Below are 144,179 nucleotides of genomic sequence, written 5' to 3'. Positions count from 1 at the left end.
GCCATGAATGCTACACTCCTTTCTCTTATTCTAGAAAGAGGAGCTAATTATTTGGACCTTTTTAGACATATAGCCTTGTGCAATGTTGTTGTAGTGTAGGGAAAATGGGTTTCACTAGTCTAACATGAAAACTAGGAATCAAACTCAATCCCATCAATTACATTGGAGAACAACCAATAGGTCGAACAACAAACCCTTGAGAGAGTTGGGCACTTATGGTTTTGATTGTTCTCTTTTGTTTTTTTATTGATTGGATAAGATAGATATATGGAACTAGAAAGGGGATGCAAAGAGGAACCTATGATAGAAATCTTAGCTCAAATTGACTGGACATAATAGATAGGCAACTTAGTCCTAACAAGTGTCTAGGTCTTGAACAAGAATCCAATTGTCCTCAAGAGCTCAAAACACCTAGACTATGGCGCTAAATGTCGTAGTCCTCCACTTTTCTGTTGAATTTTGTTTCATTGATTTTGTCTTTGTTTGCATTGTGCTCTTATGTCCTCGATCTGAACCTAGAACCTATTTCTAAGTCCAGATCTACACAAAATGAGAGAAAAATGGTGTTGTGTTGTAAAGGGGCTTGCCTCATTTGAACCCTATGTTGGACTTAACCCTACAACAATGATTATTAGGAAAGAAATGGAAATTTGAAGTAAATTGCTTGAATGAAAATACTTAATTGAAATTATGACACCTTCAATTGATGGTGCAATGCTTTTAGGATAAGTCCTCCATGTGTTGATGCAATAGCATAATAAATCATCATAAATTCATCATGAAAACATAATAGAAGATGCCTTGTTGGAGCTTCCTGCTCGTAAACTCATATATGGTCTGAAGAATATTAATTGCTCTTGGAATGAAACTTGTAGATGATAATGAGATAAATAAATGAATTGGGAAGTGATGTCTTATATAGGGTTCTCAAGGTAAGTTCACCTTTTGGCTAGCTTAAAATAATCATTTTTTCACTTTGAGGATGATTTGAAAATGGAAAGGTCGACACTTTATCCTCCCAAACTTTTAACCAAAAAGCATCGGACTATGTGACTAAGTGGTGACAAAATAGGCTCGAATTTTTAAGGTTGTGAGATAATAGGTCCTTGATACCATATCTATAATTTATATGAAAAATCACAATATTTAAGTGGGGGAAAGTACATTGAACTTTAAAATGAGATAGGACCCATATAAGTTTAAAATGATATAAGATAAAGGGCACACTTCAAATAAGTGCCCAAATAGGAAAGTGTTGATGTTTTAAAGTAAGATAGGACTCATATCCTTGAATTAAGGATTAATTCAAGGCAAGAATGGTTCCCAAGATACTTAGAGGAATGGAAAAAATAAAATAAGTGTGTAAAAAGTGTGAAATTGGACTCATAATTAACGTTGTCAATTTACAACACTACAATTGTCTACAAAATTATTACTAAGTTGATTGTTGAGAGACTTAAGTCATAGCTTAGCTCTTCAATTTTAGAGGAGCAAGGAGGTTTTATTGTTGGTAGATGAATTCTACATGGGGTCGTGGTTACAACAAAGGGCATTCATTCTATGGCAACCTCCAAAGAGAAGGCTATGTTGATCAAGCTCGAAATCACCAAAGTTTATGACTAGGTCAATAGGACCTTTTTGCATAAAGTTTTGGTTGCTTTTGGGTTCGACCAAGTGGGTCAAGAGTTGTGTCACCTCCTCCTCTTTTTTTTATTCTTATTAATAGTGAGTCCTCTAACCTTTTTAAAGCTTCTTGGTGTCTTCACCAAGGGGTCCCTCTTTCACTTTCTCTTTTTATTATAATGGTTGTAGGTTTGGGGAGATTTATAAAATCCCGTGTGAGGTAAGGATTGATTTAGGGTTGGATATGGGGTGATAGAGTGCCCCCTCACTCTCATTTATAGTTTGTAGATGATACTGCTTTGATGGTATTAGAAAGAGTTAATGAGGTTATTAATCTAAGAAGGACGTTGGATATTTACTTGGTGGCTTATGAGAAAAGGATTAATGTGGATTAGTCCATTTTTTTTTTAATTCTCCTAAGCCTATCCAATCAAGGATTGCTTAGATTATTATATTCTAGATTGGTGTTCTTCCTTTTATGTATCTTAGTATTCCTATTGTTGTAGGATCTTTGCCTAGCAGGTTTTGGTAGAATGTTTTAGATAAGTTTTAAAGGAAAGTTTCTCATTGGACTTGTAGGTGGCTTTGTAATGCTTGGAGGGTGACTCTTCTAAAGTCAGTAATTATGGCTCTCCCTTTATACAGATTTTTTGAGCATGAAACTCCTAGCTTCATTCATAAGTTTGATGCCCTATCCTATCAACTCTTACGGGCCTATAACTTGCTTCCAAATAAATGGTTAAGTGGGAGTTTTTTTGTAGATTGAAGCAGGAAGGAGGCCTTGGTCTTAGATAGACAAGCCTTAATAGTCATGCCTTGGTAGGTAAGCTCTATTGGAGGTGGTGTTGTCATCAAGACCAAGATTAGGCGAGGATCCTTTCTTGTAAGTATCGAAGTCGACTAGAGAGTAATGGTGTTCCTCATTGTAGTCTTAAGGGAAAAGGCTTTATTATTTGGAGCACACTCAAAAGAGGCGATAAATTAATTAAGCAAGGCTTGCCTTAGTTTAGTAGCAAAGGCTTAAAGGACTTATTTTGATGTGATTCATGGGATGGAACCCCTCATATCCTATCAATTTATACACATTTGTGATCTTTGTGCAATAATTGTCTTGAGGCGGCTTCAATTAAGGTGGAAGATTATGAAACTTCTTAGATGTTGGGTCAAGTAGAAGTCTGTATATGGAAAGAACCTCATGAGTGGCCTCCAAGAGGCTCAAAGAAGGAATGCCAAGAGCTTGGTAAGATTTTGGAAGGAAGAGCTTGTAACTCCTTGGAGGGGAGAGATATTATTTCTTGGGGACCCAATCCGAAAGGACAATTCTCGTTTACTTCAAGTTATCAAGAACTAGATAGGAGAATTCATGGGAGAAATAGAGTTTGTTGGTGGAAATAGGTGTTGAATAAATTTTCTTGGCCCAAATGCAACTTCTTCATGTGGTTGGTTTTTTAGAATGGGTGTCTTACTTGGGATAATATGAGAAAAGGGTCCTATTGTGTTTTTTGTAATAAAAAAATGTAGATAGGAATTTGGAAATCATCAAAGCAAATAGGAATTTATACTAGCTCAACCACGAAAACTAAATTGCAATGACAAATCCTAAAAACATTCAATAGAGATACTGAAAATAAGACATTTAAACCAAATGCAAACCATCGCAAACGTGAATGTCTCCTCCAGAATTCTCCATTGTCCTTCTTTCTCCTTCAAATTGCTTTGTTTTGTGGATCTCACCTACAAGTGCATAAGCATAATATGAAAGCAAGATTGACAAGACGAGATGACAACGTAAGGATACTAGAAGCGTGATTGATTGATCAACTCGAAAATGTGATTCATTCATTGATTAGATCCTTTGATTGAAGAAATTCATCCAATTTATAGATAAATTGGAGAAAAGACAAGATTAGGATGAAATTGATTCGAATGGAAATTCAAATCAAGAATAGCAAAATTATGACAAGTGTATGACAAATTGCTATGCAAGGAGTTATGACAATTTATGACAAATTGCTATGCAAGAAGTTATGACAAGAATTTGAAAATAGAAATAGAAATTAGAAGAAATTAGAAAATTAGGTTAGAAATGATGACTTGGAAATTAGGAAATTAGAAATTGATGAAAATTAGGTAAATTAATTAATAATTTTTCATTCATTAATTAATTTACAAAAAGAGGAGGAATTAATTAGCCAATTAAATAAATATTTAATTGTGACAAGAAGACTTAGGATAAATAAATAAATTATTTAACCTAGAGAGAAAATGACAAACAAGATTAAATGAATAAATCATAAAACCTTTAGAAGATGAATTAGAAATGCAAGGACGACAATTAGGTCTTGACAAAAGATAATTGATGTAGGATCGATTTGATCATGATTCTGACTTGATAAATGACCAATGCTAATAAATGATTTGATTGATAAACAATTGAGATTGGTTGACAAATTGACCAATATTGATAAAGAGATCAAATTGACAAGCGCCAATTGACATGATTGAAGAGGAGAAGGATCGATGACGAATCGATTGCAAAATTGATGAGATTGACAAGAGGACAAGGATCAATGACAAATAGATCGCAAAATGACAAGATTGAAAAGGACAACGATCGATAACAAATCGATCGTAAAATTGACGAGGTTGACAAGAGGACAAGGATCGACCAAAATCATGACTGAGAAATTGTTATCGACAAGACTTAATTCGAAAACAAGAAAAATGAAGAATGCAGAAGAAGGACTCAATGCTCGCAAATGATAAAGACCAAGTGCGCAACATAGAAGAAATGTTAATGTGACGCAAAAACCCTAAAATAAGGCAATGCGCAAATGTTAAAGTATGACTCCGCAAGCGTTGAGCATTTTTAGATGTCTACAATAATGTGAAGTGCTCTTCAAATATTTTTATCTTGTGTCCCTTTTCCAGAGAAATTTAGCATTGTTGTTGGGGGGTTTGGAATAAGGCACCTTTCATGCTTACTTCTTAGGTGAATAATAGGATCTTTTGGGGAAATCCCCAACTAAGACTCTTTTTCTACACCTTGCTTGGAACATAGGCCCTTCTTTTGTTCTGATTTTTCAAGATAAGAAAATGTCGAGGCATCAATTATGGATGCAAATTATTAGTGTGTTGCAGGAAACTTATATGATAAATGTGATTTGTTTTCCTATGTGGACCTGAATGATTTAGTTGTCATCCAAAGGTTGGGTTTAGTAGGATGTGGTATGAGGCGCCCCTCTTTCAAGATGGGTTGATATACTAAGAGCAAGGTTTGTTGTGATGGCCACTGGTTTCCACCTCCTCATGATGTGTTGAAGATAAATAGTAATGGTTCTTTCTATTGGGAAAATAGGTGTTGTACACCTGACATGATAATGTTTGTAATTGTAATATGTATTTATTATGTGTGTTGCACATGAACGGGTAAGTAATATTTTTTTATTATTTGAGTTGCACATGGACATGTAATGTAATATTTATTTATTATGTAGTTACACATGGACATGTAACATGTAGAGATTCCTTTGGAATATTCTCAAGGCCACTTGATGAGTTGTATTGTAACATTGAGATATATTATATTGCATTTATTTAATATTGGGGAAAGTAAATTAATGGAGTACACAATATTAGATATGGGGTGAATGGGGTTAGGTAGCCCACGGTTTTAGCACATGGTCTTGTGGGAGCTTGACTCTATAAAAGCAACCACAAGGTAGTTGTTTAAGGAAAGCAAGTTGACTAGGTTAGCATTTGTGGAGGTTGGAAGCATGGCATAGGATGTGTAACATGCTTGTTCACATGGAGAGCTTGTAGGTGACTTGTGGTTCAAAGGCTTCCATGGTGTATTATAATGTTGCATTGTTGATAATACATGGATGTTGGATGCTTTTGGATGTTGGATTTTTCCCTCATAAGGGTTTCCTCAGGGTATATCTTGCATTATCTTTGATGGGTATGTTGTCTATTCTTTGCATATGGATTCTAAGTGTGTATTTTTTTAAAAATTCTATTAGGTAATGTGGAAAATGTCTTTATGAGGTTGTAAATTTCCTTTCACTTGCAAAGGCAATCCTAGGCATGTAGGGATTGGTGGAGTTATCCATTTATTCCTTTATTTATACAATGGACAACATACTAACAACTTTATGGAAGTGTTGCTATCCTTTATGCTTTCAAGAGAAGTTGTTCCCTTGGATAGATAAAGATCATCTATGAATTTGATTCACAAATTGTGATTGATATGTTGAATAAGCAATAGGTGCATCCTAGGGATGTAGGGGTTGGTGGAGTTATCCATTTATTCCTTTATTAATACAAAGGACAACATACTAACAACTTTATGGAAGTGTTGTTATCCTTTATGCTTTCGAGAGAAGTTGTGCCCTTGGATAGATAAAGATCATCCATGAATTTGATTCACAAATTGTGATTGATATGTTGAATAAGAAGTAGGTGCAGGGAATGAACTAATAATTGGCCTTGATGGTCAATTAGATTATGAGAATTTGTAGATCTTTGGACTATGTTACCTTTTGCTATATTCCTTAGGAATGGAACTATAAGGTGGTGAAAATGGGGTTCACTAGTCTAGATATGCAAACCATGTTTCAAATCCATTTAGAACAACATCACATTAAGGTGTATAATATTCCAATAGGGTCAACTTTAAACCTATCGAAAAGGATCAAGCACAAAATTAAATTACAATCACCTTGTTTTAATTGAATTGTTGAATTTGCATTAGATGATGCATAATTGAGAGAGATCAACATAAAAAATCAATTTCAAAGTAGAAATCGCGTACGAAACTTGAATCTTGAAATGAGAGTCAAAGAGGACCTATATCTAAAATTTGAGCTAAAAAATGCTAGACAATAGGGCTAGGTGACCTTGCCCCAAAGATATCAGTTGTTGATATTAAAAACAATTTTAGTATCAGAATGTCATTATGAATGTTATCCTTAAATTTAATTTGAAAAAGTGTCAGATGATGGGGCTAAGCACTAGTGTCCAGGGTTTTTTGTTTCTTCAAAGTCTAGTTCAATTTGTCTCAATATGTACTTTTTAGATCTGTATCCCTTCTCTTTAGAACCTATCACCTACAAATACAAGAGAGGAAAAATATGGTTGGGTTGATAGGGGTTTGCCTAGGTCAAACCCTTGGTTTGGAATTAACCCTATGATGAATGAAAGTAAAAAAAAATTAAGTGTACCCTTGAAAGACAAAGGGTAGATCTAGAATTGAAATGATTAATTTAAATATTCTTTTTTTATGAATCTCCTTTACCTTGATGTCTTCATAAAAAGGTTATGTTGTCATGTAGGAATTCATGGATGTCTTCATAAGAATTTGATCATGGATGCCATCTTGAATGCTTGAAATATAAATACTCGACCTCTCCTTAATTGCTACAATTGTGCTTGATTACTTGCTCACTTGAATTTGAATTGCTTTTGAGGAATTGTAATTGAGAGATGTTTCAAATGAGGGGACAAGACTTGCATTTATATCTATCCTCATGAAATGTATTTAAAATTACAAAGAATGACAACATTAGAAATAAATTCCCACTCAATATTTTTTCTGTTAGAGGGTTCAAATTTGGGCCCTTTTGGTCTAGAAAAGGGTGCTAGGTGTGCTAGTTTAGTCCATCAGGGCTAAGACAAGGTCCAAGAATCAGAGAAGAGAACGAGGATTACAGATTTGGCACAGGTGTGAGGAGAATCGAGCATAATGAGGGAATAAAGGGTAGAAACATTGAAGTGTAGCCCAAGTATGAAATTGTACGAGGATACAATTTATGACACTACATTTAGCCCGCACTTTAGTGGGAGTATGAACCTTTTTTCATAGTCTCGGTAAAGTACATAATAACTTTGAAATACTTTCACCAAGATATTAAAGAGACAAGAAAAACCAAGCCCTTGGAGACTTAGGATCATATCAGTCTAATATCAAGACAAAATGAGCAACACTTGAAGAGAATAGAGAAGACATGACTTCTTGGTCTAGTACGGATATGCTTTCTATGAGTCATGTTGGTACAAAGAAAGAAAAACCTAACTGCAAAATGGGTGATGTAGTGTACAACAGGCATAATGATTATAAATAAATCCTCAACTTGCAAAGTAATTTGAACAAAGGTTGATTGTAAAATGGGTGTTGTAGCGTGCACCAAACATGTCATGTTGTGTGATCAAAGTGTACACAGAAAACCTTGGTGGTGTGTGCACAAAGTATAACAAAGAGCAGAGTGTATGCCCCAACATTAAAATTTCCTTAATGAGATAATAGCTTTAAGGTAGCATACATGCATCCAAAATATGTAAGCATGTTACAACAGTGAATTGCCTCAAAGCATGAGCAAATCAAAGGAAGGCAGTGAGCACAAAACATGAAGAGAGCAGATAAGGGATCCACTAATCAAGGTCAATATGTGCATTGGATAAATCATGTATATCAAGTATGATTATATTGAATTGACCTCATCCCCCAAAGGTAGTGGAACATAACATAGGATGAACAATAAAAGTCTTTTGGGGTCAACATGGAAAAGATCAAAAAGAGGGATCTCAATGCTTTGCATTGTCCCCAAGTAGACAACATAGAAGCACGTTTATGACATAACATGAATACGACATATAGAAGAAGTGAGATAAAAATAAAGGGATGCCACAACAAGTTTGGTCTCTTTGTTGCCTTGCACCAACAGAGCAACAAGGGTCATCCAAAGAGATCTTAACATTACACATCAAGCATCACATCGCGAAGGAAACATATCATAAGCAAGAAAACACACAAAAGAGTCCATTGCATAAGCAAAGCTACTCTAGCAAATCATCTGCCTCCCAATATTTCTTAATGTTATATAGGGATGGTCGGAAAGATGCAAGAGGAGCCACAACAAGCATGGTAGAAGGAGCAATTGCAAATTCCAAACAAGGGCCATGCTCTAATTATGAATCACTTTGTTTTTCACTAGGAGCTAGGATTAAAGCTTTTGCAAATCTCAAAGATAGCTCATGATTAATCTCAATAACTTGATACATATCATAAGGATCATTAGTATCCACATTTTCAACATCATTATCCAAATTAATCACATCAAGGGATCTAATTCGTAGAGGATATGAAGAACAACAATAATTTTGCATGGATAATTTTACTTTTTGATGTGGTTGATTAAGATAAACATCCTCCCTAGGGCTAGTCGAAGACTAGGCAAATGGGACCAAGTCAATATTTGATGGCTTAGGGGAGGAAATAGTTTGGGAAACAAGCTCATGAACCTTAGCACGATGTCTTTGTTGGTGTTCTCTCGTGCTATGATTTCTCTTGTTATGACTTGAAGCCTGGGAAGGTTGGGGATCAATTAACATAGGCGTCTTTTCTTCCTTTGTAAAAGTAGGAACTAAAGAAACCTCACTAGGTTGAGAGATATAAGATGTTGGGCACTTTTATCTTTGACATTTATAAGATGTAGGTGGTGGGACCACAACATATACAGGAGGAATAGAAGGGATGGGAAGAAGTCTAGGTTTCGGATACAGAGGAGGAATATCCATATCCATAGGTGAACAATCATTAGGCTTTCTCAAGGTTGATATCCTTTCATGTTTGAATTTTTGAGAAGATAAGAAAAATATATCTTCTCAAGGTTGCAATGGTCCGAGTTTCTAAGGCCAAAAGCAATCAAGAGTGAACTTTCCAGGTCTTGCTAAGCGCTAATAAATGCTATGATTGATTATGATAATACACCCATTGTGAGGGAACTTTAAACACTTATGGATGGTAGAAGGTATAGATTTGATGGAATCAAGCTAAGGGTATCCCAACTTCACACAAAATTGGTCTAAGGTAGAGATGACATCAAACGTAACATATAAGCACTTAGTGCCAACCTCGATGGGAAGGGTGATTGAACCTATAGTGGGACTAGAGAAACCATCATGCGCCTTAATCATAACATCAGATTTATCATATGTATCTTGATATAATTGTTGTGTATAAAGACGCTCTTTAGTGATAACATTCACCATACGTATTGGATCAATGAGCACTCCTCGTGGGATATTTCCTTTAATCTTTGTAGTTATGTATAAAGGACCATTAGGTTCATTAATAATCTCTCTTGAGTGAAAGGTGATGCAAGGGTCATACTTAGGCTTAGGTTTCTCAATAAGGTTCACAATGTTCATGGTTGTTGGTTTCTACACATATATCATTAGGAGTCGTATATTTTAGTTTCTAAGGCTCAACAACATTGGTAGAATGAGAAGGCAAAGGATAGGTAAATATTTGCAAGTTTTGATTAGGAGGTGCCATAAATTTATTTCCTTTATCATTCACACCCTCCCTACTATAGTAGTAGAATCATTAAGATCTTGGATCACATGCTTCAATTTATAGCACTTTTTGGTATCATGGTTAGCTTGACGAGTGTATAGGAAAAAGGCTTTATAATTAGAGGAAGGTGGAAAACGTTTAGAAGTATATACAAGTTTGATAGGAGGAAGCTTGATCACACTAGAATTAATTGATTTATGGATGATAGTATGCAATTATTTAGAAAGAGGAGTGAAATTACAACATGTAAAATTTGATGATAAAGGGGCTACAACTGGTGTTGTAGCTGCCACTTGAAAATTAATATGATTGGAAGCTTTATTGTTGATCTACGTATAATTCTTATTTTGTTTTGAAATTTTTTGAAAATTTGGATGAGCATTTTCATTTTATCAATCGGAGCCAAAATTATGAAGTTTTGTTCATAATTGTGTGAAAAATGCATAATAAAAAGCAAAAGATTATCTCTAATATCTTTTTCTAAATTATTAATGAAAATGTTTTGAACATCACCATCAAGCACATGACAAGAATTTTGTGAATGCAAATGTTTATATCTACCAATAAAATTAATCACTTTTTCCTTAACTCCTTGTTTACAATGTATCAAATCAGTTAAAGCAAATTGATGATTGACGCTTTTATGAAAATGTTCCGCAAGTGCATCAGACAATTTGCAAAAGGAAGTAATTGAACAAGGAGGCAAGGAACAAGCCATTGTAAAGCATTTTCTCTTAGGGTACAAGTGAATAGTTTTGACCATGAGTCTATGATCATGTGAGAAGTCACTACACAAAGTTTAAAATGTTTTCGCATGAGTTTGGGGGTCACCTTTTCTATTTTATGTCTCGAAATAGGAACCTCCATGTGTTGTGGTACAAGAGTATGAATGATGTCATTAGAGAGTGGGATAGCGGTATCACATGTAGGAAGATTGAATTTGGATTGGGTTATGAAAGCCAATTGTTGTTGTAAAGAAACATTTTGGACTAGATTACTTACAATGGCTTTGATGGATGAGTGGGAGTTGGGCATGTTAGATTGTGATGTAGGTGTAAAATTATAATAAGTATGCAGAGCATTACAATAAGTATGTGGAATATTATGATAGGTGGGTAAAGGAAATGGTTGGGAAACAAATGGAAGGCTAAAGGAAGAAGATACATAGGGGTATTGATTGATAGGATCCTCCCCATGGCAAAGATGTGTAGTATTAACATTTTGTGTAGAGGTAGCCATTATGGAGGATGGACACATGTAGGCACATTAGGCAAAGATATTGGAATGGAATTCTCATATGGATTTGTAGGATTTGAATGATCAACAAATTTGGCACAACTTTTCATTGTCATAACATTACAATCCACAATATGAGCAATAATATACAACACATTCACACCATGTTCATCACTTTTAATCAACCAAAGATGTGTAGGGGAAAAAGTGAGACTAAGTATAGAAACCCTAATCCTACTCTCATACACAATCACGGAATACGAAAGAGCCTAGGGAGGTAACACACTTCGGCTACTTCTTGTGAGGAAGAGAGAGTCGAGGATTACCTCTTAGGGTTTCTATTCCCTTGCTGCAAATGTGAGAGAGAAATGATTCAAAATGCAATTTAATCTAAAGTGCAAGTAGGCAAGCAATCCCTAATCTGGAAATGCAGAACAAAAAACAATTGATATTCCACTGAAAAGTACAAATTAGGAAGCAAAATCAGAAGTGCACCTATGTCTGAAATCTAAGCTGGAATGTCTAGGACCAGGGTGCCATGCCACTATCCTGATTCTGCCAGTCTAAAGTTGCAACTGACAGGATGGGATCTATGCACTCCAAACTGTTGCACTATCAAATCCTGCTAAAAACAGGCAGGACCAGGGTGCCATGCCCCTGTCCTAGGGTTTTTAACTGAGATCTGAACCCTAGGACAACCTCTGTGTGCTATGTTGGTCCTAAAACTTCCAGCAACGCTCGGATCCAAACATGTACCTGTAGCTGAAAAAGAGGGTTTCGGGTGGCTATGTAAGGTTTTGCCTTAGTCAAACCCCTGTTTTGGTGATTTCCACCTCAACAAATAGCCGATAATGTATTGAAAATGTGTGTGCTAGAACCTTGTGTGTGTGCAAGATCCTAAAATGAAAGTAAACAATCTAGAGCAACCCTAAAGAGTAAACCCTAATTGCTTATAATTGACAAAGTAAATGATCTAAATCCATAATGCAAAGTGATTTGAAGCATGAATATGAATCGAAATGAAGCTCATACAAAGACATGAAAACAACATGAAACCATACCCAACCCCAAGGGAGAGGTACAAGCCAATCTTCAGTTGGTGATCTCCTATTGTTCTCCTACATCTTCAAAAGCTCCCAATTGATGAATATTTGATGGATGAATGTTGAATGTTGTTGAATATTTCAAAGATCTACTCTTTCGCTGCAAAGAAGGCTCTTTATGCTCCAAAAACTTGCTCTTAGATTCCTATAAGAAGACCCCTTCAAATGAAGAAAGAGAGATCTTAAGTATGAAGCCCTAGACCTTAATTTCATGTTTAGGCCGACCTAGGATTTGAATTTCCCACCAATCTTTTGGGGTTAAGCATTATTATAGCATAGGATTATGCTCCCGAAATTTTGGGAAAAACATCGAGGACTATGTGCACTTTCAACATGGTCCGACCAACTTTTCACCAAATTTTTGGGGTCGTTAGATATGATGATATTAGAGCGAATCCCAAAGTTACAGCTGATTCCAAGGTGTTTTGATATGCGAAATCGGGCCTTAAAGGTCAAAATATGACATAATTAGGGTTTAGGATTAAATGATTTATTGAAGAAATAAAATAAAAAGGGGCACACTTAGGGTAAAGGGTCCAATCTTATAACATGTGAAGTGATGAATTATGAATTTAGATTTAATTAAATTGATTAATTAAATGCTAAAAAGAGATTAGAAATGCAAGATGCAAAACACACTAAGGCGGGTGCTAAACTAAGTGTGAAATTGTACCACCTTAGCAAGGGTGTACAATTTACGACACTACACTTAGCCCCCACTTTAGCGGTCATATGACACTACGTTCATATGTAAGCTAAAGTACAGAAAAAGTAAACATCATTTGAAAAAGGATATATCCATAAGTTGTTGGAAGAAGCCCCCAACGGTATCTACAATACATAGTTAAGAACCACACCCTTCAAAACCACATGTTAGATCACAAAATCACCCAATGCTTACTAAGGAAGGTGATGAAATTCGTGGGTAGCTATATGCCCCCTTGTTTCGACTTGCTTATTAGTGAGGTGAAATAGGGTATCATGTTTACCACAACGAATTATGATGAACATTTTGATGAAACAAGTTCACAACAAGGCTCGATTGTACATCCAAGCACTTTGTGGAACCAATGTGGAGCTAGAGAGCGAATTTAGGATTCCAACGCCACCAATGGTGGGAAAATCTGAGCTCTCTAGCTCAAGATATGATAGATTGAAGGAAAAGTGCATAAATTGGGGTTTTTAACTTAAAATCATAAAACGAAAAAGTGCATAACTCATAAATACGAAAGTGACACCTTTATTTGTCACTTTTTGACTTTTCGAAACTATTCACTGCAGAGCAGCCCACTTATTCGCCATCATACCTCAAGTTTGACCCAAGCGAACTACGTAGATGGAGATCTTGCACCAGTTTGTACTCATTGACCGACCCTTAAATGAGGTGAGTTGAGTTGTCATGGACTCATCTTTGACTTTTCATGTTTGCACTGAATTCAATGTTGAATGATGTCATTACCGAGATCATGCTCATGCCCCTTGTTTGGGTACCACAATCTCCTAGGGTGCCCTGGTCCTCCATGGGCGCCCTGGTCCCATGAGGATACCCTAGTCCTCCTAGGGCACCCTGGTCCCACCTAGGCGTCTTTGTCCCAGGGGGTGCCCTAGTCCACTCAGGGCGCCCTGGTCCCTATTTGGGGTGACCAAAGGGTGCATGGGATCAGGTGTCAGACAAATAGGATAGATTGATGATGTTTTTTGTTAGATTATTATGATCGACGATTGATTACTGATGATTTGATGTTTCAATTTTGCAGATCATTCTATACATTCGGGAGCACACTGTTGGTCACACTTTCTGGAGCCTTCGGAATCAAATTTCGAGGCTTGCACTAGAGAGAGAGAGAGTTGCTTTACATTGTAGGCTTATGGTATGCGATGACTATGCCCGCCATCAAGTTTCATTCTGTGATGTTGATGGCATTGATGGAGAGGTGGGATGCAAATACCTCAATGTTCCTTCTGGTTGTGGGGAGATGATGGTTACCCTTGAGGATGTATACCATATTTTGCGCCTTCCCATCAGGGGAAAGATCGTGAGATATCCGATCAATTGCTCCACTACCGACTACGGGAGGGAGCAGGTCTACTGTATAGGGAGAGTGATGCTCGACGAGACGAGGGGTCACATCATGGTCAGTTGGCTCCTAACCCTATCGGCGAGGTCCCACTAGTGAGTCAGCTCATGATCACTACCATTGCATTAGTCGTGTGCCCTAATGGGAGCGACACCCATATGCATGGAGGTCTCACTTACGCGATTAGGGCCATGGAGAGACATCAGAGAGTATACTTTTGGGGTCGGAGCATGCTTGCACATCTCTATCATGACCCTGGAGAGTATGTGTTTGCACATGGGTGCAATCTGATGACTTGCACTCTACTATAGGTGTGGATGTTTGAGCATATGATGTGCACTAGGCCTATTGGATTCCCTACAAACTTAGTTCCAGAGAAGCCTAGGGTATAATCTTATCCACTTACTCGTGAGTGGTAGTTCAAGGATCTATTGTATTGGAGATTGAGTCTGGATAGATTGACAATGGGTATGATCATATGAAGACCCTACCTCAGGATGTATATGTGGGTAAGGATACACAAGCAGTTATTTTGCATGCAGAGGAGCCATCTACTAAAGGGACGGTATAGTCACATAGTCATTCCCTTCTACTTCGACTGAGTCCGACAACAGTTTGGGTTTGAGTAGTGTGTTCCTACTAATGTGCCTATCTACATCCGACACTCACGTGTGACTCCTAGGCCAAGAACTATTCCTAGGCCTACAACTTATGATATTGACGTCATAGACTCAGATGGATCGAATCGAGATATTGCGACAGACTATAGAGATGATGTGGGTGCGCACTGTCAGTACATCACATGGTTGGGGTGGACATAATCTGCAGCCATCTTTCCAGCAAACTATCATAGAAGGAATCTCAGACCATGGAGATAGATGGGCGACAAGGAGGGAACCGATACATCCGAGGAGGGCACAAATGATCAAGATGACAATGCAGGACAACAAGAGGCAGGTGGCGATGGAGATGATCTTGATACAGGAGAGGGAGATCAGGATGGAGATGATGAGGAGGATGGAGAGGAGGAGGAGGCCGAGGAGGAGGAGGATTAGGAGGACGATGAGGATGAGGAGGACGAGGAGATTGAGGAGGAGGCTGAGGAGGATGAGTCAGATGTAGTTCCTCCTCACTCCGGTGACAACACCATAGCATTAGATCCACCAAGCCTCCCATCACAGGTGAAGAAGGACCCTATAAGGGATCTTGATTCTAGTCCACATTGGCCCATGCCTACTGTGCAGAGAGCCTAGTGGGTCCCAGTCTCAAGTGGTCTCTTTCCACAACCCCTACTGGCAAGAGGGAGATCCAAGTAAGGTGTTTTATGATTGTTAATTTATGCATCTTATTTATTCATATTTGATGAAATAGAATGTTACCGATGAAAATTTCTCTCTTTCCCTGCAGTTGGTATCCAGGAGTGGTGCTCCCTTATCTAGCATATAGTGACAGACCTCATCATGACTGCACACATCCCTAGTTCCTCGCAGATAGCGCATAGACCACAGGGGAGAGCAGGATGACATGAGGACCTATTCACCCCTATTTGAATGGAAATGGAGGTCTGGCGAGAGACAAAGAGATCTTTGCAGGAGAGATTACAATAGACAAGGCGTGATCTAGCAGCATCTCAAACAGAGGCAGCCACATACCACGTGATTATGATGGAGAGGGATCGCAGGAGCTCCTCGCGGAGTCACTTGCGTTCTGTGTCACGATATACACCCATGGGCCCACCCCCACCCCCAGATCAAGAAGGGACATCTAGTCACCATCCTCCAGCTACTAGTCCTAGGGATAGGAGATGACTTTATGAGAAATTTTGTTGATGTATATGTTATGATACTCATGGATATGTATTTATTTATTCTCATGTTATATCTCATACATGTTATTTTAATACTTAAACAATGTATGCATTGCTTAGATTAAAGGTAACACATTTGGTGGTGAACATGTATGTCTAATTTAATTTCTATATGATTGATTTCTCAATGCTTCATGATTAAATTAATACATGTGTGATTTAATTAAATAACTAAGTATTTAATGAAATGCTACTTTGATGATGTAGAAGAGGAATGTGTTAAGCCTAAGAACTATATGACTAATCTGATTTAATTAAATCTAATTAAACACAACATGATATAATCCTATTTAACACATAAGTATTTGTATAACATGCTAGCATATATAAAATTTAAATCTATTATAATTTACATAAATGAATCCAAGACAAACAATAAAGTAAAGAAACATGCGTGTCAAGAACGAAGTAATGTAGACTAAACAATACAATATCATTTAATACCACATACTTTAATAAAGATATGCTAACACATTATCCAATTTTGAAGAAAGAAAAGGTACAAAGAGGGAGAAGATAAACTAGAAAGAGAGAGAGAGAGAGAGAGAGAGAGAGAGAGAGAGAGAGAGAGAGAGAGAGAGAGAGGCTAGGCATAATATCTACGGAGGTGCATAGCATTTATGGGTTCCTTGAGAGGGCGTACCTTCCACATTTTCTATCTTGTAAGCACCAGACCCATAGACTTTGACAACGATGTATGGTCCAAGCCAATTAGGACTGAATTTTCCTTTCTCCTAAGGTAAAGCATTCACGTTACGCTGATTTTCATAAAGCACTGGATCGCCCACTGAAAAGGAACGCTGAATGATTTTATCATTATAGCTCCGTTGTAAAGTTTTATGATATGCTTGAATATGCTCAAGAGTGTTTATACGCCGTTCATCGAGCATCTCAATTTTTTGAAGTCTTTGTTCTCTATAGGAATCATCATCCACTATACCCCTAAGAGAAACTCTCAAAGAAGGAATTTCTAACTCCAAAGGTATAATGGCATCAACACCATAAACAAGATTATAAGGGGTACAACCCGTAGAAACACCTACACTCATCTGATAGGCCCAAAGAGCATAGGTTAATTGAGTATACTAATCCTTACCATGCTTTACAGTCTTTCAAAGAATTTGTTCAATTATCCTATTCGAAGAATCGACTTGACCATTTGATTGAGGATAGTAGGGTGTAGAAAATTTATGTTGAATACGATATTTCTCATGGAACTTCTTCACATCCTTATTTTTAAATGACATTCCATTATCTAAAACCAAGGCGGAAGGTATTCCAAATCAGGAAATAATGTTTTCTAAGATGGATTGACAGATTACTTCAGCGATAGTGGATCGAAGGGGAACTGCTTCCACCCACTTCGTAAAGTAATTAGTTGCAGTTATAATGAAAGTGTGTCCTTGAGATGAGGGAGGAGATATTTTACCAATGAGATCCAAACCCCATGTAGAAAAAGGACAAGACGCTACTTGAGATCGAATTTATTGGGTAGTGGTGTGGATCAAATTACTATGTTGTTGACATTGATAACATTTTTTAACAAACACGAAGGAATCTGTTTCCATGGTCTGCCAATAATATCCCATCCAAAGCAATCTATGAACTAAGGATCCACCCCCAAAATACCCCCACAAGCACTTGAATGTGCTTCCTCAAGAGCAATAGGGATTTCGGCTTTGTTAAGACATCGAAAGAGAAGACCATTATAAACCCTCCTATAAAGAATATTAGAAAGGATAATATATCTAGAGACCAGTTTGCGAATCCTAGACCTAGTATTCTTATTTTTAGAGTCGGGAAAGGTACCATCATTCAAATATCTCACGATATGCAAGTACCATTCATCAGAATCTATAATGCAATAATACACCACATCACTAGGATTCTCAACAATAGCCAGAGCAGTAAGGTTGTGAATAGTGAATTTAAGATCTACCAAGGGATCCTCTAAAGACACAAGAGAGGCTACACATGCCATTGAATCAACATGTCGATTATCTTTTTGAGGAACGAGCACCATGGTATAAGAATCAAACTTTTGCAACAAGAATATAGCTAGATCTCTATATTGTGATAATTTGTCCTGCTTAGCTTAATAAAATCTTGTCACTTGTCTGATGATTAGTTGATAATCTCCATAGATATGTAGATGTTTTACATTTAATGCTAAGGTTGTTTTAACTCCAACTAAAAGAGCCTCATATTCAACAATGTTGTTGGTACATAAGAAATTTAGATGATATGATAAAGGGGTAGGCTTCTTTTTAGGAGAAATTAAGACCACCCTTGCCCCCGATCCTATACGACATCTAGAGCCATCAAAATATAATTCCCAAATCTCATCAATCTCAGTAGAGAAAATGTATTCATCGGGAAACAATTCTGGATTAGGTAGGGAGAAGGGTGACAGTGCCTCAACTAAGTGGTTGGTCAACGCTTGACCCTTATTTACCTTTTGTGAGACAAACTTAAGGTTAAACTCGGTCAACATCATAACCCACTTAGCTCAGTGTCCCGAAAGGTCAACTTTAGATAAAAGATGCTTGAGAGGATCAAATTTAATGATAACATGGACTCTAGTATTCAAAAGGTAATGCCTTAACTTTTGGGTTACAAAGACTAAAGCAAGGCACTACCTTTCTATCGCAGAATATCAGACTCCGTAATCGAGCAAAGTACAACTTATATAATAAACCAGAAATTCTCTACCATCCTTATCACGTTGTACCAATAGGGCTGCAAGAGCATGAAGGGAAGCAGCTGTGTATAGAAAAAAGGGTTTAGAAGGGTCGGCGGGTTGAAGAATAGGAGGATTGGCCAAATAAGTTTTCAGGTCTTCAAATGCTTGATGACAATCCTCATTGCATTGAAAGGTGATATTCTTTTTAAGCAATTGAGTAAAAGGAAAGGTACGATCCGCGAGTTGAGATACAAACCTACAAATAACTTGAATCATTCCTTGCAAAAAATTTAGTTGGGAGACATTTTCTAGGAGGTGGCATGTTAACAAGGACATCTATCTTTTTCATATCCACCTCAATTCCACGATGCGAAACTATGAACCCTAATAGTTTTCCACTATCCACACCAAAAACACATTTTCAGGGATTCAAGCGCATGTTATACTTACAAATTCTCTCAAAGATCTGACGAAGGATCTTAACATGATTTGTGTGAAGAACAGATTTATCTAAGATGTCATCAACATAATCTTCTAAGGTTTTATGCATGTAATCATGGAAGATAAGAGTCATAACATGTTGATAGGTTGCACCTATGTTTTTCAATTCAAAAGGCATCATAACCCAACAAAATTTGCCCCAAAGGGTGGTGAAAGCAGTTTTGTATTGATCTTGAGGATTAATGAAGATTTGTTTATATCCTAAGAAACTGTCCATGAAGGGTAATAAAGCATGACCTCCTACAAAATCCACTATCATATCGATATTCAGGAGAGGAAAATCATCTTTTAACGAGGCTTTGTTTAGATCACGAAAATCCGTACACATCCTAATCTTATTATCAGACTTAGCCACAACCACAATGTTTAAAATCCATGGGGAATAATCGATAGGGCGAATGAATCCGACATCCAGCAGCTTTTAAATCTCATATTTAACAAGTAATGCCACTTTAGGGTGAATATTTAGAATCTTTTGCTTCACAGGTTTAGCATCAGGAATTAGGACAATGTTATGGGTGACAATTTGAGGATCTATGTCAAGCATATCAGAGTACATCCAAGCAAAGACCTCAAGGAATTCATGTAATAACTTAGCAGACTGTTTTTGCTCTTCTTTGTCAAGACATTTCCCTATCTTGATGCTTTTATCTTCAAAACAAGGATCCATCTTGATATCAATAGTGTCGCTTATGAGGAGATTGCTTTCTTGAGGAGCATCTTTTAACTAAGGAAATTCAAAGTGAGGACACTAGAAGAATCACGGTCAATATACTTTGGATATTTCATTGGGAGAGAAGCAGAAATGACATTAACACTAATAGATGGTCTCTTAGAGGCTTTAGTACGCTGAAAAGGATCATAGCCAAGCCCAAATGTCAGATCACAAAAGTTTTTTTCCAAGGGAACCTTAATCCCTTGTTCTTGAGCACCACATCCATTACCATTATACCCGCACCTAGCTAGGATGTCAAAACCAGGACCATAAAGATTAGCCATTTTTTAGAGAGAAGGATTTTCATAAAGTGAAGAGTCAAAGTCCTCTAGGTCAGAAACTAAGAGAGATGAAGTCTGGGAAGCCGCCACAAAGTTATTACTCAATGGACCAGATAGAGTGGATTGATTTTTAGTTTCTTCTTCTTATTTCTTCTTTTCTACCTTAGTTTCTCTAGGGGGAATTTTGTATTCCCCTACAAAGCTAGGATTAAAATCAAGGGATCCCCAATCATCTTCTGCAAGAACATTTTCAGGAGAGAAGGTGTCCTCAATTATAGAGCTAGGCTAAGAAGACTCTTCCTCAAGAACTTTAGATCCACTTGAGGAAGTATTGGAAAGCGATTCAAAAGTAGGATATGGGTTTGATGAAGTGGTCACATTAGTGGGAGTAGGATATTTAGAGGAATAATCTAAGATAGTTAAGGAAGAACCAATTGAAGATGATTTGGAAGTTGATCTCTGTAGACAAGCCTGGAGATTTGTGTCACCTAGAAAGGTATATGTCTTATTGTTGTAAATGAACTTAACTTGCTTGTGTAGTGTAGAGGGGACAACTTGCATGCTATGAATCCAAGGTCTCCCTAGTAACAAGTTGTATGTCAATTCTCCAGACATGACATGGATAGGAGTGTGTAAAGTAACATGACCTACCTTAACAAGCAAGGTGATGATACCTAATGAAGATTTAGCAACATTATCAAAGCCTTAGATAGTGAGAGAATTGGGCTTAATAAGAGATGTATCGACATTGATTTTATGCAACAAGTCAATGCTACAAACATTAAGGCCATAACCATTGTCCACTAGTGTTCATATTATTACACTATCATTTATAATAACCACAATCATTAAGGGATCATATTGATGTTGAATTTCACTAGAGGGTAGCTCATCTTGTGTAAACATAATTTGAGCCTTAGAAACTGTGATAGAATTAATCAAGGAGGCCATATTATTGGATATCACTACAGGTGGGACATTCAATGTTTTCAAGGCATCTTGTAATATTCCATGATGAGTTGAGGAGGTTTGAATGAAATCCCAAAGGGATATACTGGCAGGAGTAGCTTTAAGTTGTTCAACGAGATCATATTCCTTACCAAGAGTTTGTGAAATGCGAGGTGCTTGAGGAAGAATAGGTTGAGGATCAGGAAGAGAAGCTGGGATAACCGAAGGGGGATTAGGTTGCCTATTGTTTCTCATGTTATAGGTATGGGAAATTGCATTATAACTCTCTTTAGTTAATTGTTTGGCATAGCTATAAAGACTCTTAGTGGAATTTCTTCCTTGCGTCGTAATGATGGGTTTGTTTGGAGTGCTAAAGGAATCATGACTATATCCACCTTGAACTATGAAAAGGGGTTGATTAGAAAGAGGTGAGGTTGGAGAAGGATAAGCACCTTGGAATACAAAAAGAGGTTTACTATGTTCATTCACATTGATCATATTGATTAACCTTTTAGATGCATTGTTTTTATTTGAAGATTTAGGCAAAGACATAAAGTCATCAAGGGCATCTTTCAATAAAGCATGGTCATAGTGATTGAAAGGTTTATATCTGGACTCAAAAGGAGACATAACCTCATAAAGGGAATTGTGAAGGTCAACCATGTTATTAGATTTAGTGGAGGATTTGATAGGAATGTACCCATGGGAGGAGCCATTCAACTTATCTTTCTCATCACCACAAAATGGCATAGTAACAAGGTTGATTAGTTTTTGGCAAAATGAGGGTTTAGAAGGCTTAGTGTTCAAAAACTCCTATAGAGATTCATCTAATTCATCCTTACTAAAATCATAATCAACATAGTTGCATACATCATCAAAAGCATGAACATATTGTAAATAAAAATCTGACATTTTGAAATGGAAATTGAATGAAATTTGAACACACAATGCAAGGAAAATGAAAGGAATCTCTTTTTTGTTTTTGTTTTTTGAAAGAAAATGAAATATACTAGATCTAGATCTAAAAATGAAATGAAATGGAATTGGAATTGGATTCACGTCGGGTTCACCAAATATGTGTAGGGGAAAAAGTGATACTAAGCATAGAAATCCTAATCCCACTCTCATACACACTCATGGAATACGAAAGAGCCTAGGGAGGTAACACACTTCAACTACTTCTTGTGAGGAAGAGAGAGACGAGGATTATCTTTTAGTTTTTCTATTCTCTTGTTGCAAATGAGAGAGAGGAATGATTCAAAATGCAATTTAACCTAAAGTGCAAGTAAGCAAGCAACCCCTAATCTGGAAATGCAAAACAAAAAATAATTGATATTCCACTAAAATAGTACAGATTAGGAAACAAAATAAGAGGTGCACTTGTGTTTGAAATTTGAGCTAAAATGTTGGGGACCAAGGTGCCACACCATTGTCCTGATTCTGCAAGTCTGAAGCTGCAACTGATAAGATAGGATTTGTGCACTGCAAACAGTTGCACTGTCAAATCCTACTAAAAACAGGCAAGACCAAGGTGCCACGCCCCTGTCCTAGGGGTTTTTGCTGAGATTTGAACCCTAGGATAACCTCTGTGTGTTCTGTCGGGCCTGAAACTTCTAGCGACGCTCGAATCCAAACCCGCACCTGTAGCTGAAAAAGAGGGTTTCGGGTGGCTATGTAGGGTTTTGCCTTAGTCAAACCCCTATTTTGGTGATTTCCACCTCAACAAATAGTCAATAATATACTAAAAATGTGTGTGCTAGAACCTTGGGTGTGTCCAAGATCCTAAAATGGAAGCAAACAATCTAGATCAACCCTAAAGAGTAAACCCTAATTGCTTATAATTGACAGTAAATGCTTTACATCCATGATGCAAAGTGATCTAAAGCATGAATATGAATCAAAATGAAGCTCATACAAAGACATGAAAACAACATGAAACCATACCCAACCCCAAGAGAGAGGTACAAGCCAATCTTCAGTCAATGATCTATTGTTGTTCTCCTACATCTTCAAAAGCCCCCAATTGATGAAATGATGCTTGATGAATGTTCAATATTGTTGAAGATTTCAAAGATCGACTCTTTCGCTTCAAAGAAGGCTCTTTATGCTCCAAAATACTGCTCTTAGATTCCCTAGAAGAAGACCCCTTCAAATGAGGAAAGAGAGCTCTTAAGTATGAAACCCTAGACCTTAATTTCATGTTTAGGCCGACCTAGGATTTGAATTTCCCACCAATATTTTGGGGTTAAGCATTATTATATCATAGGATTATGCTCCCAAAATTTTGGGAAAAAAGTCGAGGAACATGTGCACTTTCAACATGGTTCGACCAACTTTTCTCCAAATTTCCAGTGTCGTTAGATATGATGATATTAGAGCGAATCCCAAAGTTATAGCTGATTCCAAGGTGTTTTGATATGCGAAATCAGGCCTTAAAGGTCAAAATAGGAGATAATTAGGGTTTAGGATTACATGATTTATTGAAGAAATAAAATAAAAAGGGGCACACTTAGGGGAAAGGGCACAATCTTATAGAATGTGAAGTAATGAATTATGGATTTAGATTTAATTAAATTGATTAATTAAATGCGTAAAAGAGATTAGAAATGCAAGATGCAAAACACACTAAGGCGGGTGCTAAACTAAGTGTGAAATTGTACCACCCTAGCAAGGGTATACAATTTATGATAGTACAATTATCATATTTAATGAGTTAATGGTGTAGCATCCTAAATTGGACTCTCTTACAATTTTATCCTCGTTTGAACCCTCACCTTGGCATACATGTCCTTAGGCTTTATCAGAGCCTTGATTTTGCTCACACCATGCATATATCTCATTATTTTCACATTGCACACTTTTTGTCCCCTTGATCTTGGTCCTTGATTAGTCAGGACCAGGGCAATGGTGCCCTGGTCCTCAAAGGACCAGAGCGCTTAGTGCCCTGGTCCTCAAAGGACCAGAGTGCTTAGCGCCCTGGTCCCCAAAGGACTAGAGTGCTTATCACCTTGGTCCTCCCAATTAGGGCACATTTTGGGGCCCCTTAACTGTCACATCATTTTGGCTGGGGTCTAGATCCCATGTCGGCTCATGTTGGAAAATTAAGTTGTTTCTTAATGAGCAAGCATAAAAAAGGTCTACCCCTCTCATTTTGGGGATCCACAGACATGAAATTCAATTCGACATCAAGCATTCAAATTCAACTGAGCAAGCAATCAATATTCTTTCAAGCATTGGAGCAGAGATAAGGTCAAGATTCAAGCATTGGAGTTGACATTCATGTTCTATGTTGGTGAAGACTTCATGAGACCCTAATTTCGTGTGGAGACAAACAAAACTCCATAACAAGGTACAACATTGGTGTTTCAGATATTATTCAGTATTTCCCTCAAAAGGAGATCTCTTTCATTACTACAATTCGATTACATTTCATTTCTATTTCATGCTTAATTCCAAAACTAGGGTTTGACCTAAGGCAAACCCCTATTCCCAACCTATTTCCTTTCTCTAGTGTGCATAGGAACAAGTACGAAGTTGTGATATTTAGAATTGGCTTTATTTATAGTAACGAATAGGTTCCCCTTGGGAGTGTGAAAAGTACAGAGGACTGGGGCGACAAGCATACCAGTCCCAACATTTTAGGAGCTCCTTTTGGGAACAGATCCAAATACACTTACATTCTTCTGATCCAGGTTTGTGGCTTGATCTGATGACTATAGCTTATTGTTCATGCATTTTCACTTCAATTCCAACACATCAACCCTAATTTCAGCAACTCAATTTAAAAGAGGATAATCAACCCCCCACTCCCCCCCCCCCCAAAAAAAAAAAAGGTGAATCAAAAAAAGGATAATCCTTGTTGATTTGAGACTAGATCTATTTGGTTCACTCCTCTTTTAATGTAATGGTCTCTAAGCCTAAATATTAGTGGTTTTCATATATCTAATTGTGGAAACCCTCATATTTTCACCATTACAAATGGATACTAGGTGACTATATTGAACCTTTGTCCATCTTCAGACATTATAGAAACTATAAATTTCATGTCTAGAATCATTAATAGAATCAAAACACCCTATAAAAAATCCACAAAATGCATATTATTCTTAAAATTTGGTTGTATTTGTTGGCAAGAGACACTACACAAATCATCTGATGTTGTCATTGATGGCAACTGAAATTAGCTATCCTATCCACAGTATGTGATTTGATCCTACCAGAAATCCGAATGCAGATTGGTTCAAGTCCAACAAACTAGAATAGGGGATCCGACAAATTTTGGTATTTTGGGTAGCATTTCATTTTTGGTCTTTATCTCGTGTTGTGGATCTGATTGAAGGTTGATGCATGTTTGGACAGTCTTATTTCAGAGTTTTAGCCTCCGATGTTGATTAGATTGTAAGTTAGGTGCTTCGATATATCGATCTTTAGTTCAACAGTGCACAACAACAATCTCGTGTGGATAATCCTCGTGCAGATTATGTGGATCGATTTTGGTGATTAATTTTGAGATTAGATATTTTGTTCAATGGTTTGTGTAGCGTGTGGACTATTGTTTTGGTTCACATTGTATTTTTCTTTGGATTCAGCCGATAGTGTGTACATGTTTCATTATTTGCAAAGTGCTCTTGAAGTCGACATGTAACTAACCTAATTTCTTGTTATAGATATATAAGTTCGATTTCTATGATAATTTTGGATATGAATAGGTATGAGAGAGGTTTTCATGATCAATTGGGCACAATTGCACATGGGCAAGTTTAAGATTTATGCTCTTGAATATTGCAGAATTTGGATCATAGAAGTATAAGGCAGAGTGTGAAATCAATGATCAATGTGCTTAACCGAAACTATACCCAGACATTTGTATATGTTGTTCGATAGTTCAAATTCTCTTATGATGTTTTGTAACTTATTTTTAAGGTAGTGAGCCTTCCTAGGGTTGTAGCCCTCTTTATTTTGTGCAATGAGCTCTAGGTAGTGTGTGCCTGAATGCATGTGCATTCCCTTGTAAACTTTATATTTGAGTACACTCATTTTGTGGGTCTCATTCCCACTGTGGTTTTTCCCTTGATTGGATTTTCCACGTATAAAATCCTTGTGTTATGGTGTTGTGGTTGATCTCTTTGTGCTCTTGCATCTTTCTTTTGGTTCAATGCATTAAATGGTTGAAAGAATAATTTGACAAAGTTAAAATTTGCAGAGCACTAATTCACACACACACCCCCCCCCCAAGCCGCTTCTCTTAGTGTTCCTTGATTCCAATAATTGGTATTAGAGCCTAGTTCCTCGGAAGAATTCTAACAACTTGAGGAGGATTCAGGAAGGTGGTTCAATGGATTTCGGTGGTCTTCAACATCAGCTTCTCGTTGCACTTGATGATCTTGATCAATGCAAAGATGAGTCTAAGAATTGAAAGCAAATCTTAAGGATGTTGGGAATTTCATTCAGTCATTGAAGGAGCAACTGATTAAGTCTAGGGAAAAGAGAAAGGAACTTTTTTTATCAGCTAAACCAGAAAGAAGGCCAAAGCATAGATGATGGCCCCTTGAATCGAGCTTTGAAGGAGAAAACAAAAGAATGTGAAAAGCTTGCTAGAGATAATGCAACTGAAAAAAATGAGATGGAATCTATAGTAATGAGATTGACAAAGGATATTGAGGGAAGAAAGAAGATTGAAGAAAACCTCACTCAGTGCTTAAAATATCTGATGAATGTTGCAGACCTAACTGTGAGAATGATCAATTGAAGCTTGAACTGCAACAATCCTAGAACAATGAGCAAGAGCTTGAAAGATAGATTATCATTCTTAGGAATGAACTTGCTACTGCAAATGAGTACAAAGAGAAGTTCAAGATTAGCTCAGCCAAACTTGATGCACTCCTGCAAAGCCAAAAGAGTGAAGATGACAAGAGAGGTCTTAGATTTGAGAAAGGTGAAATCTTTGGATCTGGTCAAATAAATTCTAAGTCAAAACATTAGAAGATCAACGCTAAAATTTCTCTAGTAAGGCAACCTAATGCTCAAAAATTCAATAGTAATTGTTTTGTTTGCAATAAATTTGGTCATAAGGCTAGTCAATGCAGAAATAGAATGAATCAAAATAGTCCATCTTTCTCTAGTCAATGTTTCAACTGCAATAAGTATGGTCATAAATCAAGTGAATGGAGAAGTATGACAAACAACTCTTTCAATAGAAGGAATGTTAGATGTTTTGCATGCAATAGATTTGGACATATTTCTAATCAGTGTAGATCAAGAGAAAATTCAAGGAAATTTTAGACCTAGACAAAGAAATGTTATGCGCTACAATTGCAACAAATTTGGTCACATTGCAAAATTTTGTAGAAGCAAGAATGTGGACAGGAAGGGTCGATTAGACATGAACAAGAATGTGCAGATAGATGATAAGGGAAAAGGTAAATTAACTTTGGATGAGATCAGAAATTAGATGAAGAGACATGGTTGAAAAAGAGTGATGACAATGTTGGAAATGGATCCGCACTTGAATCCGATGTAGGAAATTCCTCCGAGAATTAGCTTTAGGCCTTTGGCCTAGGGGGAGTTTCAAGAAAATATTTTCCTCCCCTGAGAGTAGTTGGAGCCAGAAGATCGACAGATTGTCGATAGTTGCTTGGAGGTACTATAGATCTATGGATACAGGTTATCAAGAAGGTTTAGGGAAAAATGCATTTAATGTGTCAAAAAGTTAAGTGTGCGGAACATAAAAGGGTACTTTTACCTCTCATTTCTCACTTTGCTTTCTGAAGAGAAGAAGATAAGTGAGCTCTGCGAAGAGATTTTTGAATTGATCATAGTGTGAAGGCGATTGGTGAAAAAACTCTAATCCAACGTGTGAGATATTTTTGTGAAAGCTTGTGAATTTGATATTTCTAAAGATGGATACACCATTGATAGTCGACATAACCAAGAGATCTCGCCATAAATTTAAGAAACACCCTTACAAATTTATGGAAGATGATCCAAAAGGGGCATTTTTATCGGTTCCACACGGTGTTCTTCATGTGGAAGATATTAGGGCATACATTCACGCAAATATTGAAGAATTGGGTGGCTCTTTGTATTCTAAGTAGATCATGGGAGAACATCTCAAGGTTAAACTTTAATTCAAAGCTCTGGAGGAGAAGAACTTCACGCAGGTGGTTAGGTTTCCAATTTTTTATGAGAACAAATGGGTACGGTATGTTTTGAGCATAATTTATGTGGTGGAATTAGTTGTGAAAAATCACTAAGGATGTAATTCGATCTGTAACTGGTCTATGCTCATCTGGTGGTTTACCCACGCTCTGGCCTCTAAAGAATTAGATGGTTACTGATGCAATCGGTTCAAGATTCAATAAGAGAGCCATGACAATAAATGATATTATTGAACCAAATGTGACGTTTTCTTCCATGATGGTCAGATACAAAGTTAACCACTCCAATAGAGAAAATTCAATATCCAGAATTTCCATATATGCTACATATCAGATGGTGAAGGAGAACAAGGATTATGACCTATGTGAATTGCTCTGGAACTAGTTGATGGAGAATCTCACCACAATCAAGAAGGGCAAGAAGAATGCTTTCAAAATTGATAATTTGATTTTATTCCTATTCTTATACTTTATGAATGAGATTACGGGTATTGGTCATGTGCAATGGTCTAGTGACAAATCGACAGCAATACAAATTAGAGATCTGTTGTATAATATTGGTGATAGCAAGGCAAAGAAGATTGCACTATGGGGATACTTCAAGAACTTCCAAGACATGATGGAAGCTAAGGGAAAAATCCCTAAATCAGTTGTGGAGAAATATCAGGATACCATTTGCTTCATGGTTGATATTCACCAATGTTAGATGGAGGCAGTTGAACCTAGAACTGCATGGATCATGCCCATGGAGTATGAAATTGAAGAACAAATTTTGAAAATGTATGCTCAACACTTGTTTAGTAAGTTAGTTGATACCTCTGAGGAGAGATTTGGCACATTATCTGAGAAGGATTTACAACTTCATAGCAAGTTTAAGAAATTGGAAATTGTGAGAAAGGTGAGGAAGGAAGTAGAGCACTATGTAGAGAGTAATGGAATCACTGTAGAAGCTGACAGGAAAGCCAAGCCGAGAAGAGAGAAAGCTGAGGTGGCCAAGGTTGAAGAATCTACTCCAGGAGTGTCATCCACAAGAGCCAGACAATATAGGAGCTCTACACCCTCCTCTGGTTCTAAAAATCCAACTAGCTCACTAAAATCCAAAGCCAAATCATCCAATGGAGAAGGGAAGAGGAAGAAAGGTAAGGGGACAAGATTTTATGTTGTTGTTCCTAATGATGAGGAAACAAAATCCCATAAGGTAGTAAAGGAGATGAAGTAGAAGGGCACCAAAGCTACAAAAGTCACTAAGGACAAGCCCTCTAGTGGAGAAAAACCAAGCAAGAAGATGAAGACTGAATCTGACAAATTTGGTATGTTAGTGAGAGAAGTGGAAGAAGTTGTCACTGTACAAGGTAATCTTAAACCACTCTCTCAACTCTATGATAAAATTTGATGATGTCGGTCAGAGGACTCTAGAAGAAGCCACTATAAAGTATTTGAACAAATGCAATAGGGCTCTTAAAGAGATAACGCCATAGATTCCCAAAAGTCTTTATGATGATTCAAAGATGAGGAGAGATAGTGCAAAAGCAGAAGATGACAGACTAAGGGAATTTGTCCTAGTCAATTTATGCCCTATGATAGCCATAGAAGAAACATTTAGAATACTCAAGGAAGCCAACAAGGAGTTTAGAAGCAAAACAAGAATCAATAAGCTTATGATTAGGCAGTCTGAGGAAGTGATCAAAGATACTGAGAGAATCTTGAGGTCAGTTTTGGTCAAGAATCAATTGGAAGTTTTTCTACAAAAAGCTCATGATGTTGAGGATTCATCTGCTATGAGAGTCCAAGAAATGCAATCAAAAGGTGAGCAAGATGAAGTGGATGTTCCTTCTATTCCAGTAGAAAGAAAGTTGGACAAATGTGGTGATGAATTGGAGGCAGTGGATGTTGTTGAGGATACTCAAAATCCTATGGATCGGTCTAAAGATGAAACTCCTATGGAGACTGAGATCTCTAAGGCATATGTGGAGAAGATAGTGGAAGAGGAGAAGGTTGAGGGCAAACCACCTGTTTCAGAAGCAAGAGACATTACAGGGGTAGTAAAGGAGTTCTTGGAAATGGACCAAGAGTTATTTGATCCAAAATTAGTCCAAGGGCCTATCAACTTAGCCTCTCTATCCCCTATTCAGAAATTGCAACTAGCATCATTTTCTCAGGCGAAAGCAAGGGAGGAGATGTTGAAGTCTCACATTGAGGATAGTGAACTGCTCACTCTTGCATATGGCGTATTATAAAAAATCATGCCTACTCATATCAAAGACACGTCAGATACTCCCTCTAGCCAGCTGAAGAATCTTATCAATTTGGTAAGCACTCATTTTGATTTACTTGAGAAGTCAGTAGAGGTCAAGGTTAGGAAAGAGTTTGAGGCAAATAGAATTAGTAAATTGAAGAGTATGATTGCTAGTGATATAGTTTTGTTAGACACATGTATTAAAAGCATTCAAGATGCACTATTTCAAGGTGGAAGTGTCTACAATGCATGTTTATTATTGTCCAAATTCACTAAGGATATAGGGAAGCAAATTAAGGAGCACAAGAAGAAATTAACAGATTTATCTCAATCCTTTGATCCTTTGACTATCTCGGTGAGTAGTCAAGAAAGTCAAGTCATTGTTGTGCTTGATAAGATTAAAAATTTGATGCATGATAAGGACAAGATTGTAGGAAGAGGTTGTGAGCTCTGAGGTCTAATTGGTTTGAAGATGGAGACAATTCTCAATGCTTTGAATGAAGCACATGATGTTATGGTTGTAAGTGATCCAACATATCTTTCAACAATAGAGACGCAAAATTATCTATTTAGCGGTCACATTTCTATTTTGGACAGTCTCAAGAAAAGTTGTGACAACAATTTGAGCTCATTAAAAATCACTTTTGTAGATATATTCAAGTTTGTGTAAGTTTGAGGAGTTTGTTTGTACATGCAGTCTGTTCATAGGAATTTTGTATAACTTTTGGTATGTGAAACCCTTCCTTTTGCATTGATGTCAAAGGGGGAGTGTAGGGCAGTGAAAAATGGTATATACATCTTGAGAGTTTTGGAATTTTGAATTTTTGTAGTGTCATGTTCATATTTGGTCCGGCACAGTCATTTTTCACTAAGTGTTGACATCAATGCCAAAGAAGGAGAATGTTGGCAAGAGACACTGCATAGATCATCTGGTAGCTTAGAATTTCCACAAATTTTTTTCCATCATATCTAACTTAAAAATATAATGGTTTCACTTATGTAAAGAGTATGGTTTGATATACTCATCTTAAATCTTTCCTTCCTATTGAGAAATAAATAAATATAGTTCAAAAATTGCATTTTCTAGCTCACAAGAGATTTCATAAAGCACTATTCCATTTCATCTAATTACATATTTGATGATTTTCAAGTTTTAGATAAAATGATTTTATGATGCTTGAATTTGTGCTACATAGTAGTTGAAATATAAAGATCACCCCAAATATGCAATGCTAATTGGACAATATTTAATGCAATGACAAGAAGGAATTTCATTTTTGCTAAATAAAATTCATTGTGTAAGAGAGAGTGATGTTTAAAATTGAGAAATAATAAACACTATCTCCTTCCAATAAAACTACACAATGTAATATTCCATTAGGAATAATATTAGTGAAACAATAATGAAAACTATTCAATGTACAAGGTAAAAAAAATACCTCTCAATCTCACAAAAATACACATCAAAGTGAAAGAGATTCACACTAAAAATTATTTATTGTAAAATAATTATGAAATAAAAATTCTTATTGACATATTTAAATTGCAAATATTGAACTAAATTGATCATCACTTGGTTGCACAACAACTAACCCTTGTGTGAATTTTCAAATTGGTGTAGTAAAGAATTGAGTCTTAATAATGTCAATTCTAAATTTCTACTTTTGTTGTTTCTTATGAGATTTATCTTGCTATTATTGTAAGAAAAAATTATAGTGTCCCCATTAAAATTGATCTTCTCATCCCTCTAGGGTGATAACAAATATTGAGAGAAGAATAGTTTTATAAGTTTTTAGAGAAGCTCAACAAGAACGATTCAATATTGTCCATGAGTCTAAATATTCCTAAGAAATATCTTGTCTTGTAATGTCCCTTGTTAATCAAAATAACTAAATTTCAAGCTCTTTTGACTTCTTTAAATGAAACTTTGCAAATCATTAAAACATTACAAACTAACACCTAGAGATGGGCATGAACAACACACAAAACTTTGGCAAATCCTCAGAGAATTGATATATTATGAAATATTTTAGATTTGCATCATGTAGGTACATCATGTTGTTGTTATAATTTGATTATAAATAATAAAGAATGCCCTCTTACAAACTCTTGAAACTAAGAGGAAATATGAAACCAAAAATAAACTGCAAAGTGCACTATATTTGAAGAAACTTTTCCAAACTCATGACAAAGCTTCTTTATGACAAAATGGGTGAAGGAACTACAATAGAATTTTAAGAGCCCTCCCACTCCCTCACCCCCCCCACAAAAAAATAAAATAAAATAAAATATCTTATTTACAAATGAAATAAAAATAACCATAGCCACTAAGTTGTCATAAACCAACAAATTGAATATCCAACTCACATAAACAAACTTTAAAATTGGAAACCCTCGTACAAACTACTGCTACGAACTGAAGAAATCTAAACTATTAAGAGCATAGAAATCATCTGAATGATATTACAACTTGGTAATCCTCTGACTCCCATCCTTACATAATTCAAAAAATCTTGAAAATCTCGTCCAACAATCTCCTTCTCCAATAGTTTGATGACCACGAAAGAACAAGTACAACTTGGTTAGAAAATATCAAAAGTTGAATAATGAAATTTGGAGCCAAAACGTGCATATAGAAAACTATAACCAACATCCAATTCAAGCACCCAAATCCCATGCCCAATGAGAGAGAATCTTGCATGCAATGCATGTAGCCTCTATTGCTAAGTGTCCTCCATCTTCTTCAACTCCCCATGCAAATGTCGCTTGTCTTACAATTGTTGAATGTCTGGACAACTGAGAGGGGGGTGAATTAGTTGTCAATTAAACCTTCTAATACTTCCACAGATTTTGAATAACCAATTTATAGATTATTTTACATGAACAAATGTAGAATTGAAAGCACACACATACGCAATGAACACCATATATGACGTGGAAAACCTAAGAAGGGAAAAACCATAGAGAATGTTAGTTCTTAATATATCACCCTATTAGGCTGACACTGGTTAAGGTGATTTTTACAAAGATGGCTCAATGTTAGAATGCTCATTGAATGAGGGCCGATTTCCCAGAAAGTCTCACTATCAGAAGAGAAAGAAAAGAAAATCCACCATTGTGATACAACTGCCACAAACAACAATGTCGGAATAGCCTCTGATTCCTAACAACACACTACACACCTTCGCACAACTTCTCACATCAATCATCAGTCAGATTTAGCTTTTCAATCTTTCATATCTTTCATGCTTCATTCATTCTGATCATCCTTTACTTATATTGTTCTCCTGACTACATAACATTCCAAGTCGGCCAAACATAATTTGAAATAGGTCTGCACTAAACATTCCTATGGTGGAAAGGAATGAGAAGTGGACCACAACACAACACACTTCATCGGTCAGATCAACATTTTACACATCCATCACAAATATTGTAGCCAAAACAATATTCATATGCTACACAAATGTCATTACACAATCTCCAATTTCAAATCATTCCAGACCCAAAATAACACTTCTCAACTTAGCAAAACAAGAATTGAGCCAAGATAAACATGAATCCAAGCAATCAACACCGTATCCAAAAAAAAAGGAATCTGGATCACAAACAACACTATCAATTACCAGTCAACAATGAACTTCATTCAGAGCACAACTTTCAGAGTACCGGCTTAGAAAAATAATACCAATACAGTATGTTGACATCAATGACAACCATATCAACACCATCAACATCACATTTGCAACAATCTCCCCCTTTGTCATTGATGGTAACATCCATCAACAACAAACAAAAAATCTCTCTTGTATCTCTCTTGTATCTCTCCCCCCTTGACATAAAGGACAAGGGTCAGACACATCTCCCCCTATGAAACTTACTATGTCCCCCCTAAGAGGAAGCCTCCAAGCATTAGTCCAAATAAGAATTTTCATGCAATTCATTGGACCAATGCACATCCAAATGCACATCAGTTCAAACTAGGAAGGTGTGGAGACCAAGAGATTTTTCATAATCAAGTAAGGCTTGAGTATGTACCTATGGAAGAGGAAATTGCAGATATCTTCACAAAGGCATTGTGTAAAGATACTCTATGGTTTTTCCCTTCCTAGTTTGAACTGATTTGAGGACATGAGAGGACAAGGTGTGGAGACCAAGAGATTTTCTATAAAGGCATTTCTTGTTTTCACACTCCACAATGTACATGGGGAAGATATCCTAAGTACATTGGGAAGACAAGAAGGAATTAAAAATTTCTTGGGGGATGAACAAAAGAATTAAAAATTCTCAAATAATGAAGTGCGTGGAGAAAGGAAATGAGAATAGGAATTTAAAATTCCTTGGGAAGATGAGAGACATGAGAGAATGTGAGATTTTGAATTTCTTGAAATGACCCAATTAGGTGCATTTAAGGTTGGAAGGTGACGAGGGGACAAGTGGACTTAACCATTTATGGCTATTAGTTGACTTGGTGGCTAATCATAGGGATTAGCCACTAGAAAATAATTAAGGGAGATGATTAGGTGGGTTAATGAGAGATTATGAGACAAGTGGGATTTGTAGGAGGATTTGACAAGGGGAGAGAGAATTGGTGGAGGAATTGAAAATTAGGAAATAATGATAATGAGGTTTCTAGAAGAATTAATTAACTTAATGAAGAATTAGGGAAAGTGATTTGTAGGAATCACATGACTTAGTTAATTAATTGTCATTAATTAACTAAAAGGAGACTTTAGAGGAATTAATTAGTTTTGATGACTTTAGAAGAATAGGGGATAATCAATTTATTTAATAAATTAATTATTGGACTATGGTGACAAGATTAATTTAAATTTAATTTAATTAATTCTGAGAAGAATAAAGGGTAACATAATTAAATTAATTAATTACGTAGAAAGGATAAATTAATTAAATCTTTAATTTAATTATTTTAGACATCTACAGGTTCATCAAACAACACACCAATAGCCTTCAAAGTCTATTTCATCGAAAGTACCTATGTGCAACACGAAGATGCTACAATATATTCAACTTCAGTAGTGGATAGAGACACATAATCCTACTTCTTACTTGACCAAGCAACTAACCGGGAGCCAAGGAAAAATGCTCCACCACTTGTACTTTTTCTATCATCAACACTTTCCGCCTAATCTGCATCTGTATAAGTTGTCAAGGTGAAATCTGAACCTTTGGGATACCATAATCCAAATTCTTCTATTCCCTTCAAATATCTGAAAAACTCTCTTTACTGCAACATGTGATTATTTTGGTTGTTGCTGAAATCTAATTGCTAAACAAACAACATACACGATATCTAGTCTGGTTGCAATCAGATATACCAGTCCTCCAATCTTTGATCTATAGTTACTTGCATCAACCTTAGGAGATTTATCATCTTTTGTTAACTTGCATCTGATTGTCATAGGTGTAAACACAAGTTTAGAATTCTCCAACCCAAACTTCTTCAACAATTCTTTGACATATTTAGACTGAGATTTATGAAAATTCCTTTGCTATTCTGATTCACTTGCAATCCGAGAAAGAAACTTAACTAACAAATCATGGATATCTTCAATTCCTTTTGCATCTCACTAGCAAACCTTCTACACATATCATCATTTCCTCCAAATATTATGTCATCAACATACACTACAACGATTAAAATTTTACCTTAATCAACTTTGAAGTATAAATTATTGTCAACGGATCCCTTTTGAAAACTTTGACCAATCAAATACTTGTTTAGCCCTCCATACCAAGCTTTAAGAGCTTGTTTCAATCCATACAAAGCCTTCTTCAACCTGCAAACAATATATGGATCATCTCTCGACTTAAATTCTTTTGATTGTTCAATATAAACTTCTTCTTTTAGTTCTCTATTCAAAAATGTCGATTTTACATCCATCTGATAAATTTTGGAATCCTTAAAAGCTACAAATGCCAAGAACATCCTAATAGCTTCCATTCAAGCAACTAGAGCATATGTTTCCTCAAAGTCAATGCCTTCAACTTGAGTGTAACCCTTGCAAACCAACCTTGTTTTGTTTCTTACAACCTTTCCATCTTCATCGAGCTTGTTCTGGAATACCCTATTTGTTCCAATTACATTGTTATCTGTCGATCTGTGTACAAGTTCCCATTTTTGGTTTTTCTCAATCTGGTCTAGTTCTTCTCTCATTGCCTTTATCCAATTTTGATCATTCCAAGCTTCTTCTACTGACTTCAGTTCAATCTTAGAAAGTAAACATAACAAAACCAGTTCTTGAGCCACCTAACTTCTTTTGATTTCCTTTATTCTTATCTCCAGTGATTTGATCCTCAGAGTGATTCCTTTGTACATACCTCAGGGTCTTTGATATAATTGTCAAAGTATCCTAAGTTTCATTTTCCTTTTCTTCTTCTTTATTTTATTCTTCCCTTCTTCCGTCAAATGACTCATGTGATTCATATCCAGCTAATTTGTTAGAGTATTTAGAAATGTCTTCATCAACCTTTACATTTGCACTTTCAACAATTTTGTTTAGTCTTTTGTTGTAACACCTATATGCATTGCTCCTTGTATAGTATCCTAGATATATGCCTTCATCTACTCTGTTGTCAAATTTTCTAGGATTATCCTCATCTCTCTGGATATAACATCTACTTCCAAATACCTTGAAATACTTCAGTGTCAAAATCCTTCCATGCCATAGTTCATATGATGTCTTCCCATATCTTTTCCATAATATAATTCTATTAAGGGTGTATGTTGTTGTGTGTATAGCTTCTCTCTAGTAAACCTCTGGTAGTCCTACTCCTTTGATCATTGTTCTAGCTGCCTCTTGTATAGTTCTATGAACATTCTTTCCACTACACCATTCTGCTATGGTGTCCTCGGGGCAGATAATTGTCTTCTAATTCCATGTTTCTCATAGAAATTGTTTAACTATCAGAAATAAATTCTCCTCCACTGTCAAACCTCAAACACTTGATTCTTCTATCAACTTCATTCTCAACTCTTGTCTTGAATGTCTTGAATTTTTTTAATGCCTTTGATTTCTCTTTTAAAATGCAACCCATGTCATTCTAGAGTGATCGTCAATTAAGAGCATGCAATCAATATCTCTCACCTTGTATATTCCTTGTTCTAGTAGGACCATATAAGTCTATGTACACCAAGTCCAAAAGTCTGATAGAAGATTATTCCTTTCCTCTAAATTTTCCTTTTGTCTACTTTCCATCTTGACATTATTTGCAAATATTGTTATCCGATTTGGTCAACCTTGGTAATTCTCTCATTGCACTTGTTGAACTAATCTTTACCAAATTGTCAAAGTTGAGATGACACGTCCTCCTATACCAGAACCAGCTATTATTGAACAGAGATAATAAACAATGTCTTGTAACTCCTTCTAGCGGGTACATGTTTCCACCAGTCCTTTTCCTTGTTGCGATAATAGTTCTGGATATCTTCCAAATCTCACGACCACCATCCTGAAAAAAACAACATTGTAGCCATTTTCGCATATTTGTCCAACACTTAGCATATTATGATGCAAACCCTTCCCATAGTAAATATTATCAGTATTACGTTTTCCATCAAAGGTTAGCCAATTCCCACAATTTGTGTTGTCTAATAATCTTCGAACCTAACAAAACCTTCATCATATTTTTCAAGTTTTACAAACTTAATCTTATCACAAGTCATATGATTTGAACATCCACTATCAATCAACCATTCATTTATATCTCTTTTAGCATGTAAAGCAGTAGCAACAATTTTAACAATTTCTAGAGATAACATGTTAGAAACATCAACCTTAGGTACATCCTTTTCTACCAAAAACAAATAGTCATCTTCATCATAATCTAACTCATCATCTGAAATACTAGCATCATTTTTAACATAATACGTTTTTTTATTAAACTTTCCTTTACCTTCTCTAAATTTTTGTCTTGTTCCTTTTTTTGGACATCTAGTAGCTATGTGACCAATCTTTCTACATCTAAAACATTTAAGAGGTAACATACCTTTATATTTGTTGGTGCCTTTCTTCAATTTCCTTACAAAGTTTGCTTCCATCTCATCTGAGATTTCATCATCTAGGTCTTCCTTAGTAGCTTTAAAGGCTATCTCAAATTTAGCTTTGTATTTTCCAAACTTCCTCATCTGAAATGTGATCAGAGTGCCATATAGTTGTTCCCTAGTGAACTTATTTGGATCATAGACTTCTTCAATAGCAGAGATTTTATCACTGTAGCTTTCTGGTAGGGTCATCAAGATCTTTTCCATTATGTCTTCATCATTTAAAGTGTCGTCAAGTTCTCTGATTTCATTTACTGCACTATCAACCTTCTGAAAGTAACTTGTTATATCCTCTCCTTCTTCCATTATCAAGTTCTCGTATCTACACTTAGCAATCAACTTCTTTAATAATTTAACTATGTCATTTCCTTCATAGATTTCTCTTAACTTTTCCCAAACTTCATGAGAAATATTTAATGAAATAAGCTTTGTTGATTTATTTTTTGATAAACGCTAAAGATGGCATACCTTGCTTTTTCATTCTCTTCATAAGCCTGAATCTCATCCAAAGTAGTAAGAGCATTTGCTAGAAATACATCCTTAGTCTCCATCACTTTCTAAGCTTGTAACCCAAGGAGATCGGGTAACCTTTCATCTTCACTTTCCAAAAGCCATAGTCAGATCCCTTAATGATAGAAATAGTCAATTTATGTGTCATCGGATCTACCTCAAGCAGTTAAGCTCTTTTCCAAGGAACCAAAGCTCTAATACCAATTTTTGAATGTCTGGATGATTGAGAGGGGGGTGAATCAGTTGTCAATTAAACTTTTTAATTCTTCCACAGACCTAAAATAACCAACTTATAGATTATTTAACATGAACAAATGTAGAATTAAAAACACACACACGCAAAGAAATCATACACAATGAACACCAAATATGACATGGAAAACCCAAGAAGGAAAAAACCATGGAGAATGTTAGTTCTCAATATATAACACTTGTTAGGGTGACACTGGTTAAGGTAATTTTTACAAAGGTGGCTCATTGCATGAGGGCTCACTGCCCATAAAAGCTCACTAGTGGAAGAAAAAGAAAGAAAGAAAATAAAATCCACCACTGTGATATAACTGCCACTAACAACAATGTCAGAGTAGCCTCCAGTGCCTAACAACACACTACACACCTTCGCACAACTTCTCACATCAATCATCAGTCGGAATTATCTTTTCAATCTTGCATATCTTCCATGCTTCATTCATTATAATCATCCTTTACTTACACTGTCCTCTTGGCTACATAACCTTCCAAGTCGACCAAACATAATTTGAAATAGGTTTGCACTAAACATTCATGTGGTGGAAAGTAATGAGAAGTAGACCACCCCACAACACACTTCATCGGTCAGATCAACATGTTACATATCCATCACAAATACTGTAGCCAAAAGAAGATTCATCCACTACACAAATGTCATTACACAATCTCCAATTTTGAATCGGACGGGACCCAAAATAACACTTCTTAACTTAGAAAAATAAGAATGGAACCAAGATAAATATGAATCCAACAATCTACACCATGTCTAGAAAAATAAAGGAATTTGTATCACAAACAACACTATCAATTACCAATCAACATTGAACATCATCTGGAGTACAAATTCCAAAGCACCAACTCAGAAAACCAATACCAATATAGTATGTTGACATCAATGACAAAAATTAATGACAACCATATCAACACCATCAACAACACATTTGCAACAACACTATCATAAGTCACTAAATGCCAAAAAGTAGTCAAGTGAGGCTTCATACAATCAAGGAGGGAAAAATATTAATTAAAATATCTTAGGTGGGAAATAAAATCCATAACTTAAACCAAGATAATAAGATTTATTAATATTTCCCAAATTGGGGGCTAATTTTGATTTGCTATTTTGGGATAGACGGGCTTACTATTTTTAGTGTCTATTTTTTGAAAGGGTACTTATAAGTCCTTCCTCCCAAATATTTTTTGTCCTCAAGCTATGGAGATTAGGATGATTAAGGATATTTGACCCTTCCCAAGTTGCATCTTTAAGTGGTAAGTCCCTCCATTTAATCAGATAGTTTGTAATGCTCTTATTTCTCAACCTCTTTTCCCTTGTTTCCAAAACCTCCTCAGTAATCATAATGAACTTCCCTTCATCGTCCAATGTTGGTAAATCAGGTGAAGATACTATTTTTTTACCAATGACATTCTTAAGACATGAGACATGGAAGACATTGTCAATTTTATAATTTGGTGGAAGCTCCAACTCATAAGCTATCTCCCCTATCTTCCCAGTGATTTCGTAGGGTCCATAATATTTGGGCTTGAGTTTTTCTACCCCGTTCTTTTTCAAGAACTTTTTTTACAAGGCTACAATCTAACAAAGGCCAATTCCCTTACCTCAAATACTCTTTTTGTCCTCTTCTTGTCTACGTATACATTTTTTGATTCTATGCATGATGCAAATTATCTTTAAGAGATCTCAAAATATCTCGACTCTATGTGATGAAGTCACTAGTTGCAAGTACTCTATTATTTGAGAATAAAAGATCAATAAAGAAAAGTGCACCATAACCATAGAGAGCTTAAAAAGGAGGCATTTCGATGGACATACGATGTGAAGTATTATAACAATATTCTCCAAGATGTATCATTTTACCCAAGCATTATGTTAATTTCAGACATAATTTCTCAAATATCCTTCTATCCATTTTTTGACTATCTCCATTTGTCCATTTGTTTATGGATGATAGCATGTGCTTGGTGTGAGATTTTTACTTGTTAACAAAAAGAGTTCCTTCCAAAAACTATTTAAGGAATCTATTGTTTGTATCACTGATAACATGCTTGGGCAACCCATTCAATCTGAAAACTTCCTTTAAAAATAAATTTTCTACTTGTGATGCCTTGAATTCAAATGTGATAGAAAATAAATATGCATATTTTCTCAATCTATCCACTACTAGATATATACAATAGTTACCTTGAGCCTTTAGTAATCTTGTGATGAAGTCCATGGCAATGCTTTCCCACTTCTATTCAAGAATTGGTAGTGGTTGAAGTATCCATGCAAGAAAAAATTATTCACCTTGCTCTATTGGCAAGCTATGCATTTCTTGATGTGTTTAATAAAATCATCTTTCATGCCACTCAAAGTAAATCTCTCTCAGATCTATTTGTATCTTTTATAGTATGCTTGATTACCAACCATAGCAGTATCATTAAAAGCGCTCAATATCTTCTCTTTAACTTTGGATCCTAGTACTAAGAATATCATATTCTTGTAGTAGATCAATCCATTAACTATATTGTGCCTATCATCCTCCACCAACTTGTCCAATGTATTTAAAGCAAATGAATCTTTAAGTTAGAAAAAATAATGGATAGAGAACATAGAGTGGGCTTTCTAGAAAGAGCATCAACCACTACATTTTTCTTTACTTTCATGTAATCAATGTCAAAATCATATTCTTGCAATTTTATTGCCCATTTTTGTTGGTGATAATTTAAATTGCTTTGGTTCAAGAAGATATTGAGATTATTATGATCATCCTTCACCAAAATTTCCCACATACACAATACTACCTAAACTTGTCAATTGCATGCATGATTACCAACATTTGCTAATATAAATTGAGTTCCCTTTTTCTAACTTAATTTTTTTCTCTCAAATTTTTTTAGATGTCCTCTTTCTGTACATTTGCAATTCATAAAAAAACAACAAAAAATGTACATGTTGATAACATAGTGTAATGGTGAAAAATTAGGGTTTCCACCATAGCAGGAAGAAACCGCTAATTTATGAATTAGGGACTATTACATTAAAAGATGAGTGCAAACCCAATAGATCTATCCATAAATCAACAAGGATAAGGCTGAGAATTCCTATTGGATTTTCCTTTTGGGGTTAATTGATTTAATCCTTTTTTAAATTGAATTATTGAAATTAGGGTAAATGTGTTGGAACTAATGGAAAAACTCGTGAATAATGAGCTACAGTCGTCAGATCGAGCCACAAAATTGGATCTAAGGAATGTAAATGTATTTGGATCTATTCTCAGAAGGAGCTCTTGATTTTTTGAGATTGGGATGGTGGTCGCTTTGGTCCTCCACACTTTTCACACTCTGAAGGAGAACCTGCTCGTTACTGTAAATAAAGCCAATTTTGAAGATCGCAACTCCGTACTTGTTCTTGCACATGGTAGAGAAGGAAAATATATTTGGAAGAGGGGTTTGCCTTAGGTCAAACCCCGATTTTGAAAGTAAACATAAAATAGAAATGAAATGTAATTAAATTGTTGCAATGGAAATGGTCTCCTTTTGATGGAGATGTTGAATAATGACTAAAACACTGATAATATACCTTGGTATGAAGTTTTTTTTGTCTCCATACGAAATTAGAGTTTCATGAAGTCTTCAACAACATAGAACATGAATGTCAACTCCAATGCTTGAATCTTGACCTTATCTCTACTCCAATGCTTGAAAGAAGATCAGTTGCTTGCTCACTTGAACTTGAATGTTTGATTTCTGGATGTCAAAATTAATTGGTGTCCATGTGTTCTCAAAATGAGAGGGGTAGACCTCCTTTTATACTTTCCTATTGAAAAGCAACTTAATTTTTCAACATGAGCCCCAAAATGGGTTTTGATTAGGAGGACTAGGACACTGTGCACTCTAGTCTCTTAAGGACCAAGGCACCATGCCCTATTCCTAACCAATTAGGCACCAAAAAAAGGGGAAGATGAAGTGCAAGGTGAAAATAATGACAAGTTTACATAATGTGAGTAGAATCAGGGCTCCGATTAGGCCTTAGAATGTGAACATCAAGGTGAGGGCCCAAATGAGTAAAAAATTGTAAGGGGGTACAATTTAGGATGCTACATTTAGTGCCCACTTTAGTGGGAGTATGAGACTAAGTATACTTTCGGTAAAATACAAAGGTTCAAGTTGAAATCTTTCACTAAGATGTCAAAGAGACAAGACACACTAAGACCTCAATGGAATAAAGGATCTTTCTAGTCCAACATGAAGGTAAAAGGGACATCATAAGAGAAAGGAATCACGACTATTAGCCTAGTAAGGTTCACTTACTATGAGTCATTAAAAGAAAAATACCACAACTGCAAAGCAAAAGGCTAATATTGCAAAGTAACTTTGAGCATCAAGTCATGCAAAAGAGAGAGAAAGATTGCGTGGAGTGTATGGCCCCACATTAAAGCAATTGTGGATGCCTCACTGGGAGCAATTGCTTTAAGGTAGTATGCATGCACAAGACAAGCACATTACCATAATGATATCCCCCCAACAAAGAACAAATCAAAGGATAATAATCACAAACATAAACCCATAAGGGGTTCTACTTAACTCTGGGGTCAATATGCTCTTATGAAAAATAATGTATATCATGTAGATATTTGCATTGAATTATCCTCATTCCCCAACAAAAGTAGAACCACAATGGAAGAAGGTAAAATTTGTCTTTTGAGTCAACATGGGAGAGACCAAAAGAGATCTCAACACTTTGCATCATCCTGAAGTAGACAACACTAAGAACATCAAATAGAGGAATTGAGAAACAATACAAGAAGGTTACGAACAAGAAAGAAAGGAGAGAGAGAGAATCTACATCATAAATGAAGCTAATGAAGCAAGTCATCTGCCTCAAAATATTGCTTAACATTGTTTTGGAAAGGTGGAAAAGATGCAAGATGAGAAACTTTGAGCATAGTAGATGGAGCTACAACAAGTTCCAACCAAGGACCATGGTCTAATGATGAGTCACTTTGTTTGTTATCAGAAGCTAGGATTAATGCTTGTGAAAATTATTTAGATAAATCATTTTCAATATCAATATATTCATATTCGTCATTGGAATCATTATCATTAACATTGTTGAATGAACATCATTTTCATCAAGATTAATAAAAATAGGATCTTTAATTAGAATAAAACATGAACTATCATTTTTCTTAAGCATTTTACGTCTTGGAGATTTAGGTTGAACTTCCTCTCTAGGATTAGGCGAAGGATGGACAAATGAGATTATTTCAATATTTGGTGTTTTCGGGGAGGAAATAGATTGATAAGTAAGTTCATGAGCCTTAGCATAATGTCTCCATCGACGTTCTCTTGCACAACAATTTTTCTTAGTTTTAGTTGAGGGTTGTGAAAGTTTAGGATCAATAGACATAGGTTTCTTCTCTTCCTTTGAAGAAGGAGGAATGTCGGAAGGTCTTTTAGGTTGAAATATATGAGATGTTGGGTGCTGCCTTTTGTAAGATGCAAGAGGCAGAATTGCAACATATAGAGGAGGAATAGAAGGTGTAGGAAGGAGACTATGTCCATCATGAGGATGAGGAATAGGTCTATCATGAGGAGGAGGAGGAATAGTTCGAGGATCTCTAGGCTTACTCAAAAATAAGATCATTCCATACTTTTGATATGATTGAAAAAGAGCATCACTTCTAGGTTTAAGAGGATCAAATTGTTTAGACCAAAAGTAATCTAGATTAACATCTCCACAACTCATTGTGGGTTGGTACATCCTATGATTGATTGTTATTATTTTGTCAATATAAGGGAATTTTAAACATTTGAATTGTAGAAGAAATAACTTTCATGGAAGAGAGCCAAAGATGTCCCAACTTCACATGAAATTGATCCGATGTAGGAATGATAAAAAAAATGACATCTAAGCACTTAGTACCAACCTCAATAGGAAGGATAATAGAACCAATAATAGGGCAAGAGAAACCATCAAATATTTTAACTACCACATCATATTTATCATATGTTACTTGATGCAATTGTAAAGTATAAAGATATTATTTAGTTATCACATTCATCATACACGTTGGATCAATGAGTACCCTCGTGAGAGTGCGTCTTTGATCCTTGCAGTGATATATAGTGGGCCATCAGGTGCTTCAACAATCTCACTATGATCAAATGTAATGCATATGTCCTTAGGAGGTGTAGGTTTATCAATAAGATACACCATATTATTATACTCAAGGCCAAGTTCATTAGGAGAAAATGCAAGATGCTCAGACTCAATCACATTAGTAGAATGAGAAGGCAAAGGATTAGTAATGATTTGGAGGAGCTACAAATTTGTTTCCATTGTCATTCACACCAAATACAAATATGGTATTGTTATCAATCAAGTCTTGAATTATACTCCTTAAGGAATAACACTTTTCAATGTCATGCTCTTGTTGATGATGACATTGGCAAAAAGCTTTGGAATCATGATAAGCTGGCAAAGGTTTGGATGTATTAATGGGTTTAATGTGAGGAAGTTTCAACACATTTTTATGTAATAACTGTGTCATAATGTTATGCAAAGATTCAAAAAGAGGAGTAAATTCTTTTCTAAAATACTTGGATAAAGGAGGCACACCTATTGTTTTAGTTGCCACTTGGGTATTGATGTTGATATTGAACTTGATGAATCCCTTGTTCAGTTTAACCTTCACAAAAGTTTGTTGAGGACTTTCATTCTTATCAACTAGAGCCATTGAAGGAAATTGTTCAAATTGACTCACTTGAAGCTGATAGTTATGAAGTACTATGCACAATTGTGTAAAGAAAGTAAACTCGAAAAAGAGAAGGTTATCCCTAATGTCTTTTTGCAAATGAGAAATAAAAATCCTTTGAACATCTTGATCAGTCATAGGATAAGAAGTTTGACAATACAAATGTTTATATCTATCAATAGCATCATTCACTTTTTCTTTAACACCTTGCTTACAATGAATCAAATCAATCAATGTAATCTTAGGACCAATATTATTGTGAAATTATTGGATGAAAGCATTGTCCAATTGTTGAAATGATGTAATAGAATGAGGAGGCAAAGAACAATACCATTTCAAAGCTTTATCCCTAAACATTGTAGTATTTACAAGTTAGCTAAAAGTCTTTGATCATGAGCAAAATCACTACACAAAGTTTGAAATGTTTTCACATGATTCAAGGGATCACCTTTTTTGTTATAAAGCTCCAATTGAGGGACTTCTAGATGTTAAGGAGGGACAATATGGACATTGTCATTAGATAATGGGTTCGATACATCAAATGTGGGCACATTAAACTTGGATTGGTTCATGGAAGCTATTTGTTGTTGAAAGATGAAATGGTTTGGGCTAGGCTATTAAGGGTAGCTTTGGTGGATGGATTGAAATTGGACATGTTGGATTGGGATGAAGGAGTGACATTGTTATATGAAGGCAGAGGTTGAGAGTAAGGAGGTGGAACACTATGGTATGTAGGTATGGGAGATGATTGGGTCACAAATGGAAGACTCACAAAAGGAGCTATGAAAGTGTTTTTGATTAATAGTGTTGCCCCCTTGACTAATATGTGTAGGAATAAAATTTTGTGTGGAAGTAGCCATGATGTTGGATGTGAAAGTAGGCATGCTAGGCATAGAAGTAGTCATAGGAATATAATGATTAACTTGACTAGGAGGTTGGGTTTAACCAAGGACTTCGACACAACTTTTCATAGGCATGATATTAGTTTTAACAATATGAGCAAGACCACACAACAAAGCAACGCCAACTTTATCACTTTGAACCATTCTTGTTAATCCTTCAATCAATGGGATAACCTCACTTTCTGGGTGTTGTTGACTCATCCATTGTTGACTATTTTCAAATTTATTGTCAACCTTCTCTAATTGGTCAATGGAAACCCTAGTTAGTGATTCACCCTCATGATGAAAATTGTGTAAAGAATGGGGATTAATGACATCAATTGTTGGAATAGAAGAACCTCCAACATTCTCATGAAACAAGTTATCCAAATTAGGCTCCATATCCTTAGTAATTAAACCTTGGGAAGCCTTAATTCTACAACTTATTCTCACAGGAGTATTGTAGGTAGGACTAATGGTAGTAAAACTCATGCACAAAGGAGGGAAATTTGAATTTGAAATTAAAAATTATGACTAAACTATATAAAATTTTGTAAAAGTGATTGATTAACTAATTAATTATGCAATTTGATTTGTGAATTTGAAAGAGAAATGCATCTAGATCATAGCATAGCATATCATCAGATCTGAAAAAATTGATTTGAAAAAAAAATTATGCAACCCACGAGTAAATTTTAGAATTATAAATTAGAGTTTTTGTGAATTCAGCCACTAACTTTAAGTAATTCAAACCCTAGTTTTGGAACTAACCATGAAATAGAAATAAAATGTAATTGAATTGTAGTAGTGGAAATGTTCTCCTTTTGAGGGAGATGCTAAATAATGACTGAAACATTGATAATATACCTTGGCATGGAGTTTTGTTTGTCTCTGCATGGAATTAGGGTTCCATGAAGTCTTCAACAATATAGAACATGAATATCAACTCCAATGCTTGAATCTTGACCTTATCCATGCTTCAATGCTTGAAAGAAGACTGAATTCTTACTCACTTGAATTTGAATGCTTGATTTATTGATGTCAAATTGAATTGATGTGCGTGTGTTCACAAAATGAGAGGGGTAGACCTCCTTTTATACTTGCCCCTCGAAAAACAACTTAATTTTTTGACATGAGACGACATGAGATCTAAATCCCCACAAAAATATTGTGACTCTTAAGGGGCCCCAAAATGGGTCTTTATTAGGATGACTTGGGTGTTGGGTGCTCTGGTCCCTTGAGGACCAAGATGCCACACCCTAGTCTTGACAAATTAGGCACCAAAAAAGAAGAGGAAAATGAAGTGCATGGTGAAAATAATGACAAGTTTGCATTATGTGAGTAGAATCAAGGCTCCAATTAGGTCTCAAGACATGAACACCAAGGTGAGGGCCCAAATGAGGACACAATTATAAGGGAGTACAATTTAGGATGCTACACATGACAAAAAAAAGAGTTTGGAAAGAAGAATCAAAACCCTATTCATTTATAACATTTGTTGCATAGGGATCCACAATGAAGTTCCAATCTCCTTTACCTAGTGTCTCTCCAATCTTGATGAGTGCCTAAATTGCTAATCACACACCCAGTTTTATTTTCTCGAAAGCTAGAGATAAAGAATTTAAATTTTGGACAAGTGTAGTGAACCGAAGAAGACTATGAAATTATTGTGTGCTTTCATCCTCAAATGTCATTACAACCTTAACTTGTCCACGTAGACAATCTAGAAAAGTGGTTGTGAGGATAAAAAACCAATTTTAAAACCATTGATCTATTTTAGAATAAAAAAAAAATCAACAAAAAACAAACCAACCATGTATACATTTCCCACAAAAAAACTCATTGAAACTATGGGAAATGATTTGCATGTTAAGATTCTACATAAATTATGTTGTGTTATCAACAATGTTAATGAGTGAGAATAGACAAGATTTGCAAGAAAAATATTATGAAACTTGTGAAAGTAAAAATTTAATAAAAATGAGACCGACCAAAGCCAAAAATATTGGTTGTGAGTTGAAATTTGTTTCAAGGCAGGTCTTCTTTTTTATCATCAAATAATGTTCTTGTTGAAAGATCATATTCTTATTGGTAAAAAAAAAAGAAGAGAAAATTATGCTTGAGTTGCACCTCAACAATCACAAAGAAAATCTTACCATTGTGCCATTGATGTGATTGTATGAATGAATGAATAAAATATTTTAATAATATCCATGAGGCCAAAGCGACTTATGGGACCCAAGAGTAACACATGACCTTCCAATAGAGAAGTTCTATAAAGTTTTTAAAATACTCTTGAAATCATATCTTCTCCAATGAATTTTGATGATAAATTTTTTAGTTTTATCCAATTTTGCCTTCTCAAAAAAGGTCCTTAAATATCAACTTTCTAGGTGTCTTCGTAGTTAGCATGCATGTCTTTATACATTGATCACTCCATGGTGAAGTGTCATTTTGTCTTCATCATCCCTTGTTGTGAAATCAACAAATTGTTTTTTCCCACTCCTCTTTAAATACCATCCATTTGTTAGTTTCACTGATGACAACTGGTCCTTAACTAGACTATCAACATTTTTTTGTTCCACTTAAGTTTTGCTCCTATGTAGTATTTTTATTTGTAGTCCCCCAAGGGGTTGATTTCTTTGATATAGTAAGCTTTCTTTCACTCTATTTGTTCTGTCCATATGGAATACCTAATTTTTTTATCATGTACTTTTTTATTTTCTCATTTTTATCTAGACATTCATGCACATTAACACCCCATTTCTTCATCCATTTGTCATTTTGTTACATCCATGTGTTAGTTCTTCTAGTTAGCTCTTCCTCTATAATTAGCTTTGGCCAACAATGATTCTCCATACTTTGGACCTTTCAAAGGTAATTTAATAATCATACCATCATTGATGTCTCCAAAGGTAAAGTACTTGTAAAAACTAATAAAATTTCATAAGGAATGATAATCTTAATTTTGTCACATATGATTAGATGTTATGGATTCTTTCAAAATGTCTCTAGTTTTGATCTAAAATGTTGCTTCCCCAAATTTTACACATGTAGAGAATCATCGAAGTATGAAGTAAACCAAAAAGAATTATCTTGGTTTTCCAATCCCATATCTCCATATTTGTACTATTAGAACGTTTTGATATTGGGAGTAAACTGAGAGGGGGGGGGGGTGAATCAGTTTACTAACAATAACAATAATACATTCAATTATAAACCTTAAACCAAAGCACAATACAATGAATAATATAACAAGTGTTGGTGTAAATAAATATTCATTATGGATATTATTACACTTTACTTAAGTTAACTTAGGATAATGCATCTCTTCGTAGTTTGGATTTGAGACACTTAGGGAAGTGTGCACATAGGGATAGAGCTTGTAGGAGAAATTCCACCTTTTGTGGTCTTGTTTTGTTGTTACACTCCACATTCGGTTGGTCATCCACCTCTTGTGGAATATTATATTATTTCTCCTACCTACCCCTAGTATTTCTTACCTACTCTTGTTTCTCATTGAGCCACATGTCATGATTGTGTGCTCGTACATCCATATGGCCTTGCCTATATAAGCAAGCCTATATTTATTGTATTGGTATGAATCCAGTTGATCATTTTCATATTGATGAGAATACAGTTTGTTCTTGTCATTCTTTTGTCTCAATTTTTATACTTTTCATTGTGCCCTTGATCTTGGCAAAATCTCACATGGTATCAAAGCCATTGGGGCTTCATTGATTGGTTTTTGGAGACGTCGTGGAAGGCTTCTATTTTCAGATCTGAGGACCTGCGCTTTTTGGAGGCATCTTAGAGCATTTTTTTGGAGGCATCTTAGAGCGTTTTTTGACCTCACCATTGCGTCTGAGAGGTCGTTTCCATAAAAATCGAATATAAATTCGACCTATTTTGGTGAAAATCGATTTTTGGGTGTGGAGGAAATTTTCTGCCCAATTCGGGCAGTACGATACAGAATTTTTGGATTTTTTTCAAAAAAAAAAAAAAAAATTTGAAAATTATTTTTGGGATCCGTACCTTCTACCCAGTTAGCAGCGCACAGTTAGCGCCAAGTCAGTAGAACCCAGTTAGCGCCCAGTCAGCATTTTCTTTGGAAAGTTTTAGACCCCTCTCCGTTGAGCAGTTTGGATTTTTGGGTCAAATTTGGAGGCCCATAACTTGCTCAATTTTGCTCCTTTTTGGGTACAATTTTTTTTATTTGGGCTAATTTTTCGTGCTCTTCGCAGTGGTGTGGTTATTTTCTAGTTTTGGTGCACAAGTGTTTTGGAATTTTTAGATTCTCTCAGTTGTACCTATCTAATCCTGAATTCTGCAACTTCAAAGGCCTCGTTTGAGCTCATACGACCTCCTTTTCAGGTGCCATTTTTTTGAAAGTGCATGTTTTTTCATCTACTTTCATAATCTATGATCAGATTTCAGAGATTTTAAGTAGAAATTGTACTTTCAGATATTGGTCTTATTTGGCCTATTTGGTACTTGTAAATTGCTTGGATCTTAGTTTAGATCTCTTGCATTATTAGTTTGAGCCTCTTTTGGCCTTATTGAGGCAGTTGTAAAATTGGAATCAGAAACCCACTTTGCCATTTTTGCAAGTGGCCCATTGTACATGCACTAAGTATAAAGTGTCAAATCATCACTTTTGGGGGGGTTCTTTGATTGAGTGAATTTGGGGGGGTGTCTTGTGTGATTGTGCCTCTCTTTCCTTGTTCTCTTTCATTTTTGTTGCAATGAGTCCTCATAAATTTCCACCTTTAACTCCACATAATTATGCATCATGGAAAATTAAAGTATGGAGCAAATTAATGGAAAAAGGTCTCACGCATTACATAGATGGAACAATAGCAGCACCACCTGATCCTAAGGTTGATCCTAATGCTCAATTAGAATGGATCACTAAGAATTGTATGGCTCTTGGAACTTTGCGCAAGTATGTATCAGACGACCTCATCTTTCATATTGAAAAATGTACTACAATCAAAGATGCTTGGGATATGTTTCAGAAATTGTATGGTCAAGTTGATGAAATCAGAGGTTATAGGATTGACAATGAGCTCACCAACTTGGATCCCAAGAGTTTTGATACAATCCAAGATTATGTCACCAAAGCAAATGAGCTAAGAGCAAAGCTTAAGGATTGTGGAATTGCCAAAAAGGATGCTCAGTTGATATTCAACTTGTTGGACAAGCTTGCACCAGAATATGCAGCATTTGTGTCTAGCTTCCAAACTCATCGTTTGACAGTGGGGAGTTCCTATGTTATGCCTTCATTTGATGCTTTCACAGAAATGTTGATATTGGAACAATCTAAGTTGTTGAACATGGGGTTTCTCAAGTCTTCAAAGTCCAAGGCTTTGGTGGCTAATCAAGGGAATCAAGGAAGTCAAGGCAAAGATTCCAACCAGAAGAAGAAGCAATCTAAGTCACAGCCACAACAGGAAAAAGGAAAATCATCCTCTCCATCACAAGGTGATTTTTCATCCTCTTCCAAGAAGGGGACACCACCTAAGAAGGATAAACCAACTCGTGCATATTGCAAGAAGTATGGTCATGATGAACATCGATGCCACACCAAGCAAGTTGATGAGTTGACAAATCTTCTCAAGAAAAACAACATCAACTTGCCATCCGCCTACACAAAGAAGGATTCAACTCCTTCCTCTTCCTCACAGTCTAAGGGAAAAGGGCAAGCATTTGTGGCTACTACAAGTTCTTCACAGCAGTGGATACTTGACTCAGGTGCCTCATATCACATGGGTTCTACAAAGGAGCAGTTTTCTTCATTGGAGTCATCTAAGGTACCTCACATTTACATAGGTGATGATACACAAGTTGAGGTTGAAGGGAAAGGTTCAGTTGACATGGATGATGGAACATTTGAGAATGTTCTCTATGTTCCTAACTTGTCTACCAACCTTCTCTCTATCTACCAAATCACTCACTATGGGAATGGGAAAAAGGTTGAGTTTACACCAGATTCAGTTGTGGCAAAGGAACTTGATGATGATGCCTTGGTAGCAGTGGGACAAGCCAATGACAACTCAAGGCTTTATTCATTCTCCCACTTTGTGCCAAGTTCACCTTCTAGGGCCTTGCTTACTCATTCAAATTCAGAAAGTAAGCTATGGCATGAGCGGTTTGGTCACCTCAACTATCGCTATCTTCAGCAGCTCAGCACTAAAGACATGGTCACAGGTCTACCTTGAATCGGTTTTTCAGAGGGTGTATGTTCAGGTTGTTCCATGGGCAAGCATCCCGAGGAGAAGTTTGATAAAGGGAAAGCTTGGAGAGCTTTGGAAGTTCTTCAACTTGTTCATAGTGATGTAGCAGGTCCATTTCCAGCACCTTCATTTAGCAAGGCCCATTATGTCCTCACCTTCATTGATGACTACTCCCGTTTCACTTGGGTCTACTTTCTCATTCATAAGAGTGAAGTATTTAACAGATTTCAGGACTTCAAGACTCGTGCGGAGAAGCAATCTGGGAAAGTGGTCAAGATTCTCGCACAAATAATGGAAGGGAATATGTGAATAGAAGACTTGAGGATTTTTGTACATTTGAGGGGATTGATCTTCAGCATTCCGTCGCATACACTCCACAACAGAATGGAGTTGCAGAACGCAAGAATAGAACTCTCAAAGAAATGGTTAGCTATATGATTCATGCACGTTCTCTTGATCCTGCCTTTTGGGCCGAGGCTATCAGTTGTGCCACACACATCCATAATCGGGTTCCTCACAAAGCTTTGCAAGGTATTACTCCTTTTGAGGCTTGGGCTAGTAGGAAACCGATTGTGAGACATTTCAGAGTCTTTGGGTGTCCAGCATGGGCTCGCATACCTCCGCAGAAACGCAAGGCATTGGAACCTCAGAGTTGGCCTTGCATATTTGTTGGATATCCTGAGGGTGTTAAGGCATATAGATTGATGGATCCTGAGACATGTGAGGTGTTCATTGAGAGGAGTGTTCAGTTTGAGGAAAGCTCTCCTAGCTTAGCCTCTCTACCTCCTCCACCTTCCTCCATTGTGGATAGTGATGCTAGTGATTTAGATGATGAGACTCCTTCAACTCTGACTCGCAAGGTTACACCTCCACAGGGTCCACTTGTAGTTGAGGAGCCTCATTCTCCACCTCCACCTAGACCTCGTTGGGCTCGACAGACACTTGAGTCTGCGGGTTCTCTTGTTGGGGATCCTTCAGATACACGGAGAACTCAATCACAGCATCAGGATCTTCCACATGCATTCATTGCTACCGCTTCCGATCCATAGACATTTCGGGAAGCATCAGGGGTTCCTGAGTGGGACCAAGCTATGGAGGAAGAGTATAGTTCCTTGATGAGGAACAACACATGGGATTTAGTCCATCTCCCTAAGGGGAGAAAGATGGTTCGATGTAAGTGGATCTATCAGACCAAGTTTGCAGTGGATGGTAGTGTGGATAAGTATAAGGCTCGGCTTGCTGCGAAAGGTTTCTCTCAGGTTGCAGGTGTTGACTATACTGAGACCTTTGCACCCGTAGCCAAGATGAACTCCATTCGCTTGACACTTGCTATTGTTGCAGCTCATGGTTGGGTTGTACATCAGATGGATGTGAAGAGTGCTTTTCTTCATGGTGATCTTGATGAGGAGATTTATATGGAGCAGCCACAGGGTTTCATCCAGGATACTTCCTTGGTTTGCAGACTAAGGAAATCTCTCTATGGCCTTAAGCAGGCCCCCAGGGCTTGGTATGCCAAGATGGATTCCTTTCTTCTCTCTGCAAGGTTCACCAGGTGTCATTCCGATTCGAATGTCTACATTTTGTGACAAGATGACTCTCACTTGATACTTGTGCTCTATGTTGATGATTTGATCATTACAGGGAGTACCGCATCCATCATTAGCAGGGTCAAATCTGCTTTGCATGACATATTTGCTATGACTGACTTGGGTCTTTTGCACTACTTTCTCGGGATAGAGATTTCATAGTCACCTTTCAGGATTACACTATTGCAGCCCAAGTATGCTCTTGATCTACTTGCACGCTTTCATATGGCTAATTGTAAGCCTGCCCCGACTCCCTTTCTTTCAGGAGTCAAGCTTGAGGCTCAGTGTTCTTCTCCACCAGTTGATGTCACTTTGTATCATCAGCTTGTGGGTAGTCTCATCTACTTGACCCATACACGCCTTGATATTTCATTTGCAGTTGGCATGGTTTCCCGCTTCATGCAGGAACCACATGAGCTTCATTGGAAAGATGCCAAATGCATCCTTCATTACATCCAGGGTACACATCACTATGGGAATCACTATGCAGCAGGCACAAGACTTCGCTTGGTTGGTTACACAGACTCCGATTGGGTTGGTGATCTTGATGATCGTAAGTCTACTTCTGGTTACAGGTTTTCACCTTGGTTCAGACCCCATTTGTTGGCAGAGCAAGAAGCAACATGCTATTGCTCTCTCTTCGACTGAGGCTGAGTATCGAGGCGTTGTTAACGCAGCGACTGAGACCATTTGGCTCCAGCAGATTCTCACAGAGTTTGGGTTCACCACTCCACGACTGACAGTTCTACATTGCGACAATCAGAGTTCTATTGCAATCTCGAAGAACCCAATCCAGCACCAGTGGACCAAACACATCGAGATTCATATGCACTATATCTGAGAGCTCATTCAGGAGCATGTCATTGATTTGCAGTATTGTCCTACAGCGGAGCAGGTTGCTGACATATTCACCAAACCTTTCACTGAGAGTAAGTTCCAACAGTTGTGAGCTTTCTTGGGGGTGCAGGATGTGTCATTAGGGGGGGTCAGCTGACTTCTCCTTCCTCTCTTATGGGGGGGGGGACTTTTTGCTCTTTGAGGTTTTGTCCTTCTTCTTTGAGAGTCTTTTGTACTTTCATCTCTCTTTTGGGGGGGAGTTTTTTCCCACTGGGTTTTCTTTTTTTCTCCGTTTGTGAGAGATTGCTTTGCATAGTTTTTCTTGCATTTTCATATTGTACATGGGTACCTATCATGGCCTAGTAGCCAGGACCCATCTTGCATTGTTGACTTAAGTCTTCATTCCCCTAAGTTGCACTTAAGGGGGGGTGTTCGTGTAAATAAATATTCATTATGGATATTGTTACACTTTACTTAAGTTAACTTAGGATAATGCATCTCTTCGTAGTTTGGATTTGAGACACTTAGGGAAGTGTGCACATAGGGATAGAGCTTGTAGGAGAAATTCCACCTTTTGTGGTCTGGTTTTGTTGTTATACTCCACATTCGGTGGGTCATCCACCTCTTGTGGAATATTATATTATTTCTCCTACCTACCCCTAGTATTTCTTACCTACCCTTGTTTCTCATTGAGCCACATGTCATGATCGTGTGCTCGTACATCCATATGGCCTTGCCTATATAAGCAAGCCTATATTCATTGTATTGGTATGATTCCAGTTGATCATTTTCATATTGATGAGAATACAGTTTGTTCTTGTCATTCTTTTGTCTCTATTTTTATACGTTTCATTGTGCCCTTGATCTTAGCAAAATCTCACAACAAGAAATCACAACACACATAACACCAATATTTTGACATAAAAAACCCGAAAAGGGAAAACCATGGTGGGAAACCCTACCCACAATTAGATGAATACTCTGCAGTAGTATTGTGAATAATTACACTTGGGTCTACACATGCAAAAAGGCCAACAACCTAGAGTGCACTTCTCATCACAAAGGGAAGTCTCACTGACTTACAAAATCATTGAACTACAATCCGGAAAGAAATAAACTGTGTAAGTAGCATCTACTAATGCCTGATACAGTTCCGGTTAAGCATTGATGTCTTCCCTGCAATACAAAACCTTTCCAACCTTCTTCTGAATGATATGACTTTATTTATCACATAATCCTTTCTCTGATAATGCAGAATTAACCAACCATAACCAGTTACATGAATAAGTCACCTATAAATACAGAACATCAACCTTATTGACAAGGTTGGCTAAACCCTAAACCCATAAACCCATAATTACAAAAACTACATCACACGATACCACCGAACCAATATGATTATTTACATTACATAGCATGGACCTAAATCAAGTAACCAAAAAATTATATCCGCTAGGAATTCCGCTAAGACCAAAATCCAACACGCTTCACTAGCCAAAAGAAACCCTCAGTGAAAGTTTAATCGGATATGAATAGGACCACCATAACAACACACCATCCAATGCAAATTCATACAATACTTGGGATATGATCAAGAAGCACCAACATCATAATAGAAATTGATTCCATAAGCTGGACCCAAAATCCACAGATGAAGTCACCAAATAGTGCATACCGATAAAGCTAACCGGGAACGCCAAAAGTCGGTAAAGCCAAAAGCTAGTTGGGAAAGCCAAGAACAAGTCGATTACTGGTAGATACCAAAAGCGACAACCAAATCATGAAATCGCCAGAATATAGCAAGCATATAACCATCAAAATAAACATCCAAAACCGATTCCAGAGATCTGATCATACCAGATCATAAATACAACCAAAGCCAAGATGATCACCAAGACTAATCGGGATAGATCTAACCAGGATTGTCTCCAACTAGGATATAATGTTGACATCAATAACAACACTTAACCAAATCCAGCATATGCCAACAATCTCCCCCTTTGGCATTGATGGCAACACTGAATGTGAAAAACATCCAAGTTCCATGGAATGCCAACAAACTCCCAAAAGGTGAACTAAAATATATCTCCTTGCCCCAAAAAGATTTGATAGTTTTTCACATGAATACCTCTCTCCCCCTTTGACATCAATGACAAAGGATGGATACCAAACCAAGAGTACTGAACCAAATAGCTGACTACTCCCCCTAAGTAGTAGCACCATATTCATCAACCCAGATTAGAAAAGTACATCTGATAAGATCATCGGATTGATGCATCCCTGCATCTCCAAGTCTCTTTCGGAGGGCTAGTAACCCCCAATTGATCTCTAAGATATTCAAAAGTGTCTTTAGGCAATGGTTTAGTTAGAATATTTGCAATTTGTTCCTTAGTAGGCACATAAACCAATCTGACTTCCTTTGCTTCAACCTTTTCCTTCAAGAAATTATACCTTATAGAAATGTGTTTTGATTTGGAATGAAATATCGGATTCTTTGATATATCAATAGCAACAGTATTATCATAGTGAATAACAATAGGCTCATAATAACTCACCCTTATGACCTTTAACATTTGTTTCATCCAAAGAATCTGAGTACAATTGGTAGCAACTGCAACATATTCCACTTCAACAGTAGACAATGAAGTGCATGATTGTTACTTACTAAGCCATAAAACCAACTTCTTCCCAAGAAAGAATGCACCGCCAGTAGTTCTCTTCCGGTCATCCACATCTCGAGCCCAATCAAAGTTTGTATATGCATATAATGTGAAGTCATCATCCTTAGGATACCATAACCCAAAGTCTGTTGTACCTGCCAAATATCTGAATATTCCCTTGACAACAATATCATGAGTTTCTCTAGGATTTGACTGAAATCTAGAAGCAATACAAACAACATTCATTATATCAGGTCTAGTTTGAGTTAGGTACATCAGTCCACCAATCATTTATTTGTATCTGCTCGGATTCACTTTAGGCGATTCATTATCCTTTGACAATTTGCAACCAGTTATCATAGGAGTACCGACATGTTTAGAATTCTCAAGTCCAAATTTCTTAAGTAACTCCTTCACATACTTAGTTTGACAAATAAAAATACCTTTGTCAATTTGAATAATCTGCAAACCTAAGAAAAATTTCATCTCACTAATCATAGACATTCAAATTCATTCTTCATATCATCAACAAATTTTATGCATAAACCTTCTTCTCCTCCAAAAATGATATCATCCACAAAGACTTCAATAATCAATATGTCATCATGTTCAATTTTGTAATATAAGTTACTATCAACATTACCTTTACTAAAACCAAGCTTTGAAAGATACTTATCCAATCTAGCATACCATGCTTTAGGGGCCTGTTTTAGTCCATATAAAGCTTTCTTTAGCCTGCAAACCATGTCCTTGTCTTCTGATAAAGAAAATCCACCATGTTTCTCAATGTAAACTTCTTCTTAGAGATCTCCATTATGAAATGCACATTTAACATCCATGTGATATGCTTTGTAGTTATTGTGTGCAACATAAGCAAGAAAAAGTCTTACTGCTTCAATTCTAGTAACCAAAGCATGCCTCTCCATAATCAAAACCTTCTTCCTATGAATAGCCTCTGCAAACCAATCTAGCCTTGTTCCTTACCTTTTTACCTTCCTCATTCAATTTATTCCCGAAAACCCATTTAGTTCAAATAATGTTCTTGTCTTTAGGTCTAGGTACAAGTTCCCATGTCTTGTTATTTTCAATATGATATAATTCTTCTTACATTGCTTTTATCCAATTTTCATCCTTACTTGTCTCAATAAAAGATTCTGGTTCAATTTGAGAAATTAAACATACCTTTTCAACAACTAACCTTCTCCTAGTCATCACACCCATCCTTTTATCTCCAATGATATGATCTTCAGAATGATTTAGCTTTACATACTTGGGAGTGTTTGAATTTTCTTGATTTGTTGACTCATTTTGTTGTTCCTTTGTCATTGTTGAATTTTCTGATGTTACCAGAGTCACTGGTTCACTGTTCTGAACTAATTCTTGCATTGTCGGTTCAAGTCTGATAAATTCATCTTCTAATCCATAATCATAAGCTCTGATCTGATTACTGCCATGCTCATCCACCTTGACATTTATGCTTTCCATTATCCTATTCAATTTTTTGTTATAACATCTATATGCTTTTCTCTTAGTAGAATAACCCAAAAATATTCCTTCATCACTTCTAGGATCAAACTTTCCTAATGCCTCATCTCTTCTAATGTAACATTTGCTTCCATAAATTCTGAAATATCTAATAGTAGGAGTATGACCAAACCATAATTCATAAGGAGTCTTACTAGTATCACCTTTAAGGTGTACTTTGTTGAAAGTGTATATAATGGTATTGCCAACCTCTCTCCAATAGATATCAGGTAATTTAGATTCAGTCATCATAGTGCTTGCAGCATCCAAAATTGTTTTGTTCTTCCTTTCCAGCAATCCGTTCTGTTGTGGAGTTCTAGGTGCAGAAAGTTGTCTCCTAATACCATTCCTTTCACAAAAGTTGTTGAACTCACCGGACATAAACTCACCGCCATGATTTTCTCTCAAGCATTTTATCTTCAGTCATGTCTCAGTCTCAACCATAGCCTTAAGGATTTTGAATTTCTCAAGAGCTTCAGATTTTTCTTTCAAAAATGTCACCCACGTCATCCTAGAATAGTCATCAATAAGTAACATAAAATATCTATCACCTTGAAAACTTTTAGTCCTTGCCGATCCACACAAATCAGTAATAAGATCAATAATTTCATTAGATTTATCATGTATACTTTTGAAAGAAGATCTAACTTTCTTACCCATTTGACATTCTCTACATACCAGATTATGAGGTTTACCAATTTTAGGCAAATCTCTGACAGCCAGTATTGAATTGATCTTTACTGTGCAATTAAAATTTACATGAAACATCCTCTTATGCCATAACCAACTTTCATCAATCTGAGCAATCAAGCAAGCCTTCTCACCAGAGTTCAAATGAAAGATATTACCTTTAGCTTGAGTTCCGGAAGCAATCTCCAATCCAAATTTATTAATGATCTTGCATTTTCCATCTTTAAATTGCAAATAAAATCCTCTATCCACCATCTGACCTACACTCAAAAGATTATGCTTTAAGCCTTCAACATAGTAAACATTATCAGTATTTGTCTTACCATCCAATGATTTGGTTCCTTTGCCTTTGATCCTACATGCCTTGTTGTCTCCAAATCTGACCAATCCACCATCAAATTCCTACAACGATAGAAACTTTCTCTTGACACCAGTCATGTGATGTGAGCATCCACTTTCTATAACCCATTCATCCTTTTCTTCAATTTTAGCAACCAAAGCCTTTTCCTCGGCATGTGTTGCTTCAATGACAGATTCCATAAAATCATCCTTGATAGCAACAAAGACCCAAACTTTGCCAGAGGAAGCTCCATTACCGGATCCACTCTCAGGTTCATCATCATCATCATCATCATCATCATCATCAAAAATACCAAAATCATCATCACCAATGTAATAACATGATTTATCCTTATTCCTTTTGAATCTAGGTCTTCTCTGATATCCAGGATTAGGCTTATAATTCCTCAATAATCTTTCATGATTCCTAGCAGCTCTTTTAGGACATCTAGAAGAAAAATGACCAATCTTATTGCATGAAAAACATTTTAAAGGGACTTTTCCTTCATACTTACTTCCAACTGGTCCTTTAGGGATTCTTCTAGCAATCGAGGCTTCCAGCTCTTCCAACTCTATTTCTTCTCTCTCAATTTCCTCCATATCATTAGCGTACATTTCTTTCCAATCTATCTTCTGTTTACCAGAGGCAAATGCTTTAAATGTAGTCTCAGTTTTAGCAACATTTTGATCTCCAAGTTCTTCAAGCTCAAAAGTAGTTAGTTTCCCAAGTATTGTATCTCTAGTCATAGGGGTACTTGACATTGTCCAGAGTTCATTGATAGTAGTAGCCTTCATCTTGTAAGCCGAAGGTAGAACTCTTAGAACTTTTGGCACTATTTCATTTTCACTGATAGATGTGCCACAACATTTGATACCCATGACAATCTCATTGAACCTATCCATGAAAGAACTTATCTTCTCATCCTCTTCCATCTTCAAAGTTTCATACCTTACTCAGAAACCTTCAAATTTAGCAATCTTCACTGCTTGATCACCTTCATAAAGAGTTTTAAGCTTCAATCAAATCTACTTAGCATTCTCCAATTCTACGACACTCAATAAATTTTCATCAGATAAGGTGCTCAACAAAGCTTCTTTTGCTCTCACATCATTTTTAGCTCTCTTATGTTCATCAATAGGTGATAGTGTACCAGAATTAGGATCATGAGGTGTATACCCTTTCTCTACTATCTCTGAATATTATGTTCCAAGACATCTGAGATGAATCTTCATTCGCTCCTTCCATATCTTGTAATTTGTACCATCAAATCTAGGACTCTCCTTTCGATAAGGATTGAATGTAGAACTAGATGCTAATGCCATCAGATCTCCTCAAAATGGTTAAGCTTCTGCAGAGAGGACCTTGCTATGATACCAATTGTTAGAATGTTCTGATATCGGGAGTAAACTGAGAGGGGAGGGGGGGTGAATTGGTTAACTAACAATAACAACAATCAATTCAATTATAAACCTTATCTTGGAGCGCAACACAATGAAGAATATAACAAGAAAGCACAACACACATAACACCAATATTTTGACGTGGAAAACCTAGAAAGGGAAAAACCACGGTGGGAAACCCTACTCGCAATCAGATGAATACTCTGCAGTAGTATTGTGAATAATTACAATGGGGTCTGCACATGTAGAAAGGCAAACAACCTAGAGCGCATTGCTCATCACATAGGGAAGTCTCACTGACTTACAAAATCATTGGACTACAATCCAAAAAGTAATGAACTGTGAAAGTATCATCTACTAATGCTTGATACAGTTCTGGTTAAGCACTGATGTCTACCATGCAATACAAAACCTTTCCAACCTTGTTTTGAATGATATGAATTTATTCGTACATAATCCTTTCTCTAATAATGTAGACTTAACCAACCATAACCTTACATGAATAAGTCACCTATGAATATAGATCATCAACGTTATTGACAAGGTCGGCTAAACCCTAAACCCATAAACACGTAATTAAAAAATTTACATCACACGATACCACCGGACCAATATGATGATTTACATTACATAGCATGGACCTAAGTCAAGTAACCAAAAAATTATATCCGCCAGGAATTCTGCTAAGACCAAAACCCAACACGCTTCACTAGTCGGTAGAAACCCTCATCGAAAGTTTAATCGGATCCAAATAGGACCACCATAATAGCGCACCATCCAATGCAAAGTCATTAAATACTTGAGATATGATCAAGAAGTACCAACAACATGATAGAAACCGATTCCATAAGCCAAACCCAAAATCCACAATTGAAGTCACCAAATAGTGCATATCGATAAAGCTAACTAGGAACACCAGAAGTCAGTAAAGCCAAAAGCTAGTCGGGAAAGCCAAGATTAAGCCGATTACTGGTAGATACCAAAAGCGATAACCAAATCATGAATCCACCAAAATATAGCAAGCATATAACCATCAGAATAAGCATCCAAAACCCATTCCAGAGATTTGGTCATACCGGATCATAAACATAGCCAAAGCAAAGATGACCACCAAGACTAATCGGGATAGATCTAACTAGGATAGTCTCCAGCCGAGATACAATGTTGACATCAATGACAACACTTAACCAAATCCAGCATATTGCCAACATGTACAACTATTTTGTTGGTAGTATACTGATTCCAATCTCCCTAAATTCTTTTTTCTTAGCACATTTCCCACTTGAGTTTGTTGTGGAAATTGAGATTGAGGCATTTGTGTTCATCCACTATTTCTAGCAATTTCCTTTATTGAAGTAACGTTTAAGTTTAAAAGTATTTTCAAATGCAATATAACAACACGATGAATGAGAGGCATGATACAAGTTTACCAATCACTTGGGGATTTGCAAGTCCATTCAGACAATCTTATTGACTAAATATATGTTTATCTAGTCAAAATAATTTTCTTTATGTTATTGTATTTATTTGGGAAGGGTAATTAAGGTTTATCATCTTCGTCATGTTCATTTGTATCATTTATTCATTTTATGCTATTTTGTATTCAAGGAGTCATATAAATATTTTATTGGAGTTGAGAAAAAATCAACTCTATAGCTCCCAAAGATCACCTGCATGCAAACCTGTCAGAGAAGGAGAGAAGCAAAAACGCTATGGAGGCTAGAATTCAAAGATCTAGAAAAGACGAGTCATATTGATTGTGCAACAAGAATGCAATTCAATAATTATAGTTGTTATAAAAAATACAAAGAGAGAATACTTATAAGAGGATACTCGAAACCCTAAAGGTGAAAACCCTAAAGAATTATAAGATTCCTAATTTTAGCTTAAGCATAGAGTATAATAGACTAATAATTAAATGAATAATTATTAGCTAATAAAAGATTACTCTAACACACCCCTTTAAGATGAACTTAGTGAGAAGCTAAAAAACAACTAAGGACTAAAAAAGCATGTAAAAAATGTAGGAAAGCAACAATGGGTCCTGACAACTAGGCCTGATGAGGTACCCAAGTACAATAAAATCTCTGTAAAGGGGAGAAAAAGGAGAAAATCCTATGGGAACAAAAATCCTCTCCAAGAAGAGATGAAAGCTCAAGTGAAGGACTAAGAAGCCTCCAAACAAGAGTGTTCCAGAAGATAAGAACATAAAAAAGAGAATGAAGAACACCATTGAAGCATGAAATAGCTACAAACACTGTCGAAGAGTAATTGCTAATTTGAATAACCTCCACTGAAATAGAACATGACCAGATAGAGAAGACTGTAATCTGCATGAGTGCCCTCAAATGACACTACTCGAATCAGATGGCAAACAAAGTCAAACAACTGAACTCGAAGATACAAATGGCATGAAACACCAAAGCTTGAAGAGTTGATCAATAGAACCAAGGAAGCATTAGAACCAATAGGACAAACCTCCCCATAATGCTAAAAAGGGAGAGGGGCATGTGCACTGAAAAGAATGACCAACAAGAACTGCATGACGAAGAACCAGGTACATTGAAGGTGTAGAGAAAGTACATAGTGTCATGGAAGGAACACTCACTTGACACACATCATGAGGTTAATGTCATGGAAGGAACGCTCACGTGACAAAGGTAGATGACAAACAAAGGCAAAAATCAACCCCCCATGACACTTTATAAGTAGTGCATGTACAATAAGGCACAAGATGTGCAAGATCCCAAATGTACAATGCATGATGGTACTTTATCTTAGTGCGTTTGCATAAATAAAATGCTACAATGATCAGAAGAGACAGAAGATTGGAAACATAAAGAACAACCAAAGATGAGACATCCTACTCAAAGAAAGAGATCCCAGGACCTGAAACATCCAATATATTCACCAGAGTGCTGAAAAGAAAAAAAACTGAATAAAATATACCTGAAGCAAAATCTGGAAACAAAAATCATATGGTTGGAAAGAACACAAAACAAAATTTCCAACAATATACAGTTTTCGAAAAATGGAGTTTGGATGCTCAAGTTATGTCTCCCAGAGTGCAAAAAGGAACTTATGGCGTTGATAGTAAAAAAACTATCAAAAAAGAAATATAAAAAATTCAAACCTCTAGATCTAGATAGAGATCGGAAAGAGCTTTCTGATGATATAAGGTTTGTCGAAAAATGCCTCCGTATGACCAAGTTACAACCAAAAGAAAAAAAAAACCTTTTAGGGCATAAAGAGGGTAAAAAAAAAAAAGAAATTAATTTTTTTTTGATGAAAATTTTCTGACGCATTTGCAAGTACAACCGTACGAATTTTATGTCTCAAAAAACGTGCCAATAAAAAATCATGTCCCAATGCCCCTATCACCGAAAATAGGCAAATTATATATCAAAATTCATGGAATCAGCCTTCTGAATCCAACTGAGAGGTCCTTTTGGCACCAAAATGTACCAAAAAATCAGATACCCCCGGAAATGAAAAAAAAACAAAACAAAACTGCACAAACCCCCAAATACACAGATCTTAAGAACAAAGCCCGTCATCTCTCATGAAGAGAATAGGGGCATGCAGATCTAGAGCTTTGATACCATATTGGAGTTGAGGAAAAATCAACTCTACAGCTCCCAAAGATCACTTGCATGCAAACCTGTCACAGAAGGAGAGAAGCAAAAAAGCTATGGAGGCCAAAATTCAGAGATCCAGAAAAGAGGAGTCATATTGATTGTGCAACAATAATGCAATTCAATAATTATAGTTGTTTTAAAAAATACAAAGAGAGAATCCTTATAAGACGATACTCGAAACCCTAAAGGTGAAAACCCTAAAGAATTATAAGATTCCTAAGTTTAGCTCAAGCATATAGTATAATAGACTAATAATTAAACGAATAATTATTAGCTAATAAAAGATTACTCTAACATATTTCATAAATGGTTATAGAGAATGTGAAATCTTAAGGGATTATTAAGTAGGATTATATAGGAAGGATACAATCAATTATTTGATTAGTATAAAGTAATGATATGTAAATAAAACTATTAGCAAATTTATTGTTAAGAAATGATGAATCAAACCTACATTGACTTTATACATACTTGAGCAGGGATTGATTAGGTAGAGTTTTTATCCCAATCCCACTCACACATTTAAAAACAATTTTTTTTAGCAATTACTTTATTTCTATAATTTATCATTATTCATACCGAACCATTAATGGTACAATTAATATTTTTGGTATCATAGCAATCTTCTAAATTCTTGTCACATTTATATGAATTTCTTATCTTTTGTACACTGTGACACACCGATTTGAGTTTATCTAGAGTCTAGTGTGTTAATGGGGCTACCCCCTAGGTTCTATAGAGCATAAAGAGTAGGAGGACAACTTTTTTCACTCATTCATTAACCATCCTCCAATCCACCTTAAACTTTGAAAATCACCATTTCTTAGAAGATAATGATACCAAGGTTAGGAGCCAACAAATTGGTGACTCTATTGGGTAATTAGTTGTTAAAAGCATTGGTTAATTTGAGAGTTATTACAAGCCTAAGCACTTGAATTAAAGAATTACATTGTGTTAAGTGTTGTCTTCTCTTCTTTGTCCTTTTTTTCTTACAAAAGGTGGTGAATATCTTGTTATACATTTTGTAGTTTCAACATGGACAAGAAACAATCATTATACAAAGACAATCCAAAGAGAAAGATGATGGCAAAATGCACAAAAAAGAATGAGCTACATGGAAAGCCAAGGGCACAAGTAATTCCTCTACACCTAGTGTTAGTCATCTTGAAAATGATATTGATGCACAAAATATGAGTAGACATGTTCTAGTTATCACAGTGATAAGTTTATTCATAGAACCCTGAAGCAAGGAAATTCACGAGAATATGGTAAATCCAGAATATCAAAATTATTATAGATGATTTAACGAGAGAAAATGGAAAGTGAGAAATTGAGGTCTATATCAATGATGCTTCTATGACTAAATTGAATGTTAGACAAATTTTTTTATACAATGTCATTGGCCAAGGAGGAGGAACACCCCTTCTTGTATGTAACTAATGTTGCTCAAGAAATTGATCATAACTATGATGGCTACTTGACAACTAATGATCGAACAAATCACAAAATCCAAGATAAAGACCTTGCTAAGGAAATAGTTGAATTGAAAGTTGATTTAGCCTCAATTAAAGATAAATAGATTTAAAATAATTTAGCAAGTAAACTTGAAGAATGAAGAAATATTGATGTTTAGGGTAGTCAATGGATAAATAACTTTGGGGGTGAGAGAAAGTATCATAAAAACATAAAAAAATATTAAAAAATGGAAGCTCCTATGAGACCACATTTGAACTTAGAAACATATATGTAGTTATATTTTGTTGGGATTCTTGGTTATCCAAATCCTATCCTACAAGGAGTTAAATCCACACTCTGAAATTTTTATGGAAATAATGCTATTTTTGGGAGGACCATCTACTCAATTTCAATAATTTAACTATTGAATATGAAAGTAAAGATGAGGACATGTTAATGAAATTAGTTTTTCAGGATCTGAGTGACACAACAAAGGAAAGGTATACAAATTTATCTGATGGAAGAATAAACTCTGCAATGGATTTTTAGAGTATGTTTAGAGAATAGTATGGAAACAAGAAAGACACTAGATTCATTATTAATAAATTCACTAATATTATCAAGGGTTCAAATAAGTATGTCTAATTTCAATACAAGGTTTACTAGGTTTATGAAAAGAAATCTAGATATTATGAGGCCAAATGAATCAATATGTTTAGTCTTATATTACAATTCTTTTGATGCTAAAATGGGGTACTTATTGAGATAGAAGGAACCTCATACATTGAGGGTTGATTCAAATAGTAAAGAAATTGGAGGGGCACAAGGAAAGTACATAATAAAATGATATTAAAATATTGCCTCATGATAAAGGTCAGACCAAAAAGTACTTTGCACCAATGGATAAGATGGATTAGGTGGTGCACGTGTTGAAGGAAATTAGCTACAAAATAGCTAAGACTGGGAAAGACATGTTAAGTGAAAAGCATAATCAAAGAAGGCATGATAAAATGACTAGAATTTTTTATCAGCCATATAAAATCACTTGACATAAAGAAAGGTCTATTATAACACATTAAAAGAGGCCAAAAATAAAGAGACACTAGATCACTTGAAGAAGGCTTGTGTCAATAATGTAGAGGGCAACCCTTGGTGTATGGCGTGTTAGATACTCCATTCTCCATTACAATACACTGTGGCACTATCATTTGGAAGCTATGAAAAAGTTTGTGATGAGTGAAATGACCCTAATCATGGCTCAATGAGTGAACAAGACCATCAAGAGGTAAACACGTTATCTTAAAAATGGTGTGGTGATAGTGCTGAGTATTCATCTATATATGAATATGGGTAGGATATGGATATTAAAGATAGAATGTATGTGATAAACACTCCTAACACTGACAAGTCCATTTTGATAGTGAAGAAGGGAACTACAATGTGCATAATGTAAATTATATTGCTAACCAGTTTCAACTAGGAAGATCTTATGATGAGGAAATAAGCTAATTAGAAAGCAAATTTTATGATGGAAAATTCCAATTTTCATTAAAGAAAAGAAATGATATCAAAATATTTAGCCTTCTATTAAGGGCTATTATAAGGGTAGAGGAGAAAGTCTAGTATAGTTAAACAAGGACTCCACCAAGAACACTTCTACTTCAAATGAGAAGTAACACATCAAACAAGGCATGGTAAAAAATATACCTCTTTCATTTGATTTGACTATACAATATATTCTCCATAAAAAAATATGCTCCATTATCTATAGCCAATATTTTGAGTCAGATAAAAATTCTTGTACCTTTGATTGAAGTGGTGAGGATAGATAAACATCAGAATATGCTTTGGCTCTAATTTGTGACACCACATTTGACTAGTTTGGTAACATAAATATCATAGCTAAGAACATAAGAATGACAATTGAGAAATATAAGATAGTAAGAAGGCTGGTGTTGAGAAACCTAAGGTATATTTAATATCTTCCCTAAGTAAATGGCCAACATAAGTCAACCCTTTTTTATGTTACACTATCAATAAACCATATGTTGGTTAGAATTCGTATGATTGATTTTGGAGCATCTATCAATGTTATGCTTTTACAAGTTATGAATTAATTGGACCTACAAGTCATAAGGCTATTTTGGAAAATGCTTTGCCATGGATTCTAGAGAAGTTGTAGTTCTAGTGTCATGAATGATCTTGAATTTAGATTGACTACTCATCTAGCAAAGGAGTACCAAATGAGTATAATAGCTATTTACATACCACGATATGGTACTTTTTATCAAGGAGATGGTTACAACTGTCAGATGAAGCATCTAGATGGATTCTTCTTTGCTGTGATTCTTGTTAATGATAAGAGTGTAAAATTGGATAAAGAAATAATATCCCCAACTATTATTGAAGACTTCGTTGACCTCAGGGAAGATATATACTTCGTTGATATCGATTTTGATAATTTTAGAGTAGAGGTTAGTAATGTAGGGGAAGCGGATCATTCCTCACAAAACCTAAAAGATCAAGAAATGAAATCCGATGATATATGTACAATTCATTTTGATGGGGTGTGCTGCAAAGATGGAGAGGGGGTGGAGTAACACTCTTTTTTCCTCAAGGCAAATCTTCCAATTCCTTGTTTGAATTGGGTTTTGAATGCACTAATAACAATATAGAGTATTAGACACTATTACCAAGTTTAAATTTGGCTATTAAACGTAAGGCAAAGAATTGAAGGTACTAGATGGTTTAGAGCTAGTTGTCACTCAAATTAAGGGAAAATATGCTTCTAAGAATAAAAGGCTAAAATAGTACAAGAATGTTTCCTTAGATAGTATTAAATTATTTTTGATGTCTTTTTAATCACTTAGGTAGACAGATAATATAATGTGATTGTCAATTTCGAGGACAATATTACAATTAGATCAAATGACTTGACACTAATAGACATATCAAAAATAAGAATATTGACAAGGCCTTCAATCTTAGATATTATTCTCATTGCTAAATGTTTAGAGATAATGACCCCAATATCTACTTGAAATAAATCCCAACTCAATCTTTAACTCCCTTTCTTTTCAAATACAAATTTTAAGTTCAAACTGTAAATTTTTTTAAGGAAAATATAAGTATTGCTATACTTAATAATATTATGAACAATTAAAAATTTAAAAAAGACACTAGCAACCACACTTCTTGAAACTTAATCTAAACATCCTCATATGTTCTTCTTACACTTCAAATAAGACATGGTTTTTGCCCCCTTGTTCTTGTTTCCATTTCTAATTTTATAGAAAACTTGGACAATTTCGAGTGCTTACTTGTTTATCTAGATTAACTAGATATGCTTAAATACTCTTGTTTAAGCTTCACATCACATCTTACATAAATAACCAATTCTATGCATCACTTTACCGCACAAATATACATAAATTTATCGATACCCCACACCAAAACACCTTCATTGTACAATTATCAAAACAGCTACCCACACAAAAAATTGCAGATGCAAGTATAATGGAAGGAGAGAAAGAAGGAGGGCTGAGACTGAGCAAGAGAATAGCTCAAGGTGAAGTGGACTATTCATCGAAGTCAGGGACAGCGTGGAGCCATTCATACCTTAATCAGAAGCCATGGCATCCTCTTTCTTACCCGAATCAGAAGCGCAAATGGATCGCCGAACAAACCCATGCTCAGAAAGAACGCAGATCCCAAGAAGTTGCCAGAGAGGTACCCCTGCACTTCTTATGTTTCCCAACTCTTTCACTTGTTTCTTTTATATGATTTGGTAAAATTCTATGTTTTTCTCTATGATTCGGTATGTTTTTTTTATCAGATTGGGTGAATTATTTATTTTGGGCAGGGGCAGCCTTCTATTTAGAGCCGAAACCAACGGCCACCTAACCTCATCTCTTAAGCATCTAATTAGTATAACCGTTATGGATGTGGTATTTTATCCAATTCCTATATTTTATTGTGTGTCCTGTGATTTAATCTAGATGCTGAGTTGTGGAAACCTTAATATTCTTACCACTTGAGCCCATCCCATTGGACATATGTTTTCTATTTTAATTTACGCTTAAGAACCCAATGCCGAATCCTGTAGGGCAATGATCAAACCACTTTTCGAGTTACCTAGAGGTGAGACTATTGAGCCTTTGCATCTATGGTGATTCCACCTGCAATTTGGAGTGTTTCTATTGCTTGTGAGCCACCAATGCATGTGCACCTACCAGATTGCAATCTGGGGTGAGATTGACACGAGTGTCCCTACAATTCAGGGTAGTAATATCAACAAGTTTAAGAAAGACGTAGCTTGCATTTGATTCTGGAGCCTTCATTGGCCCAAAATCAAGTAATAGATTCAGAAGCCCAGTTTTAAAGAATGGTGTACTGTACTGTACTACGTAACATTGGGGTTAGAGCTGGTTTGTTTTTCATGCCATTTGACTAACTTTTTGCAAACATTTCAATTTTGATTGGTTTTGTATTTTTGTTTATCAGTAAACAAGGAAATTGGTCCCTCACCCAATTTATTAAGTTTTAACTGAAAAAAGATTTTACTTTATTTGCTGATTTCGCAAAAAAATGGCTTTTCACAAGTTGACTGAGGAGAACTGCCACCATTAAGGCATTAACCAAAGGATTACAAAACCCCAACAATCCCTATACTATTACAAAAAGGGGGAATGAAATTAACCTAGAAACAGAAAAACTAACACCTAGATCACCCCAAGGGCCCAAACCAACTTAAGGTCCACAGAACTAAACCCAGACACAGCAGCTCTGGATGGACCAATGTTGTTCACAGATCTAAAGGACTACAAAAAAGGGGACAAAAGTAAACCAAAAAACAGAAAAACTAACACCTAGATCACCCCAAATCAACTTAAGGTCCTCAGAACCAAACCCAGACACAGCAGCTCCTGATGGAAAAATAGTGTTCAGTTTCACAGACCCAGTAGGAACATGATTCAGAAAAACAGTAATCCTCATTAAAGCCTTTACAGTGCTTTCAGCACTAGCAATCATTTCACAATCTTGCTATGCTGAATGAGTGAGAATTGGCCTGGATAGAGCAGGAAAGTCAAAAGCTTTGTGGTCTCTGTCCACAACCAATGGCCAAAGCTTCTCCATTTGATGAACCAGAGCAACTAAACAACTTTCCAGCTCCCTGAAGGATGCCATAGATGCCATGCCACTGAGGTCTGTTCCAGCAATGGGAAGAGAGTGCTTGTAGCCCTTCTGCAAGCTCCAGAGCTACCTCCAAACCAGCCCTGAATTCAGCCTGGACAAAACATTCAGCCAACTGCAAAATGCCCCCTTGCTGCCAGTCAGCACAAAAACATTAGAGAGAAACATTAAGACCACATCAGAATTAACAGAAATCGGGATGTCAATCTCCAGATAGTTCACTCCATGAACTTCCTTAATTGCCATCACTGTTTGTCTGTCCTGAGTGAAGAATACCTTCAGCAGCCTTGAGTTTTTTACCGGATGCTTAAAATCCATTTCTCTCTTTTCTGCTTATAGATGAAATAAGGGCTTCATGAAGAAACAGCTGCCTGTGATGCAGAATAGAGACTAGAAACAATCACCCCAAAAGAATCTAGTGAGAAACAATGATCAGAATCTGTGCTATTTAATAAAACCCAATCAACTGCTCTGCCTCCCATGTATAAACAGCATGTGATGAAGGCACATCATCATAGAAATCCATTACATTGCCATGGAATGATGAACCAGAGCAAAAAAAACCTTTCGAGCTCCCTGAAGGATTCCATGGACATCATGCCACTGAGCTTTCTTCCAGCAATGGGAAGAGAATTGATAGGTAGCCCTTCTGCAAGCTCCAGAGCTCCCTTCAAACCAGCCCTGAATTGAGCCTGGACAAAACAGTCAGCCAACTGCAAAATGCCCCTTTGCTTCCAGTCAGCACAAAAACATTAAAGAGAAACATAGAGGCCACATCAGATTTAACACACCCCTGGATACATCTCTGGATGGTCAACTCCATGAACCTCTTTAATAGCCTGCTCAAACTGCCCACTTGAATGAAGAATACTTTTACTGACCTTGAGTTTTTTGACTAGATGCCTAAAAGCCATTTCTCTCATCTCTGCATATAGATGAAAACAGGGGCTTCATGAAGAAACAGCTGCCTGAGATGCAGAAAAGTGACTAGAAACAACCACCTCAAAAATTATCCGGTGAGAAACAATGCTTGTAACCTGTGCCATTTAATGAAACCCAGTCAACTGCTCCACTTCCTATGTGCCAAAAGCACATGAGAAAGGCAAACTATTATAGAATTCCTTTACATCACCAGGAAATCATTTAAAACAAACAAATGTGAAAAGATTTAATTCCTAATCAAATCAATGAAAAGTTAGAAATTTAATTGGGAACACATGGATGGTCTCAATTCCTTTAATTTTTTCGAAGCCATCCATCTTTATTTATCATTGTCAATTATGATATCATCTTGAGCATCACTGACAAAGTTTGCCAAAAATCAGCCACTTGGTTTACTTTTTGAAGTAGTGAGAAAATGAAAAAGACTCGAGTGAATCCAAAAATACCCACACTTGGTTTAAAATATTTTTAAGTCCCCAATTGGGAGACCCTTTCTACCAATTGCTTTGGTAATGATCATAGAATCACCTTCAATATGCAACTTTATTATTCCATAGTCTACACAGAACAGCAGTCCGAATCCCCAAGACCAATGCATGGGCCTCAGCCTCATTGTTAGTACCAATCATCAACTTCTTGGAAGCCACTCTGATCAGTGAGTCAGCACAATCTCAAATTACACATCTTGCCACCAAAACACCTGGAACACCCCTTGAGTGGCCATCAAAATTTCATTTTGAACTTGAAGATCTCAGCAGGCGGTTGAATCCACTTTGCCTAACAGCACCAGAGTAATTTATCCTCATCTTCCCCTTACCAAGACTTAAACTATTAAGTTTCCATGTAGCAGTTCAGGGCGTTTTTGTGCGCTATTTCAGGAGAGTGGTGAATATTTGATAAAATTTTAAAAAATTAGATGTGCAAATTTGGCATTTTAGGGTATTTTTTTCCAGTTGGCCAAATTTTCAGAAAATTGAAAAATAAATAGCATTTAGCATTTGAGGATATCTTTTATGGGTCTTCTTTTGTCATTTAGCTCAATATTCATATAATATTCAAAATTGGATATGCCAAATAGAGTTTCAACTTTCAAGGCATTACTTTATGTGTTGTTTTTCTCCAACCGGCTAACTTTCAGCAAAATTGTAAAAACATAAATTCACTAATCAGGGTATAATTTGTGGGTTATATTTCACCAATTGGTTTATTTTTTGAAAGTTTACTAGTTTAGATTTACTGAGCATCTCAGGGTATTTTTATGAGATATTTTTTTTTCCAATGGCCTAATTTGTCACTAACGTTTAAAACATTAGATCTGCCAGTTTGCTTTACAGAGTTTTTATAGGGGTTATTTTCTGCCAAACAGCTTTTTTTTTCCATAAAAGTTAGACTTGTCAATTATTTTGGAGGGGGTTTTAATGAACTATTCTTTTGCTAATTGACTAATTTTTTTACAAAACTTCCAAGAATTAGATTGTCAAGTAGCATTTCAGGGTATTTTTGGTTGATTTAATTTATTTCTGTCTAAATTTTTACAAAATTTTCGAAACCTTGGATTGACCAATCAGCAAATTAATGAAAAATAGGCACCTTGTTTTCATATAAGATTTATGTAAAATTGTTAGATTCACCAAAATGCACGTGTATTGACAGTAAATTCTATGTTCCTCAGAAATTGCTTACAAATACATATACCCAAACCAGCATACTTCAAACCAGCATTACCCAATGATGTGTGCCCTGGGGTTTTCTGCACTTTCCTAAAGTGGAATGTTTTGGGGATGGGGTACAGGAACAGAATGAGCCCACCCCATTCCCTTTTCTTCCAAAAATCTGGGACATCCTAGGGACACCCCCTCATTATGTGGGACATCTTTTCGGAATACCCTCTAAAGGGGAACCTCAATATCCTCATGACATCCTGGGATATATAAAAGACTTAATCGTAGGAAAGCAGGCCGAGGAGATGACTCAATATCATTTCCCACCCAACAGTTGCAAAAGGAATTTGTAATGCCCCTTCCCAGAATTTTTAACAAATAGCAGATTTGTAACATAAACAACAGCATTCATTGAATAACATGAACCACTCTTTGCTAACTATATCCAACTGCAGAATCAATTACATTCAACAATGCACATAAACTTGCAGATTTGTAACTTTATTGATTATAATCTGATCTCTACAACAAGGGACTGTTATGACAGGCATCACACAGCATGACACAACAATAACAAACAGTGCTAACATTGACTCACTAAACCCTTGTGTAAATCCTTGAAGTTATAATGCACTCTTTGAGTGAGAATGGGCTCTAAGAACCAAAGACTTTTCTTCCTCTGATCCTAGTAACCAATGGGTTTTTGTCCATTGATCAGTCTCCTATGGGTTTTCCATCTACAAAAAGACTTGAACACAAATTGTCGAATAGATAGAATAATGTAACATGGATAATCACAATTGAAACATTTTCCTAATTGTATTTGCTTCCTACACACAATACTGAACAGGTCGGCCTAAGCCTAGAATGGTTTCAAGGCCCAAATTTGAATCCTACACCTTACATTATAGGTTGACCTTATAGGATTTTCCCATTGGAGCTCGGACTTTTCCTTCCCCTCTAACCTGGCATTCATCGGGCTACAACTCTGATCCTTTTTCTCTGATTGCTCCATGCCATGTGTCAGGAGGAACCCCCTATCCTTGACACCTGGCAGTTTCTTGATGTGAGGCAAGTGCCATGCTCGATCCTCGACCTCCGACAACTCTTGGCATGCGTTGAGAAGTAGCTTGAATGCCCAACCCCTGATGACCTTTAGGTATGCACTGAGCGGCATCCCCAATCCCTGCCCCAATCCCTGAAATTCGACCACCCTTTGGCATGCGTCAACGATACCCTTGATCCCTGAACCTCAACATCATCTTGAGTGAACAATCCTTAGTCTGTTTTTCAAAAAAGGGATATTAACAGTCCTCCCTCTTACACGTTACATTATTGGTCAATCTTACAGACTTTTCTTGTTGAAGTCTCAGACTTTTCCTTCCCCTCTGACCTGGCATTCATTGGGCTTCAACCTTGATCCTTGTCGTCTGATTGCTATGTGGCATGTGTCAGGAGGTACCCTTGATCTTCAACACCCAACAATTTCCTGGCGTTAGGCAAGTGGCATGCCCAATCCCCGACCTCTGATAGCTCTTGGCACTCATTGGCAAGTAGCTCCGATGCCAAAACCCCGACAATCATCAGGTATGCACCGAGCGGAACCCCTAATCCCTGCTCTGTGACCACCCTCTAGCATGTGTCAAGTGGTACCTCCGACTCCCGAACTCTGACATCAACTTGAGAGAACAGTTCTTTGTCTGTTTTATTGAAAAAGGGACATGATAGAATTAAAAGAGCTGCCTCTCTCTCCCACATTTGAATCATTTTCTAGGAAGCTATAGAATGAAGTGTCCAGATTTCTTGGGGCTCTTTCTGAAGGAGCACAACATGTCAATTGCCAAGGGCATTTTGTTTGTTGAGAATCTCCCAAAAGAGTTGATCTACAGAAGTAGAGAGAAAGCCGTTTGTTGTAGTTGACAATGCATTGATAATCAATACTCCCCCAACAATAATCCATCTTTTGCATTCTCTGATTTCCAATCCTTTGATGCAAGTGGGCCTCCCAAATTGTCCATTATTCATAAAATATATTCCTTTCCTTTCACCGAAAAGAGGTTTTGGAGCATGGAAACAGTATCTACTTCGTTATATGAAGATTCACTTGTATTTATACACAAACTAGGAAGGAGATTAAATTTTTAATTCTTTTCTCTTTACACCCATTTCTAATTATAATTCCCTCTAAAACATTAATTTGAATTTTAATCCAATTTACTACAAAGTATATTAACAAAAAAGTTTATCCTCTTGTCACAATACAATTATGTTAACAATTTGTAACGTATTCTGATTTTTAGCTACTATGATCATTAGTATTCAAATTATTACACTTTAACATTTTGATGTATGATTCGGCACATGGCATTGTTCACTTATTAGTTTGAATTATCATTGATTATTTGTTGTATTGTGTTCTCAATTCTATTACTCTATTTAATTTTGTACATTTTGTGTAAATTATGATATATAATAATTAAATTTATATATAATTTTATAAAAATGTATAGAGTCATACCCAAAAACTCATCCCCACATCCTGCGTTCCCGTCTTGGAAACTCGAAGGAGCTTTGCTTAAAATTGCAAATATTCATGTACCATTTGATTCTTGGAAAAATTTCCATTCCTTAAAATCCTTCTTGTCTCTAGAAAACAATAGTTGTGTGTAATGTCTTGAACATTTTTGTTTCTAAATTTTCACTTTCACAATGAACGAGCATAAAACTTTAATACCTTTTGATAATCAATATCTGGATGTTGGCAAAGTGAGAGCAAAGGGTTAGTATGGTATTATAATAAAATGCTTGCTGGTGGCAAGCTGCACAACTCAATGTAGTAACAGTTACAAAAACTTGGAGTTAATGAAATGTTTATTCTGGCAGCAAGCTTTCTAGATAAAGTACAAATTGAAAATGAAAAACTATTAAAGTTAGTTTTAGTGACAATCCTTCCAGAACAAATGACAATCTTAATATCAACACTGGTGCTGAACCACACAGATTAACATTACAATACTGGAAATGAAGTCAATTCACTATGTTGTGGTGGCATAGCCATCCTGACTTACGATGAAAATTACAATGAGAAATGTTGCTTCAATGATTTGAAATGCTAAATTTCTACTCCAGAAATATCTCTGAAATAATTACCAGAAAGCAGAAATATTTTGTAAGATTTGAAATATAAAATCATGCCCGGATACTATGTCATAGGGTTTGGCGAATTTGATCCAATAAATTTGAAATCCGTCGAATTTATAAAAACCCCCAAAAATTTATTTAAGTTCACCCTGAAATTCATACGATAAAATAGGTTCGAATTTTTTTAATTAAAAATGTATCTTAGAACACATTTTCAGCCTGCTTATTTCGAGAGAGAGAAATGCGAGCTTCATTTCTGAGAAGCTTTCCTCCAAAATGGTGTTGACTAACCCTTTTTTGCAGCCATTATCGACAGGCTAAGCCATTATCAATGGGTGTTTTTGGCCGCGCGGAATGGAATGGAATGTGTGAGATTTCATTTTATTTTTTTGTTTACGCGCAAGAGGGATTTATTTTATTTTTCATTTGCTTTTGTGGTTTGCAACTTTGCTCGTCTTTTCTTTATTTTTGTTTTAATTTTTGTTAACAAAATTCAACATACTAAAATAATCAACATTGTTTTAATTTTTAGTATATTAAAATTTGATATCTTAAAATATTAATATAAATTATTAATTATCAATACATTAGATTGAACATACTACAATTTTCTAAGTTACCGGTTCGGGTTCGAAGAACCCGGTACGTCTGTACGGCAAAATTTTGAAAAGGGGCTTGGGTTCGTTAGTACAAAAACATGTAAATTTTATATATATATATATATATATATATATATATATATATTTTGATATTTGTGAAGCCTATAAGCATGAATTAAAATTTGCATGTCACATAGCATCATATAAACAACAAAACAAACATAAACTTGTAATCATAGCATCATGATCATACCATAATTGATAATAGCATCATATACATCAAGTTTAATATCAAAATGACAAAATATTCAAGTATCATTGTTTCAACTTTCAACAATATAAACTTAAAGTTTAATCATCAAATGGATCATCTAATTCATCCTCCTCCTCATTGACATTGACATTAGATGAGCCAATGCCACTTGCACTTGAACTATAAGTTGGCTCAATTCCGAGTCATCAAGTGTCAATGCAAGAAGCTGAGAAGCAGGAGCATCCAAATCAGCATGCTCTGGCTCTATATCCCACATCTTTGTTTCCCCTTGTGTGTAGTCATGTTGTTTGTGTGAAAGAAGACGTAGGTTGGAATGCACATATACTAAATTCTCCGCTCTTTTTGATAGCAGCCTATTGCGCTTTACTAAGTGGATGAAAGAGTATGTGCTCCAATTTCTTTCTAAATCAGATGAACTAGCAACCTATGAAGACAAAGTAAACAATTAAAGTTATACATTAATAAAAATAAAATTACTAGCAACCTATGAAGACAAAGTAAACTATAAATAAACTAAAACTTGTAAATTAAAATTTTTAATTAATTAAACTTACTTGTGATAAAACTTTTATAGCTAGGGGTTGTAGGTGTTGGAAGCATGTGCCATGGAAGTACCACCAGCTATGAGCATCCTTCTTGGATCTATGACGAAGTGCATCAACACTTAGACCATTCCCATTTGCAAATTCTATGAACTCATTTGTAACAACATCTCGCAAATCATCATCGGGATATAGTCTAAGAAATGCTGCTTTGTACCCATCAGATACTTCTAGATCTCTCCATGGTGGAATCCTTCCTGGTTTATCAAGAATCTGATTGCTATAGTACTTAGGTGTCAAGGCATAGGCAAGAAGGTGCAAAGGAGTGGTCATCTTATTCCACCTCTCTACAATAATTACTTCCCGTTCTTTGAAGAATTTCTCCTGAGGATCATTCTCTTTTTCATTTATAGTGACCTTTATTTTTTCAAGCATTGAGTCAATGCCATCATAAATCTCACCTATGCAAGGCCTATCCATGTCTGTATAGCGAATCATGCTCATGATGGGCTCCGTGATACTTAGGAGATATGTAACAAGATCCCACCATTTCTCATTCAATATTCTATCCCTAATTTTTTCTGCCCTCTCAGTGCTACTTTGCTTCCATATAGTCCAATTGGTGCTGATCACCATATTGCATAGTGCCACTCTAACTTTCACAAGTTGTCTTAAGACGATTGCTTTTGATGCAAAACGGGTCTCAGCAACCTATAACACAAATTAATGCCAAATGATTAAAAAATAAAGCCAAACTTTAAAGAAGAATACACAATATAGCTTACACAATGATATTATGAACATTGAAAATTCAAAAAAATCAGAAAATGTAAAATTAAATTACTATTTCAGTTACCTTCAATAGCTCCAAATTCGAATAGGTTCTAAAAATCCCTTGAGACATGTGGTGGTTTGTGATGAACATCTGGATGTCCTCAGCCTCTGCATACACATCTCTGATCCATTTTATTTTTTGCCCAATCTTTTGTATCGTAAGATTGAGTGAATGTACCGCACAAGGTGTCCAAAAGATGTGATCATAGCGTTGCTCAACCAACAAACCAGCAGCTCTACAATTTTTTGCATTGTCCGTTATGACTTGGACAACATTGCGGGGTCCCACAGACTCAATGGCAGAGATGAGAATTTCTGCAATAAATTGGCCATCTTTTATTTGGCCCTCACAATCCACAACTCTCAAAAACATTGCCCCTTTAGGGGACACTGCTATGACATTGATCAAGGGACGGTTTTTAGCATCTTTCCACCCATCTGAAACAATTGTTACACCTGTCTCAACCCATGAATCCCTTATGGGTTTCAACTTTCAATGCATCTTCAACTCTCTTCACCTCTTTCTCCAATAATGTTCCACGTACCTTCTCATAACCGGGGCCCTTATACCCTCTTGATGCCTCATTAACACTTTTTATCATTTGCTTCCAATATGGGGAGTGAACAATATTGAATGACAACCCATTTGCATAAATGCACCTTACTATATCTTGGTCAGCATTGTCTCTACTCTCATTTTGGAATGCGGTTTCTAAAGGCCCCTTTGTTCTTTTACGTGTCAAGGGTGGTTCACTTTTAGGTTCATTTGTGGCAAAGAAGGGGTGGTCTTCTACTACAATATTGGGATTAGAAGGGCCTTGCATTCCCTTTGTTTTCTTTGATGCGGTTTGGTTCAATCTACGGGCTTCCCTCTCTTCTGCCGCCTCATGCTCCCTAATATATTTCATCACTGTCTCATCCGGTATAGGTTTACTATTTTTTCCAGGGCATTTTTTGATGCCTCTTCCTTTTATTTCACACAAATGGCCTACCACCCGATAATATGAACTATTACGTTGAATATCACATCCATGGCATTTCCAACGGAATCCCCCACCTCCCCGGAAGTTGTTTTATAATGTCCACATATTTCCATAAGGGAGAATTTGGATCATTTCTTTGTTTTGCAATTATTTGTTCATTGCCAATGGAGGAAGATGTAGATGCCATTCTAGTTCCTATGGCAAGAAATAATATAAACATATTCAAAAACAAAAACTAAATAATGAAAAAAAATTCAAGTTTCATGTTTGACAATTTGTGAAACAAAAATAGTTGGAAATAAATGTTTAAAAACCTACCTCTTGCAGCCAATGGAAGCTTGAAAATGTATGGAAATGATGCTGCAACACTTGTTGAAGCGTCAAAAATCAGTCTTCAACTCCTCCTCTTTGATCTTGGAAGCCAAATTTTGTTCACCCTTTCTTCAACCTGCTCTCATAAAACTTTTGTTTGCAACACAAATGAGGTGAAATGAGTCAATAAAATGTTTCAGAAGTCAATTTTAGGTTATAAATTTCACTTTTTACAAGGCGGAATTGAAAAAAAATTAAATTTGCGTTATTTTTTGACTTTACGGGCCGCCCATCTGCCCGGGTTCAACTGGGTTTGACTGGGTTCGACTAGGGTCGAACCCACTCTGGGTTTTCGACTGGGTTCGACCCCACTCTGGGTTTTTCGAACCCTGGTCGAACCGGACCCGTACCACGAACCCGGTTGAACCAAGACCCGTACCAGGGGGGCCCAAAGGCGAACCCGGTAACCTAGACAATTTTCTATTATTATTTGAAATTAACAATACATATTACAATTTTCTATTATTATTTGAAATTAATTGTGATTAGTGTTAATTATTTACTATTACTTAAAATTTTAAAATATTTAATTTAAATGGTTAGTTATTAAAATATTAAATTAATATATTTAATATTTACAATATTTAAATTAAAAAATTAAATATTTATATTTTAAAATTTTTAAATTTATATAAGGCGAATTTAGTGACATTTTTTTTTCGAATTTTTTCTCTTGCCGAACTTCATCCGAATATCATTGTTGCCGAACTTGAACTCGAACTCGAACCTTGTGACATAGCCTGGATATATGCAGATACGGCTGCCTTAGAAGAGGTACAGCAGGCTGAGCAAATAAAGATTAACAGCTTATAAAGGCTGTGACTTCCTTTATAGTGTATGGCAGTAATACTCAAAAGACTAAAACATGTTAATAACACCTTACCATATGAGCTGCACCATTAGTGATTGATATGACAGCATTTATATCATATAAGAATAGCTCATAAGAGTATCGATGAAGATATGTATTATGAACAGAAGCGTAGCATTGTTTATGGGTTGTGATCAGCAAATTTAAGGCAGGACAGTTCCTTACCTCCTCTCAAATAACCACAAGCACTAATATTCATCAATATCAAATGTTATGGAGGGAATAAGGGTATGGCCAGCCATGATAAAGCGAAACATTAATAACCAAATTTTTAACACTAAATCTTAAATAAATATTTTGAAATCATCTTAAGTTGTACTAAAACCTTCACACAAACCAAAATCTGCAAAAAATAAATCCATGCACTTAGAAATCTTCAAGATCCTCAAATAAATTGAAACTGAATATGAATTGTAATCTTCAGCACATTGGCGATCCTTGAGTGAAGTCACCAAGAATGGACAAGAGGGTTTTTGACATCCTATCTGAAGAAGAAACCGAGATGGTTTTCATGCTCTATATTTTTGCACCAAAGGTTTTTCTTTTTAGATGTGGAGATGAACGGTATGCTTAAGCTTTGAAATAGGATTTTATTTCATAAATAATACTAACCTTTTTCTATGCTCAACTCTTGCTTATATAAGCACTTGAGGGAATAATAATCAAATAATATTTTTTTTTTCTTTTTTCTCTTCAAAAATTTATTCTAAAAAGTGTCTTGAAAGTCCATTTAATTGATAACATTTTTTTTGGATCCAGTCCTAACAACCTTTTTTACTCTATTTTAAAAACAACTTTCTAATTATAAAACATAAGTTTCTCTTTAATGAAAATAATATAAAGTTATCTGGACACCTTAAGTTAAATTATTAATCTTTTCCTTACCTGAAAAAGGGGACATGATATTGAGATTTTGTATAAATGAATATAAATTGTTTAGAATCACCTAGGTATTGCTCTTTATATTTAAATAGTAATCCTATGTTTTTCTTCAGTTAATCTATAATGAATATTTCTTATTTTTGAAATACCATTATGTGTTTGTATAATGTTTCTGCCCCTTATAATTTATCACAGTTAGAGCTGTAGTTTAGCTTGAATTTGCTTACTCTTTATCTCTTTATTAACATGGTGGCCAAACTTGGACTTAGCAAAACAATGTCTTAAGGGCAGGCACCCTGAACTGCCACGTGGAGGACAATATTTGACTGTCAATGATATCTACCAACAGTAGTCATTTTTTTTTTATAGGTTAATTGTGTTTTGTATATGGCCCACACCAAGTTTACGAAAAGCTGAAACAAGCCCAAGCTTATAAAACCCAAATAACTAGAAAATTCCCAACAAAAATTCATCACGGATTACAAACACATAGAAGCAAACTCCACCTTTTGGGTACTGACTTATCTGGACTAGAAGCTTTATCATCCTTCTTGATCACCTTGATTCCAGGATCTACCGACTCTCTTCTAGGAGGCCTAATAATACCATGCTTGGAAATAACAGGGAGAGTAAAGAGACTTAAAATCTTTAGACAACTACTATCCCAAAGAATTACCTAGGTTGTCAATATACAATGTGAGATTCAGGCCGTCAGGGACTTTGGAATATCCAAAATCTCTCTCTGCTATGCTTTTGTAAACTGCTCTTCTGATTCCTTAAAGCCCTCATCTGAGCATTCTGCAATGATGAACACCTCTTCCAAGGGAATAATTCTTTGCAATATTCATTACTTTGAAACAGGGTCTGCTACTCTTCTGCCTAGCTTCTGGACATAATCCTTTATAACAGATGCCCTTGTGCACAACACCTTCGTATTACACAGGCCCTCCTCCCTCAGCATGGCTATAACAAAGGACAGTGTAGCCAAATCTTTAATGGTGAAATTCTGTCTGAGATGCCTGTCGGATATTGCACAACTGCAGGAAGAATCCCTACCATGCAACCTATGCTTCATAATACCTGCTGCAGTAACCATCAAAAACCTTCTGCTATCAACCCACCTGCAACTGCAAAAGAAATCAGTGAAGAGAAATGAAAAAACCTCCATTTGCTTCCCATTGATTGTCCAATGTGCCAGCATCAATGCTGCATGCAGTACTAGCCTGCTGCATTACATGGCAGGAGCAGTTTATGATTCTTCACCATACGTAGGATAAATTGTCTCCACAAAAACATGAGGAGGGAAGTATTTAAAGAAGGAGCTTTGGCTTTTTAAAGATCCGAAAATCTCACAACCCCTAGGATCTTCTCTGATCTTTGTGTGAAAGATGACTGGGTAACTTCTGCATTTGCAAGGCAATCTGCAATATGATTACACTCTCTTAACAATGCAAGAAAGTAACGTGTTCAAAAACTGCTGCCAATTAATTCCACTTCTTCCAAAATGCTTCTCAATTTCCAATCATTCATTCATTTAATCTGGCATCTCTTAACAACCACATGGGAATCTCCTCTTATGTCTAAGAGATTGCATCCCAAAGGCTTAGCCAACCCATTCAAGTGATTTCAAGGATTCTGCTTTGTTATTCAACTTAAGACATACATGGAGACTTTTGTGTAATGTTATGTATGACAAAGCAGAGGGATTCCAATCAGCATCGATATGTTTATTCCTTATTTCAGTTACTCTTTTAATGGTGGAAACAGTAGTTATGGTTATGGCATTTGGAAGAATATTTTTGTCAGATACAAAAGGAAGGTATGATGAATCTGTGCTAGAATTTGGCATTTTTTATTTACTAATGGATTTTGTGATCTTACAGTTTGCACAGGAGCAGGATTTCTTCCGTCAGACTGCTGCCATCTCAAAAAAAGAAAAAGAAAAGGTGATTATTCTTACGAGATATTTCCTAAAACTTTCTGATCTAGGTTTCCTAAACATCTTGTTCATGTCAGATCAGAGTTATGTAGTTCTTTTTATCATAGCACTGACAGGCATGTGAACATGACCTCCTCGCACTTTTGCAATGCCATTTCCCTTTTGATGCTGTGAATTTGAAAGTTTATTTATGTGCCATTTTATTTTTTAACTATACTACTTTCTCTACATTTATGCTTGAATGTGCAAAAAACTTTATCTCAGGATGTCACAAAATAAGGAGTTTAGAAGTACATGATTATCTTTTCTTATTTTCTAATAAATAGAGATATATCTGTAGATTCGGTAATACTTCCCTAACTGAAGGAATTTAAGCCAGCTTAATAACATATAGTTGTATATGGATGGTTTTAACAGCAGCAGGTATAGTTTTTTTCATGTTTACATGTATGGCCTAAATAACATATAGTTGTATATGGATGGTTGTAACAGCAGCAGGTATAATTTTTTTCATGTTTACATGTACCTGCTGTTAATTACGTGTATTACACTAATACTCCCTTTTAGATGAGATGACCTGGTCTTGTGTTGGTAATGTTATTATATGCTTAGCCTCGTTTCCTGTCCTGTTTAGTCAGAGGCTTAATTTTCTTTGGAGATGCTAGGTATACCTTGGGAACTGAATCTAAATTATTCTAATTTGATGGGGAGATGAAATGTGTATTTTAATCCCCATTATTTGGATGTTGTGTCCTGTTTATCTTTAGAAGTGATAAATTTACTTAATCGGCATTAAATTTCCTTCCTCATGATTGTTTATCCACTATCAAGGCTTACCACTTAGCAATGTACTTCAGACTTTTTTTCCTAATAATCTCGTTGTTTCTCTTGCCTTTATCTGTTATCATGAAAAGCATACGAAGCTGACCTATATTCTAGGGTATTATTCATTTCCATCCTAAGTTCTCAGTTAAGGAGAACTGCTTTCTGAATGAAGGAGAAATGCCAAATGGGGAAGCAGAAAAGTTTCTAGCCTACAAGTATATGAGGATAATTTTAGAAATTCATGGTTTCCAAATATTTTTATACCATGTGCAAGTACAAGCATAAATAATGAATTCTTTTCTCTGTTTTCTTTAAATCTGATTCATAAACATCGTGGAAAACTAACTATTCAGAGTACAATGCAAGTCTAGGCACTTAAATAACTCAAAATTGCTATTTTCTTAATAATGTTTGGAGATAACTTTTTATTTCTTGAAAAATGTTGTGAAAATATATGTTTTTTATTGATATATACATCTAAATTCTAATGCCATCCTAAACTTCAGAGGTTTCTAGAGATATCATTTCCTCATTTACAAAAAGAGAATTGCAAGGAAATCATGATAATTCATCCATATTGCTTTGGGGAGTAAAGGTAAATTATATTAAACAAGGCCTCTCTTACAAAATAAAGAATTTTTAAAAAGTATACAAATATACTGTTGGATCCCCAGATCACTGCCCCACAATTTAGAACTCTTCTTACCTTTAGGGCCAAGGATTTGATGTCAAGAAGGTAAAGTAGGGGCTTCAACAGACTATGGAGGGTTTAAGGCCAATTGATGAGAGTGGGTTAAACCCTTTTACACTTTGGGCTCTGTGAGACTTGAGAAGGTGTTCCTAGAGGTACCCAAATGCAAGTTTTGATCTCAAATTTTGCCACTAGACCAAACCTGGCCTACTGCTGTGATGGCTAATAAGCTGCTGTACATGTGCCAATCATGATTCACTTAAAATGACTGCTTTCAAGGCTTACTTCAGATATTTCCCTAGTTTTTCATTGAATCATTAGGTGCGTAGAAACCTACTTCTATTCCTAAACTACTGGTTAATAATTTGTTCATTTAATGATTGGTCAAATATTTCCAAGACCAGTGCCTGTTCAATTGTAACGGACTGACAGTCTCCCAGATGAACAAACAAATTGGAAGGACAAAGAATAATCAACTGTGCATTTAAATATACCTGAGATAGAACATCAAACATAGAGCATACTTTATAATCCATTTGAATACTGCAAAAATCAAATGAATTAAAAATGCTGTCACATTTGTCAAATATACTCTACACTTATACTAGCAAATGTGGCAAGAAAACTCTTAACTTATTCAAGAATTTCTTGAAGATCTACAGGCATACATGGAGACTTTTGTGCAATGATGTTATATATAACATTACAAATCTCGTGAGAATCTTTGTTTACCCTGTTGTTGCATTTTCCTTCACCTGGCAGTGTTTATTTCCCCTCTGGAATATTTATTGCTTTTTACTCGTTTTAAGTTAAGGTTCTTTTTTGTTTCCGTGCGAGATATTGTGGAGGGATGTCTCCTGCAAGCAGCGACGTTCCCTACCATGTCCCTAGTATGAGAGACATGTCCCGGTACCCAAGACGTCCCGAGGATCTAGAGACATATCTCCTGGTAACACTGACATTTTGTAAAGAACATTGGTCATGTTTGGTTGTTGAAAAAAGTATATAGCATGGCCCTGTTCTCATTTTGAAATTATGAATACAATCTTAAGCTCTTGAGATGCTTAATTAAGAAAGGCCCTCCCAAAGAGTACTTTGATGGAAAATGCCATTATTTCAATATTGGCTACTTTGACAAAACAAGAATTTTTTAATTTTCTTTTTAACCTTTTAAGGTAATATAATATCAAGCCAAAGCCAACAAAATTGCATTCCAAATCTTTATCAACAAAGTTTAATGAGGCTAAAATGGTAGTGTGATATTCATATTATCAATGTATGTGTTTATCTTGTGAAGTGGCAATGGTCATTTTAAAAACTACCGAGCACTCTTAAGAACCTTAGGTACTTTGGCATATGATTACCTAATTAACTATCAAGCAGTTCATCGATTTTAACAAGCAATATATTGAGATTTAAACCAAAAACGAGCTGTTTCAAAAATAAAGAATGTCAATTAACTTCAATGAGATCAAATTATGTTTTTAGTGGATTGCAAATGATGATATCCTAGATGATGGTGACGGTTATGATTTCCGTAGGGAGTGCAACTATGATAGTTATGTGGTTTGAATAACTCTAGAGAGGCTCTACTCAAGGGCCTCATCATCAAGACCTACAACCCTTTAGTGTTATTACTCTTTCCATAGTCGCAAGTGTCATTGACTATGTCTGATTTTTTGGAACTATGTACTTATATTGTAGGTTGGCCTTGTACAAAGTTGATTGTAATTGAAAATTTGAAAATTGTTAGCATCTAGTTATCTTTTATGCACCATATTAGTGTTCATCATGCAATATAAACGAAAATGAGAGAATATGAACATAAATGAAAAAATCTTAATCTTTTGGTTTGTTGATTTTTTCTTCAAACGGTTTTTGCTCCTGTCATTGGAAACAGTGAATACCCCTGTTTCAAAACATGTATATAATATTGCCCTCAATGATGCCTCTATAGGAGCTTTTGTTTTGGTCAATAAGGTGGTGCACACTTTTTCATTCTTGGGACTAGTGTAATTAGTAGGTATATTTTGCAATTGCTATCTCCATTTCCCATCAATATGGTGATTTGACAAGGTTGAAAGGAAGGCCATTGCCATAAATGCAATGAGTAATGCTTTGATTTGTAGCTTCCCTCAGCTCATTGTGGAAGGCCTCACCCAATGTGCCTTTATTATGGGAAAGAAAGGGGGTATTATCTTCATGGGTAGACAATGGTGGAACGAAGGGTTGCTGTCTAATTGGTAGTGTTAAGCTATTAGGAATTATTTGCTATCCTTTCTTGGATAGAGAATGTGATTTTTCTTTTGCTTAGTTACTTACAATGTTGACATTCCTCTTTCTCTTTGATATATGCCACTTTTTGTTCCTTCAACAATCCTTTTTTGACCTAGAGAAACTCTTATTCTTAAATTGGTCATTGCACATAGGTAAGCGACTTCTAAGAAGTTGCTCAATCATGCATGTACGTTGCCAAAAAGGTGATGTACCAATTTTTAATTCTTTCTATGGCATTGGAGCAATTGAGCTAGAAATATTAGCCATTCTATATGAATAACAAAAGAATGAAACAATACAACCCTACATTAGGTTAATTTAAAACAAAAAATGTATAACAAGTAATAACACCTATATTATGTATAAAAAGGTTTAAACAACATTCAAAATATGTTTGAAGAGGAGAATAAACCTTGAAAAAATACTAGAAAAGCTTGAAAACATCACAATATAAATTCACCTTTGATAGAGATTTTCTCTCCCATGACCTTCACCAATGAAGTGTTGAAATTTTTGTCTCAGATAGGAACTTCCACATAGGTCCAATGTGAATGTGTGGAAAGAGTTCAAGTGGTTTGAGTTATTCTGTTTTGCATTTGAAGGTTTAAAGTGAAAGTCTTTAATTTAGCTAATTATGTTTAATAATTTGTAGATGAATATTTGTGATATAGACTATGTCTCCTTATTTTGAAGTTTTCATTCTTGTGTTTGTTGGCACCCTCAAAAGTATAAGGAAAATTTTGAGGGCCAATGTAGAAATCAGAATCATGCCGAGAGTTTTATTATGCCTTGATGAAGTGTCCAAAAAACTGTGGTTAGGTGATGATGTGTCAGGTAGCTCGGAACTCGTTGAAAAGGTTTCTTTCTCTTGGGTGAGTTTCCGAGAAAACAACGGATGAGAAGGCGTGGCTGCAAATGAATAGAAAATAACATGCCAACTTGGAACTTACATTAATTCAGCAGGAAGTGAACATGACAATATAGCTGGGAATTAAATGCAGAGCTACCATTCTATGGAGGATCCCCACAATTGATGCAAGCCCTAATTATTAGCCATGCCGTCAAAATTGCAAGAATGTCCCAATGAATTTGTAAAAGTCCAAAAATGTTTGTGCAACGGATATTGTAGCTTTTGAGTCATGTACAAATGTCAGAAAATCAAGGTCATCATGAGTCTCTCACACAATTTCCTAATGCAGAAACAACCAAAAAGACGGACTTGCACAAATCAATGCAGTTTCCGGATGAGATCAAATGTGTGAGCCTAAAAACTGTTGGTTTTGGAAATAAGCCACACCTGGACCAACGATGGACTGGTCCAAGAGGGGCCAGTAGCTCAGTGGTAGAGCACTCCAGCAGCGCATGGAAGGTCCTAGGTTCGAGTCTGTTGTGACCATTTAACACATCGCCCCATTAGAATGGGGACCCCCTCTTTTTTCGCTTTTGTTTTGCCTGTTCTTCTCTTTGCTTTTAGGGTTTTGAGTGAGTGAGTGGTCTGTCTGGGCTAGGGCTAAACCTTAGGGGTTTCTTTTGGATGTTATTCAAGCTGAGTCCAGTCAAATTTTGAAAGTTGTTAAGCATTCTCCCTAGAGTTGAGACGATTGAATTGAGGTAAGCTTGTCAGGAGAGTCAGATAGGTCTCAGGTTAGGTCTAATCAGGGTTTTTAGGGTAAAATCCAAATTTTGTCTAAGTGTTAGCACTTTGAAGGTGAAATTGTGTGTTCTTGCCTAGGTAAGTTTTGATCAAATTTTGGAGGTAAGATGAGGCCTAAAACAGAGAAATCGCTCCCGACCCTCTCTTAGGGCCCAGGGCGAAATTCATTCTAAGTGCAATTTCTTGTTTTAAGAAGGCTTGCTAACTGGTTCTTGGCCTTGAAGATGACCTAACTCTGCCTTGTGAAATGATTGGAGACTTAAATTTTGAATATTTTAGCCAGAAAGGGTGAAATCGCTCCTGACCCTCTCTCAGGGTCCAGGGCGAAAATGTTATTTAAAGCATATTTGTCACTGACTTTTCTATTTTGCTTTGTGCAGGGTCTCAAGGAGGGATGATTGGACGTGGTTTTGATGCTTTTGAAGATTTGAAGGCACGAAAATGATGAATTTTGAAGGTTGAAGGAAAAAATTGCTCCTGTCCCTTGCTGAGGGCCCAGGGCGAAATTTTGATTTCCCTCATCTTGCAGTGAAAAGGAACCAAGTGTTGGATATGATTGGAAAGTGAATAATTTTCTCCACCCGCCTGAAGCAGTTTTAACTCGAGATGATGAAGGATTTTGTTGGAATCATCAAAATCGCTCCTGACCTTCTCTGAAGGTCCAGGGTGAAAAAAACTTATTAGAGTCATTCCCGACCTTGTTTGATCAAGTTGAGATATCAAAGGCGTGGTGAAGGATAGTATGAGCATAATGAGGTATCCAGAATTGATCAAAGATGATAAATTGAAGGTGTTTTGCCCAAAAGGTGAAAAATCGCTCCTGACCCTCACTAAAGGTCTAGAGCGATTTTCTTTATATGTATCATCTTGTGACCTTTTGGGACATGAGAATTTATTCATAGCATGAAACAAGATAACATCTTCCTTAGCCAAGACATTTCATGATGAAAGGTGAAGCATTTTGGCCTAGAAGGCAAAAATCGCTCCTGACCCTCACTGAAGGTCCGGAGCTTGATTTTCAAATTTGCACTGTTCTTGCAGGATCAAGGTGATTTTATGATTGGAAGAGATCAAGAAAAGCATGTTCTATCCGTTGAATATGATTTGAGTGGTCAACAAAGGAGGAAATCAACCCAAAAAACAAAAGGCGCTCCTGACCCTCACTGAAGGCCCGGAGCTAGATTCTAAAAGTGCAATTTTCTGACAAGGACAAAACAAATTTTGTGATTGAAATGAATGGAAGAAGGCGTGTTTCGCCCGTTGAAGATAATTTGGAGGGCTAACAAAGGACGGATAAACTTGAATTTGCAAAATCGCTCCTGTCCCTCACTAAAGGCCCAAGGTGAAAAACCTAATATCCAGCACTTCTCTCCAAGTTTGGACAAATCTAAGCCAAGGCGCAAGTTTGAAATGATGTTTAAAATGCCTTGAGGTGGAATTGAGATACTAGGATTACAAATTTTGATGACAATTTGCAAATTCGCTCCTGTCCCTCACCAAGGGTCCAGGGCGAAATTTCCAAGTGTGCCCACTTTCCTTGCATTTCAAGATAACTTTTTTGTTTCCAAGATTCAAAAGGGAGTGGAGAATGATGTTCTACGCCTTGAGGGTAATTTGGGATTGAAGTAATCAAGAATTTGTACAGAGGACTCAAAAGCGCTCCTGTCCCTTACTGAAGGCCCAGGGCGATTTTTTCAAAACCAATAACTTCCCTCCAAGATTACGCTAAGGCAAGGTTGTGCAAGGGTGGAAAAGGTCTTCTAAAACATGGTGAACAAAGATTTGACTTCAAAACTTGATAATCCTAGGCTAAAACACAAAAGTCACCCCTGTCCCTCATTGGAGGCCTAGGGCGAAAATCTTTGAAACACCTATTTTTGCCTTGCAAAAAGCAAATTAAACGTGTATGGAATAGATGAAAGAGATCATTGCTTACCCCACAACGAGAATTGACAAATAAAAGGTGAAGGATTAAGAGCAAAAGTGAAAAGGTGCTCCTGGCCCTCTCCAAGGGTCCAGGGTGAAAAAGTCCTGAAGGCACTTTCCTTCTAGAGATCAAGTGAAATTAAACTCAAAACTCCAATTAAAAATGCCATTTTAAATGCCTAGATGAAGTCTTGGACAAGAAAATGAGGAATGCAAGGCCTAAATTGAAAGTTCGCTCCTGACCCTTGCCAAGGGTCCAGGGCGAAGTTGGTAGCATTTTTTATTTTCACCATATTTGAGCGTTGATATCCTCCAAATTGCATTAGATGCCAAATTGCTAACTTCGAAATATTTGGAAAAATTAAATTAAATTGGCATTTAATAAAAGACACATTGGCATTTAATAAATTAATTTTGAGCCTCAAAAAAATTGAACTTTTATTATAAAGGCATTTAAAATTAATTTTTGTGAAATTAAAATTAAAAATGGAGCGCTTGAGGTCTTATTTTTATTTATTTTATCAGGTTGGCCTCTCCTTTTTGCAATTTTATTTATTTTTTAGGCCTATTTTGACAAGTCGGCCTAGGGGGAGCAAGGTGGTGAGCACTCTATATATTGGAGGTGTTTTTCATTATCCAAATCATTCACTCATTGCTTCAAGTGCAAATTTGGAGAGCAAGAAGAAGGTGTGAAATCTGGTCTATTTGGAGCGAATTTATCTCAAGTGTTGGAGGCTAGAAGGAGGTGGAGTTGATTCTTGTGAAGGCTAAAGGAGGCGCATTTTGCTCAAGGGAGAACTTTGATCTACATTTTGCCTAGCGAATTCACCTATTTTTGCATCATTTCTTAGAATTAGTACTCAAGTGGAGGTATGGCGTAATCACCTTAACACCATTGTTGAAGATTTGAATTTTGCGCTTTGTTTTGAAAATTCTAAGTTTGATGTAGTTAATTAGGAAATGATAACTCAAGATTTATCATGAAGTTTCCTAATTAAAATCTTAAATCTTCCTTTCTACTTTATATTTCTACGCTTTAAGGTATATTACTCATTATGAAATGTTGTGTAGGTGTCAAGATGGCGACTCCAAAGGCAGGAGCATCTACTAGTCGTCCAGCTCTCATGAAGGAAGATCAGAAGAACGAAGAATTGCAGACCAGGATCGTGTCCAAGTGGAGCAATATCGGAGATACCAACTTGGGAAACTTCAGTGTGAAGAAGTTTCGAGAGGTCCCCTACATTGGCAAGCCATCACCTGTCGCAAAGAGAATAATTGAAAGTGGCCTCATCAAGGCGGCCGGTTTCCCTCCAGCAGTCCAGTGTCATGAGCTGATGATCGAGTGTGCCCGCCATTATGACTCACAATCGAGATCGATCGTATCCAAGGAAGGGAACGCTTTGGCTTACCTTTCAGAGGAGGCTATAAGTGAGGCTCTCCATCTTCCAGAGCGTAAAGATATGATTTACAAAAGCCTAGAAGGAGCCAGGTCAATGTATGAAGATGATCCCGACACTTGCTTGAATATCATCAATAAGAATTGGTTACTCAAAAGTTGTCCTCGCCTGAGCAAGATTCCCAATACACCACATAGGATCGACTTCCAGGAGGAGTACAGAGATTTGATAACTTTGCTCAATCGAGTTACAGGGGCTCCACAAGCCTTCTACTTTGAGAAGTGGATGTTCTACTTCATCCAAGTGATAGTTCAAGGGAAAGGAATAATTCATTGGGCTAGAATTATTAGCCATTGCTTGGATGTGTAGTTGAGAAGACCAAATCATTCCACATGAGCTCATACGTCATATATGCCTTGATCAGGAGTTTCGAATATGCAGGGCTACCTCACAGAGGAGTGATCGGAAGAGAACCCGGAGAAGTGAGAGTATGTGACTCTTATGTTCATTTGCATCATCCTCCTAGAGGTGACTACAAGTTAGTCAATGACACCTTCACGATGAACATCACTAGGATATTGCAAGGTGGGATTCACAATCGACTATCTCTGGATGCACAAGAGCTTGTGAAGAGGTATGGTGCTTGGTTCATCCAGTTTCAAAAGTTTACATATATCAGAATTCATGGGTGTCCTTCACCTCCCTACATGTTGCCGAGGTATCCGATGGACAGGATAGTGCTACTTGAGGTGACTAGGTAGTTGGCAGCTTATGCAAAGGCATTCAGACACAAGCATGGAAATGGAATTCCCGTGCCCATCATATTGGGGAATTCAGTTGAGGTATGTCCTAATACTCAAGCCTTGAATGATGCAGAGAAGGAATTGGCTTTATATTCATTCACGTTCTGCCTCGAGGGAGAATTTCGATCCTCATGGTTATATGGAAGAGACAACTGGTAGGAAGTACAAACACGAATGTCAGGTAGAGGACTTTTGGATGAATCTCTCAAGTGATTTAGAAGTGAAAAGAAAGATGCATTCCAGACTACCTTTAGATTTCATCAGGAAGTGCAAAGTTTACAGAGTGGCCGATCAAGCTCAGGACAATGGCAGACATCTCCAGTCATCCTATGACAGAGAAGACAAAGCAGTGAAGATAGATTGGAACGAGCCTGAGATTTCGGACTTGAGAGCTTTGATGGCTCCAGTTTTGTCATGTACTCGCAGATGGGTGGATGTACAACATCAAGAGTTAAGAGAATAGAACATACCAATGACTTTTACTTTGGAGGAAAGACCAGAAGAAGGAGGAGCAAGCACAAGTGAAGGCAATTCTCATCCTAGAGGCGCGAAGAGGAAAGAAAGACCTGAGAAAAGAGAGCCCTCCAAGAAGAAGCAAGAGGCCAATCGAGATCGCTCATTAGGCACATCTTCTCGACATGAAAAAAGGACAAGTCAAGTTGAAGGACAAGAGAAGACGGTGCCTGAGGTTGATGAATCTATGGAGTCGATGGTACAAAATGATAAACCTGAAAAGGGGTAGGCACCTCAGCATTCATCAAGTCAATCTCCCCAAGTCGATGAGCTACATGAAGAGAAGAATGATGATGAAGTGACATCCCCTCTCCGAGAAGACGAACCATTGCTTAAGGAAATACAAGTTAGAGAGACAAGATCCGCCATTCCGGATTGGTTAAAAGAGAGATTGACAAGGGTGATTGTGATTGAAGATGAAGATGATGTAATTGATTTGGAGAGCCTTATAGGAAACTCTCAAGAAGTAACGGAGAAGAAGAAGGCGACCAAGATGTCCAAGGTTATCAGAGATGAGACAGGGTCTAGGAAATTGCAGATAGCTACACCAGTAGTGGACAATTATGAAGGTGAAATCCTTGTAGAGGAGTATGATGTAGAAACATTTGAGCTTGGTCCACTTACTGCTGAACAGGCATTGGATGAGGCAACCGATTCATTTGAAGCACTTAAAGACAAGCTTTAGGAAGAAATGGAAAAGAATAGAAAGCTTGAGAGAGAAGTCGGTGCTTGGAGAGGTTACTTTAGCCATCTCAATCAGACCTTGGGACGTCAGGATCCAGCAGTGTCTCCTGTGCAAGCACTTCCCCTTGAATCAGTTGGCGAGGCAGAAAGAGTCAAGAGTTTGGTTCAGCTTATGAGCTCTTGGATTGACAAATCCCACACAGTAGCCGTTGAATTTACAACAAGAATGATGCAGACAATCCACTGAGCTATCTAGGTCCTTGAGATCGTCCACAACCTAATGATAACGGTAGCCGCTTTCGCTCACACTAGAGATGTTATCATTCCTGTTCTGCAAGTAATCAGGTAGACACCAAGGAAGATCCTAGCACAAGAAAAGATAATGGATGGAGGAGCTCATAATTTACTTCAGTGGTCAACTCTACTCCAGATGAAAGAGGTTCTTTTCGAGGACATCAGCACCAAATGCAATCAAGTTGAAGGCGTCATCCATCCAATTCAGGATAAGGTGTTTGAAGTGTTGTGTACCATTCTTGGCAGGAGGATCGAAGTTGAGACAGATGTGGACCTTCAAGAGTTTAAAGAAAGAGTCAAGGTCATCTTTTGCAAAGATGAGAATGTCATCACGATGAGCAACAGGATCTAATGCTCACTACTATGCTCCTGATTGAGAAGATCAAAGAACTCGAACCTGGATGGGAAACGGCTCTTCTCAAAGCCTTTGATCAGGTCATTCACTTGGAAGAACGAATGAGGAATCTTCCCGAGATTCCTATTGCTGAGATTGAAGGAATTGTGTCCAGATTCATTGCATATGCTAAGAAAGAACATTGGAAGGGGAATAAGGTTCTAGAAGAGAGGTTGTTATAAAATGATGTGGCATCTTAATGATCATTGGTCGACGTTCCCTCGATTTTTGTGCCAATTAAATATTTGGCTATGCATTTAATAATGTTCAACTAAAAGGGGACTTTTTGTAACAAACCCTAATTAGGGTTTAGGTGTCAAAATCTCAGCCATTGATCTTTTGATCTGGGCCGTTCACTGTAATTGAGGATGCTATATATACCCTCACTCATTTTCATTTTGTCATTAGAAATTAGAAGATTAGAGATTAGATATTAAGGAGATAGATAGTTAGAGCTTTTGGAGAGAAGAAAGTTATTTTGTAGCAAGATTGAGTATTGAAGAAAGAATTTCAGACAATTGTTGTCTATTTTGGCTTTGAGATCAATAAAATATTGAAGTTATGGTGTTTTATTGCAATTCTTGTGGCTATCTTCATGGTTGTTTACTTTCTTGAATCACTCTCAGTCAAAGCGGTATTTAAGTTTGAAGGACTAAGTGTTGGGCTTGATCTTTGGTGAGATTCACGTTCCAAACCACTAGCTTCTTACTGATTGTAAGGATGCCTTGTGTGGCTGGAGATATTTAGATTGCTTGAACCTTCAATCATTATTGAACTATTGATATGTATCTTTATGGTAGTGTCTATAATTCTTGATGATTTGAAAAATCACTAATCACCTTAGAAGATCGCATCAATTCCAGTAGAGTTGTAATTCCTTGGCAATACTGAAATTGGTAGAATCTTACCAAGTCTAGCCTACATTGAGTCATTCTTAGGATTAGATTAGAATTCATCTCTTGCAAACCCTGTCTTTTGATCTTTTTTGAGAACCTGTTAGCTTTAGGAAAATTCTGTTCCTGCAGATCGAAAACGTAAGGCCCCTTGAAGAAATAGCATTTACAACGACCACTGGTGCTTATCCACACGTAGAGATCCTACAACGAAGAACCTTGAAGTCATCCTGATTGATCCTTTTTTGCGATATCTTCAGCATTCAGAGGCTTTACTCAAGAGAGGATAAGGTACCCTTGGGTATTTTATTCTGTGTTTGATAGTGTACAAAATACACGTCAACAGAGTCCTAGCTGGTCCATGTCTCAACATGGTATCAGAGCCAGGTCCAGGCTAGGAGCCCCAAGCACACGAGAGGTGTGGCTTAAGGGGGGTGTTGGTGTTGGAAATAAGCCACACCCGGACCGATGATGGACTAGTCCAAGAGGGGCCAGTAGCTCAGTGGTAGAGCACTCCAACAACATATGGAAGGTCCTAGGTTCGAGTCCTAGCTGGTTCATGTCTCAACAAAAACTAGCTGTCACCACTTTATGTTTCAAAGAGTATGGTCCATCAAAACAAAGTGATGATATTATATATAAGCTATATTGTAGAGCTGTGAGAGATAGACATATCCACAACAATTAATAGATCATGCTTAGTGGTTGCGAAATGAAGAACATAAAGAGTACAACAAAGTTTTGGTATTTGGAAAGATGGCTAAAAGAGATTATATTGCGGAAGAGTTGCAGAAGCCTTGGAGAAAAGCAGATTGTTATCCTACCTTGTAGCCAAATGGGTATTGAAAATACTAGCGGTTGTTAGAGAGATGTTAAATTTCCTGAGTGCGACTATAGGCATTGCTTGTGGTTTGAAAATAATTCCAATCTCTCTATCAATCGTCTTTTCCCCTTCAAATAGGTGAGCTATGGAGATAGTGAAGGGTGGGAACATTGAAGATGCAGGTTTGGAGCCATACAATCTTGCTTGTTAGAAAAGTTCTCCCCTACGAGGAAGAACAATGAGAATCTTTCATCCTAGTCTTCTCTGCATCAATAACCACTGTTGGGTGGTAATGACGTGGCTCACAAGGTGGTTAGTTTTCTTGGAAGCATTATGACCTTGGCACCAATGCTTTCATGTATCTCTTCAAACTAACTTGGTAGTCTCGCTAGAGGACAAGATTGAGGCAACTAATTTTACTAGGGGGTTTTTCCCTTGTAAATGGGGTAATGATGGGTGAAATTTGGACATATGTAAACGGCTGGTAGCTTGTTGCATTCCTTATTGTTATAAAAGGAATTCCAAGGCTGTGAATAAGGGTCTTGAAATTTCTTTTCTCTGGGCGGGTAGTTGCAAGGCTATGCTTGTCAAGCACTGGGTAACTACACAGTGAAGGAAGGACCAAGTCCCACATTGTAACTTTCAGTTAGTAATAAATAGAATGCCAAAGTGTTGCATAAACTGTCTACATTTGCATTCTCGGAAATTACATGAGTCTTAATATTAAGGATACTTTGATTTGTCTTGGCAATATTTTGTCAATGTGTGATTGTGTAGATGGGTTTCCTTCAAGGAAGGAATTAAATTATCTTTGTAAGCTATAGTGAATTCTTGAGATTCGTGATGGATTAATAAGAATAGCTTGTGTAATTCATGAGATGGGTTGTATCATAATCCACTAATTAGAACTAATTTACAATGAGGATTTGCATTCATGATCTGGTGATTGACTCTGTTCCCTGGGGTATGCACTGGTATATTGAAGCCACTTGGAGTTTGTTTCAGAAACACACCAAAATGATTAAGTTCCATTTTTCTCTCTTGTTCTTTCTTTTTGGTCTAATTTATTTTAAAAGAGTTGCATCTCTGTAACAGTCAAAGGTTGTAGAGGGTGGATTTGAGTATGTACACCTAATATTCCCTCGTATTTTTTGGGGAAGATGCATATTTATTTGTTCTAGTAAAACATCAAAGCCAATGGGGTTAAGGTTGAATATGAGATTATTTGTAGAATCCTTACATGATTGAGAATCATCCACCATTTGTAAGCCTGCGTGCCATAACAATCTTATGGTTATAGTTTGGTGGAGCTTAAAGTGAAGGCGGCTAGTAAAGCCTTGTTGTGTTGTGTTTTCTTGTCTTCAAGTCTGTTTATAGGGCAAATTGCATGCTCGAGGTTCTTAGTTTCGTGACTTGGAATCATTTTTCTCCTTAGAACTGCAGGTAGCAAGGAAAATTGTCAACGGTGTGATTGATGCAATGTTATCAACATTAAAACATAATCACTAGGGTTTAAAAATTTAATCATGGTATCCGAGCAAAATGGGCAAAAGAATAAAATCATGTAGCTAGAAGGGATTTTAGGGCTTATTATTTGAAGAATTTGTAGGAGATTTAAAAAATTGCAGTTGTATGCAAAATTGGGGTGGGGGGGGGGGGATTTTTTGTGCGAATTCGCATCTTGGGGCATATGAAAAATGACAGTTTTTTAAAGAAAATTGTCAATTCTATTCTATTGAAATCACTTTGGATTTTATGTAGTTGTCGGACTTTTTAGTTTAAAAATCACGATGGAAAGAAAGGTGGAAAATTGTGGCACTAGGATTGAAGGAAAACTCACAACCAATTAATCCACCACGATATTTTTTTAGAGGTCTAAATCAGTGGCTAGTTTTTTGATTAACCATAACGGTTGGGTCTTTCATGCTCATGTCTTTTGCTATGTATAAAATTGATCTCACAACTAGAAGTTTGTGAAGTTTGCAGCTAGGATTTTGGGTGACAAACTTTAACATCCTTGTATAAGTGAAATTGGCAGACAGGGGATTGAAGGAGTAAAAAAGCTACAATTTTTGAACTAGTGGCTAAGGCACACAACAAACCAACAAATTTTTTTTAATCAACAATGGTCTAAAGGTGATTGCTAAGCAACTAGGAGTGTGAACTAGGGTTTAGTAGAAGAGATGGTTAGGTTTTTATTGTAGGTGTTTTTTGACACGAAATTTTCTAGTTTGTAGTTGTAGCAAGGGTTTGAAGATGAATTAGTGTTTACAGTATGTAACCTAGATTTTTTGAAATAGGAATGGTTTCGAACATCAAGGGTAAGGGAAAGGATGTGGAAGGATCCTTACAACCAACGAAGGACTTGTGTAAAATCAAGTGTTTTAGTAGTTATAGATTTGGTTGTTATGCATCACAATGTCTAGATAAGAAGAGGAACTGGGGAAACCAAGAGTAGGAGGAAGTAGCAATTTGTAGAGAAACTCAGATTAATGTGTTTGCTACCAAGTTTGAGGAGTTGTCAATAGTTTTGTCTTTCTACCAAGAAGATTCCAAGGAATGCTTGGTATGTGGATAGTGGGGCTTCTAGGCATATGATATCTACTCGAGAGTGTTTTCCCAATTTCAAGGATCATACGTTTGGAGTTTAGGTTGATTTTGGTGATGATGCCAAGTATCTAGCAGTAGGAGTCAGTGCAATTTCCTTTTGACTTCAGTCAGGTAACTCTTTGGAGTTTGATATTTTGTTTGTGCTTGATTTAATAATTCATCTGCTTTTAGTTTTGGTTATGGAGGATAAGGGCTATGCATTTGAAATTGTGGATCAACAAGCTCTTACCAACTTGAAAGGATCTAGCCTATATATAGCATAGGTCATATGAGTTAGAGAAGGCAATTTGTATAGAAAATAGGGTGAACTAGTTCTAGCAGCATTGATGAGTAACACTAGAGATTAAGATCCTTTCAGTTTCCAAGAAGTTTTATAATGTAGAGCAATAGGTTGGCAGGATGACATGGTGGGGTACACCTCTATCATGACAAATTATGTATGGGACATTGTGCCAAGGCCAGAAGGGAAGTCAATTCTGAGTTTTAGATGGCTCTACAAAATTAAGTATGTTTTATCAGGAGGATCATGACAAATTATGTATGGGACATTGTGCCAAGGCTAGAAGGGAAGTCAACTCTGAGTGTTAGGTGGCTCTACAAAATTAAGTATGTTCCATCAGGAGGAAGGAGTGGACCATGAAGAGACTTTTGCTCCATTTGCCAGATACACTTATGTCTTTAGTTTCAGTCATGGGCTAGAAAATACATCAGATGGATGCTTAGACAACTTTTGTTAATGGTCTTATCGAAGGTGTATGTAGAACAACCATAGGGCTTTGAGGCAAATGGGAAGGAATGCTAGTTTGGAGGCTCAAGAAATCCTTGTATGGACTCAAATAGGCACCCAAAGCATGGTGTTTTATGATAGATGAATATCTGCTAAGTATAGGCTTTGCAAAAGTGAAGCAGATAATCTATCTTACATATTTATTGGGTCCGATATTATGCTTATTTTGGTACTGTATGTAGATGACTTGTTCATTACAAGAGCGCAGTAACTTATTACAGAGTGCAAAGTGAGTTTATGTAGTGAGTTTGAGATGGACTTCAGTTGATGCATTACTTTTTGGGTTTAGAAGTTTAGTAGAAACTGGTAAAGATTTTCCTTGTAGGGTAAGTATTCAGTTGAGTTATCTTGGTTCAGTAGGAAGCAAACTTTTGTGGCACTTAGCTCAATAGAGATAGAGCATATGTCAATTAGTACTACTAGTTGTGAGGCCATCTGAATTCACAGGTTACTTTCAAGGTTATTTGATACAAAGTTCCCAGACTCAAACTCGGCTCGGACTTGGCAAGGCCGACTCGACTCGTGACTTGGCTATGACTTGGCAAAATAAAAAAACCCTTGAAATTTAGAGTTTTTTAACGATTTAAAACTTGTTTCATGCACCCATTTTTGAATAAAGCTTAAAGACACTATAAAATCATCAAATAGAAGCTAATTTGATCACATACATAAACATACGTCCATCACATGCGTAGAAATGCAAATTGTCGCTGAAGGAAATAGAAAACATAGATATATAGAGTTATAAATGTTGTCAAATGTATATAAAATCCATGACATCAAATGTTGCCAAACATATGTGTAACTGTAAACAAAACCAAGTCTATGGCTCAGGCTCTAGCTCATCCTTAGCCTTAGCCTCAGAGTAGTCTGTCTACCTCCTACAAAGGCGTCTAAGGTAGGTCCTGGATGACTGAGTAGCCATAGGCTTTGCCTGTGAGGTGCCACAATGATCAACATCAGTTGTGCCTGTGCCGGATCGTGCTCTATCCTCCTCCTTTGCCATAGCCACAACCTCAGCCTCGCTGTCTACCATGGCTGACATGCCGCGGCGCGAGTCATGGAGCTCGGACTCAGCGAGTCAGGCGAGTTATGAGCAAAACTCACCGAGTCTGAGTCACGAGTTGTCAAAACTCGCTGAGCTTGGCTCGACTTGCCAACTCGGCAAACTTGCTGTTGATATGTGGCGACTGATCAACAAAGTACTGTACACTCAGCACGTATTCATATTTTTTTTTTTGCCGTTTTTGTTGTTGATGAAAACGGACATTGTAATAAAACCCTAAAAAGGCCGACTTTGTTTGTTGCCCTAAAAATGCATGTTATAAGCGGTTGGGATGCTCAAGGCATTAGAGGTTGATGTACTATTTTTGCTGGATAATAAGAAAGATTGGACGGCTGTATATGGTGGACGTAACCCATTCTGGGTGAACCACGTTAAATCCCTGTGTTATATGTGTCCTGTTTTATTTCTTCATCTTTTGTATTTAAATTTGCATCTAATTGTTAGTTCATATTTGCTTTGGATTTGCTTGAAACCCTAACACTCGCCTGACTCATGGTGAGTTTTGATACTCTGATTTGATAAGAGTTGGATCCCATAGTCGTTTACTGTGATAACTAGAGTTGTGTCAAACTCTTGAAGAATCCAGTGTTTCATGACATATCCAAGCACATAGAGATCAGATATTACTTCATTCGAGAAAGAATTTAGAAGGAAGCAATGAAGCTCCAGTACATTTACACAGATTAGCAGGTGTTGATACTCTGACCAAGCCCTTATCTAAAGGGAAGTTTGAAGTCGTCAGAGACAAACTTGAATTGGTGTACACTGTAGAATTCCTTACTTGCAAAGAGTGAGTCTTGAAAATTTTAGCTTGGAAAGGAACTTTGATATAGGTTCATTGTGAATGTGTGGAAAGAGTTCAAGTAGTTTTAGTTATTCTATTCTATATTTCACTTTTAAGGATTAAAGGGAAAGTCTTTTATTTTAGTTTAATTAAGTCTGATAAAGTTTAGATGAGCACTAGTGATTTAGACTAATCCATCTCATCCTCATAAGTGATAAGGATGATTTTTGTAAGTAAAGATAAGAGCGAGATAGAAGATTAATTTTCAGAATATCTTTTAAAGAAATGAAAGAAAAAGTTTTTCTAAGGACTGAAACTGAAAAAACTGATTGTAACATACCGGAACAACATAGTACATGTTGATTTCTGTACATCTGTAAGATGTGTAGTTGTGGAGGTTTCCTTGTAAGTTTTTCAAAGGAATGAAGAACTGATTTGAAGGTGTAATTATTTGTGTATGCTTCTGCATTTTGAAGTTTTCATTATCACGTGATTTATATAATGTTATTTAACATTAGGACATAATCACCAGGGATTAGAAATTTTATCACAATGAAATATCTATTAGTCTTCAAGAATAAAAAATGACAGATTGGAGGCAAAAAAATTGTTTTTACTTATATTTGTGAAATGAAGGCAAAAATGATTGAATTTAGGCAGATGAAGTGCATGGCATCCATTTTAGGGAAAACTTAGGGCAGTTAAATTTTTTTATTAAAAATTAAAAATGATATTAGCTGATTTTAGGGTTGGCAACCTGTGGGTTTGGTCTAGGTTCACCTTGGTCAAACCCCAAGCCATCACAGCCCAGAATTGGGACCTGAACCATACTAGTGCAATTCATCAAGCAAAAGTGAAGGACACAGTTACATATAAATACATGAGAATGATCTTAATTTTGGCATCATATGCCCTTGCAAACTTGAAGACAGTTAACCAAAGATCATGAAGCCTTCATGAAATGATCCGATATAAATTCTATATTCAGACACTGCTAACAATGTCATTCTATAGTGGTCATGCAGTTTTCTTTTGGCAAAGCCTCTCGTATTTTTAATAATAGATATTTTATTTAGTCTTAGTTTTTCTAATCTCCTTTAGCCTATTCATATAAAGTATACCACCCAAATACATTGATTTATATTTGCTGAATAGAGTGGAGCCTTTGATAGAAAAAAGGTATTCTTTCCAAGACCAAATTTTGTTTCACTGATCTGTATTTTCATATTTTTTCTTATTTGAGTGTCATGGCTGCTTGAATTGTTAGGTGATTAAATATTTCTTTTTTCCTTTTCCTATTGCATGCTTGTTTTGACTTGCATACAAATCTGCATCTATGGCATATGTGCTTCAACTTATTTTTAAATTTTTATTTTATGTAGTTGTCTTTTTCCTTTTACTAGTTTATTTTCTTTTCTATGCAAACATAAATTCAGCTGACTGCAGGTAGAAGTTATGAAAGCTGTGAGCTTTATGTATATGCGCCCCCCTGGCTATAACGCAGAAAGTGCAAAAGCTGCAGAGATTGCAGATGAGAGGAAGAAGCTTGGTGTGAACAATGATCAGGAAGATTCTATTCCTAGTGCTTCAGGTGGTGGAGGGTAGGATTCTGCTATGAATTATGTGATCAGCCATTGATAATAAGATTATATTAGCGATTTTCCTGTTGAAGTTTATAGTTCCTCTTCTACCTATACATTTTGTCTATTATTTATTATTTTTTGTTTCTGATAATTTCAAATTTCTAACTTGCTATGCAGGAAAGGACATATAGTTGCTAAGGATGGACTGACCGAAGAAAAGAGGAAGTCACAGCCAAAGGATATATTTGGTAGGCCTTTGCCCACTGAGGAGGAATTTGAAGTATTAAAGAATGCACCTAGGTAAGCTTAACTTTCACTCTGCAAGATCAGAATTTTTTACCTTTCTTGCCTGTAAAGAGAAATTGCTTGTACCTTCATTTTGGATGGAAATTTGGAAAGAATATCATTTGGTGAGCTATTCAGCTTTCTTATTAACAAGAAAATTTTATTAGATTTTTAATTTGTAGCTTTTAAGTTTTAACCTATGTACGTTTTCAGTCATCTGAAGATGATTTGAAGTTCCATTAGTTTTCACTAAAATAATGACATTTTCTGTCATTTATGTCAGTAATAATTACAATGCAAGTGACCCACTGTTGACGTGTATTTTGTACACAATCATACACAGAATAAAATACCGACAGGCATCTTATCCTCTCTTGAGAAAATAGTCTCTAACTGCTGAAGATCTGCAAAAAGGATCAGTTAGATGGACTCCAAGGTTCTTTTAGTGGGGTCTCCACGTGTGGACAAGCTTTTTAGTGGTATGATGTGATTTGCTGTTTCCTTCAAGGCTTCTTACGGATTCAAAAGTTCGAAGGTTTTACTAATCTAAAAGGAACTTTCAAAAAAAATGGAAAAAAGGACAGGGTTTAAGGAAGTCTAATCTAGCCCTATGAACGACTTAGCATGAATGAGATTTGGCAAGACTCAACCAATTTCAATTTTGCCATAAGATAACAACTCAATTGAAATTAGTGCGATCTTCTAAGGTAATAATGGTGTTCAATGCATCAAAGACCAAGGACACTACTACGCAAGTACATATCCTAGATGCGAAAATGCTTGAAGGTTAAGGACTCAAAGTGTTTTCCAGTCGACCACGCAAGGCGTTCCTACAATCAGCAAGAAGCTAGTGGTTTGGATTGCGAATCCTACCAAATATCAAATCTCACACTTAGTCTTTCAAATTAACAAACTACTTTGATTGAGCGTGATTCAAGTACATCCAACAACCATGAAGATAACTCAAGAAACTTGCAACAAAACACCATAACTTCAATATTTTATTGATTTCCAAGTCATCATATACAACAATTGCTTGAATTTCTCTCTTCAAGACTCAATCTTGCTACAAAATAAAAATTGCTTACAATTCTAATCTCTCTATCTCACTCTTAACTCTATTCTCTATTAACTGATTATTACAAATGAAATGAAAAATGGGGGTATAAATAGCATCCCCAATTACAATGAAAGGTCCAGATTGAAAGTAAATCAACGGACAAGAGCATGACACCTAAACCCTAATTAGGGTTTGTTACAAATGACCTCCTTTTTATTGAACAACATTAAATACATAGCCAAATATTAAATTTGGCACAAAAATCTAGGAGGTATCAACCAATGAGAAATAAGATGTCATGTCATCTGTAACAACCTTTCATCTAGAATCTTATTCCCTTTCCAATTTTCCTTCTTAGCATATGCAATGAATTTTGTCACGATTCCTTCGATTTCTGTGATTGGAATCTCGGGAAGATTCTTGATACTCTCTTCTAAGTGGATAACCTGATCAAATGCATCTAGAAGAGCTGCGTCCCAAGTAGGTTCAAGTTCCTTTGTTCTATCAATCAGGAGCATGGTGGCATACATCTGATCATACTGCTCATCTGTAACATCTGCGTCCTTGCGAAAGATGATCGTGATTCTATCCTCAAACTCTTGTAAATCCACATCTGTCTCGACCTCGATCCTTCTGCCAAGAATGGTACGAAGTACCTCAAATACTCTGTCCTGGATCGGATTGATCACCTCCTCAACTTGACCACATCTAACACTGATGTCCTCAAAGAGAACACTCTTTATATGGAGTAAGGTTGACCACTGAAACAAACTGTGAGAATCACCTTCCAAGATCCTCTCTTGTGCTAAAATTCTTCTGGATGTGTGTCTTATAACTTTCAAGACAGGAATGACAATGTCCTTGGTATGGGCAAATGCAGCTACTGTTGCCATCAATCTGTGGATTATCTCAAGGACTTGGATAGCCTGATGGGTGATCTTCGACATCCTTGTAACAAACTCAATGGCCACCGTGTGAGATCTATCCATCCAATTACATGTACGCTGGACCATATTCCTGAATCTTTCTGCTTCATTGATTGATTGAAGGGGCAATGCCTGCAATGGTGATCTAACTGGATCCTGACGTCCCAAAGGTTCATTGATGTGACTGAAATACGTCCTCCATGCACCGACCTCTCTCTCAAGCTTTCTATTCTTTTCTACTTCTTCTCTAAACTTATCCTTCAGTGCCTCAAATGTGTCGGTGGCATCATCTAGAGTCTGCTCTGCTGTGGATGGTCCTAACTCAATAGTCTGTATATGATAGTCCTCTGCTAGGATCTCACCCTCATATTTGTCTGCCGCCGGTGTAGCTATCTGCAGTTTTCTAGATCCAGTCTCATCTCGAATCATCTTGGACATCTTTGTAGCCTTCTTCTTCTCTGTTGTCATATGTGAGCGTCCAACAAGGCTCTCTAGATCGATTGCACTGTCCTCGTCCTCAATTACGATCACCTTAGTCAATCTTTCCTTCAACCAATCTGGGATATTTGATCTTGTCTCTTGAACTTGAATTTCTTTGTGTACTACTTCTTCTTGTCTGGGAGGAGATGTTACTTCATTATCATTATCTAAATCATAGTCTTGGAGAGATCCATCGGATGAAACATGCTGTGCCTGTTCCTCTTCCTGTCTATCATTCTGTACCATTGATTCCATGGATTCTTCCACTCGAACTGTTCTATCTTCTGGCCTGGAAGAAGTACCTGGTGTTTGATCTTTGTTAGCACCTTGCTTTTTCTTGGAAGGCTCTTTCTTTTCTGATCTTTCCTTTCTCTTTGAACCTCTCGGATGGAGATTGCCCTCACTGGCACATCGAAGGTTACCTTCACCTGAATTCCTAGGATTGGGATTGCCTTCACTCACACTGGCTCCACCTTCGGCTGGCTTTTCTTCCAAAGTAAAAGACATAGCTATGCCTTGTTCTCTCAACTTCTGGTGCTGAACGTCTACCCATCTGCGAGTACAAGACAAGACTGGTGCCATCAAATCATCTAAATCCACGGCCTCGGGCTCATTCCAATTCAAACTTATTGTTTTGCTCTCCCTATCATATGAAGATTGGATGTGCCTGCCGTTGTCCTGAGCTTGGTCGGCTACTCTGTAAATCTTACATTTCCTAATAAAATCCAAAGGCAATCTAGAATGTATCTTGCGTTTCACTTCAAGATCATCTAGGAGATTCATCATAAAATCTTCAATTTGGTACTCATGTCTAAATCTTCTACCGACTGTCTCCTCTAAATGTCCATGAGGATCAAAACTATTCCTCCAAGCAAAAGATGAAAAAGGATACAAGGCTAACTCCCTCTCTGCGTCATCCATGGCTGAGACATTGGGACATACCTCAACTGAATTACCCAAAATAATAGGTACCTGAACTCCATTCTGATGTCTGTGTCTGAATGCCTTCACATATGCTGCCAACTGCCTTGTTACTTCAAGTAACACAATTCTGTCTGTCGGGTATCTCGGCAACATGTATGGGGGTAAAGGACATCCATACACTCTAATGTAAGTGAACTTGGGAAATTGAATGAACCAAGCACCGTACCTCTTGATTAACTCCTGGGCATCCTGAGATAATCTGTTGTGAATCCCTCCTTGCAACGTCCTGGTGATGCTCATCGTGAAAGTATCATTGATTAACTTGTAGTTCTTCCCTGGTGGATGATGCAAGTAGGTATAGGATTCACAAACTCTGACCTCGCCGGGTCCTCTTCCAATCACTCCTCTATGAGGTAGTCCTGCGTACTCAACGCTCCTGATTAAGGCATAGATGACGTATGAACTCATGTGGAAGGACTTAGTAGCCCTGAGTCTTCTCAACTGTACGTCTAAGCAATGGCTAATTATTCTAGCCCAATGTATTGTACCCTTTCCTTGAACAATCACCTGGATGAAATAAAACATCCATTTCTCAAAATAGAAGGCATGAGGTGCTCCTGTAACTCTGTTGAGCATGGTAATCAAATCTCTGTACTCCTCTTGGAAATCAATCCGGTGTGGTGTGTTCGGTACTTTGCTCAGACGGGGACGACTCTTGAGTAGCCAGTTCTTGTTGATTATGCTTAAGCAAGCATCTGGATCATCATCGTACACTGATCTGGCTCCTTCAATGCTCTTGTATATCATGTCCCTGTGCTCTGGAAGATGGAAGGCTTCACTTATGGCCTCCTCTGAAAGGTACGCCAAAGTGTTTCCCTCATTGGACACAATTGTCCTGGACTGTGGATTGTAATGACGGGCACACTCGATCATCAACTCGTGGCACTGAATAGCTGGAGGAAAACCGGCCGCCTTGATGATGCCACTTTCTATTATTCTCCGGGCGACAGGTGATGGCTTGCCGATGTAAGGGACCTCTCGGAACTTCTTCGTGCTAAAGTTTCCCAAATTTGTATCTCCAATGTTGCTCCACTTGGACACGATCTTGGTCTCCACTTCTTCTGTCTTCTGATCTTCTTTCATGAGAGCCGAGCGACTGGTGGATGCTCCCGCCTTTGGGGTCGCCATACCTACACAACATTTCATTATAAGAAATAGATTTTGCAATAAATAACGTAGATAAGAGAGATAGATTTTAGGAAACCTCATGATAAGTCCCTAGAGTTATCATTTCCTAAAATACAACGATTGAGCTAAGAGATTTAAAATTCAAAATTTGAAATATGACGATGAATGAATAAAACAATAATAATAAAATCGCCATACCTCAATAGAGAGCTAACTCTAGAATGCAAAAACAAAATTTGCCTAGGCAAAATTGAGGTATAAAGATAATCTTCAATATGATCCCCTCAAATTTGATTTCGCCACCTCTGGAGAGAATGTGATCTTCAATTTTGCACAAATAAATCACCAAGTCCTTAGCAAATTCGCCTTAGGCGTGGTCTTGGATGGATCTTCAAATTCGCTCTTGGTGTGGTCTTCAAATTCGCACCTCTTCAAACACACTTCGCACGCCTCACACCACCTTGGGAATGTCTACGCCACCTTTGGATTTGAAATCGCACCACCTTTGGAATGTCTAAGCGCGCCACCCTTGGTCTTCAATGCAATTCGCACCACCTTTGGAGTGTCTTCGCCACCTTGGATAAATGAAACTCGCACTATATTCGCCTCTTGTCAACTCGCATGAAGGAAGGTAAAATAATGGTGTAGAAAATGATAATTCTACCCCCCTTATATAGCGCTTGCATCCTTTACCCCTTAGGCCGACTTAATAAAAATAAAACCATTTTTTAAATGATTTGCAATGACATAACAAGGCCGACCTCCATATATGGGCGCTCAAATCGATTTTTTTTTATTAAATAATTAATTAATTACTAATGCCTTGCGTTTTTAAATTGCAAATTTCGATTTTTAAATAAGGCAAAAATAATTAATAAATGTTAACGCCATATTAAATGCCAATAAAAAATGGATTTTCAATTTTTAAATTGATTTAGCATTTAAAGTAAATTCGAATTGTTTAATTTGGCACCAAAACTGGAAAATAAAGGGACGTACCTCATCGCTCTGGTCCCTTGGAGAGGGACAGGAGCGATCCATGATTTTAGTCTAGATTCTTGTTCAACTCCTTCATTTCCACGTCCCAAATCGATCATCTGGTGGTCCTTCGAACTTGGATTTCTTTTCTTGTGCGAGCAAATGCATCCTATGACCATTATCGCCCTGGTCCCTTGGAGAGGGACAGGAGCGATCTCCATGTCTTCATGTTCATCTTGTATCTTTGACCTTCGTACCTCCATTGTAAGGCGAACAATATCATTGCTTATGTCCTTTGCGCTTATTCCATTTGTCTTCATCATATGTTTGGACGAATTAAAGGGACCATCGCCCTTGTCCCTTGGAGAGGGACAGGAGCGATCCATTATTTCTCCTTGATCTTGGCGACTTTTAAACTTCGATCCTCTTTGCAATGTCCTCCAAATGTCGTCCTTCGCACTTCCTAACCTCGCCTCGCCTTGATCTTTGAAGGAACGGGAGTGTTTTAATAGTATCGCCCTGGTCCTTGTCCAAAGGACAGGAGCGATGGGAGACTTTTACCTCGATTAGCAATGTTTGGACGTTTAAAACTCTTGCAAATTATCTTCAAACGATGTCCTGGAGCATATGTAACCTTGTGTATTTTTGTCTTTACGTAAATCTTGCATGGATTAATCTAATATATCAATATCGCTCTAGTCCCTTCCTGAGGGACAGGAGCGAAGTTCATCATAATATGCTCGTCCTTGTTTGTACCAACTCGCAATTATCTTCATTGCGTGGAATGATGTCCTTTCGACCCTCTTGGTAACTTGAAACTTGTTTGCCTTTTGAAATTTATGCCATTATGTAGATATCGCTCTGGTCCCTTGGAGAGGGACAGGAGCGATCTAGGTCTTTAGAGTGCAAATCCTTCCATGTGATGACCTTTGCAACGTTGCGCTTGATGGAAATGCCTTGAAATGTCCTCGCCACCCTTCGTCCTGACTTGGATCGGCCTTGAACCTTGGAGGGACGACCTTGAACTCTGGAGGGACGCATCATCACCATTGTATCGCCCTGGTCCCTTGGAGAGGGACAGGAGCGATCCTTCCCTTGTGGCTTTCATCTCACTTTGCCATGCGCTAAGTTTATATTCAACGGATTCGTCCTTCTTTACTCTATCCGCCCATGCCTTGACATCATTTGTAACTTTGCAAGAAAAGCAATTATATCAAAAATCGCCCTGGTCCCTTGGAGAGGGACAGGAGCGAACTAGGCATTTAATGCTGGTATGGACGTCCCAAAAATTTTCAATTTATATTCAATGTGCTCATCTCATGTTTTCCCTTGTTTTTGAACGTAAACTTGCCTTGACCCTTGTCTGGATTTTGCAAAATGAAGGAAATCGCTCTGGTCCCTGGGAGAGGGACGAGAGCTACAAGGTACCTCGCCCTGGTCCCTTGGAGAGGGACAGGAGCGATTTAGTCAATATAGGTCATTTTCCTTCGTTTTCTGCATCTCAAATTATATTCATTTGGCAAAGTATCTTCCTTCGGACGTCCTCAAATCATTAAGTTTTCAAAATCTTGCAAGGACAAGGCGAAATTTGAATTGTAGCTCCGGTCCTTCACTGAGGGACAGGGGCGATTTTCTTCCTGGAGACATTTCTGTGCTCATAAAAATCTTCAATTTATATTCAATGGAAAGATCTCGTCGTTCTCTATTACTTCAAACGTAAAATTTGTCTGGACTCTGCAAGGACGATGAGATATTTGAAAATGAGCTCCCGTCCTTCACTGAGGGACAGGAGCGATTTTGCTCCTACAGGCCAAAATAACAAGATTTTTCACATTTTAACACTTCACGAGGCGAAAACAAATCAATTCCGATGCCCAGGATCAAACTTCAAAAAAGTCAAAATTTGGTCAAAACATTCAATCAGACAAAAATTCACATTGACGGTCATCATTTAGACAAGTTTAAGCTCTGCATGAACATTCCAATTGAAAATTAGACCATTTTGGCGAATTTATTGCATTCAAAATTTGCATTCTAGAAAAGAAGCTCAAAAGCTCTCAAAAATGACTGGATTTTGGCTTGAAAAGGCAAGATTTAAAACCCTAAGGCTTAGCCCTAAATCCAGACAACTAACGGACTAACAAAACCCTAAAAACGAAAGCGAAAACAAGCGAAAAACAAGCAAAAAGAGGGGGTCCCCATTGGCGATGGGGCGATGTGTGAAACGGTCACAACACCCACTTAGCACAAGAGTAACTTTAAGCATTTTTTAGCCGGGGTAGGGGAATGTTGAGTGTTCAAATTTCATGTAGTAAACTTCTTGATGTCAACTTTCCACTTGATAGCTATATTTCCTTGGCTGATATATTCTTTAGAATTAGTATTTGTTACTTGTTAGTGTAGGAAGGAATGGTTAATGCAATCCACCTCTTTGGGATTTTCTTAATAAATAATTCAAAATTCATGTAGTTAGGAAGTTTATTCTCTCATGTCAAGTATTCACTTGATAGGTATACTTCCTTGGCTCATATGTATGTTAGAATTAACTTTTGGTAGGGTTACTGTAACTTTTGCCCCTAACTTTTTTTTGAGAAAGTTTTGCAAGTCTAATGCCAACATGATTGGTTTGCTGATTGATCATTTTCAGATTTCGTTCACTATCAAAGGACATACATTGTGAGAGTCACACAGCAAATACAGAGGGGGGGGTGTGATTCAGTATTTGAAACTCTTAATAATAATAAAAAGTTAAAACTCATGAAACAGCTTGAAACAAAGATGTAGAAATGCAAGCAAGACACAGGAACGAGAACACTAAATTTTCTCGTGGAAAACCCTATTGGGTAAAAAACCACGGCATCAAAAGATTCTTTCATTACAAGAGCACCAACTCACAGACAACCTGCACTAAAGATGTACTGAATCCACTCCAAGAAGAAATAAGTCACTGCACCGATGGTTGCATCATGACAACTACAACTACAATCTCAGCAGCATACAGAAACTTTTTCAGTAAGAATACAGTTCGGACTGTAGTAGACTCTTCAAAAATTACTATATTACCTCTCCGAAAAAACATGCAGACCATATTTCTCTCATTAAAAATAAGTTATAACTGCACCCCAAAAGGAAGGAGTATTAAACCTTAGCACTTCCTCGACAACAGCATACTATTGCAAAAATTAACACCTCAGGAATCAGACTTGTTGCATACAGGCCATTAATTGTTTTTAAAGGCGATTCTCTCTTTTCAAAAGAATTTATGTCAGCAGTATAAAATTCTTTGACTTCATTAGAAACACCAAATCTCCATGAACTTCCCAAGGAGAGTCTTCCGACAAAACCAAGAAGAAAAAGAAACACACAGAAAATAACAACCAAGCGCCCTTTTTAACGCACACCACTGGAATTTCAAAAAATCCAAATCCATTCACAGCACAAAGAACCTATTAATATGTTCTGTCCGTCCTTTTTTTTTACATCAAAGGATGCTTTTCGGTAAGAAAAAAAAATCGAACACATCAACCAGGTATCACATTCACTCTCTATCCCCACGACTTTTCTATATTGCATTTAAAGAATGAAATGGAAGCTGTGCAAGCATCGAACAATGCCTTTGACCCACGATGTATTTTCAAACAAAGTCGTGGCCAAAAAAAAACCGACTATATTTAGAAAGAATTCATCCCTCATGATATATCACACTTCCGTCCACTTCCAGCAAACCTTTTTTATTTTCAAGAGAGAAAATTCAAATCACACAAGTCATGGACTTATTTTCAGCAAGATACTGTAACTGCCAAAAATCATTTACGGATGCAAATTAAAAATTCTGACATCAAATTGAAAAAAAAAATCTCCACGAACTTCCAAATAAATAGACCTCTGTCCAAAGATGTCTGCATGAATTTTTATTTCCCCATGACTTCCTTGTTAGGAGTAATCTTATCAAACGCACCTTCAGAAAATGTGACAGCGGCCTTGAAATATTTCAATGCATTCCATGAATTTGTGTATTCTTAAAAAAAAAAAGAAACAACTACATCATGCCGCCAATTCAGAACAATATAAAAACGGCCCCCAGCTTGAATTGTTTATTATCTACCATCCAAACCTTTTTACACCAATACGCGTAACCTAAAAAAAATGGAAGCCAAGAGCATATGTTCGATAAAGCACAAGAGTAGCTTCAATAAAAAAATGCCGATGAAAATCAATTTTTTGAATAGTCTACGCTGACATGGCAAGAGCAGCTGACAAGAGTGACAAGCAGGCACTCACACAGCTGGCTGAAGTAGGCACACATACAAACAGCTCCAGCAAGTACCCAAGTAGCTGAAAAAGGCAACCAAGCAGCTCAAGCTGCTTAACCAAGCACACAAGGAGCTCAATTGATATGCAATGTGCATCAATGAACACACTTCAGTCTTTGACATCAATGACAAAAATTCCAACAAACTCCCCATTTGTCATTGATGGCAACACCATCTCCAACTGCAACCTCCTGAAACCATAACTTCTTGAACACACTTCAGTCTTTGACATCAATGACAAAAATTCCAACACATTGAACACATTGCATTGAAAGACAAGATAAACCAATATGCATTTAAACAACAAGTTCACCATAAATCTTCATTAAGCTCATTACATATAATCTGAAATAAGATGAATGTCAAATGTGCAGACCTGGAACATAGAATAATGAGGGCAGATTACAATCAACAGTGATCAGCAACTACACCTTTGGATCCCCATCAAATCTCAGAACTGCTGGTTCAAAGTAAACCTTCTACTAACTGTTTCTTCTTTGGTGAATGGCAAACTGAAAAATAGTTGCAGGAGTCTTCAAAATCTTTCCAAAGTCTGAGAATTGTACGGCCCTTCCAAAAAGGGCAATTTGCATAGAAAAATCAGAAATCAACCAAAGCCCACAAATTATGTATTGAACTTTATTGCCCAGCCATAGAAAATCCTTTGCAATGATGCCCAGAATGATATATGCCTTATTTCTCAAGATATGAGCTAAAATGTGAACCAAAAGGTGCAGGAAATGGTACATCCAGCACTAGAAAAGTGACCAAACCCTTGCAAACTTGAATGGCACTCCAAAAAGATTAAACATACCAAAATATTGAAAACCAAATAAAAAAACTTAATAAATCTTCATCTTCAACAAACCCTTATCAACAAATTATGAATAAACACTGAAAATTCTATCTGCAAATCAACAACTAGCTAGGGTGGGTCTTGCACCATTGAAACCAGCTCAACTGTAGAGGGTTTTCATCTTCAACAATCTTTGAAAGAACTCTTTGGGTTCATTTCAACATCTTGTTATGTGTGCACAAGTAGAATGTAAGAATGAGAGCCCAAACTCCAATTTATAGAGGTGTAGGGAAAATTAGGGCAATTCAAATTAAAAATATTTTGTTTCTCTCAAAAGACCCTCATAGTATCTTTTAAAAACACCTTATGTTTGCCCCCTTGCCTAGGTGTTCCCTTTTTGGAGACACACATTATAAAATATTTACCACTTAAGCTATAAAAATAAAGTTTCCTTTTTTGAATACGAAGTGAGAAATATAAAATATTATTTCCATCACCTTAGATACTTCGTGAAGGTATTGAAATTGAGAACATTTCACACATGAGCGAAGAGGGAATTGAAACTTATACCAAGTGCCCAAAATAGCACTTACTAAAAATAGCATATGCCAAAAATAGAAATGCCATTGAAACACCTGAAAACTGCAAGCTCAAGCTCTCCAAGAACTCCGAGTCCCCTAAACAAGTCCGAATAGCCTACTGGAACCCATGAATAGGCTAACAAGAAGCACAACTAACTAGGTGTGAGAAGGGGACATTATAGTTTCCTACCTGATGAAATTTTCATTGTGAACTAGGATAAAAATATTTGTTAGGATAAAATCTTTTTGCAAAATACAAACGTCAAGAAATTGATGGTTTTTCATTGGGTTCGTTAAAGGCAGCTACAAATGTGGATTTTTGATTCCTCTTAATGCTGTCACCCATTTTTACTATATTTTTTATATTCATTAATATCACTTGGGAATCGGCCAGACTCAATGATGGTCCCATCTAGGCTAGTCAGAGAAGATGTCTCATCTATAGCTGTAGGAACCTTTTTCTAATGAAGTATGATTGTGGAGGTTTTGCGATGGCTTGGATATTTTAATTTGTGTATGTATTAAAAACAAGTTAATGATTTTATATACTTGTGCTTGTAGGAATGCTGATTGTTACAAATTAGAAAACTGTTTGTCATGTATGCCCATAATGTGTGTCATAAATAGTGTTTGTTTTGGATGCCCTGAATGTGGGCCTTAACCATGAGAAGTGTAGTTGTGTTGTTTGACTGTACACTTTATTGTCTAATCTTTGAGATGCTTGTGTACCTGCTCACTTATTTTTTGCTTAATTTGATGTCAAGTGTTAAAACAGAATGGATTCATCAAGGCATGTCGTCTAAGATGACAGTGTTGTTGTAGATATCCTTTCGCTGTTTCCTTCTTCACTAATTCATTCTCAGTGTCCTCAAAACATATAACATGCATCTATGAAACATTGACATTTCTCATGTCCATTCATTATTATTTAGATTCAAATGCTTCGACTCATGTATACAAGTACTGCAGAAAAGGATTTTCTAATATGATTTCATAGGGAAAAAGATGTAAACTCCTGAGGTTTGTAATGCCCCTTTCCTGAATTACCTTGTAATTTGCCCTGATTTCACAAAACCCAAATCAAACAAGGAACATAATATAGTTAGAGATATAATTTTCTTCCAAGAATAAGATGAGATAAGTCTGTCTTGGAAACCTGCAATCAAGCTAGATAATAATATAGATATAATCCATGTAATACATCCATATCTAGGATTAAGAAAAGATATAACACATAAATCTAAATTATCACGTCGGGGTTCAACCATAACGAGGGTTGAGATGAGAGGGACATGATAAGGTGCCCTAAATATCCCTTACCCTAGGCTCAAGAGCAGAATCTCTGTCCCCCTCGGCCTTATGTGGTCCTTAACCATTCTCATGAGGTGGTGTACCTTTTGAGGTTCGTACGCTGTTCCCCCTCCATGCACTCCTTTTCCTATCTTAGCGTGATCAATTATTGTAGGTATATAGTGGTTCATATATTATCAAACGCACAGATATATGTCTATTATATGTAACAATTCATGCATCTATTAGATATATATACATTGCCCCCATATAATTATTATAAACACATAGATGTATTGAGAAATTAATTCTGCATACCACAAGAATTTGATATGTTACTATTTAATCAGAACTGCTATGAATGAATAATCTTTGCTGATGTTCGATTGATGATTTTACATATCTATTCTGGCTTTCTCAGATTAATTAATCTGATTACTGATTCTCTCTCTGATGTAAATCTGCTTTTGGAATAGGAATATTATTTCCTCGGTGCTTCCTTGAGTGAGATGCTTTATCTCCTAAAATCTGCTCAATTCAATGATAAGGATTTGCGGTAATAACTCTTTATTTCTCCTCATACTCAGAAGATATCCTGAAATTCCCTCCCTTTTGAATTGCCAAGTGACCTCTACTTATACCCTTCATCATGGACCTCTTCACCTAATGATGACGTCCCTCCAAGGACGTCGGTCAGATGCAATTTAAATATATTTTTATTATTTAAATCTCTTTGACCAAAGATGGGCACTAACTCCATGAGGTCGTCCTTCTTTGGCACACATGAAAAAATAACTTAATCTCCCTTTACAAGTGTGGCTCTTCTCAGGGTCGTCCAAATTTAAGATGAGATTTTTCATCCCTTCTTCAAGACATGGGTCGGCCCTAATAAATTGTTGTCATTCTTTTTTTATTATGTTGCCTGATATAAAGACCAAAATCTGATGTCATAAAGGCTGTGATTTTTTTTCTTAATTAATTTCTGCCAACTCTAGATTGGCAGGGCATGCCAAGGTGACTTGATCTAGAGGTCATGTTCATGAGTATTAGAATAATATTCTTTATTATTATTATTATTTTAATCATCAACTATGTAAATATTGTAAATTTAGTTTCTTTCTTTTGTTACGATTGATTTTTTTTAGAAACATCGTTGTTGACATGTTGTAATTCTTTATAATGATCTTCCCGATCACAAAATTTTTACCAATTACTTCTCAGTAATATGGTATCATTTGTGAAGGTTATTCTTTGCGTGCGCGTTCGTGACGACTCCTTCTTTGGACATGTCGTGCCTTTGTTTCTGCTCATGTCGTCCTTCAAGATAAACACCATGTCATTTTTGGGCGATATTTTTCGCGACCTAAAGCTGCGATCTTCTGTCTGTGCCCAGTTTCGTGTGTTGACGAGATTTTAAATTGCGTTTTTCTGTACGCCATGCGAATTTGTTTTTTTTATTTTTGGGTCTTTTTTGGCATCGACTAGGGTTTTTGGTCTTTTGTAGTACACGACGATCTCTTGTGCAACTTGCACGATTTTAATCAAATCACTTCCTTTTTTTCGCATAAGAGTTTTGTGTTTATGGGCGGATTTTCTCCATGACAACGGCTAAATTTTTTTGTTACAACTCTATCATATTCTGTGATTTCGTGCTAAAATTGCCTTTGCATTCTGTATCGACCTGGGGTTTTTTACATAGCTGGCTAGGATTTTGTTTTTTAATCCTTCGTTTCAAGCCGGATTTGCATTCTGACCACAGATTCTTGGTGGGTTTTTCACAAGGATTTCTGGGTCTTTGTCGGATTTTTCTGGTATCAGAGCCTCTGACCATATCAAAAATAATTCAAAATTTTTAATTTTTTTTTTTTGGAAAAGTTTTCTGTCTTGTTCGAGTTTTTTTTCCTGGTCTGTGCAAAGAAAAACCTGTGTGTCTCTGAGCACGGTTTTGTTCATCAGGATTTCTGCTAGGCTTGTGTTTGAAGACCAAGGTCTCTAGCAACTGTCTCTGGATTGGGTGTTTTTTATGTTCCGTTTGTTTTCACGCCCATCGATTTTCTTCTTTCTACGACGCCTGTTTCTCTTCACACGCGACCTCGTCTGTCTTTGAAACCCGCGAAGCCTCCTGCTCACATTTCTTTGTGCCCGCGTCTTCTGATCCGCACAGAGGCTCCCATTTGTGTTGTGACAGGAGTCTATTTTTTTTCTCTTTCCTACGACCATATCTCGCGGGCGATGCCTGTGTTTATTTTCACAACGGGGTTTTTTTGTTTGTGACGACCCCTCTCTGCAATATCTGACTTCTGCAACTCATTCATGGCTGCCTAGGGCTTCTGCGATTTTTCGACTAGGGTTTTTGACCCTTGTAGATCGTCGCAACCGCACCATTACATAAATGGCTAGGTCTATGCTGGAACACATAAATGTTCTTAAAAAGTATTGGGCAGAAGTAGTGTTTACTGTAGTCTATCTTCTTAATAGGTCTCCCACTCATGCTGTTAAGGGGAAGACTCCTAAGGAAGCCTGGACTAGTCACAAACCCAAGATCAACCATTTGAAAGTTTTTGGCTCTTTAGCATATGTATGGATTCCAGATGCCAAGTGCTGTAAGTTGGATTCCAAGAGTCAAAAGCTTATGTTTACAGGATACAGTGACAACCATAAGGCATACTAATTGATTGATGTAGACACTGATCGTCTTATATTCAGTTGCGATGTTGTCTTTGATGAAGAACGAGGACCATTTCAGCTTTCCTCGTTTGAGTAGAATTCTTAGGATCAACCTTTGAAGGCTTCTGATCAGGTGTTCGTCTTTCATTTGGTTCACCTGATGAGAGGGATGATGTAGATTCTATATTTGATGATGCACTACCTGAATTTCCTCCGGTTGCTGCTAATCTTCCACCTGCTACAGATCCTCTTCCATCTCTAGTTCCAGTTATTCCTCCATCTAATGTTGGCACTTCTACTCTCCGGCCTAAGTGGTGGGTCAAGACCATCAGTGATCTTCGTCCTGATGAGCTCATTGAGGGTAGATCTTCCAGAAATAAGGGCAAGCAGCAAAATACAGTTAACTTTGTTCTCATGGCCAACATTCATAGTATTTATGAGCCTTAGACCTATATAGAGGCAAAAGGGATTCCAGTGTGGGAATAGGCAGTGGACGCAAAATACCAGAGCCTTCTGAAGAATAACATCTGGTTTCTCTCTGATCTTCCTCTAGGGAAGAAGCACATTAGCTGCAAATGGGTGTATAAGGTCAAGTATCATGTAGATGGTACTTTAGATAAATACAAGGTCAGATTAGTTGCTCGGGGATTCACACAGGGGGAGGGCATTGATTATGAGGAAACCTTTGCTCCTACTGCCAAGATGAGTACCATTCGTCTTCTTCTTGCTATTGCAACTTAGTTTGGATGGAAAGTCCATCAGATGGATGTTAAGAGTGCCTTCCTCAATGGGGAGTTGCTTGAAGAAGTATACATGACACTGCCTCCTGGTTTCAAGGTTGCCGACAAAGATCATCAAGTATTTAGACTCAAGAAAGCACTCTATGGACCTAAACAGGCTCTTCGAGCGTGGTACATTAAGATTGATTAGTACTTGGTTGCTAATGGTTTTCAACGTTGTCCTTCTGACAGTAATCTGTATATCAAATACTCTGGTGATGATATTCTCTTGCTTGTTGTCTATGTGGATGACTTGATCATTACTGGCAGTTCAACACATTTGATTGCAGAAATCAAATAGGACCTATGCAAGGGTTTTGATATGATAGATTTGGGGCTTCTCCATTATTGTTTAGGTGTTTAGGTTGGGTAGATTGATGGTAGCATTTTTATTTCTTAGTCTAAGTATGCTAGGAACTTGCTTGACAGGTTTTGAATGCAGGATTGTAAACTTGTTTCCACACCTATGGATACAGGACTGAAGTTGTTAGCCAAGTTGGATTCTCCTCCTGTAGATGAAACACAATTCAGGCAACTAATGGGCAGTCTCATCTATCAAACTGCTACTAGACCTGATCTCACTTTTGCGGTGAGCTACATTTCACGCTTCATGACAGCCCCCAAGGCTGATCATTGGGTAGTAGTGGAGCGTGTGCTGCGTTATGTGAAGGGCACCTCTAATTATGGACTTCTTTACACTAGGAGTCATGATCCTAGACTCAGTGGGTTCATAGATTTTGATTGGGCAGGTTCGGTTGATGACAAGAAATCAACCTTTGGATATGTGTTCAGTTTGGGATCCGGTGCAGTCACTTGGAATAGTAAAAAGCAGTAGGCAGTGGCTCTCTCCTCGATAGAAGTAGAGTATCGAGGAGCAATTAAGGCAGCTTGTGAGGCAGTTTGGCTACTCCGGATGCTTGCAGATATGCAAATATCTCAAGCAGGTCCAACTCCCTTGTTCTCAGATAATCAGGGAGTTCTCAAACTTGCCCAGAATCTAGTCTTCCATGAAAGAACCAAACATGTAGAGCTTAATTGTCATTACATTCGACAGTTGGTTGAAGTCGGATTAGTTCAGTTGCAGTATGTTCCAATTGCGGATCAGACTGCAGACATTCTCGCCAAGTCTCTCAGCCCAGATAGGTTTGTTAAACTCAGGGGGCAACTTGGTGTTGTTGACAGATTGACCATTAAGGGAGGGTATTAGAATAATATTCTTTATTATTATTTTAATGGTCAGCTATGCAAATATTGTAAATTTAGTTTCTCTCTTTTTTTACGATTGTTTCTTCTTCGAAACATCGTTGTTGTAATTCTTTGTAATGATCTTCCTGATCATTTGTTAATAAAAACAAATTTTTTACCAATTACTTCTCAGTAATAATGAGGCTCATATACCAAGTGAACATACAACTTTGGTAATCTTGTGCTCTCTTTTTTGTGGCAATTGCACATATCATTGTCATAAGTTTATTTATCAATCCTTACATAAGCTTCATTAGGAAAGCACTATTTTTCTCAGAGCTTTGACAGCCAGCATATAGACTTTAAAGTCCTTTAAAAGCCTCTGTAGCATATGTTCAATCATGGAATGCAGCTGCAGAAGGAATGGAAACACAACATCCATAACCTTGGATTTATGTTAAAGATTAATTATACATAACATTCTCATTATATTTTTTACCAATGCCTACTTACATAAGCTTCATTTGGAAAGGACTATTCTTCATAGCACTTGGACTTCAAAGTCCTTTTGGAGCTTCTTAGCATATCTTCAATCATAGAATACAGCTACAAAAGGAACGAAATCAGACCATCAATGACTGGATGCTATTTCCAAATTTAAAGTTTAATTAAGTGCAAGAAAATAATCAGTACAACAAGACAGAGGGTGGGAGAGAGGAAAGGTGATATGTGATTAGCCTACATAATTCTTGGCTAATTCACTAATACAAATCTAATCTTATGATTAAAATAACTTTGTTTCTTTGTTTTCTGTTCCCTTAGTATTGCTTAAGAAAATAGTTAATTGCCGCTTTGAAATGAGCTGCATTAGTGCTGTAGTTATTGTAGTTCGTTGTATGCAGAAAAATGAAATAAGCAAGAACTGGAAACACACCAGAAAACAAGCTTCACAGAAGTTATTTACCCAGGAGAAATGCCATGCAGGAAAACCCCAAAAGAGTAAGATCTGATTCATCAGTATACCTTTTCTAGTGATTATCTCTTGCAACTATTTAAAACATTGCATGAAATAAGCAAGAACAGGAAATGCACAAGCTTTACAGAAGCTATTTACCCAAGAGAAATCCAATTTGGGAAAACTCTAGAAGATTAAGCTCTATCACTATGCCTTCTCTTCTTCTAGTGATTGTCTCCTGTGCTGTACAATTCAACTTGTCTATTCAAGGTCCCCAAGGACACCAACAATAACGGTAGTGCTTGTATAGCTTGCGCCACTTTGCTACTGTTCAACACACTTCTACTTTACTTGCAAGTAGCATGCTGCAACTGCTTAGAATGCTTAATCAAGGAGCAAAAGATCAATGAAACGATGCCTAGGTATAGGGATACAAACTCTGCAAAGATGAACTGAATAGATGGTCAAGCTGCCAAAAAATATAAAAACATGCCATTTGTAGCCTTTACTCTTATTTTTTCTTCACTGGTGCGAAACTGCCACAGCCATGGACAGTCCAAATCCTAAAGAATACAAATAGACCATTTCCAGCTATTACCACTCTACTCTGTTTCATTGGTGTAAACCTGCCATGATCATCAAAGTAAAACCCTCCATGACACTGATGGAAGAAACTGGTGCGACAAACATGACACTAGCACAACTTTAGTGACAGTAACATAACCACCTCCTTGCTGTATAAATTGTGCTAACCGTTCTCTGTTTCTTGGTGTTTTTCTGAGTTTTGGGGATGGCAATTTGTTCTTTCTAGATTTTAGGGATGGTTGGGGAATGAATACGAAAATAATATATAAAATTAATATTTGAAAAATCGATTACAAAAACAGTAAAGAGGTTGCAATTTATCTTATACGTAAACAATTAGTAAAAGAAGCTGAAATTTCTACAACATTTTGCATTAGAGGCAATGAATCCTAATACGTCTTCACTCCTTTCTTTAGTTGAAATCATACCGCTGACTAAGACTTTGTTGTTAAACTTTGTAGGATTGTTTTCTGCACTTTGATGTCTCAATGTCAGCCATGGTGTAAACTATCTGAGAAAATTCTAGCATTGTTTCTGCTGATTCTTTTTTCAAAAATAATTAAATCTTCTACCTTTCATCATCTGAAAAAAAGAGTGCCAATCTCCAACAGGATTCATCAGATGAATAAAAGTAAGTACACCAATGTTAGCCTAATTTTGTATGGGTCATTCTTCAATATTGGTTAGGAGCTTCAGTATGCTTGCAAGTAAGGGATTCACTATAGAATAAAGCTTGAGAAAGAGGTCCACAACAAGTTGCAATATCAATGTACATGTGCCATTGTGCTAACTTTTTAAATCATTTGATTTTAACTGTAGTAGCATTACTTGAACTTGAGATTGTCCTGGCAAACAAAAAGTATAAAAGGAATTCAATTACTTGAGATTTAATCTGTTGCAGCCCAAAACAATTTTTATTTTCTTACCTTTTAAAACTAGAACCCAAATTAAAGCACCTTAGAGGCTACAGGGATTTTTATTGTGCATGAACCTTTTTCCGTGTCTTTAAATTCTTTGAATGTTAAAACACTATTGAATAATCTGCAGGGGACTTCCTCAAATTGGTGATTCAAATTGAGCTTGGTTTAGGGTATTTATAATTTTTGTAGGCTGGGTGACCTTGGTGGGCTTCTCTTTTAGTTTTAGGTTTTTTATTTTTATTTTTATCTAATTATACTTATTTGTTATAATAATTTTTAAGCTGCAGGGACTCTTTATTTTTGGACATAAGTTAATGTTTTGCTGTCCACCAGCTGGTTGAGAGATGTTGGATGTCTTTTGACTGCCTCCAGGATGGCAGGACATCCCTGGATGTGCATTTGCAGCACTGTCCCAGGGATGGATCTCTATGAGGGTTCGAACCAGGGAGATGGCAGGGGACAGGGAGTAAATACCTGTGTCCTAGTTCAGTGTCACCCCTGCCCTCTCTTCCAGCTCCCTGCATTCTGAGGAATGGGATAAGAACTTTTGGACATGTCCCCAGGGATCATTGATGTATCTTTTTTGTTTCAGAAACCTTCTTTAGCTGTATTTATGGACCTTTAAATTGTGTAATAGCCAGCATGCTTACTACATCAAGCAATAGACTAGCAAAATAATTTAACCAACTACATCATCCTTCCATCAATATTTTAAATTTTTAGCTATGGCTAAACCAGAATTAACCTCGCCTTAACATTGACTTAAGTCCACAAATTATTTTTTTGTTGATGTATTGAAAGGGCTTCATTAGGTCCCTTCAAATGCTTATATCCATTAATTTTTTTCCCACTTTTTTGTTTTTTGAGTTTTTCAGTAATTTTAAAATTTAATGCATGTGGATCTAGATTACATATCTTACAAGCAAAACTAAAAGTATCAGATGTAATTAGTTAAGCGTCACAATTTATTAATGCTCTCTGCTAAGCAACAGATTGGGAAGTACCGTCTAGTATTAAGGTGCTAGTTAAAATTACATGAATTGTTTTTTCATTCAACTACTCTATGCATGACAACCTTCTTTAGGAAGCATGACAATGAAGAAATTTTCCCATCCTCTGTTCGACTACAGGACAGTGTGTTAGCCTGTAAGCATTGTTTTTCTAAGGTCAAAATTTCTATCGAGTAATATAGACTCAAGTCATTTGCTTGTGTAAATCTTGATATGTTTTTAATTCTCATACCAGATAACAATTAAATTTGAAAAAGTTTGAAAGCAGTTATCATAATAGAAGTAGAAAGCTATCGTGCCTTTTAAAAACTGAGGTTGTTTGACTTATTGTTTCCATAATGATATATTATAGCATTTCAATTAATAGTTAGCTACCTTTTTACAAAGAACGATATACATGATCTGAGATATTAGAATACTTTAGTGATTTATCTGCAGGTTAGAAACAGGGTTACCTGTGCGAGTTAAGCCATTTGGCGTTGAGATCCGGAATGTAAGATGTGTACGTTGTGGGACATATGGTCATCAGAGTGGTGATCGAGATTGTCTTTTGAGGGATATGATAATGCCCAATGAGGAGAGCAGGTTGAAGAGAGACGATCCACTGACAAAAATCATAGCACACACAGCTTCTGACGAGGTTAGTTCATGGAGATTTCATAATGATCAATATTTCCCCCTCCAGTGGTGGAGCGATGGTCATACATAGTTAATTTCTTAGTTATTTATTTTATTTGGTTCTATGGATAGATTGACAAACTTAATGAATGCTTATTTCTCAATTCTCCTGCAAGATTTATTCAAAATTCACACGTCAGAGATTAACAAGTAGGCAAACCTAGCTTCACAATAATTGAGTCTATAGTTATATGCTTATTGAGTCTATGCTTATATGCTTATGCATATGGTTACATAGCTAGACATGAAATTTGTTGTCAAACAACTGCCTGTGATGTTTTTAGTGATTTACACGATATGATTACACATTAGTTCTTACTACATGTGTTACTTTGGTGAACAACGATCTACAATTATGGTATCAACTGATATTTTTTTCTGCAATGCTTATGACCCAAGATATGGCAAGAGCATCTAAGCTGGAAAATCTTGTGAATTAAATGTAAACGAACAGTTATACCTCTTCTAGGTGCTCAATACCTTTCTAGTTTCCACAAGCCAACAATCAAATTTATAAGCGTAGGTACAAGGCATGATGCTTTTGATGCAACTAAAAGTCTAAAAGTACTATGTGTGATGTGCAAAACAAATCCGTTCAAAGATTTCAATTCTTTGTGTTTGTAAACCATTTAGCTAGATTGGCAGTGCCATAATTGTATCTAGGATCAAGCATTATGTGGTACAAGGTTCTTTATGTGATTGTTGGGTGATAAGATTAAAGGTTTATTAGGCATTTCAGGGTCATCAGAAGCCGCACTGATTGATGTCTTAGTATCTTTGGAATAGGTTATTTGGTATTTTGGAATCATTATAAAATGCAATTGAAATAAGACATGTTATGAATTATCCAAAACTATCATTGGAATCTGTTATCTTACATAAGATGGGGCCAATATAAGACCACTCTCCCCACCTTTTAAGTCGTTCCCTTATAGTTAGACTTGGACTCTGAGATACATTCTCAGATACACAAGAGTTATGAGTTCAATGGAAAATTCCCATCTTGTGTCTGTCTCCACATCTTCTCTGGTGTGCTGTGTACATGAATGAGAATCTTTTCTTATATTTTGTCTATTTTTTTGTGTATTTGAGGGCCTTTATGCTTGTACTTTAGCAATAGGCCCCTGCTGGCATATGATATGACAGGAGCAGTAATATTGAAAGCCACGTAAGAAAGAATGAAAAGAAGGAAATTATGTTAATGTTCACAAATAGCCAATCTAGGCCAATGGGACCTCGAAAATACAACTATTTATAAAAGAGAAACTATGGTACGAAATCCCTAGGTTATGAAATGTAATTAAAAAAAATATAGTAAAGAAATGCGAAAGAAACAAGGGCTTAAACCTAAAGTGGTTAAACGTCGAGTGTAAATAGCTCCGGGGGAAGAATCTCTTAATGAAGCATGGAAATTAAGAAGATCAAAGCAAGCAGCCCATGGAAGGAGACCTACGCTGTCACATGTTTGTGGTTAGACTCGGTATAGAATAACCAATAACATTATTGTCTATTGCCATGAAAGGGTCGATGAGGGATCTGAGAATGTTCATAAAGGAATGTCTAGCAATGAGTGATTAGTTTGGACACTCCTAAGCTAAGTCACAGAATTAACTGATTGTATCCTAGAAATTTGAGATTCAAAAACATTAAGAAGCCCATACTGTTTGTTTGAAATTGCCATTAGATTTATCTGTACAATGTTATATGGTTTGTGGCAGGAAAATACTAGTATTTGCGACAGCACAACAGGAAAATAAAGAGAGTAGCACAATCAGTTTAGAGTGTTATTCAGCGGAAACTGTACTTTTTTTGCAGGGAAGAGTGCAAGTTTCAAGCTTGGCATTTGAAGTCCATTGCTACATGAAAGCCGTGAAATGTGAAGAAGTGTGCATGGACTGTCCTAGGTGCAAAGACATTTTTCGGAGGTCCTTTGTTGGAACACTCACTGAGAGTTGTAGCTGTGGCTGTGAAGAAAGTTGTGCTGCAGATCTGTTTTGTTAGAAGGATTTCTTGTCGGCATTGGGTTGGGCTCAGCTTTAGTTTTTATCATCTGTTTATAAAAAAATATGTATTAGTTTTACATTTATTAGCATTTATTTTTTGGTAAACTATTATTAATATTTAATAATATATTTTGGTTATAAACTTATATACTTTTAAGATTTTTAAATTTACTTAACTTTTAATATATATATATATATATATAGGGGAGCCCAGGGAGGCGGGGAAGCTCCAACTCTGCAATGCCCTGCAGGATACACACACACATACACACACACACATATTTTCAAACTTAAAGGAACAATTTTTAGGATTTTGTTCTTTTTTGAATAGAAGTTAAATTGAGTTTTGATAAGAGTAGAGATTGGTAGGATATTACATTCTGAAGTTAGGGGACATGAGGTCCAATCACCACAACTGCAATGTCCCTATTTTTACGCCATCTTGTTCTGCGAGCGTTGGCCAGTTTTCAAGGTTTCCTGTAGGTTTCCGGATGTGTTGGAAGGGTTCTAGTGTTCTTGTGAGATCAGTTCTCAGTTTTAGTGTGTTTCAACAATAGTTGCTATTTATAGTAAGTTCTTGCATAGCACTGATCTTTCTAGTTGTTTTTGGATTTATAGCAAGTTCTTGGATGACACCAATCTTTCTGGGTTTGTTCTCTTTGGTCATTGGAGAACATTGCTATTTATAGTAAGTGCTTTCATGGCATCGATCTTTGTGGGTTTTTCTGGGTTTGTTCTCTTTGGTTCTCAGAGAAGACTGCTATTTATAGTATGTGCTCGTGCCGACATTAGTTATCATCATTCGGCTTCAGTTGGTTCCGGCATGTTCGATTCTCCATTTCTGGTGTCTTGGTGAGCTCCTGTAAGGTGATTGGAATTATTTTTAAATATTCACATTTAAGTATTAAAGTGGCTTTTTAATATTAACTTAAGTGTTAGATATTTTGTAACATAAATACCCCCAAGTTGGATGCCTAGGTTGTGGGGACTAAAGTTGTTTTAAAAAGGTGTTATGGGGGCCTTTTGAAGGGAAACAAAATATTTTAAAATTTGAATTCCCCAATTTCTCTCCAAACTCTATAAATTTGAGTTTGGGCTCTCATTTCTACACAAAGTTTGCACACATAACAAAATGTTGTTTGAATGAACAAAGGAATTTCTTCAGGGTCTTGTTGAGGATGAAAATCCTCTTCAATCTGCTGGTTTCAATGGTGAGAGACCTACCCTGGTTGGATTTGGTATTTTTATTGAGGAAATACATCAAGTTTCAGAGTTTTGCTGATTTGGGTTTTGCAAAGAAAAAGATTTATATGGTATTCTGATTTAGACTTTCAGGGTTTTGATGTGATTGGTGAGATTTTGTGATTTTGATGCATTTGCAAGTTTTGGTCAGATTTCGAGATCTGGCTGTACACTTTCAGCCATAGGTGAAACCTTAGTTTTGGTCACATCTCCTAGGGCATGGCCTATCTGCCTCTGGGTATCTTTCCATTGCACTTCTCTCAGCTGGGTGATCAAGTTCCATAGGTCATTTGCAGGGTTTGATGTGATATTGAATTTTCTAAGTGAAATCGCCCTAGGGCAGGGTCGTACAACTGCTGAAGTGGCACTGGGGGTATATTTTGAGTGAAATCACTTTTAGTGGCTGCAAATCACCCTCTTCTAAGGTGTTTGGCTGTTGGTAAGGCAAACTAAAGATTATTCAGCAGTTAGGAGGAAAGGTTAGTATTTTGGAAATATTTTGTTGAATTCAAATTGCCCTTGAGGTCTGAGTGCTCAGATTGCCGGTGCAGAACTTCTGAGTGTATTTTTCAGTCAATGGAGGGACAAATTAGCATGTGGAACATTGTTTCTCAGACTTGAGTTCATAAGGAGATATATGCATTGTTTGGGAAGGCATTGGAATCAAATTGGCACCTCTGGACAGCGCTAAGATAGATCAAATAGGTGAATATCAGTTTAGTTTGCTGACTGTCTTCTTCAAGTGATTGCTGCTACAGGTCTGTTAGCTCTGACTATTGTTTCATTTTAAGTCAATTTGTATTGTGAACAGGAAGAGATGATGTGAAGACAATTGTTATCATGCTCTTTAATGTTGTTAATCTCAATGCTTTGTTATATGCAAAATATGCATGAAAAAATCAATGAATGAAGTCTGAAACAATTTCTATCAGCAACTGTCTTTCATTACATTGCCTTGTATCACTCAAATTGGCAAACAAATTCCTCACAACAAAGATCAGGGGTAATCAGTACAACAACATAGAAACCTGGTCAATCTCTCCACTGTGTTGCTGAAACCCAAGGAACAGTTAGCCCAAGTGTATTGCCCATTCTGAGGTTCGATGTCCCGCAGGTTTGATTTGGTTATGAATTCTGGTCTGTTTGAGATTGATCTCTCTATTTTCTGATGGTCCTGTTCTGCATGTCTTGCTTGTTTTGTAATTCTGCTTGTCTTCGTTTCATTTTGAGTAGAGCTTTTTTTTTCCTTCTGTAAATTCAACTGTTACTATGTATAGCTCAAAAAGATCATTGCATATTGATGATAATTGAATTTTACAAGGTATGAAATTTTGCTTGAAACATGCCTGACATGATAAATACACTGTGGTGTAAGTCACTGAAAATTCAATGAAACTGCTGGTATGATTGGATGTTCATGGAAAACACCAAATCTTACTACTAAATCTTCTGGGATTATGCACTTTCACTGTGGATTGATAATAACCAAGTATCAAACTGATCATAAATAATCCTTTTCAGATAAGGCCACCATCACTGATATGATATGAAAATCAATAAAATTCAATCTAGAAATGTTTCTGTAGATGAAACTCTTGCAAAAACATGTAGAACTATTAATGCTCCTCTGCAAATGATCCTTTGAACACTGAGATTGACATCATGAAACCTCTTCAAATGACTGATACAACACCAAAATAAAAAGATTTGCTGAAATCAGACACTATGACTTGTATCTATTACTGTAGGCAGCTGAAAGATTACTGATATATCTCCTAAGTTCCTAACACTTTGGAACTGATGTAGGAATCACTGGTGAAGAATGAAAGCCCTGCTGAAATAAGTGAAATATATCCACTGGTGGAAATCACTGCACCACTGAATGCTAATGTGACCTTGCTCTAATTTAATAACTGCGTTTCTGGATTTTTGATTGCATATGAATATTTTTTTGAATCAACGTTTAGGATCACACTCCGTTAATGCTTGCTCTAATTGTTTTAGAAGAAAGAACAGTACATGTCCTTCAAAATATGCATCAGGCATATAATTTAATGTTGCTTGCAAAGGAAAGAAAATGAAAATTCTTTCAGAACAATATATTTTGCTATCGCATAAGAATTAGAAGCAAAGCTATTATACTCAATATAGAAAGATATTGTTCTCATCAAATCCATGTCACCAATCTAGCCTGACACAAGCATTTATCTTTATTAAGATGGTATTTGAGTATTTTTAATATTTATGTTAGTGTGCTGTATAATTCAATATTAAGAGGTTTTATAAATTCAATCAATGACACTGATTTTGATAGTGAAGAATAATTATAGATCATCTTTGGTGGATGAAAAATGTATAATTTAGCTTTTGAAGCTGAAAAATGCCTAAGTAGATTTTTTAAGTCCATATGCCTCTAAATGTAAATATAGTGTGGTAATTTCTGATAATGTCCCCTTTTTGTGAATGCCCTAATTTTTGCCCTAAACTACAATTGCCAAGTAAAACAAGAAATCTTTCCTAAGATATCTTATGATTAAGTTAATATAGTCTGGTAGTTTCTGTAATGTCCCCTTTGTTGGTGTTGGAAATAAGCCACACCCGGACCGACGATGGACTGGTCCAAGAGGGGCCAGTAGCTCAGTGGTAGAGCACTCCAGCAGTGTATGGAAGGTCCTAGGTTTGAGTCCTAGCTGGTCCATGTCTGTTAATGTCAATAGCTTCGGTCAGACTCCTATCGGCCTTAGACAATCATAAGTCCGTATACTTGAAGCGGTTTATTTCAAACCGTTAATATTAATTATTATCATGCATTGGTTAAGTCAAACTGATTATCTTCATATCCTGCCACTCTTGGTTTAAGTCATGTCTCTTTGTAAAGTGGCCGACTATTGGTGAAAAGGCATCACTCTTGGATATATGAAGTGCTGTGTTTATCTTAGATTCATTCTCAGTGCCTGCTATATCATTCTGCCATTACATATTGTTTGTGTCTTGTGACTCCCAGCCTGTGCATTCTCAGTCTATCTGCAGTTTGAATACTGTGACGATCATCAAGCAGATCGGAGTATATTATCAGCAGGTTGTGCATTATATTGATACAGCAGTTGGTATTATCCTTACAGAAAACAGTGCGTGTTCATCAAACAGTGATTCATCCATCTACAGCAGATCGTGTTCCTTCTATTGCAGATCAAAGTGCATACATTCTACAGCAGTCCATTGATATTCATCTTCAGCAGTTGGTGAATTAACTAAGGAAGACCGAGTCTTATAGCAGATAGTAGATTCTCTATTGTGGATTGTTACCATTCATACATAGCTTCAAGAGTGAAGCCAATTCATTCTAAAGACATTTGTGATATTGATAAATACAATAAGGAACATTATTGCTGGGTTTTTCACCTTCAAGAGGAAGGTTTTCCCAGGGTAAATTCTGTGCATTTGTGTTTGATTTCTATCTATCTAATCTGATCATAAAAACTTAACACCCTTTTTGTGAATGCCCTAATTATAGATCTTTCCTACTAGTTTAGAAACATTACCTTAATCATAAGACATCTCTAATTTATCAGGGAAATTCAACTATAGGGCAGCTAGGATAAGGTGACTTGATAGGGTGCCCAAGAGATCCTCTACCCTAGGCCCAAGAGCGGATATACTATCCCTCTTGGCCTTATGTGGGCCCTTCGCCATCCACATGAGGTGGCTTACCTAGTGAGCTGTCCTATAACCGTTTCCCCTTCATCATGCCATCCTATTCCATTCCCCATGATTGGACTCCTTAGCCTATTAATCAACCATGAAGTCCTTCCCTTCTAAGCCCAAGGGTGGAGCATTCCTTGCACCCGCTTGGCCTCATGGGACCACTGAACAACTACCATGAGGTGGCGTACTTAGAAGAGGACCTCATAACTGTTTCCCTTCCTTGTAATCCCTCACTACCCTCATCATGGTTAATTTCAACATTTAAACAGACATATAAAGAATTACTCATTATGGCCTATATTCTATATGTATAAGAAATTATATAATAATATCGTATTCCTAGACTGTATACATACTGTTCATAAGTGAGCAATTATAATCAAGATTCATTATGCTATATATATCACAAGAATTCCATACCAAATCATGTTTATAATATCAAACTGTTGTATACCTGAAACTGGTTATTTATATCAGATCTGATTCTTCTCAATGCTTATTGAATTCCTTGATGATTCCCTTACTCCAGTGGAAGACTTTCCTATTATATCCCTTAAGGGACACGTAGGGGTATGACCCTTAACAAGGGTCTCTCATTTCTAAATGTGGTGTCTCTTATTGGTATTGTTTTTTTCTTCTCTTAATTGCAGCATTATTTAGACACTATTCTTTTAGCATTTGTCCTTGTCTAATATGCAAATTGGGGTTTTTATGCTTTGCAACATAATGCTTGTTTTACTAATGCAATCGTTGGCCCATTGTATATAATGCTTTGCTGCTATTCCAAAGTAATCATTATTGTTTTGGTTGCTGTTTAGTATTAAGTCAGATAATTACTACTTTATCCCTGCCCATAATAATAAAATCGCTGCTCCATACATTAATCTCTTACTGTAAGCCAATTTAATTAACCTGAAATTGTTTATTAAATTGGCACTGTCTATGTTCATGCTGGCTTCAGACGAAAATGAGAAAGTCTTATGGTGGGGACATGACAGTTTCATTGTTTTGATCTAGCAGATATAAATTATTGCTCTGGTCTTAGAAACAAGGTTAAATTAGGAAATAAAACCTGTGGCTTTTACTGTAGCACTATCTTTTTTTGTAGGCTAATATCTTACTATTTGTTTTTATGCAGCCTCTGAAATGGGAACTGAAGCAACAACCAGGAGGGATAAGCCCCCCTCGTGGTGGATACAAGTTAGATGATCCTAATCAGCAGATAATTCCAGATGAGATCTTTGATGAGTATGGAGGTATAAATTAGTTAAGAATGAGCAAAAAGCTTCTTTTATGTATAATACAAAGCCTGCCCAATTCTTTAGTAATAGTTGGCTTATTGACTCTATTTCGTTTTCTCAGATTATTTAAACCAAGTTATTTTTGGATTTTTTTAGGTTTTTTAAGTGGAGGAGTTGATATTCCAGAACTACTGACCAACTTCTCCAAAGAAAAGTCCAAGAGAAGCAAGTCTAGAAAGAAAGAAAGTAGGCACAGAAAATTGCATGGAGCAGCATATGAAACATCCAGTGATGATGGTGGCAAACATTCATCTCACACTAAAATTAAGCATGGTGACCGGAAAAGGAAAAGGTCAAGATATAAAAATAAGTCAAAGAAACGACACCATTCTATCTCTAGCAGAGTTTCTAGCCCAGAATCGGACCGGCGACATAAGAAACAAAAACGAAAAAAGAAACATGAATCAGGCTCCAGCACATCGAGCTCAGAATCAGAACGACGACGTAAGAAACAAAAACGAAGAAAGCAACACAAATCAGGCTCCAGCACATCAAGTTCAGATTCAGAGTAACCCTAGAAATGCATATAGAAATTGCCATAGATGGTCCACATGTTTGAGCCTTGTGCTTGTTCTAGATTGTCGTAACATTTTTTCTGGCTGTATCAAACACACTATGGGATTGCTGGAAGGAATTTATCCATCTTGCTAGTAACTTATCGATTTCTGGTAAGTTCAAAACTGATATATAATTGTAAGATCACACCATGTAAACTGATTTGTCTCAAAACGTTTCTTGGACAAGATGGCATCTACTTTTACAGCATTTTGCATGTCCCCACAAAAAGTTGCCAACCATGCTAACTGGAATATAGGGAATCTTTAATATAATGTATTTTTCTATTTGATTTTGTCATGGAAGCTGTCAAGGTTCAGCATCTAATCCAACCATACAGACTTACAAAGGTAATGCTGGTAAACTGAGGCTGCTGGGAAGCCTGGAAACTTCCCGTGGAAATTATATAAATTTCAATATGGAGTGTGGATCTATCTTCAGTTCAGCATTTTGTTATATGAGCCTGGCTATAGGGGCTACGCTTCTGGAAAATGGAGCAAGTGTTCACATTAGTGAGCCAACTTTTCCTTTTGCTGGGGGAAGATTTGGATTGCTCCTAAAAATAGTGCAGAAACTTTCAGCGCTTTAATCTGTAGCCTTGTAACAATACTGGTTATTTGGACTTTTTGGCATAGTGTTAAAGCTTCCTAAATTGTAGTGAATTTGTACTCTGCAAGTAATAGCGGACAGCTTCCAAGCAAAATCATTGGACAGCACCTGATAAACCTTTTAAGGATGTTCTTTTTGATGGACAAACAATAATCCATAAATGTAAAATACATTTCACCTGCTTCCAAACTTACTGCCCGTCTTTTATACCTTCATAAGAAAAGATATGAAAAAACTTAAGCTGTAATGATGTTTATAACATTAAATGCATTGATTGTATAGAACATAAATTGCATCGTCTTTTTGCTTTCCAAGAGCTGATGACTAACGAAGAGTTACGACTTACGAGTTCTTAGTATTGGTGCGCACAGTAATAACAGCATATAGAATTATAAACTTGCGACGTTGATTTTTTCAGAGGGATAGATTTAGTTCACAGCTGTTTTCACCAGTGCAAATTATTTTTTATCGACTCTAATTCTTGCAATGCTCAATTATTTTTTGAGAGCTGGCTATAGGAGGATTTGTAGAAGCTATAATGTTTGATTATAGACAAGCACTACCAAGGCGTAGCAGCTTAGGCTGCTCTTCATGTTAAATATTTGAACTTAGTCTGTTTATTCTGTTTTGTATATGGATAGACATATAAACAGATATTCAATGGCAGTTACTTCAACTGGTATACAATCACTGCTTCAAATATTGTGGAGACATTCCCTTTCATTTCTTTACTGTTATGAAAACTAATGACATTGCTGCACATTTGGTGAAACATCATAGTAGGAGCGAGGGCTAAGCTAGCATCGTACTTATCTCAAAGGATAAACCATGGCAAGAACAATAAATTTCAAGTAATATCCAATCTAGTAGGGAAGTGACTATAGGATTGTCCTTTCCTTGAGGGAGAAGGGTCCCATGAGCGACGAGGTTTAGGCATGGAAGGATTGAATCGTGGTTATTGGGAATGTTATGTGATGAATTGTCATTATTATCTCTTGTAGCAATTTGAGGCCCACAGTTGTAGTTTTTTGGATGCTGTTTACTATTTGTCAAGTCTCTCAAGAAGTTGGTGATGTATTGACCTTGAACTTGAAATACAATTTATACTTTAACCGAGGAATGCCAATGAAGTATTACTATCCTTGGGTAATTTGTGATTTGCCAATTATTATTTGAATCTAAAGCTTTTCAAAATAAAGGAACTCGTTAAATTAAAAAGCTTCAAATAAGTTATTCACTTATGTCATTAGGAGGTTTGACTTTTGTATGTTAGCAATAGTGATGACCATGGGAAGGCAAGGGTGCTTTGGAATTGGGAATATTGGAAATTATCTAGAAAGTAAGGGAAGCTTTGAAGCTTCAAAACTAAAAAGGCATGGGGAGTATGTGATGAGTGCATGAATTATTGTGAGGTAGGTTACAGTGGCAATCTTTGTTGAGAGAGAAGGAATTGAATGAGAGATTATAGGAAAAAGATAGCTAATTTGCAAGAAAATAATCTTGTATGCCAAAGGAAATGAGAGTATTTGTAGGTGAGATTCATCACAAATCAATGGGAAGTGATTGAAAAAAGATTCGAGAGCTGATGGGATGATGATTGAGAGTCAAAAGAAGAGGAGAATCAATCAAGGGGAGTAGAGGCTTAGACTATCAAGAAAGAACACTTAATCACAAACAAAAATTGTGGCAAAGTGGCTGGAATCGAAGTGATCATGTGTTCTTAAAAGATGACAGGGTTGCCCTTTTCAATGTGCTGCTCTTTGCTAGGGTTGGTCACCAGAGTGACCCTACAAGGTCACCTTGGGTGACCTCAAGGTCACTTGGGTGACCCTATAGTCAAAGGTTGGCAAAAAGTTTTAAGAGGTGTACAATACTTGGAATCTTGTGTAGGGGTTAAACAAGGTGGTCAAGATGCTAAGAATGATGAGGGAATTGCCATCAAGACAAAAGAATCTTGAGAGGGAGTATATTTCACTCATTGGACCACCATATATGAGTTTACAATTTTGAGAAAATATTTTTGGTCATTTGATTATAGTAGTCTACATAGTAGGTAGGTGCCATTCCCAAAGATTGACATTGTGGGAGCCACAACTATTTGTACTTACTTTTGTTGTTATCTTGCATCTAGACTTGCAAAATGAATTGGTTAATCATGTGTAATATGTTAGTTTTTTGAGAAGAAAAGGGCTTCCTTGCAGCCAATATTGCCATGAAAAGGGCCCTTTTCAAACAAGAAGAAAGGGTACTACTCAAAGCACTAAGGGCTCACAAAGCTAAATTGGGTGATGCTTACTACAACAAATGCATTCATGTCTACTGAGCCTTCATCCTCCTTTTCAACCACAAAGTTCCCTCACCTTGCCCTTACCCTTGCCAACATTTAACTACAATGGATATCGAGGATGGCACCTTTGGTCTTTAGGGTTAATTATTCAACCAACACTCTCGCTTGGTTTTGGGATCTTTCTACCTTGGCTTGTATGGTTTATGTTCGAATTTCGCACTGTTCCTAAATCTTTTTGGTCAATATGATGTTCATATATCTATAATTATCAAAGTTGTAAAATTTTTCCTATTCCATACACAGTTTACGATAGAATTTTTGTATACAGTTACAATTGATCATTTTTTGCAATACAAGTATAAGCTTATGCCTCTTATTTAAAAAAATAAAAAATATGTTAGTTAATAATTTTATAATGAAGAACAATAGGAAAAACTTACCTTTGGTATGTGGTTTGAGAGAAACCACATTGTTTGTCCATGTCACTCACTTGTAACTATTGAGGTGTGGGTTGATGTTTTCCTATCCTACATTGTGTTGCCTCAATAACTTACAAGATCAATGATGTAACGTTGCAAATTGCACCTCGTGCGATTCCACATCACATATGCGCCTCCACTTTAAATTGAATTAGAGATATTCCCTTGGTCACTATCTCATCCACTTGCTTGCTTGACCTATTTTGTCATCCATTTTGTCCTCATTCCTAACTATGTTGACTATTTGACTCGAGGACACCTGTGTGCCACATAGACATTCATGTGCTGCACTAGCAATCTATAAAAATGTTGTCTAAAGGTGGTGGTTGGAGCGTCACACCTGCTATTTTCAACAGTGCAATACTTCTTGCGTCCACTAACGTCAGGATTCCTTCCTGGGCGATTTATCTTGCCTTTTGGCCTTCAAGTTGGCTCTGGAATTAATCTTTTGAATTCTTTGGGCTCTCTACACAATTTCTCATGTTTTCGTAGGTGTCACTAGTTTTTCAGCATCATATTCAAGCCTATTTGTCTTGCCATCACCATTATTGAAGCTTGTCACCTTCGAGGGTTTAGTACTTGTCTTCACTCCAGCGAGATTTTTGCTTTTTGGTGTTAATGGGAAGTTGCTTCTTCCTCTTTTGTTGCATTTTCATTTATCTCCATTAGCATACCATTCGTGTTATACTCTTTTATTGTTCTTGCATTATCGTTTTGTCTGTCAATCTATCTTGGTTGTCCATGGAGGTGGAAACATCGAAGTAGAGGGTTTGACTACGATAGACCTCTAAATCACAACCCCAACATTTTTCTTCCTCGTTCTTCTATGTTTCTTCTTCCCTTTGTGAATTTCTTCTTCCCTTCTCTTGTTATTTCGTTTTCCAATTTCTTGTTATTGTATTTAATATATTAAATAGTCAAAGTCCATATCTAGTTGTTGTTGTATTTTCTGGTGAAGTATTTGTACTAGTACTTTTGTTTCATTATAGTGAGTTAACTTAGACGTTCGAGGACTTGAAAGGTTGCTCCAAGTGGAGGGGAGGTTAGTGAGTCCTTGAGAGGTTTGACTGCCTTTCACAATGGTTCATTTTTCATACTGTAGACACCTAAAATTGTCCTGTATTTAATTATTTTATCCTAAGCCTTCTATTAATTAAATAAATTCTTATTTATTTAATTAATTCATTAATCCTCTTCTAAGTCTTTCCTCATTTAAATAAATACTTTTATTTATTTAAATTGTCCTTTTCCTAAATTAAATAAATACTTTATCTATTTGATTGGTCTCACTTCTTCTATTAATTAAATAAATATTTATTTATTTAATTATTTCATTAGTTTTTTCCTTTAATGACACATGTCATTTATCTTTTAATTTTTCTCTACCTACCCTCTTACTATTTTTATTATTTCTTCTAGCTATCCTTTAATACTAACTGAACATTTATCCTCTTCACCTTTTAATCTTATCCCTCCATTTCCTAAAGTGTCTCCTATATAAGAGGATACTTCCTTCATTATCAACCTTAATCAGCTAATCAACACTTATGCAGTCAATCTTTCTTGCGATCAAGCGTCTTCAACCACAATCCATTCTTTGTTGAGCTCTTGTGCACACATAAAATCTGAGAGCAAATATATCAAACAAGATCAATGGAGATCGAAACCCTGCTTTACATGTGAATGGTAATATTGTTTATTTTGTGAATTTGCATGTTGTTAGGGATCTTCATTGGTGTATGGTGAATGTTTGGTTGTAAAACTAGGGTTTTCATTGTGGTTGAATCTTTGAGGTTTTACAATAGTTTTCATCATGATTTTTCACCGTATACATTTTGGCACGCCCGGTGGGACACTTGTCCCCTATATTTCTAACATTGTGTTTGCAGATCTAGCTTTTGTGTGAAGTTGTAGGTCGGATTTGCGACGATTCTGATTTATTGTCTATCTGTGACTGATCTTTCTGCATCTGCGTTTTGATTTTGCATTTGTGATCTCTATTTTCGCATCTGTTTTGTAGGTCTCAGATCCCAAAATTATGTCTGTGCATTATTCTACAGCGTCTCTGATCTGAAATCATGTCTGGGTTGGATATTTTCGTGTTTTTACATTTTGTTTGTTTGTTGCAGGAGCAGGTTTTGTGAAAATCTCGTTTGTGACTCATACTTCTGCATTTCTATCCATAAAACGCGTTTGTGTTTCTTATTTTTGCGTTTGTGTTCAGATCTTGTTTTGCAGGTTCTAGATCTCTGAAATCGCGTCTATATCTCACATTTTCGCATCTGTGTTCAGAAATCACGTCTGCATTCGATATAACCACATTTTTGTCTTTTCAGTTTTTATTATATTTTTCATTTTAGGGTTTTCCGATTTGGTTTTGGCCTAACCCTTTGCATTGGAATAACGAAGTGGTGCAATTGTTTTGAAAAAAGAGCAAATATCGTATTGTCAAAAGCCCCCTTTTACATTTGGATATGGATTTCTAAAATTTGTCTAACTAGTGTGTTTGCAAGTGGGGGTAATCTATCAAAACTACTAATCATTTGTTGCAGGGGTAACCTAGGTATGTGTCTTTGGATTTTTAGTCTAATTAGGATCACATCTCTTTTTCATTTGGGGTTAAAGAATTTGTTTGAAGTGTTTGGCGTGCTTTGCACATTTATGTTTATAACCCTAGAGTTGATAACAAAAGTATCCTCTCCCCTTGCCTTCCATTGGACCTTGGGTGTAAGAGAAATTGCTATCATCTTCTATTTAGGTAGGAGGGTCTGTTTTCCGGGCAGCCCAAAAGGCAAAGTGAGAGAGCACGACCCAAGCGATACTTCTTCTGCCTGCTATATAAATTAATACGTTAGGCAAAAGCCGCAACGACTTGGTGACGTGTATCTACCCTGACAGTTCTCCCTAGTATCAACACTTGTGTTGGATGTGTTAAAAATCCTCTTTGGGGATTAGGAGTGGGTTCTTAAATGAGCCGTTGCCGCATGGGTAGACACCAAGGACCATAGAAGTTCCCCCACTAAACACCTTTTCTTGTAGAGGCCAAAAATATTTACATTTGATGGTTCAGTGAGTGCGGATTGTACCCCATAGATACCCCTCATGTACCCTTTCATGTTGAGATAGGAATCCCTCATTTGATTTTTGGTCTTTTGGGGTAAGAGAATCTGGTATGTCGGAGAAGTGAGTGTCGTGGTGGGGGAGCTAGTGCTACCAGAATCTTTAGTTGTCTGCTTGTTTAAGGTATTTCTATGTCACGAGGGCCCCATTGAATGGTTCTCTTTTTATCCTAGGTTGTGCATGTTTTCAAGTGTCTTCAATTTGTGCTATACCAGTGGAAATCTTTTGAACATACACAAAAAAAACACTTCGGACAAACACACCTTCAAACATTGTGTCTTCATTGTTTGTTGTGTTTTCTTGCCACAAAAATATTCAATATTAAGATTTGGTCACATTCAACAACAACACATTTGGACAGAATCAAACATTTTATCAGAAACCGCGTCAGTGACAGTTTAAACCACGTCTACATAGGTTAGAATCACGTTTTTGTTAGAAAGCAAAACATTATCAGTTCAAAAGCTAAAACTGCTTTTGTCTCGCATAAAACTGTGTCTGAGATCATAAACCACGTTTGTGCAAAACGGTTCCGCTTCTGTGTTCCAGAACAAATTTTGCAAAAATTGGAAAAGACAAAATAGGCTTAGGTTTTGAGATTTGAAGAGCTTCTAAGGCATCTCCTATAAGGCTTCATCATTTTCAATCAACCAGTCTTGGTTACATATTTGTCCATCATTTCCCTTCATTTGTAATCCCAAACTAAAGTCAAAAGGTTGCTTTGTTGTCCTCATCATATCTTGCACACTTATTACAACATATCACTAAGTGGTTCCCGTATACGATCTATCATCTTAGGGTCCCATTTGGTCATCTTTAGTCAAGGTCAACTTACGTCATCAAGAGATCTATCATCTCTTTAGAAGCCATACCTTACTTTAGATCATACATATCTTGGACTTACATTTTTGGACATTGCAAGACAACCCTAGATTCTTTCCATCTCATATCCTTTCCCGGTCTTCCATAGTCTTCACATTTCCTTCCATCTTTCATTTTAGCCAAGGTCAAGTTCATGGTTGAAACCCGTTCCCAAAGGTCTAGCAGAGAAGCCAAAGAATCTCTAAGATCTCTCAACATGAGTACCTATGAATTTGATGGAGACAAATTTTACAATCCAATTGACAATTGTAGTAATATGCCAGACAATGATAATGAGACCAACAATGAAAACAACAATGATAATGGCATTGCATCTATCACCACTGCAGACATTGAAGAGAATATCTTAGATCCAAGATTCAATAGATTGGTTGAAGAGATCATGAGAAGAGATAGACAATACTTCCTTCAAGTCATGGCACAATGTGGAATAAGGCTCCCTCATGATTTTGATATGTCACAAATATTAGAAGAGGATCCTAATCAAATGGTTCCAACAAATGCAAATCCTAGAGGATATAATGGTGGTAATAGGAGAGAACGTTT

General features: G+C 36.6%; 1 protein-coding gene across 1 annotated transcript; it reads left to right on the top strand.

Moving 5' to 3' along the window:
* Nucleotides 1-71,036: 71,036 nt before the first annotated feature.
* Nucleotides 71,037-137,058, top strand: LOC131051238 (uncharacterized zinc finger CCHC domain-containing protein At4g19190). The gene is made up of 7 exons (XM_057985659.2): nucleotides 71,037-71,342; nucleotides 85,791-85,853; nucleotides 105,714-105,868; nucleotides 106,028-106,150; nucleotides 127,211-127,412; nucleotides 135,539-135,656; nucleotides 135,798-137,058. Exons 1-7 carry the CDS (start codon nucleotides 71,130-71,132, stop codon nucleotides 136,211-136,213), a joined length of 1,290 nt encoding a protein of 429 aa, XP_057841642.2. The 5' UTR covers nucleotides 71,037-71,129; the 3' UTR covers nucleotides 136,214-137,058.
* Nucleotides 137,059-144,179: the final 7,121 nt, after the last annotated feature.

This window comes from Cryptomeria japonica, chromosome 2 (assembly GCF_030272615.1).
Source record: "Cryptomeria japonica chromosome 2, Sugi_1.0, whole genome shotgun sequence".
Taxonomy (NCBI): domain Eukaryota; kingdom Viridiplantae; phylum Streptophyta; class Pinopsida; order Cupressales; family Cupressaceae; genus Cryptomeria; species Cryptomeria japonica.
The sequence above is the reverse complement of the archived record's forward strand: the minus strand, read 5'-3'. Positions and strand labels throughout refer to the sequence as shown.

Coding starts and splice junctions, on each gene's coding strand:
- LOC131051238 (XM_057985659.2), top strand. CDS start 71,130: ATGGAAGGAGAGAAAGAAGGAGGGCTGAGACTGAGCAAGAGAATAGCT. Junction 71,343..85,790: donor CCCAAGAAGTTGCCAGAGAG/GTACCCCTGCAC, acceptor GTGATCTTACAG/TTTGCACAGGAGCAGGATTT. Junction 85,854..105,713: donor CAAAAAAAGAAAAAGAAAAG/GTGATTATTCTT, acceptor AGCTGACTGCAG/GTAGAAGTTATGAAAGCTGT.